The following is a 140,733-nucleotide window of genomic DNA, read 5'->3' as shown; positions in this document are numbered from 1 at the left end:
CCCGAGTGCGTGCTCCATGGACGCGTGGAAACTCGGGGAGGGGCGGGGCAAGCCGTGTGCCTCAACGCTGCAGCGACAGATCTGCAGGGCGGGCGGGGGTCCTCGTTAGACCGGGGGGTGGGGGAGGGGACCCTGGGGGATGCGGCCCAGAGTCAGAGAGAGGCCGGACGCCCCCAGGGGGAAGCTGGCAGAGCGGGCCGGGCAGAGCCTCTCACCCCAAGGCTGCTGCAGAGCCTCTGAAAACCGAGCACCCACACATGGAGAAGCCCCGAAGGGACAGGCTGGGGTCAGGGCAAGTGGGCTGCACAGCGCCCAGAAGAACGGCAGCCAGAGGTGTGGGGTAGCTGGAGTCACCTGAAGGGCGGACGTCAGACCTTCCTTATACTTGGCCCAGGGTCACTGAGACCTGAAGCTTGTCCCTGGCTGAGTCTCTGCCCTTTGCCCCCACCCCGCCCCATCTCTCACTCGTCACCAGACCTTGTCAAGCCTGCCTTCTCAACACCTCAGGGACCTGCCCGCTCCCTTCCACCCCACTGCCCGCTCTCCGCACCAGGCTGGGACTCACCTGGAGGACAGCACCTGGGGCCTCATCACCTGCCTGCCCACCTGTGATCCACTCCTCCCCGGTCCGCTCTCCTCAAAGCAGAGCGAGCCTTCTAAGCACACACTGGGGCCCCGACCCTCCCCCCAACCCCCGGCATAAAGCCCTTGAGGGCCTCCCGAGAAGCTGAAGACAGAGAACTGTGAGGCCCGCCTCCCCACCCCCTCCCACCCCCTAGCCTCATGTGTCATCACGCCCCACTCCCCGCCTGCTCCAGCCACCCTGAGTGCCTCCACCTCCCCACCCCCCACCTCCACCCCGGCTGCCTCTGGGCCTTTGCATGTGCTCTTCTCACCACCCTCCCCTGAACCAAACCTGGACGACCCTCCTTCTCCTTCAGGTCTGCACAGGTCACTTCTTCCAGGATGCCTTCCCTGCTTCCCCCAGGCTGGTGAGGGGCCCCCCCTAAGCCCACTGTCCTCCCACCAAACACTTACCCTGGAACTGCCCTTTGACTTGCTGAAGCCCCTGACTGTAATCTCCCAACAACAGGCACTGTTCTGGCAGGTTCCTGGGTCAGCCTAGCAGAGTATCGAGCACCCACAAGGGCCTCAAAAAAATGCTTGACTGTCCTCAAGCTGATTGTTGATTGGATGTCTTGCTGCGGGACTTTCCTTCTCTCTGGCAGCCACTGCTTGGGACAAACTGGCAGTGAGGTTGTAGGGAGTGGGGTGGGGGCAGGGAGACAGGGGAAGGGAGAACATGACCCCCACCCCAGCCTTACCCCCTGGACAGGGAATCAAAAACTAACCAGGGGCCTGGGGCAATTGGCTCTCGGTGCACAGGGCCTGACATCCATCCAGACAGCGGGCAGAACACCTCCTCCTCTTCCTCCTCTTCCGCCCCACACCCTCCCACCCTCTGGCCCTGCCCCAGAGCCACACAACACCAGCTGACAGTTGGCCATGCCAGCCAGCCCCTGCAGGCCCTTCCCGAGGGTCAGATGACCTCTCCTCCCCAGACCTCTGCAGCCCAGCCCTCTGGGCAGACCTCTCCACCAGTGCTATAGTGGACGGTGACTTCTCCACGCTGGGACCCTGGGAAGGGCCTTTGCCCAACACCACAGACGGCGGGCACTGAAAGAGAAGATTACTTTCCACCGGACCCCCTCTTCCACACATTCCACAGTCCTGCCACTAGTGAGGCTCTGGTGAGTTCTGCCGCGGGGGATAGGGATGGGCAGGGAGGGCCCTGATGGCGCCTGAGCGAGGGGAGAGAGGGTCTCACAGCCACAGGACCTGTTCAAACCATGGGGGACCGAGGGGATGGGCCTCATCTCTGTCCAGGACCCCATGACTAGGGCTCCGCTCTGTGGAGGTGCCGGTGTGTCTGTGTGTGTCTGTGCTTTGGGGCGGGGGGGGCGGGATGCTGACACAGTTCAGCAACACAGAAATTCTATCATATGCTCTTCCCCCGTCTCTCCGCTTCCTAGGATGTTCTGGAGTCTGGAACTTTGATTCCTGAATGAAGGTGGGAGGGCCAAGGCGAGCCGGGACTATAGGGGAAGCTGTGGGGTCAGGTGCAGAGGTTGCAGCCATCCTTTCCACGCCACTCTGGGTTTAACCCTTCACAGAGGCAGCTGTCCCAGGAGAACTGGGCAGCATGAGCACTGGGAACGGCATGTCTTGTCCCAGCAGCCCTACCCTTCCGCCTGAGAGGGGCCACAGGGCTAGATGATGTCAGCACCTGCAGGCAGCGGCTGGGGCCTGGGTGCGGGCGCCCCCAGTGGAGGGAGAGTGTGGACGAAGGCCATCAGAGATGTGTCACCACTAGGGGCCCCCAGTGCCCTGGGCAGTGGCAGAGTCTTTAGGGTCACCCTCCCACGGGCTCTTCTACCCCCCCTCCAGTAAAACAGACTTGAACTTGAGCCTGCCAGAGAGTCCTCAGACTCTCTGGGGGCCTTGAAAACATCCATGGTGTGGCCCTCCCCAGGGATTCAGATCGCACAGGGCAAGACCTGGGCTTCTACAGTTTTTAAAAGCTACTGGTTTATTTTTTAGCCTTTTTACTATGAAAGACTTTAAGCCTACAGGAAAAAAGAGGGAATGACACAATGAAATTTGCATAATCTCAGTCTGGATTTTCGCAGTTGTTTGAGTTTTGCCATATTTGCTTCACTGTATTCTCTAAGGCTAAAGTATTTTGAAGTAATCTATGGACATCACCGCACTCCCCTCAAAGACCTCAGTACAGGTCCTTACATAACCCCAGTGCCTTACCCCACTGACAAGATGATTGGCTCTCCAAAGACGGCCACATCCAGACCACACTCCAATTTCCCCAACTGCCCCCTAAATAGTTTTTAATGCTTTGGACCAGGATCCAATCAGGGGGCATCAGGTCGGTGTGTCTTCTGAGCCTCTTTCAATCTGATAGCATCTCTGCCAACCTCCACTCTCCGCTCCCCCATTCTCCCCCCACCACAATGACTTGCTGAATTGAAAGGCCAGCTGTCCCACGGGAGGGTAAGAAGAGGGCTGGGTCAGCAGCTCTCACTACAGAGAGTGAAACTGAGTGCCGGAGAGGAAGGGATGGGGAGTCTAGGCAGAACCGCATCTCCTGCCCCCACTGTGCAGTTTTCCTGCACCCTTGCCCCGTCGTGCTCCCACAAAGCCGGCTCCTTATCAGGGATCTGAGAAACTCCTCTTCTGCAAAGGGGCTGTGGTCCCTGGGGCCGTCCCAGTGCTCTGTCCCAGGGCATCCTGGGGGCAGCAGGCCGGGCTGAGCCCACCCATGGCCGGCAGCCTGCCCCTGCTTCCTCCTGCTCTGAGCAGGGTCCCTAAGGAAATCCTTCCCATGTGGCTGCTGTCTTGTTCATCAGCAGCCGCCAAGGGAACAGCAATCAACTCTGTGAGCGTCAAGCATCGGCTTGTTCAGGGACCTGGGGGGAGGGGGAGGCTGGCCCATATGGCCAACGAAGGGAGTGTGAGGTCCACCCACCCCCAGGGGAGGAGCTGGTGGGTTGTAGGTGCTGAAGACCACTTCCGCTCTGCTCAGATGGACCCTCCATCACCCTCGCCCCACCTCCTCGGCAAGCCCCTGTCTCCGGTTTTGGGGTCCCTCCCCTGTGAATCGAAACAGGCACCCCACTCCTCAAAGTGTGCCTCACCCACGTCAGGAAGCTCCCCGGCCCCTGCCAGACAACCTGTAGAAAAAGCGGGTAGGTGACAGGAAGAGACGGGAACGTGGGGGGACGTCCACCTTGAAGGTAACTTCTAAGCTCTTTAAAAACAGCCATCTGGGAAAGGCAGGGGCACTTCAGCCACCGTGCAGGCTCTCTGAAGACAGGCCTGGCAAATCCAGCGCAGTGGGGGAAAGCGGGCCCTGATCGCTGGCCCAAGGGCCACCTCTCTGGGAGGTTCTGGCCCGTCTGCTGCTGCCCTCTGCTGGGCAAAGGCTCACCCTTCAGACTTGGCCAGCTCAGCCCTGTGGCCTCTGGTGACCACACACTCCCAGACAGACAGACAGACAGACACACACACACACACACACACACACACACACACACACACACACGCTTCTCCACCCCACTATTGTGTTTTGACCTTAAAAAGCTGTTTTTTCTTAGAGTCCTAAAGATGCCATACTAACGACTGGCAAGACCGTCTATCTCTGCCTCGTAAGGCAGGTGGCTGGTCATGTGACTTAGAGAAAGGTGTGGGGAAGGATATCAGAGGCTGGGAAATGTGCAGGTCTGGGTGTTTAGCAGTATCCAAGACCCTGGGCACAGCTTCCAGGTGGAGAGGTCCCCAGGAGCCAAGCCTGCCTGGGAGGGGCTGTTGGAGTTGTCCCCAGCCACGGCCAGGGGGGCCCAAGGTCCCAAGGTGCTGTCATGAGGTCTGGCTCTGTCGGAGTCGGGAAGGGAGAAGCCCTCCCCCGGAGCAGCCCTTCCAGGGCGCTCGGCTTTTGAGTCATTTTTACACCGTGCGTCTCCCGCCCTGACAGCAAGCTCAGAACATCACTGCTGCGGCTAAGGGCATTTGTCAGGAGCTGAAGGGCTTCTAAACTAATAATCGCTGTATTAAAATCGCATTTGGTCCTCAAGCTGGAGGAACATTGGAAGATTTTAAATGTTAAGAGAAAAGGAGAGGGGGGATAAAACCTTCCCTCAAAGGCTAACGTCAGCTTGGAAATAAGTCAGGAATATGAAGTATTGCTCTGTGATTCTGGAAATCAAGCCTTCCCCAGGAAACAGATGCTCTCCAAAGCCTCATCTTTCAGCCACGGCTGAGAAGGTGATGTGTGAATTCCCCCAGCGTTCAGTATTGATCCTACCGGGCTGGGACTGCACAGATGGAGGGGCTCACCACCCCACAGCCCTTGAGTCATTCATAGGATGGATTTTGAAACTTGATTTCCCCCCCACCCCAGAAAATAACCTTGTGCCTTCCAGGCCCTGATGGCCCCTGATGATACACAACCCTCTGCCCTATGAGAAACTCCAAAATTCTCCTGCCCATTACGACCTCGGCAGTTTTAAATGGTTTTCTGGTCCTCTCGTCTCTAATAGATTAAAAAATGCTCCCTTCGGCATCACAGATACACTGAATAGTACTTGTACCAAATCTCTGGCTCTGAGCTACCTGCAAAACGTACCTTAGAGCTTCAGAGGCGAGAGGGCAGGCCATAAACCATGCTGCTTCTGAGTCTGCAGCCCAATACATTTTATTTTGCAGTCTTCTTTTGCTGCAAGCCGTTTCTCAATTATCTCCTCCCCAGAACGCACCCCTCCCCCTCGGATGTACTGGGATGCGGTCCCGAAGGCTTCCACACCTTGGCGATCTCAGGCAAGCCCCCTCCTGCCTAGACTGGTGAGGGGGCCAGACAGGCACCTCCGGTCCACGTGGCCCGACCTCCTCTGCACCCACTCCGTGCCCAGACCCCCAGCAGCATTCACCTCGGCCTCCCCACTCAACCCTCCCTCTAGTCCCGTCTCCCTGCCTGTCCTTGCCTTTCCCTGTTGCTCCCTGCACACACACGCCCCCAAACAGGCCTTCCTCAAGTTCCCCCAGGCTGAGCCTCCATCTCTCCCGTATCAGACCCCTTCCTGGACCCCTCACTCCACCCCTGTCTTGGCCGACAGCAGTATCTCTTCTAACCTTTTCAACTAGGACTCATTTTTCAACATAATTTGTTCCCTGTGAGTCCCCCTGCAATACTCATTAGACTTTTAGTATCTGTTGATTGAGAAAACAGATGATGATAAAAAAAAAACTACTAGGAACTCAATAACGCCTTTAAATGAATTTGTATTTTGGTAAACACCGCAGCATTTAGACACATTTGAGAAATGATCGAGCTCCGTGGGTATTACTTTTCTAGTCTGCAGTTAATGCTGGTGGTGGTGACGTGGCTTTCGGTCAGGGCTCAAGAGACCCACGGATGGGAGCCCTCCACCCATGGCGCGTGAAGCCACTCTACCCCCCGAGGGTGGCGCTCCCGCCGCCCAGTCAAGGACAAGTCTCCCGTTCCTGATGGGCACAGCTGAGACACACAGCGCAGAGAGGGCCTCAGACAGGACCCGGGCCCCCACTTAGGGCTCAGGACTCCCAGAGGGAGCCAGAGCGGCTGCCCCTCCCTTACAAGGGAGACCGCATGTTGGGGGCAGAGCAGCCATCGGCTTTAGAATGAGACAGACGCACTGTGGCTGAATCCCAGCACCAGTGCTCACTGGCTCTGGACCCCAGGAAAGCTCTTCTACTTGTCTCCATCTGAAAATTATTCTCCTGAGAAACAGAGATGGGCATTGTAAGGCCAGTGGTCCATAGTAGATGCTTCATAGGAGTAACTATGGTCGTAGAGGATATATTTGTGCAACGAAATATTGGAGTGCCTGAGGTTGCTCATACAGGGTATCTGGCTGTGAGTTGGTGAATTAGTCAGGATGGACTAGGTTGAGCTGCATAACAAAATACCCCCAAACCTCAGTGCCTAATATAGCCCAGATTTTTTTCTCTGTCATGCATAGTCACTCAGGAAGTGACTGTGCTTCCAAACTTACCTTGGCCAGGGAAGGAGAATTTAGGACACTGCTTTCTCTAAAAGCTCCCACCAGAAGTGGCATATGTCACTCCCCTCCATGCGATGTCGGCCAAAGCAAATCACACTTTGACCAACGTACCTTCAAAAGGAAGTGAAATCATACCACATTCCCGTAGGAAAAAACAGAATATTTGTGAACAGTCTTGACGATAACCACAGTCAACCAACTAGTTTCCAGATATAAGGAGCTGACAGCCTCTGATAAGATAGAGATCATGACTCATTTAGTCCAAGCTGAACCCTTACAAGTTTGATTTGTGGTTTCACCTGCCACCTTCCCTAAAATGGGAGAGGCGAGTTCTAAAAGAGGCGTATCTTCCGTAATTTTTAATGAACTCTGGTTTAGCCTGTGGGGAGAGGTTGTAGATACAGAAAGGATCTCAGGAAGAGGAACTAAAATGTGCCGACTGGTGGTGACGAGCCACTGTGCCTTCATTCACCTCAGCTTGATGGGTGATATCTGTCACTGTGCCTGACGTCACTGGTACTGTCACCCGTCCCCACTCTGGGAGCCAAATACAACTGCAGGCCCTGCTGTCCGTGACCCTCCTTTCAAACCAGGGAGTGTCTTACAACCCAGCGCAGGCTGGCTGTCACTCAGGCCCCGCAGGGCTGCACTGACACAGATGGTCCAGGGCCTTATTTAACGACCAGCTTGATGGCCGGGCCCCATCAGGGAAATTAGCCCTTGAGTCTCCTGGGGTGAGGCCCAGAGTCATTTCATTCAGGACATGATCCAGTGACAGGGCAGGAGGACACAGGGATCTGGGGGTATTTGACCACTGTTCCCAGGGGAGGGGGCACTAGGCTGAGCTCCTCTGGCTGGGAGCATCTCTTCCTCCTCCCTCCCTCCTTCATCCTTCCTCCCACTTCTCCCTCTCCAAGGAGCACTAGGGAAGGATGCTGGCCAAGAGGTTTGGGCTGTGGGTCTGCGGGAGGAGGCATGGGCTGGCGAGAGGGACATTTGTCTCCCTTCAAAGCACTAAAGGGAGCCCTTCAGTGTGTCAGAGGGGCTGTGAGATCCTGTCTCTGGTGACCGCCTCACCTGCCTTCCCAGCACCCACGCTGAGTCACAGGGGTCAGTCCTGAGAACAGCCCACACAGTGACAAAGCTCAAGTGGTAGAGACGCTTGGGAAGAGGACTCCACAAAGGAGGGCTGTGCATTCTGTCATCTGAGCGTCCTGACAAGGCTGTGGCAATGGGCGGTAAATGAAGACTCAGACAGTTACCCACTTCATCCCAGGGGCCTCAGCAAGCTGGTGGGGACGCCTGGAGCAGACCCGGGCACCTGACTCCTTGCCCAGTGCTCTTGGGTAACAGAACGGGGCCCAGAGGCATTGCTCAAAGGCCAAGGCTTCGGGTCAATGACAGAAGTGCCTGCGCGTGGCAAACGGAAGGTCTGGGCTAAGAAAGGTTAGTCAACCTGAATTATTCATTCGGGACATCGCAGGAAGGACGGGATGAATGGAGGCCTTCTCTAGCTCAATCCCACAGCAACAGACAGGAAACCTCAGCTTCCTTGGGAATCCAAGGTCAGCATCAGTGCCAAGGGGAAGCCGCAGATTGCTTCTCCGAGCAGCAGCAAAACCCACCTGCCTGCCTCAGGCAGGTACCCCGAGGGCTGAAGCCACTGCCCATCCGTCCTCCTTCCGCCCCTTCCCACAACCTGCCTCAGAACCTCAGGCCACACAGCTCAGGAGCTAGAGGACCTTCAGATATCCCCTAAGCTAGACCCTAAGATGACCCTTGAGTGGAAGGGCCTCACTTTCCCCAGATTCAAGTCCAGCTTTTTTTTTTTTTTTTTTCCCAGTATGGGGGCCTCTCACTGTTGTGGACTCTCCCGTTGCGGAGCACAGGCTCCGGACGCGCAGGCTCAGCGGCCATGGCTCACGGGCCCAGCCGCTCCGCGGCATGTGGGATCTTCCCGGACCGGGGCACGAACCCGTGTCCCCTGCATCGGCAGGCGGACTCTCAACCACTGCGCCACCAGGGAAGCCCCCAGCTTTTTTAAAAGTACAAACTGGTTACCCAGCAGACACCCCACCACTGCCAACCCACACCAAGTCTGGGGCAGGAGAGTTTACGTTGCTGTGTGTGAGCCGTCTCAGAGGCCTGGGGCCTTCTGGCTGATCCTGACTCCCTGAGAAGGTTTGGCCAGGGCTCCTGAGAACACCGGACCCTGGGGGTGGCAGGGATGGGAGGCAGAGGCGCTAGAATGACACCGCCCCAGACAGAAAGCCCCAAGCCGGTCAATACCAAGGCCCAGCTCCGGGGGGCCTCACCTGACCCCTCACGATGGTTTCTGCAGCAGTATGGATCCCAGCCACCACTAGGACATGCACTCACTGTCATCAGGTAGCAGGAGGGCAGGCCAGGGGGCATCAGGGTAGGAGAACTCAGGCCTGGGGATAAGAAAACCTGAGTCCCTGTCCCAGCACAGCCAGTGACTTGCGGGTGACTTTGGCCAAGCCCCAGCCTCCTTGGGGCTCAGTTTCCTGACTCTCAAAGTAGAGAAACAGCAGCCCCCAACCCCTCTGCATCACGGCAGGTAAGCGTGCTCTGAGCTAGTGTGCCTGGGCTCAGATCCCCGTTCTCCCCTAATAGCTGGGCACACACACGCAAGTTACTTAACTTCTTTGTGCCTCATTTTCCTCATCTGTAAAATGAGGCCGGTAACTAATTACCTCATAGGGCGGTTGTGAGGCTTCCATGGGTTCATCTATGTAAAACTCCTGGAACACTGCCTGGCTGTGTGTTTGTTACTGTTTATTGTTATTTTCTCCCCATGCCACCACTGGTAGGTGACATCCATGTCCTTAGAGCTCCTCGGGGGGACACGGGGTGTGGGGAGAGAAGGGCGGTGGGCCGCCCAGCACAGCAGCACGAGGGCCTGACTGGGACTCCACCTGGACGCCGCCAGAGCTGGGCTTGCAAAGGTGAGGCCAGGCCTGGTTAGCGCCAGGCGCTGGGGAGACAGCGTGGTGCGTGGGGCCTCGGCTCCTTCCAGGAGTGGCTATAAATGAACTTTACAACCTGGCTGTCCCTCTGCTTACCAGAAGCGCCTCTTCCCCCCTTCCCCGGGGACAGGTGAGCTGGCAAAGGCCGACACACAAGCGAGCCCGGCCAGAGCACAGGTGTCGGGCTGCCTTGGTTTCTCTCTTCCTTCCTCCTTCCTGCTGCAGCCAAGTTTGCAAGGAGGATTGGGTTTGCCAAGGAACTGTGATGTCTTGTCTGATAACCAGACTGAAGGTATCAACTCATCCTAGGGCTGATTCCCGATTTTCCTCGCATCTAGATGCCTCCCAACTTCTTTCCTCAGCTCCTGGGGGCAGATCCCAAGCAGGGCTCACCTCTGGGTGGACTCAGAGCAGGGCTGGGGGGAGCCCCTCGCCATCAGGCTCCAGTCCTCCTCACCCCAAGGCCTCGCCCCGGTACCCACAGCCTCCCCAGTCATGCTTCAGCCACGCACCCGGCAAAGCAAATGCACGCACCAGGCAGAAGCCACCCCCTTTCCCTTCCTAAAGGGGAGCTCTATGGCCTGCCAAATAGTAGTCAATTCGGGAGCGGCGCCATGGAGGGGAGTGTCGGGCCGGGCTGAGGCTTTCAACTCTGCCTGGTGCTAGAGGTCCAGGTGGCTGGTGGGAGCTTCTCTGAGCGGGAGTCCTGAAGCAATTGACAGGTACTGCTGTGTGTGGAGCCAGCCAGCCATGCCCATGGTCTGGAATGAAGGTCAACAGAGCGTTAATCACGCCCAGCACTGCCTAGCCTAGTTGCATCCTTGGCCGGCCGGGAGTCCAGCAGAGGAGAGGGTATTAATAACTCCGTGGTGACAGGCACCGCTGCGGGAATGTCCTCTCGAACAGGCTGAATACGACCACAAGAGCCTCCCCTTGCAGTGTCTCCTTGGCACTCTCCTGAGACAAAGTCAGGATGTCTTTAGGGGCCATGTTTCCAGCCCAGAGTTCCAGCATTTGCCTGAGGTCCGGCAGGCCCGCTCTTAGGGAGGGTGATGGATGCACACGTGGTGGGGGACCAGACGAGGAGCCCCCGCTTAACTTCTGCCTGTGCTCCTGGCCTGAGGTGGGCCCCAGCAAGCCATCGAAGGCCTTGCTTTCCTCATTTGCAAGCAGCAGTGATAAAGCCGGTCCTCCCAGGGCCTGTAGGAAAATATGACCACCATGGCAATAATGCTAGAAATAATCATGGTAAATCACATTTATTGAGCACTTAGCTCCGGGCACTGGGCTAACCTTTTCATGGGCTTATATCTTAGTTCTGAACCCTAAGTCCACGAGATGGGTATCATAATTATCCTGTTCTACAGATGGGGAAACTGAGGCCCAGAGAGGTTTAGTAACTTCCCCAGGTCACACAGCAATAATGTTGTGGAGTCATGATGGTGCACAGCAGATGTATATGCAATATCAAAATGAAGCATCCTGTACCCCTCCAGCCCCTGCAGGATGGTAAGTCCCCACCAGCAGGGACTCTGCTCTCTTCTCGTTGGGTTGGGATCAAAGTTCCCAAAGAAAGGCAGGCAACGGGACATGAGAAGTTCAGACACACTCACTGCACTCTGAAAGCTTACAGTTTTAGGTATTGTTTTTTGAACGTTTTAATATTAAAATTCAAAAGGCACAAAATGGTATTTAGTGAAAAGTCTCCATCTCAGCCCTGCTCCCCAGAGGCGGTAACTGTTACCAGTTGCTTGTAACAGATTATTCCAGAAGAAATCGATGCCTATTTACAGTCTTGTTTAACTACCTGGGGGTCGTGGCTGGCAACTGCAAGTGCTGCCCCCACCAGCACACCACCTCCCTCACATCTTTTCCCCTCCTCCTCTGCTTTCCAGGGAACCCCACCAAGAGCCCTCAGCCAGGAAGACACCTGTGCTATGACAGCGACAAAGGCCAAGAAGGAGAAAGTTGAGGACTGCTGACAGCCCCGCCTTCTGTCCGGGAGCTGCTACCTCGACCTCAGGCCCTCCCTCCTCTTGTGGATTTGCGAGTTGCCCCCTTCCCACACTGAAGCATGGTGGTGCAGGACAGCATGGACACCCCTGGCGTGCCACTGGAGCCCTTCCTGCACCAGGTCGGAGGTCACCTGAGCGTACTGAAGTATGATGAGTACACGGTGTGTAAGCCCCTCATCTCCCAGGAGCAGAGGTTCTACGAGTCCCTGCCACTGGCCATGAAGCGCTTCACTCCGCAGTACAAAGGTGAGTGTCTGGGCAGTCTCCTGTGCTCAGTATCCCCGCATGGGGCCAGCACGGGGTGGGCGCACACACCTGCCACCTCCTTGAGCACAGTGGTGTGTTGAAGTGTTGCCATGGAGTCCTGCCCCTCTCCACAACCCAGCTGGCCTTCACAGCCCCAGTTTCTCTAAACTCTTTGAGCCTCCAGGCCTGGAGTGTTATGCCATTTGGCGTCCTACAAATTAGCTCAAGCCATCAGGCTTCGAGGAATTGAGAATGGGATAAAGTGATTGCCCAGCCCCGCCCTGCCCCGATGGGGCATCCCGGTCTGTGCTTTGGGAGTGCCATGGCTGGGTCCTGTGACTGTGGTTGGTAAACACAGGACAGGTGGAGACCTCCTTCACCTCCCTCAGGTGACCCAGGTGCATGGCAGGAGCCTCGGGTCTGAGACAGGTTATGGAGGGGCTGGTTCACAGTGTGTTTGGGAAACCAGAATTCCCACCCTCATCCAAGGGCAAAGCCGGGGCATTTCCGCAGTGTAGCTGGGGAAACGGTGCACGGAGCAGTGTGTGTTCCGGATCTGAGCACAGAGTAGGTTCCGGGGAGAGAAGGCTGGGGTGGGGGGGAGGGCTGTTGTTTGCTGACCTCCGGACAGGGGCACTCTGTGGGCCACCAACATCCGCGGGGCAGGCTGCTTTGTTCACATCCAGCCTTCGGTAAAAGCGGCTCACAGGGCTCAGGGCAGGACTCTGCCAGCCGCGGGCCCGCAAAGGGATACATACTCAGAGAAAAGACCTCCTTTAGAGGATTTTAGACCTCTAATACGTCAGTTAAAAACTTACCTGCATTTCAGTGATGTGGATAACTGGGAAGGATAGGGCCTGTCTTCATCGGTGTTTCTCAAAGTGGGATCAGCCAACTTTACCAGAATTGCTGGTGCGTGCGTGCGTGTGTGTGTGTGTGTGTGTGTGTGTGTGTGTGTGTGTGTGTGTTTAAATGCAGGCTCCCAGGCCCCATTCAAGACCTCTGAATCAGAATCCCTAGGGTCAGGGCCTAGGAATCCGTATTCAGCCTGCTCCAGATACAGACCCACTGAGAGGGGCCCAAGGCCTTGAGCCCTGGGCATTGCTTCAGTCATGGGCTGCCAGCACCTCTGAGAGTCTGAGATAAGACAAATGAGAGACAGGGGTGGATGGCTGGTGTACAGCCTTTGCAGGCCTCCCCGGGGGCCCTCTGGGGCCGCAGGCCAGTGTTGCCCATCAGCTGTGGATCACTGCCCATCTTGTCTGAGCACCCACTGGAGCTAACATCTGGCCCTTCACAACTGAACTCAAGCCAGCAAAGGGGCGGCAGGATCTCGGGTGGGGTGGCCTCCTGCCCGCAGCATTTCACGCTGGTTTGACACAGCTCTGGAGCTGAGACAGGCTGCCAGGGCAGCCCCAGGCAGCGCGGGGAAGTGAAAGAGGCCGGTGGGCTTCCAGGACCACATCCCGGTGCCCTCCCCGTTCCCTGTCTGCACAAGCCATTTGGTGGGGGGCGGGGGGGGGGCGCGGGTGGGTTAGGACCGCATCACTCTGGGGAGTCTTGGGCACTGTCGACTCTCCAGACCCCTCCTCTGCCCTGCTTCCCTCTCAGGTTGGGCCCACCCTGGTACCACCCGCCTTGGGGCCCTGCTAACTCGATAGATTAACCTGAGGCATCACTTCATGCTTCAGTCTTTGCCTTGGGGCTTCATTCAGGAGATGATGTTTGCAAACAAGTCGGGAGGGGCCGGGTCAGGGAAACACAGGACATCTCGCAGGTGAGACCACGCAGCCTGGCTGAGCGTGAGGGTGAGGCAGAGCCCATGGGCTGGCATGACACCCAAACAGGAGGTTTCGATGATGCAGAAACGCTGACTCCCTCGCCTGCCCGAACGTGGCCGGCATCCAGGCGCCACCCAAGGAAGCGCACATCTGAGGAGACACAAGAAAGGCCCAGAACTGGGAGCCTCAAGCCCTCAGACGCCAGGGCCAGGGAGCTGAAGTCAGGTTTGGGATGGGAAAGGGTCCCCCGAAGGACCTCAGGCTGTGCGGGCATCTTGTTTCACCAGAAAAGAAAAGTAATATCGGCCAACCCTTAGTGTTCACTCAGTGCCAGACACACTGGAAGCAGTTTCCATGACTGACTCATTTAATCCTGACAACAGTCCTCTGAGGAAGGTGTTTCTATCATCCCCATTTCACAGGTTAGCAAACTGAGGCACAGAGAGGTTACCCAACTTGCCTCAGGCCACACAGCTAGTGAGGCAGAGCCAGAATTCAAGTATGGCTCCCAAGTGTGGGCTCTCAGCCCCCCAGGCTGGCTCCACCAGCGACTATCACTGAAGAGACAACTCCTCAGATGCCAGTGCTCTGGGGTCACCCAACCCAACGCGGGAGGGGATGTGACTTGCCCAGGGTCACTCAGCTAGTGACCTCAGGTCAGGGGAACCCGAACACCCACAAGGCTGCCACAGGGGTCTCCCTTTTCTTGCTTGTGGGAACAACCCAGAAAGAGAGGCTGTTCCTGACGTGGCCGCCGCATGCCCCAGAGCCCACCCTCTTCCTTCTCACTCCCTGCACGGTGACGGCAGCGGACTGCTGGGCAGGCACGTCATTCCCAAGGGCAGCTTCCCTGTGCCAGGAGCTCATCTTGGACCTTTTGCTGGGTTCCTTGGGCACGACAGCGTCTTGAGGCTGTGTCCGTCTGCCTCCCAGTCTGCCCATCGGCTTTGGGTGAGTGAGGACATACTCCTAGGTCAAGTTGGTAGTGGATGAGCCGGATTCATATTACAGACGGCGGCAAATAAATGTTCTCATGAGCTTAAAAATAAGTACATGACGGAATATGCACGGAAGCTGCTCGGCCAAATCGAAATCGCTGAGATGCTCTGGGCACGTCAGCCAAGGCAGCGAGCACTCCTGTCTGCCCAACTGACGTGGTCACAGTGGAGGTGCTTGGGGGGACTGGTGAGCAGGCAGACAGGGCCAGGGTCCCCCACTCTCCTGGCCAGGCAGGGGCAGCAGAGTGTTGGGAGCCCGTGGGCCGCCAAGTCCCCATGGACACCCAAGGCAAGCACAGAGGCCAGCCAGCTCCCCCTCTTCTCACACCTGGAGGGTAGGCTCTGGGGCCTGGGGGTGGTTCCCAGGCCAGTCCTCCTCCCTGGAACAAGCACAGTGACCCTCCCGCCAAGAAGTCTAGGCTGGAAATGTAACACCGTATCCTTGGGCTTCTTGGCGCTTCCGGCCCTCGGCACTCTCACGAGGTGGTGGCATCGTAGCCTCTCCGTTCGCTCCTGTGGAACAGAATGACCAGAACAAATGTGACTGGGGACACAGCAGGAGTGTGCCTCGTCCACACACGGGTAAACATAGCGTGATGACACAGGAGTCTCCCGATTAAGTCCCAGGCTCAGTGCGACAGCCTGTTGCGTCTCCCACATTCACGGCTGGCGTGGCCTCCATCCCTTACCAGCTGTGTGACCTCGGGTGAGTTATCAATCTCTCTGAGCCTCAGTGACCACAGTCAAGTGCCTTGCAGGCTTAGTGACCAACAAAATGCACATAATGCTGGCACACAGTAGGTGTAAAAGACCAGGCAGTGGTTATTACCACCGTACTTGTGTCCCTGACCTGCCATCAGCCCCCTGCCCTCATGAGCAGGACAGCCCTGGTGGGCCCGGTCTAGGGATGCAGGCTACCGTCCAGGTAAACTACAGAATCCTCTGTCATGATTACTTCACGGGACACTGGGGCCTGGGATGAGCTAAGGAAGAGCAGAGTTTTTTAAGGAACTGGAGGGATCCGAAGGTCACGCTCAGGCTGCAGAATTAGGGCACTGGGAACCTGAGATGACAGGCCTGGCCCAGGGAGACCACTGAGCTAGGCACAGACGGGCCTGGAGCGTGCCTCACTGAATCATAGAGCAGCCCTGAAAATGAGTGTCTGCTCTGAGCAGCCCAGGAGGGCCGGGCAGGGCTGCACGAGGGGAAATCAGCTGCCTTGGCTGCTGGTTCAGCAGAAATGACCACTTAAACGCTGAGAAGGTGACCAAGTGGCCGGGGGAGGAAAGCAACACCTGGGAGGATGTGACCACAGACAACCCTCCCATCTGTCAGGGTCCCAGCGGAAAATGAGCAGTACATGCCAAGGGAGTTAAATAAAGAGAATTTGTCAAGGGGCTATTCACAGAATTGCACACAGGATTAAGGGGACAACTGGGGAGACTTCCCTGGCAGTCCAGGAATTAGGACTCCATGCTTCCACTGCAGGGGGCATGGGTTCGGTCCCTGGTTGGGGAACTAAGATCCCACATGCCACGCAGGGCTGCCAAAAAGAAAAGGGGGGAACAACTGGGGATGGTGAGGCAACCAGGGAGCGGCACGGCTGGAAGACTGTAACCAACCCCAGGCCTGAAGGGCCAAGGTGAGGGCGTGGTGGAGTTGAGCAAGAGGGAGGCTGCAGAGAAACACAGCCACGGCAGAGCCACGCCGCAGCAGGGAGGGAACAAGTGGGATAAAGCCCCAACCTTTCTCCTCCCCTCCCCCCATCTCCAGCCAGTGTCCCTCATTGGCCCAACTGTCAGGCAAAAGAGCCATTGGTGCGGGCTTCCCTGGTGGCGCAGTAGGTGAGAGTCCGCCTGCCGATGCAGGGGACGCGGGTTCGTGCCCCGGTCCGGGAAGATCCCACATGCCGCGGAGCGGCTGGGCCCGTGAGCCATGGCCGCTGAGCCTGCGCGTCCGCAGCCTGTGCTCCGCAACGGGAGAGGCCACAACAGTGAGAGGCCCGCGTACCGGAAAAAAAAAAAAAGAGCCATTGCTGCATGCCAGAGTCAGCCCCCAGGCACAAGATGGATGGAGAATGGGTTGGTAGAAGAAGGAGCAAAGAGAGGGTCCTCACAGCATCAGCTGCAGGAAGAACAGGGAGCAAAGGACTCTGTAGAGAGCCGATTCTCTCAAAAATATTCGTGTGGCCGTCTCCCGGGCCACGACCATGAGTATCTTCCACCTTCACCAGAACTCTGGCGAGGCTGGGCACCCACAGAGGGAGGGCTGGACCCTGCCACCAGAGCGAGAAGTCCAAAGAACACCAGAGAGCCATTAACGTACGGGCCAGAGCCAATGACCTGACCTGGTCAATGTCCTAAAGGAGAAGCTCGGCTAGCACATGGGTTCAGTGGGTGTCCTCACATCCTTCGCTATCACAGCCAGCGACTGGAGTAGGATGTCATGCCTGGATTACAAACAACGGTGGTTAGGAGGTACCATTGGAGAAATCTCACACGCCTTCTGTTTTCTATCAAAGAACCACATTCTGTCCATAATCTTCACGTGCTGTGCGTCTAACCGAAGGCAATGGCGAACGTCAGTGTGAAAGCCAGGTATGGGGGGGAGGATGAAAGAAGGGGCAACCCGAGCACCAGGAGGCTGTTAGAGGAAGGTTTCCTGGAAGAAGCTGCTTAGATACAGGTTAACAGAGGGGAGAGCCAGGGTGTCGTAGGAGGCAGAGGACAAGGGGCAGGAATGAGAGGAGCCCCCGACTTCCCTCACTGCTACTCAGAGGCGGGGCCCCTCTTTGCAGAGGACCAGCTCGGATGCCCCCAGGTTGGGCCCCGGTGGGGTGCTGCGGGGTGCCTGGGTGGTGTGCTCGCGCACAGAGGAGTGGAGATGTGAGGACAAAATGTACGCAGCTGCTTTGTTTCAAGCATGGAGGGGCAGGGAGAGGTGACGAAGCAGAAGCTGTACCAGCATCCACACGAGGCCATTTCCGCAGGCTCCGCAGCTCTGGGCTCATTCTGGAACAGGATCGGGTTGAAGCCAGTCCCCGTAGCTCTTCCTTGAGAGACGAGCTGGGGAAGGGGGGCAGTTGACCACTGCCATTAAACTATAGTTCAGAAGGACATCACACTGCATCCACTCCGTAAATGTCATCTGGTTTCTCCATCCCTCCCCTTCTGCAGGCACCATCACCGTGCACCTCCGGAAAGACAGCCGAGGCCATCTCAGCCTGGTTGCCAACCCACTGAAGGAGATCCGGGGGCCCTTCCAGGTCTCCGCGGAGTCGGCGGCCGTGGCCATATGGCAGACCCTCCAGCAGACCACCAGCAGCGGCGGTGCCCTCCCTCTCCCCCAGTGGCAGCACACCCAGCTGGCACACTCACTCAAGGAGAGGTGAGGGCCACTTGGCAGGATGACAGAACCCGGGCAGCACGTCCCTAGCAGGCACCAGCACTGCTCCCACCTGTGCCCAGGCCGATGGCTCCCCCTTAGGGCCAGAGCCGAGCAAAGGAGAAATTCAGATGAAGGCTCTGTCTAGAATAAGCCACGTGACCAAAAAAAAAAGGAATGCATTTTCTTTGGTGCCCCTTCTAGAGGGAGGATTTCAATGCATTTCATCTCGGAAGTGGATGCACACGCCGAGTCCTATACAGAGCAGACATTCAGTGTATATTTGTTTCATTAAATACCTGCTTCACTGAGACGATGAGGTTGTCTCTGGAGGGGGAAAATGTGCAGAGCAGAAACCCCAGAAGAGTTGACATAAAGGAAAAGTGTGGCTAATGCCTCTCTAAAATCATCGTCTGTAGCGGTCAAGACTGGAGAGGAGAGAGGTCAACTGCAGTGCTCCGTGGGGCCCTGGAGACCCAGGCGGCTCAGGATGCCCAAGGTCCTTGGAGAGTTCTCAGATTAGCTGACCTTTCTCAGATGAAAAGGATCCCTGGGGATTTTTTAAACGCTTATGGGAAACAAAAGGGAGCTAATACAATGAAAGTACCTCCCTTCCCCAAGGATCTAATTAAGCCTCCTGGCTTGGCGTCAGGAAGCGGTGCGTATTATCTCCATGTTACAGACAGGGAAGCCGAGATGCAGAGGGCAGGAGAGGGTGGACCAAGGACCTATGATTCTTCCCCCCATGGCATCTGAAGCCACAGTAACAGCCTAACCTCCAGCCTTCTGATTCCAGGCAGGGTCGCCACCTCTATACTGTGTTGCCTCCAAAGGGAGGTAATGACCCAGGTCATTTACAAGTGAATTTAAACCGCCTCAGCCCCCTGAGGAGGTGACATGCTCCAGTGAGTTATTCCGGACTTTAGAGACCCCTGCGAGGCCTGCAGCATGGCCTGATCTGGTGCCCCGGGGCCTGAGCAGGGCCGGCAGGGCACCCCAAGGTCCTGCAGGCATCCTGAGAGTAGCCAGGGAGAGTCCACATCAGGGTTCAGCCAGGAGGGTTCAGCCAGGAGAATCCAGCCAGTCACAGGGGCCCTGACTGTCGTGTGCTCCCCTCGCCCGCAGCCCAGCCACAGCACTCCTGATGTCCGAGCTCCACCTCAAGGCCCAAGTCCCCTCCCTGGTGGAGGATGTGAACGGGAACCAGACAGAGAGGAGAAGCTTTAACCCGTGGGGCCTGCACTGCCACCAGGCCCACCTGAGCCGCCTGTGCGCTGAGTACCCTGAGAACAAGAGGCACCGTATCCTTGCCCGTGACCCGCCCGCCCACCCAGCCACCACTGCGCACGGTGCTGTCAGGGGCGCGGGGCGGTGAAGGGAGTGATAGACAGACGTTTTGGGGCAGGGCCAAGGGAGGTGTGGGTAGGGAGAGACAGCCTGATGTGAGAGAGAGTGGGAGGCACAAGCCCTCCCACCTGGGACCTGGGAGAAAGCAGATCTCTCCAAAAGAAAAGCCAGAGGCTGGGGAAGGAGGACTGCGGGAAAAGCTGAACAGAGTAACCCTGTTTGGGCCACTGACTGTGTCTCGGCCACCTGGGCAGTGGGGATGGACAGGGCTGGGGTCTCTGTGGGCAGATAGGAAAGATGACTGCCACGCTGGGTGGGGGTAGGGGTGCGGGTTCAAAGGGAGGGTGGGTCCCTGCACCCATCCTCCCTTTTACACCTCCCACAAACTCAGTGAGCAAATTCAGGCTTGAAATGCCCCCCTTTTGTCACCTCTGGGCTCCTTCCCGCACACCGGTGGCTGGTTTCTCTGTATTTACTAAGACACATCTGCAGCCCTCATCCCTAAGAAGCTTTTGCAGGATAACTACTCCGCTGAAATTAATATTCCTGCAACTCATCTCTGAAGCTAATATCAACCCACTTCTCCCCAAAAGGTACTGGCCCATTCAGTGACTCGAGGTTTTAGCCTTAAGATTTTCTGCCATAACATGTAAATTGGGCATGGCCTGCCAGGGATTTCACTCCTGAATTTAAATTACAACCTCAGAGCAAAAAGGAGAAGGAAAAAAAGCTCACATCCTCATCAACTCCCCCTAAATAAATGGACTTATGAAAGCAGCCTGCAAAGTTAATACCTTGAATTCTTCACAGCGACTGACAGGCTGGTCTGTAATGAAAGAAATGGGAGTGAAGGGATGGGGCTCAGAGGAGGGAATCTCCAGCCAGCTTCAGAGGCCGGCTAACCGCCTCCTGTGGGGCAGTGGCCTTTATGTCCTCAGAAGCCTTCCTTAAAGTAGCATGACCAGGGTTCCTGCTGCTGGAAAATGTCGTGTCACAGTACAAGCATCCCTGCATCTTAGACCTGAAGATGGGGACCCGGCAGCACGGGGACGATGCGTCGGAGGAGAAGAAGGCCCGCCACATGAGGAAGTGTGCACGGAGCACCTCGGCCTGCCTGGGCGTGCGCATCTGTGGCATGCAGGTAGGTGGGGGACGTCTGCGGGGCTGGGCATCCTGGCATGTCCGCTAGGGGCAAGGATGTCTCCCATCCAGATGCTGCTGCCCCCCGCAGGACCCTTCATTTTGTGGGAGCAACAGAGACGGCGGCCAAGCACCTCTTTCACCAAGAAAACGTGTATCCTGGTCTAGGACACACTGGGTTTTTTAAAGAGCGCCTTTCAGGATAGTGATATCAAAACCCCACCATTTTGGGGGAATGTAAATTGGTGCAGCCACTATGGAAAACAGTGTGGAGGTTCCTCAAAAAACTGAAAATAGAATTGCCATGTGAAAAAAGAAAATTAGAATTGCTATATGATCCAGCAATCCCACTCCTGGGCATATATCTGGACAAAACTGTAATTCAAAAAGATACATGCACCCCTATGTGCGTAGCAGCACTTTTCACAATAGCCAAGACATGGAAAGAACCTAAATGTCCATCGACAGATGAGTGGATAAAGAAGATGTGGTATATATACACGATGGAATACTACTCAGCCATAATAATGCCATTTGCAGCAACACGGATGGACCTAGAGATTATCATACTAAGTGAAGTAAGTCAGACAGAGAAAGACAAATACCATATGATATCACTTATATGTGGAATCTAAAAGATGACACAAATGAACTTCTGTGAAACAGAAACAGACTCACATAGAGAACACACTGTGGTTGCCAAGTGTGGGGGGAGGGATATATTGGGAGTTTGGGATGAGCAGATGCAAACTATTATACATAGGATGGATAAACAACAAGGTCCTACTGGGAACTATATTCAATATCCTGTGATAAACAATAATGGAAAAGAATGTCTATAACTGAATCCCTTTGCTGTACAGAAGAAATTAACACAACATTGTAAATCAACTGTACGTCAATAAAATTTTAAAAACCACCATTTTTAAACTCATCTCAGGATCTCTGGCAGTTGGAACTTTCCATGTGACCACGTTGGTCCTGCCCATGTTGAGAGCAGACCTTTGATGACAGTGTGCGAGCAGGTCTGGGAGAGAACTGAGAGAAAGCTTCTCTGCGTGCTCCGTTGGTTCCTCGTTCTCTTGAACCATGAAGCTGAACCCTCTCCTTCTCAGATGCTGGCAGGCAATCTGCTCTTTGAATCCTTATTGGCCATTTCCTGTTCTTTCTCTGCTTTTTCTGCTGCTTCTTGCTACCTCTTCTCGTTAACAAAGTGGGAAGGTCGTAACCTGCAAAGCCCAGTAAAGGAATGGTTAATTTTTTATTGCCCCGACTCCACACTTCATTTTTGCTGTTCTGATGTGGCTTATAGCCAAGGCTGCAGGAGAACAGGAGGAAATAAACTTCCTCCAGTGGCTCACTCTTAGAGTCTATCTACTAAAGCAAAACCAGACACGGATTTGATGGTAATCGTTATAGCTTTCCTTAATTGAAACTGCCACCCCTTGAAGCTGGAAGTTGAGTCTATAAATGTGTGGCACAGATGTCCCTAGGAAGGCTTGGAATACAGTCCTCAAGAGAATGGAGTGTGACAATTTGTGGAGTACATGGAATCTCTCTCTGGACCGCAAACCTTCTGAAATTGATCTGATTTATTTACAAAGAGATGCCTGTCATGTGCTTAGAAAGGCTAATTGTAACAGCTGATCTCCAGCCCTCCAAAGGCAACACCAAGTCGATGGTATCTTTCTGATTTTTTTTTTTTTCAATTCCTGTTTTCTGTAAACATATCATGTAATCTGAAGGCAGGGAAGACCTGAGAAACTGTCTTGGTCAGGTACGGGCAGCCCTTCCCAGGTGTGCCAGGCAGAGGTGTGCCAACTCACCCTCTGGCCATGCCAGCCACTGACCTCCGTTCAGCCTCTGCCCGCCTCTGTCATCTGAATGAAATGGGAGCGGCTGCCACTGTCTCCCCCCTCGGCATCTCTCCTCCATCTGCTCCCTTCCGGTGGCCAAGACGTGACAGGGGAGGGGAGAAGGGCTGACGCTAAAGAGAGGAGCCACCAACCCCGCAGAGCTGCTGCGAACCTTCCCTGCTCCATCCAGGCTCCCCTCAACCTCACTGGCTGCCTGAAAACTCCATCCACACCTGATCTAGCCTGTCTTTTCATCTCCAAACAATTCACCCCACTCTACCCCCAGAGCCATTACGGTTTTCTTAGAATCTGCAGAGAAAGGACTTCATAAACTTTGTTGGGGGAAATTTTAATCCACTTGGCTTTCCAAGGCCATTGGCTGTGATTTCAGATTCCACTAAAGCTTTCTCGCTTGGGTTTGCTAATATTTAAAGAGGGCCAGAAGCCAGGGTTTAAATCATGGTTTGGAGGTTGACATTGGAAATTCACAAGAAAGGAGATCCAAACCTTTTCCTGGTGGGCGGAGGGTCACCTTCATAGGATGAAGGATCTTTAGACCTTGGATTCCTATTAAAGGCTTGCACAGAAAGCATTTTAAAATGTAAAAGTTACACTGGTGCTTGATGAAAGATCATCTTGCCAGTCATTGCAGCCATTCTTGCCCTGCATCTCTAGAAATCTGTTTATATATTAGGTAGTTTGTGATGCTGCCACTGTAGCAGATGTGATTTTTTTTTTTAAGTTTGCAATTCTTCACATTTTCTATCTTCTTTTTAACGTAAGGTTTATCAAACCGATAAGAAGCACTTTCTCTTCAAAGACAAGTACTATGGAAGAAAACTCTCAGTGGAAGGCTTCAGGCAAGCACTTTATCAGTTCCTACACGATGGGACCCGGCTCCGGATGGAGCTGCTAGAGCCCATCCAGCGCCAGCTCCGGGCCCTCCTCTCAGTCATTAGGAGCCAGAGTTCATACCGGTTCTACTCCAGCTCTCTCCTCATCATCTATGATGGGCAGGAGACTCTGCAGACGCCCCACGGCAGCAATGTCGTCAAAGTTGACATCCGGATGATCGACTTTGCTCACACAACATACAAAGGCTCCTGGAATGAACACACCACCTACGATGGACCAGATCCAGGCTATATCTTTGGCCTGGAAAACCTCATCCAGATCTTGCAGGATATTCAAGAAGGAGAATGAGACTTGTTGGGTCCATCCAGATTTTTCTGGAGGATAGCTCTCCAAAGGGGCCTGTTGGTAGCTAGGGTAGTCTACACACCCCTGAGATGTGTCTGTAATAATTATACCTACATTCAAAAGCCATCTCTATACATGGCAGGCTATACTAACAGCTGCTAAGGAAACCAGCTCTGGAGGCGATTCACGTACCCTGGCATCTTGCACTCATGCCAGTCGTCGTAGGCTGCACAGCAGGATGAAATGGTACCTTTCTGGAGTAAAGGGTGGGGTGCAGAGGAGTTACAGGCCAGCATTACAGTGAGATTCTGGAGTATTTGCATTTAAAGATGCTTTCTTTTTGTCATGCTGCAGTCTCACAAGCTGTAAGGCAAAAAAAAAGAAAAAAAAAAAACCTTACTTGAGGAAGCCTGGAAGAATGAGTTCCCTAGTTATCGTTTTTCTGCTCACATGGGCTGCTGGCTCCCAGGGCAGACAGAGCTAACGAATGTCTCTTACCTTCCTCAGAGGCACTGTTGGTGGGGCAGGGTGAACTGGGACAGATCTGCCCATCTCACCAGCTTTGTCCCCAGGTTCTGAATGGACAAGGACAATCCCAGACACAGTACTGGCAAACCAAGACCCCAGCTTCCCCATTTTGGCCCGTGGAGAGGCGGGTCCTATGGGAAGTGATGATTTTGTCAGGTTCTGACCATGAAATGCAGCTTCCGGTGGGGGTGAACTGCACATAAGGAAGATGTGAACTTCTACTCTCCAGTTCTATGTATTTATTTAGGGGGTGGGGTGGGGGAGTCAGAAGAGAGGAGCCTGGAGGACCCAGGAAATCAGGCAATGTTTATGAGACGGGTGGACAAGTGTAAATACGGAACTGAGAGCAAACAGTTCTAATTAATTCCTTCTTCTGCAGCATGGAAACCTATTATAATGCCCTCGAGTCAAGCCTGAGATACATTACCCAATTAGGGAAATAAATGTGTTAATAAGATTGCTGAGGTCACCAGTGATTATTTGGTGTGCATTATTACCCTCTCTGTTTGTTGATTCTGATCATCATACTGTATGGTAATTCCAATTTATGGGTGATTAAAGTATACACAGCAAGAACACTTCACCGATTTCCTTGTAATCCTTCAGGGAACCTGGGTGAGAAATGGTGGCTAATAAAATATCTGCGTGTATCACAAGGCGGGCACCATACCTGAGAAATAAGTGGTCCTTTCACGTGAACCTTATACAGTGCAAAATGAAACCATTTTTGTATTCTCATAGCTAATTATCATCAACTTTCAAAAATCCGCACCAGAAGAAAAAAAAAAAAAAAAACCACACCAATAGAAGGAAAGAGTGCCTGCACAATAAAAACTTTTGTTTAATTTTAGTTTACATTATATGGATTTCCAAGCAAGGTAACTTGCCTACTCATGTTTGGCCGAGGTAAAGATGTGAGTGATTTGCATGCCCTGCGTCCATGGTGGAGAATTGAGTCAAAGCACGCTGAGTGGCAAAAGGAAGTCAGCCAAAAACAAAAGATTTGCTCATGATGAAAGGGAGCCCGACATACTGCTTTTTCTGGGTCACTTCCTTGCTTGAGAACCTGGTACCACATCAACCAAGTCCAAAGCTCCCTGGCTGAGCTTCTGATTTCTGTCCCCATTCTCTGCCTTTTGTACTGTGGGAGCTGCCTGAAGCTGAGGGGAATGTCAGCTGGAATCTAAGTCTTTTCGGACCGGCCACCCATGTGGCTAGCCATGCTGCCACTGCTCTCCGTGGCTGGCTGCATCTTCCTGCCCATGTGATGACCCGCTACCCCTTTACCCCATGGTACCCTTCACGGGCAGCCTTTTTCCTCCTCTGCAAATCTTCTGAGGTTCAGCCCAAATGATTCTCTCCTCCTCCTGAAGATATCACCAACAATAGTGCAGTTTGCTGCAAGGGACAAAGTTGGCTACCGTTTTAGGCTGTTCTTCCTAGACTTCTGGACTCAGAGGGGCAACTGTGGTCTGGAAGCTTGTGTGAGGCTTTGCAGATTCAGCAACTTGGCTGAATGAGTCCACCCAAGTATTGCAAATCTGGGTAGAGGGAGAAGAACAGAAAGATTCAGAGAGAAGAGAAAGTGATGGGTGTGTATGTGTTTGCTTTCCAGTCTGAGTTTACTGAAAAATGGCCAAAGGGTGAGGGAGCCCCAGGTATCCAGCAATCGGTGAGCACAGCCCTGTCCTGCTCAGCTGTTCCCTGCTGATCTCTTTGCTAAGTGCTACGGATGATCCAGCTCTTGGGAGCTTAGATTCTAGTTGAGGAGGCAAGAAAAACACAAATGAACTGACCACAAACCACACAGTACATACCCAAGGATACAGCGGATTAATCCACATGGTACAGATGATCAATCCTGTAATAAAGTTGAACAGGTTTGCGGAGAGCTGAGTCATCACGGAAACTTGGAGGAGGTGAGACTTCATCTGGGCCATGAAAGGTGACAGGAGTGGGAAGGGGCTGGGGCATTGGTGAGGGGTGGGGAGTGGAAGGAGGGAAAAATCCAGCAGGCTCGGGAGTCTGGCGACAGACCAGCCCAGTCAGGGTGGGGGTTTTGTGGCTGGGAGTAGAAGTGAGCAAAAAGATGGAGTGAGCCCAGATGGTGGAGACCCTTGGAAATCTGGCCAAGTATCTCATTCATTTGTTCGCGATTTCATTCATCTGTCCTTCCTTCCTTCCATTCATCCACCCAACAGATATTTTCCGAGTGCCTGGTGCTTGACGCACGGTGCCAGGGCCTTATAGGAAACCAGGAAGTGTGAGGATTGTGATGTCATCCTTAAGAACCTTATGACTTAACAAGAGAGTAAAGACCCTCATGTGAAAATATCACGGGTGCTTCAACAGGGGATGGGGGCCGTTTGCTTAGCAGTGCAGAGTGCTACACAGGAGAGCAGAGGCAGTGAGGACTCCCTGCACATGGGGTGATCACAGAGGTGAAGATGAGCCTTGAAAGGGAGGCAGGTCTGAAAGGTGATCAAGAAGGACGGGTGTTCCAGGAAAAGGATCAACAACTACAGGAATGGGGAATCAAGCATTCTGCTCAGGGCACAGCGAGTGGCCTGCGTTGACCACAGAAGAATGATGTACGGGGCACCGAGGGAGATTAAGATGGAAATGGAGAAACCCCAGAATGTGAGAGTTAGAAAGGGCCTCTGGGGGCTTTCCTGGTGGCGCAGCGGTTGGGAGTCTGCCTGCCGATGCAGGGGACATGGGTTAGTGCCCCCGTCCGGGAGGATCCCACATGCTGTGGAGCGGCTGGGCCCATGAGCCATGGCCAGTGAGAGGCCTGCGCACCGCAGAAAAAAAAAAAAAGAAAGGCCTCTGAACATTCCACCTCTACTGCTAGCTCTCACCTGGAACACTGCAAGAGCCTTTCTTCCCCAGACTGGGGAGCTCTCTTCTTTTTTGAACTGAGAAACACACAGGTAGTAGTCAGAGGAGGATAACTATTTGCAGACAATCTCCAAATATCAGTGGCTTCACATTTCGATCCACTTGGGTTGGCAGAGAGTCTCTGCTCCACACAGCCATCCAGGGATCCAGGATCCTTCCATCCTGTGACACCACCATCTTCAACCACAGTCCTGAAATTTAGACAGCATGGAGAAGGCAGACCTCACATTCCATCCTGTGGCCCTACCTAGATGGAGTCGGGGGGCTGAGATTACTTTAATTGTGTGCACAGGATGAGGAAATGGGTTTGATGAGAACCTAGCGTGTCTCTTCTGTAACCTTTCTCCATAAACCTCACGTCAAATTGATACCTGACTTATGGGGGGAGAAACAGAGACATAAAGAGCAAGTGGGGGGCATGTGGGGTTAGCAGGGGACTGTTAGCACCAGAACTGGGGGTTCTGACCCAGATCCTCCCCCAGGCTGTGTCCTCACACAATGAGTGTGCCCAGAGTGCTGGCAGATTGGCTTAGCCTCTCCCCAACCTCAGTTTCCTCATCTGTCCCACGGGACCTCTGACTCGGTCCTCAAGATAAGTGATGGGGAGAAGCAGCTGCTCCTGACCCCCCCACACACACCGGCTGGGGTGCAGGGACAGGGGCAGCCTGGGAGACAGTCAGCCAGCCCCACCTCTGTCCCTCTGGAGTCCCCTGTGTAACTGAAGAGGAAGCTCAAAAGCAGAGTGTTATTACAGCTTTTCCATAATGCAATGTCATCAGGAAGGCCTGGGCCTCTGTGCAGCACCCTGGCAGCCCCATCACTCTTCCCAGCTGCACAGAGCCTTTTAGACCATGCTGGAAAGGGCAGGAAGCAGTCTAATAAAACACATGGCAAGGCAAGACCACTCTCAGCATCTCTTCAGAATGATCTAAACTTTGGACTTTTGATTTAAATCTACATCCTCTGTGGCCAAAACATAAAACAGAAGATGAGGGAAAGAACAAAAGTGAAAGTGTGGGTGCCAAGAATCAGAGGGAGGGAGGGAGGGAGGAAAGAAGCTCTGGGATGACACCAAGTCAGGCGCCGGACAGACAGGCTGACTTGCACCCAGGTTGGCTCCTTTCCATTAGGCATTGCTCAGAACCCCTCCCTTCTGTCACTAAGCTGCCCTGAGATGGGACAGGAAGTTTGAGAGCTCATTCTAGAACAAACTCCAGAAATCTACCCACCCCCGATTTGCCCTTCACCTTTCTCCCTCAGACCTCTAAAGCGGGGGTGGGAATGTTCACTGCAGCTCTATTTACAATAGCCAGGACATGCAAGCAACCTAAGTGTCCATCGACAGATGAATGGATAAAGAAGATGTGGCACATATATACAATGGAATATTACTCAGCCATAAAAAGAAACGAAATTGAGTTTTTTGTAGTGAGGTGGATGGACCTAGAGTCTGTCATAGAGAGTGAAGTAAGTCAGAAAGAGAAAAACAAATACCATATGCTAACACATATATATGGAATCTTAAAAAAAAAAAATGGTTCTGAAGAACCTAGTGGCAGGACAGGAATAAAGATGCAGACATGGGGACTTCCCTAGTGGCACAGTGGTTAAGAATCTGCCTGCCAATGCGGGGGACACAGGTTCGAGCCCTGGTCCAGGAAGATCCCACATGCCGCAGAGCAATTAAGCCCGTGTGCTACAACTACTGAGCCTGTGCTCTAGAGCCCGTGAGCCACAACTACTGAAGCCCATGAGCCACAACTACTGAAGCCTGCATGCCTAGAGCTTGTGCTCCGCAACAAGAGAAGCCACTGCAATGAGAAGCCCTTGCACCACAACGAAGAGTAGCCCCCGCTCACTGCAACTAGAGAAAGCCTGTGAGCAGCAACAAAGAACCAACACAGCCATAATTTAATTAATTAATTAATTAATTAAAAAAAAAGATGCAGACGTAGAGAATGGACTTGAGGACATGGGGAGGGGGAAGGGTAAGCTGGGACGAAGTGAAAGAGTGGCATAGACTTATATATACTACCAAATGTAAAATAGATAGCTAGATTCCATATATATATGTGTTAGCATACGGTATTTGTTTTTCTCTTTCTGACTTACTTCACTCTGTATGACAGACCCTAGGTCCATCCACCTCATTACAAGTAGCTCAATTTCGTTTCTTTTTATGGCTGAGTAATATTCCATTGTATATATGTGCCACATCTTCTTTATCCATTCATCCAATGATGGACACTTAGGTTGCTTCCATCTCCTGGCTATTGTAAATAGAGCTGCAATGAACATTTTGGTACATGACTCTTTTTTTTTTTTTTTTTGCGGTACGCGAGCCTCTCACTGCTGTGGCCTCTCCTGTTGCGGAGCACAGGCTCGGGACGCGCAGGCTCAGCGGCCATGGCTCACGGGCCCAGCTGCTCCGCGGCATGTGGGATCTTCCCGGACCGGGGCACGAACCCGTGTCCCCTGCATCGGCAGGCGGACTCTCAACCACTGCGCCACCAGGGAAGCCCTACATGACTCTTTTTGAATTATGGTTTTCTCAGGGTATATGCCCAGTAGTGGGATTGCTGGGTCGTATGGTAGTTCTATTTGTAGTTTTTTAAGGAACCTCCATACTGTTCTCCATAGTGGCTGTATCAATTCACATTCCCACCAGCAGTGCAAGAGTGTTCCCTTTTCTCCACACCCTCTCCAGCATTTATTGTTTCTAGATTTTTTGATGATGGCCATTCTGACCAGTGTGACATGATATCTCATTGTAGTTTTGATTTGCATTTCTCTAATGATCAATGATGTTGAGCATTCTTTCATGTGTTTGCTGGCAGTCTGTATATCTTCTTTGGAGAAATGTCTGTTTAGGTCTTCTGCCCATTTTTAGATTGGGTTGTTTGTTTTTTTGATATTGAGCTGCATGAGCTGCTTGTAAATTTGGGAGATTAATCCTTTGTCAGTTGCTTCATTTGCAAATATTTTCTCCCATTCTGAGGGTTGTCTTTTGGTCTTGTTTATGGTTTCCTTTGCTGTGCAAAAGCTTTGAAGTTTCATTAGGTCCAATTTGTTTATTTTTGTTTTTATTTCCATTTCTCTAGGAGGTGGGTCAAAAAGGATCTTGCTGTGATTTATGTCATAGAGTGTTCTGCCTATGTTTTCCTCTAAGAGTTTGATAGTTTCTGGCCTTACATATATGGAATCTAAGAAAAAAAAAAGGTCATGAAGAACCTAGGGGTAAGATGGGAATAAAGACACAGACCTACTAGAGAATGGACTTGAGGATATGGGGAGGGGGAAGGGTAAGCTGTGACAAAGTGAGAGAGTGGCATGGACATATATACACTACCAAACGTAAAATAGATAGCTAGTGGGAAGCAGCTGCATAGCACAGGGAGATCAGCTCAGTGCTTTGTGACCACCTAGAGGGGTGGGATAGGGAGGGTGGGAGGGAGACACAAGAGGGAGGAGATGGGGGGATATATGTATATGTATAACTGATTCACTTTGTTATAAAGCAGAAACTAACACACCATTGTAAAGCAATTATACTCCAATAAAGATGTAAAAAAAAAAAAAAAAAGAGAGGGTGGGCACAAGTAGGCTGGGAGACCTTGGTTTATTCTAATGTCCTTTCTCTTCAGATTCCTTTGGTGAGAGATGACTGGTTGCCAGGGCCTGTTGTCAGATAGTGACTAGTGCTTGGAGGGAAAAGGGGACCAAAACTGAGAGGGCTGCTACTTTGAATGGGGACCAGGGAAAGCCTCTCTGAGGTGGCATTGAGTAGAGAGCAGAGTGAAGGTGGGGAGGCAGGTTCCTGAGGCAGATGACAAGATATCTCAACAGAGCTGAGGGGTCTGGATGTATTAGGCTGAAATTTAAGACCCCAGCGTCTCCCAGCACACCTCCAACACATACGTATCTTGAAAAAAAGCTCACCTCCAGAAAAAGGCAGCAGTGTGCTGCCAGCATGACCCTTCCAGGGGCATTAAATGACTAGGTCCTCCAGTGCAAGTCCAGACCCACTTTTAATGGTAACATATCTGGGTACTGCAGCCAATCATTTCCTCCAGTTGAAGAAGCTGAAAGAAGAAAAATCAGGCAATCGTGCCCCACAATACAGCTAAGTATTTAATTCGGTTTTAATGTTTACATTATTAACAGCAGCATTACAGAATGATATTTTTACTTTCAAGGGATTTAAATGTGCGATTCGGTGTTTCAATAACTGGGATCATTATAATTTGAAAAACTGAAGCAGCGCTCCCTCCCTCCACTCTCCTCCCCCTGATGGTGCCTGCTTTCTATAAAGAGCTGGTAGGGCTCCATAAAGCCCAGATACCCATCCTAAATGGATCGGGAGGTGCAGCCCCGCTGGAGTTCTTCAAGGAGCCAGGGGAGGCTGCATTCAGTGTGGAATGAGCGACAGTCAGCAGGTGGGTGTTAACATGGTCATCGACTTCCGGAGGGGCTGGCACTGCCAAGCCACATTCCAGGCGACGCCTATTAATGTGCACAGAATGGCACCCGGTGACTGACAAGCCAGTGAGTCCAGACTCAGGCTCCAATCACCCACAGGCATGGGGGGGCGGGGGTGACAAGGTAAAACAAGGCCAGAGATGCCCCCAGTGCCCCTTGGGAAAATACAGAAACACACCATGCGTGCAGTTCACAACGATAATGCTGCGCGGAGGCCTGAAGAGGCATCTGATGGAGGGGTAAGTGCACGGGCTCTGGAGTCAGTCAGCTGGGGTCCAGGTCCAGGCTCTGCCGCTTACCCACCCGGTGACCTCGGCAAGTCCTTGTCCTTTCTGTGCCTCAGTTTCCAGCTCTGTAAAATGGGGATAAAAGTGGTACTTTCCTCTGAGATCCATTGTGAGGACCAAATGAGTCAATAGGAAGGCCTTTAGAACAGTGCCAGGCACACAGCAAACACTCAGTACGTGTCAATTTATCATTATAATTCCCATTTTAAGATGACGAGCTGAGGCTCAGAGTGATTAAATAGCCCACCCAAGTTTGGCTGCTCCAAACGCCTTTGCCTTTGCTGCCCCTCTACCTGGAAGTCGCTTTTGCCCCTCGTGTGACTCAGGTCTCTCTCACACACAAGTGCCTCCAGGCCACCCAGACCCCACCCCCACCCCCATCACTGTGAATGTAGCACCCTGACTTGACCCCTCCCTGGCACTTATCACATATGAAATTATCTTGTTCATTTACTGAAGGACCGAATACGTATAAAGCATTACGATGATTATTGTTATTGTTATGGTATGTTTGCTTGGTTGTCGTCTGTTTCCTCCCACTTAAATGTAAAACCCGTGGGATCAGGGCCCTCACCTGTTTTGTCCACCACATGGAAGGAGCTCAGGGCTGGCTTCGTGGGTGTGTGATCTGAAGGCAACCCCCCGCCCCTCGCCCCCGGGTTAATGCTCTGCTGTTACTGTCTTGAACTTTTTCATAATTTTTTAATAAGGAGCTTCACATTTTCATTTTTCATTGGGCCCCCACAAATTGTATAGATCTGGATGAATGAATGAATGAGCGAGTCCACATTCCAACCCACGTCTATCAGCCTTCACAGCCTCACTACTGAACCATCAAGTCAGACAAGCCTGCAGTGGGGGGAAGAGAGGTGGGCACTGAACCAGGGCGACCACAGGCTGATCCAGAAGATGCTGTGCTGGGGAAAGGAGAGCCTTAGACAGAGGCACTGGTTCGGGTTTCCCCTGCTCCACTTGTTCTTCTCAACCTCTCCTTGTGCTTCCGCTTGTGCCTCAAGTTAGGTGAAAGCCATGTTACTCTTTCTCTTGCTGAAGACAGAGGGACCTCTGTCCCTGCCTCCCAAGACACCTGTTGGCCAGCCAGGTGCTCTTCAAAGCCACAGCTGTGATGGGGCCTCAGGCAGACCGACAAGGCCTTGGGGCACCCAGCACAGCCCTAGGTGCCTGGAGCTTGATACTGATAGTAAATAGATATAACCCTCCTCTTTGGGCCTCGGGACAGCCATCAAAACTATGTGGTTATAAATATGTTACCCAGTCCAAGCTCACTGCACGACAGGCCAATAAATCGAGAGACGAGTTGTTGGGGCATGGAACAGTGACTTTATTCAGAAAGCCCGCAGACTGAGAAGATCATGAAGTAGTGTCCCAAAGAACCACCTTCCCAGAGTTAGAATTCAGGCTTCTTTTATACTAAAATGGGTGTGGTTGGTTGCTGCAAACTTCTTGGTGCCGGAATCCTTTGTTCTTGCAGCAGTCCACATAGGTCCAGTAGTAATGCTTCTGTAAACCTCCAACAAGACAAATGGTATTCTCTGTTCTGCAACTTTTTATCTCTGTATGAATGGAAAGTGTTATACCTTTAAAGGTCAGAGCCTTGAGAATGGGCTATCCTGTATATCTCAGGCTATAGGCAACACTCTTGTAGCAAAAGCAATAGATACAAAGGTTAAAGTAAAAGAAACAGATCCAACATGGACTCAGATTTGTTCTTCCCCATTACAAATACAGCTGTGGTGAGAGTGGAGCAGGTAGGTACTGTTGGGCTGGGAATGCGTTGGGGGTGCCCTTGAGCGCCTTGTTTTCCACTCCCCCTGAACTCACCTCAAGTGGGCATCACACACCCTGGGTCCCCAAAGGTTCTCATTCATAGGTCTTTATCCTTAAGGACTTCAGACAGTTCAGAGCTGTTCTCTGTTAAAACCACCCACTGATTTTTCCTCCTCCCTCTTCCACTCTCCCATTCTGCCCCAGGCCTGGCTCTTGCTATGGAAGGAATGTCCCTCCATTCCCACTTATCCAAATTCTAACCATCCTCAAGGCCCAGCCCAAATGCTATCTCCTTCGGAAGCAATCCGTGTTCTTCCACCTCCTTATCTCCTGAACATCTAGAAGTACTAGTTCTTTCTCCAAACTCCTAGTATTCCCTAACACTTCAATGAAAGCCCTTGTCACTTTTAACTTTGTGTTTTGGTTATGTATTCACTTCCTGACTCAGGGCAGGAGTCTCCTGGACTTGTGAATTAGGCAAGGTGAGAAGGAAGAGGTTTGCGGGAAGCCAAGTGTGTGCACAGGATGGTCCTGGCTAAATTCAGGCAGTAAAGATGCAAAAGGGGGCTGAGACTTTCTTAAGGAAAATCTGGAAGGTGGGGATATCTTTTGAAAAGAAAAATCAGAGCATCCCACATGATATGCAGCTGGAGATGTAGAAGAGAAGGCTTGGTAAGACAAGTTTTTCCAGGCTGAATCAACCCAGATGACGTTGCTCAAGCAGGGAAAAGTAGCTGGCTTGGGGAGGGGGCGCTCAAAAGGATACTGATAGAAGCTGGGGAACGAGGGACAGAGCTGAGTAGCACTAAAGAAGGAATTGTGGCAGATCACCAAATGGTAGCGACAGGTACAGGGACTGTGAGAAAGGGGAGGGGGGCTGCGAACCACGTGTGCATGCTACGTGATTAAGTTCAAACACATCTTCATCGAATAACCACTTGTATTTACATGCAAATGTAGTCGCTTATGCAATTAGCAGAGGTCTCAGAGGAGGGTTTTTTAGTCTGGAGCTTGTGCAGTCACTGAAAAAGAGAAGCAAGCTATCCCCGGTGTACTCCACGACTGACTTGCCCCTGGGAACCGGGCTGGTTCCAGGAGGACGAAGACTGGATCAGCCGGCCCTGCAGAGACAGGGGAGCAGCGGCCCCGCCCGGAAAGCGGCAGGGCGCCGGCCAAGTGGCGCATGCTCACTCCTCCCTCCCACCCCACCTCTTCGGGAAGCCGGCGATGCTTAGTGCGCAAGCTCCACCTGTCCCCGCCGACTCCTCCCTCAGGGGTGGAGACAAGCAGGGCCCAAAATGGCGGCTAGCCGCTACAGGCGTTTTCTTAGACTCTGTGAGGAATGGCCAGTGGACGAGACCAAAAGAGGCCGGGACTTGGGCGCTTATCTGCGGCAGCGGGTAGCGCAGGCCTTTCGGGAGGGAGAGAACACCCAGGTGACCAGACTGTGGGGTCCGCCTGCGGCGGGGAGGCGGTTGGGGCGAGGGGAGGAAAGGAGGAGGCAGGGCGGGGCCCACGAGCGGGCTGGCGGCGGGGCCCCGCACTTGCGCGCGCCTTTCCTCCCTGGCCGCGCGCACCCGGGAACCCTCTTTAACGCCCGGGGCAACTGCGGAAAGCGGTCATCCTATCCTCTACCAAGTACTTTCACCTGGCTGCACGTTGGAGGTTCCTGAGGAGCTTTTTAAAAATCTGGATACCTGGGACCGTACGACCTTATTGAATCAGAATCTCTGGGGGTGAGGCCTTGCCCTCAGTGTTTTTAAAAGCTCTCGATGATTCAGGTGCAGCCAGGGTTGAGTCCCACAACCCAGTCCTAGGTGGTGACAGTCATAGGCTTATTGCTCCCCTGACACGATGCCATTACCTCGAAGTGTTGTGCAGTGATTGAGCTGATGCCCAAGGACCTATGCAGGGTCCCCGCTAAGCCTTGGTGTGCTTCCTGGGCCCTTGTAAGCCCGTGCGGCAGGTTTGAGTCCTCCATCCGTGCCCATGTGTGTGAGTAGTAGACCTATGTTCTTGCTGTCCTCCAGGTGGGTGCTGCACTTCTGGGATTTGTTCATTCGTACAGCACAAACGTATGGAACACCCACCATGTGCCAGGAACTGTTCCAGTTGCTGGGGAGACAGTAGTTAATTAGATGAGGTCCTGCCCACATGAAATTTAAGTTTACGTCCTAGTTCAGGACACAGTAAGCAAGTAGACACACATAGGGCAGTGCAGAGAAGTACTACGATGGATACGAAATAGAGTAGCATGGTAAAAGGGTAATATTAGTTCTGATAGAGAAAGGCTTACTGAGGAGGTGACACATAGATGAGACCTAAGGGAAGACGATGAGCCAACAATGAACACTTGGTGTTCTTTCAGGCAGTGCAATGGTCCTGAGGCAGGAAGCAGAAAGAAAGCCCAAGTGGCTGAAGGGTAGTGAGTGAAATGCCGTTTTCTAAGAGTTGAGTCAGAGGAGGACAGGAGTCAGGCACGGTAGGGTTTTATAGGCAGGCTCTGGTTAGGGGTTGGATTTTATCATAAGACCAGTGAGAAGCCTCTGGGGAGGTTTAGTCAGGGGGCTGATGTGACCTAGTTTACTGTTTTTTTTAAAGATCACTCTGGCTGTACCAGTGAATGGATTATAGGGAGGCAAGAATAGAAACAGTCACTCTGGTAGCCCAGGCAGGAAATGGTGGTGGCTTGGATGAAGAGGGCAGCACAGGAGATGGAAGTGGCCACTTTGGGGTTGCAATGTGAAGGTTGCATCAACAGGACTTGCTGACGTATTGGATATAGGATAAAGGGAAAGAGGAACCAAGGATAACCCCTAGATTGTTTTGGCCTGAGCAACTCGGTGCAAGGTGGTGCAGTTTACTGAGATGGGGAAGACGAGATGAGGAACAGGTGGGGTGTGGGAAGAACAGCTTTAGTTTGGTGTTAAGACATGTTAAACCTGAGATGCAAAGTGGATTTACTTCCAAGTGGAAATGTCAAAGTAGACAGTGGGATATTTGAGCCTGGGGCTCAGGCAAGAGGTCAGACACATGAGATGTGACACATACACACACAGCCTGAAGAAATGACTTTTGCGAAATTTGGCCACAACCTGTCAAAGCAGGAACATGGCTTTTTGGTAACTTAGCCCAACCCAGACCCAAACCAGCCCACCTAATGGAGCAAGGACAGCATGCCCAGTGGCATCATCGAAACCAAGTGCTGACTGGGTGGTAGGCATGGACGGAGTGTCTGGCTCAGGGCTTTGTTGGGGGGGTTTGGGGTGTCACACAACACTGAGGGCCTTCACACTTCTTACAGTGGTCTTCACTGGCCCGTAGTATAAAGATCTTGAAGGCAAGAGTCATAGTCCCAACTCTGCAAATCCCATAGCCCATAGACTTTCTAGGGCTATGCTCCCTTCACATTTTCAGTGTGAGCTTCCTGAGAATAGAGACGGTGCTATTTTTATCTTTCTCCCCACAGTGTCTAGCATAGTTCCTGGCACATAAAAGACACTCGGTAAATGTCTGAATGAATGGGTAAATAAATGATTGGTTATGGCTCATGAGACAAAAATCATTTGAATATAGTTGCAGATGTAGCAGAACTAGATGGAGAGAAGTAGTGAAGAGTGAGAAGGGAATATGTCTGTGCCCTGAGTGGTGAGAATTAATTTGTGAGCTTACTCTGTGTGGGGAACTGCAGGAACTACAGAAGAGGGACATAACCGGGTCCTTATCACCAAGGAGCCTACAGTTGGACAGACACGTGACTTGCTTTAATGAAATTCGAATGGTGAAACCAGCCAGCAGAGAAGCTGACAGAGGCTAGATCCCTGGGGAGGTGAGAGTATGACATTCACCTGCTTGACTGTTAGTGTAAGAGGAGCCAGAAAAGGAGGGTAGAGCTTTCTCTTTTGCAGTTGTCATCTTTTGTCGTCACCTAGGCAGATAGTTCTGATGAGTAGAAGGCCCACACGAATTTGAGTCATGGCTGCAGATGCAAGTCATGGCTCGGTTGATGGTTCCAGAGCAGCTCATGAGTGCATCCCTGGTAGAGTGAACCAGTGCCTCATGATGGCAGCAGGCACATGACTCAGGACCGCTGTTGTGGTACCTCATCCTGATGTCATCCAAGAATGCACCTGGGCTTAGTAAATCTTGGTGGTAATTTTTAGAAGGAGCAGTCCCTTGCTGGAATTGAGAACAGTGCTGTGAGTCACTCCCACTGACACCCCCGGATCATTTATAAAGAACTTGAGAAAGCTGGCAGCCAGGGGCAGGCACTCGACCCAGTCAACTGATCGATGCAGAGCTCCCCCTCGGTTATGCCATGTGCCAGAAAGACAGGACTAGAGGGGGAGGCAGCTCTCCTCCGCTGCGTGTTTGTTCCTGTAGAGGAGAGGAGCAGGCAGTCCTGCTCTCAGCCTTGTGGCTTCCTGCACCTGAACAATAACGCTGAACGCATGCATGACACACTTGCATGCATGGTCTCATTTAGTCTATTCGTTAGTGCAGCTGAGTTGAGGTCACCATCGCTGTTCCCATTTTACAGGTGAAGAAACAAAATCTGAAAAGAAAAACAACTTATTCGGGGTTCCCCAGGAGTTAAATGGCAAGACAAGTGAGCGTTGTCTTCTTTGTGCCTGAACTATCCTCAGCTCCCATTCCTCCCAAGTTATTTCTTCTTGTTAGAAAGGCCTCTTGTTCCGTGAACTTCAAGCCCTCCCTTCCCCTCACTTCCTGCTCAAGACCTCTTTGGACCACGGACAGTTTTGGCAAAGAATTAAACATCCTTCTGTTTACCCACCTGCTTTTCTTTGGCCCAGCCCCTACCTACCCAGTGTGGATGGGGAGAAAGATGGTCCTCAGGTGGGACACCAGCACAGAAAAGCCAGAACCACTAGAAAGCAAATTAATCATTCAGACTTGAAACCAGGGTACAAAAATAACTGCCTCCATTTATTCCACCACAGATTGCCCTTTGGGGAGTCTCACAGTCCACCCTAAACCCACCAAGAAGGAGGTGGGAAGCAGAAACACGCTAAACATCTCTTACACCCTCTATCCTATTGTGCAGTTTTTTAAAGCTAATGTTTATGGATTTTACCCCCTTTCAGTTCAGTTTCCCTAAGAGAACGCATGTTCCCTGCAGCCCCAAGAGCTTAATAAAAGAATCACAACACGGGGGAAGGTGGCAAAACAACAGTAAGTGTTGACTTAAGTACAGGGGAAGGCGCAGACTCTTCTAATGAGTTCATTAGATGCAAGGCAGCTTCCTAAAAGGTCCGTGGCAGCACCCACTTATCCAGCACAGGGCACAGCTCTGAGGAGCCACCCAGGAAGGGGCTCGCCCACCAGGGAGTTCTTGTATTAAATACCCAGGTTGAAATAATATCGGCCCCGTTTGAAAGGAGTTGAACTTTGTCTTGGATTGGCAGTAATGTACGTGATACGTCCAACTCCTCAGAGGGGAATTCAAAGGTTTTCTGTTTTCTCAGTCATCCAGTCGGGGCCTGGTCTGTGGCTCAGTGTGGCGGGGTGTAGACCTGTGTGTGTTGGCAGTGGTGATGCCATCCAGCGTTACCCACCCCCGTGTGTGGGTCCTCTGAAGTCCAGTTATTGAGGAAGGGCCTGAGAACAGATTATGTGATTTTATTTTTTCGGTAAGTGGTCCTCTCACTGTTGTGGCCTCTCCTGTTGTGGAGCACAGGCTCCGGACGCGCAGGCTCAGTGGCCATGGCTCACGGGCCCAGCCCCTCCGTGGCATGTGGGATCTTCCTGGACCGGGGCACGAATCCGTGTCCCCTGCATCGGCAGGCGGACTCTCAACCACTGCGCCACCAGGGAAGCCCTATTTGTAGACTTTTTGATGATGGCCATTCTGACTGGTGTGAGGTGACACCTCGTTGTAGTTTCGATTTGCATTTCTCTAATAATTAGTGATGTTGAGCATCTTTTCATGTGCCTATTAGCCATCTGTATTTCTTCTTTGGAGAAATGTCTATTTAGGTCTTCTGCCCATTTTTCGATTGGGTTGTTGGTTTTGTTGTTGAGGTGTATGAGCTGTTTGTATATTTTGGAAATTAAGCCCTTGTCAGTTGCAATGTTTGCAAATATTTTCTCCCAGTCCATAGGTTGTCTTTTTGTTTTGTTTATGGTTTCCTTTGCTGTGCAAAAGCTTTTAAGTTTGATTAGGTCCCATTTGTTTATTTTTTCTTTCATTTCTTTTGCCTTGGGAGACTGACCTAAGAAAACATTGGTATGATTTATGTCAGAATGTTTTGCCTGTGTTCTCTCTTCTAGGAGTTTATAGTGTCATGTCTTATATTTAAGTCTTTAAGCCATTTTGAGTTTATTTTTGTGTATGTTGTGGGGAGTGTTCTAACTTCATTGATTTACATGAGGCTCTCCAGCTTTCCCAACACCACTTGCTGAAGAGAATGTCTTTTCTACATTGTATATTCTTCCACCTTTGTCGAAGAGTAATTGACTGTAGGTGTGTGGACTTATTTCTGGGCTCTCTATTCTGTTTCATTGATCTATGTCTGTTTTTGTGCCAGTACCATGCTGTTTTGTTTACTGTAGCTTTGTAGTATTGTCTGAAGTCAGGGAGGGTTATGCCTCCAGCTTTGTTCCTTTTCCCCAGCATTGCTTTGGAAATCTGGGTCTTTTGTGGTTCCATATAAATTTTAGGATTATTTATTCTAGTTCTGTGAAAAATGTCATGGTTAATTTGATAGGGATCACATTAAATCTGTAGATTGCTTTGGATAATATGGCCAATTTAACAATTTTAATTCTTCCAATGCAAGAGCATGGGATATCTTTCCATTTCTTTGAATCATCTTCAGTTTCCTATATCAGTGTTTTATAGTTCTCAGCATATAAGTCTTTTACCTCCTTGGTCAGGTTTATTCCTGGGTGGTTTTATTTTATATATATATATTTTGATGTGATTTTAATAGGGATTTTTTTAACTTTCTCTTTCTGATATAGAGAAATGCAACTGATTTCTTTATGTTAATATTGTATCCTGCTACCTTGCTGAATTCATTTATCTGCTCTAAAAGTTTTTGTGTTGAGTGTTTAGGGTTTTCTGTATAGAGTATCATGCCATCTGCATATAATGACAATTTTTACCTCTTCCCTTCTAATTTGGATACCTTTATTTCTTTTTCTTGTCTGATTGCTGTGACTAGGACTTCCAATGTTATGCTGAATAGAAGTGGTAAGAGTAGGCATCCTTGTTTCATGCCAGATTTTAGTGGGAAGGCTTTCAGCTTTTCACTGTTGAGTATTACATTGGCTGTGGTTTTGTCAAAAAGAGCATTGATTATGTTGAGATATGTTTCCTCTGTACCCACTTTGGTGAGAGTTTTTAATCATGAATGGATGTTGAATTTTATCAAATGCTTTTTCTGCATCTGTTGAGACGATCATGTGGTTTTTGTCTTTTCCTTTGTTTATGTGGTGTGTCATACTGATTGATTTGCATATGTTGAGCCATCCTTGTTAACTTGGGATGAATCTAACCTGATCATGGTGTATGATCCTTTTTATATGTTGTTGGATTTGGTTTGCTAGTATCTTATTGAGAATTTTTACATCTATATCAATCAAAGATACTGGCCTGTGATTTTCTTTTTTTGGTGGTGTCTTTGTCTGGTTTTGGTATCAGGGTGATGGTGGCTTCATAACATGACTTTAGGAGTGTTCCCTCCTCTTCAGTCTTTTGAAGAAGAGTTTGAGAAGGATCAGTTTAAGTTCTTTGTATGTTTGGTAGAATTCCCTAGTGAAGCCATCTGGTCCTGGACTTTTGTTTGCAGGGAGTTTTTTTTTTATTACAGATTCTGTTTCACTTCTAGTGATCAGTCTGTTCAAATTATCTATTTCTTCTTGGCAATTCCCTGGCGGTCCAGTGGTTAGGACTTGGCACTTTCACTGCCATGGCCTGGGTTCGATCCCTGGTCAGGGATCTAAGATCCCGTGAGCCATGCAGCGTGGCCAGAAAACCCCCAGATTATCTATTTCTTCTTGATTCAATTTTGGTGGGATGTATGTTTCTAGAAACTTGTCCATTTCTTCTGGGTTGTCCAGTTTGTTGGCATATAATTGTTCATAGTATTCTCTTATGGCTTCCTGTATTTCTGTGGTATCAGTTGTTATTTCTCCTCTTTCATTTCTTACTTCGTTTATTTGGGTCCCCTCTTTTTTCTTCTTGGTGAGCCTAGCCAGAGGTTTGTTGATTTTTTTCTTTCAAAGAACCAGCTCTTGGTTTTATTGATTTTTTTTTCTTTTTTTTTTAAATCTCTATCTTATTTATTTCCTCTCTAATCTTTATTATTTCCTTCCTTCTGCTGACTTTAGGTTTTGTTTGTTCTTCTTTTTCTAATTCTTTTAAGTGGTAGGTTGGGTTGTTTATTTGAGATTTTTCTTGTTTTTTTGAGGAAGGTCTGTATTGCTATGAACTTCCCTCTAAGAAATGCTTTTTGCTGCATCCCATAGATTTTATATGGTTGTATTTTCATTGTCATTTGTCTCAAGGTATTTTTTAATTTCCTCTTTGAATTCGTCATTGACCAATTGGTTTTTTAATAACTTGTTTAGTCTCTGTGTAATCGGTTTTTTTTCTCATTTCTCTTTCTGTGGTTGACTTCTAGTTTCATGCCATTATGGTCAGAAAAGACGCTTGAAATAATTTCTGTCCTCTTAAATTTATCAAGGCTTGTTTTGTGTCCTAATATGTCGTCTACCCTAGAAAATGTGCTATGTGCACTTGAAAAGAATGTGTATTCTGGTTTTTTTGGATGTAGTGTCCTGAAAATACCAAATTAAGTCTAACTGTTCTCTTGTGTCATTTAGGATCTCTGTTGCCTTATTGATTTTCTGTTTGGAAGATCTGTCTGTTGATGTCAGTGGGGTGTTAAAATCTCCTACTTTTATTTTATTCCCATCAGTTTCTCCCTTTATGTCTGTTAGTATTTGTTTTATGTATTTAGGGGCTCCTAAAGCATATATTGGGTTCATACATGTTAATGAGTGTAATATCCTCTTCTTGCATCAATTGTTTTGTCATTATATAGCATCTCTCTTTATTTATGGCCTTTGTTTTGGGTTTTGTTTTTCTTTTAAATAAATTTATTTATTTATTTATTTTTGGCTGCGTTGGGTCTTCGTTGCTGCACGCGAGCTTTCTCTAGTTGCAGCAAGCAGGAACTACTCTTCATTGTGGTGTGCGGGCTTCTCATTGCGGTGGATTCTCTTGTTGCGTAGCATGGCTCTGGGCATGCTGGCTTCAGTAGTTGTGGCACACAGGCTCAGTAGCTGCGGCTCATGGGCTTAGTTGATCCACGGCATGTGAGATCTTCCCGGACCAGGGTTCAAACCCATGTCCTCCGCATTGGCAGGTGGATTCTTAACCACTGTGCCACCAGGGAAGTCCCTATGTCCTTTGTTTTAAAGTCTATTTTGTCTGATATGATATTGTGACCCCCCCACTTCTTGTGATTTGTGTTTGCGTGAAATATCTTTTTCCATCCCCTCATTTTCAGTCTGTGGGTGTCCTTCGCCCAAAAGTGGGTCTTTTGTAGGCAGCGTGTTGTAGGCTCTTGTTTTATTATCCAATCTGCCATTCTGTGTCTTTTGGTCAGTGCATTTAGTCCATTGACATTTAAGGTAATTATTGACAGGTATGTATTTATTGCCATTTTAAATCTGGTTTTCCAGTTGATTTTGTATTTCTTCTTTGTTCCTTTCTTTTTGTTTTTCCTTTTGTGGTTTGATGGTTTTCATTTGTATTACACTTGAGTTCTCTTCTTTTTGTTTTTTGTGAATCTGTTGTATGTTTTTGATTTGTGGTTACCCTGGTTTTCAAGTATGTTAACCCATTACTGTATCTGCTTGCTTTAGACTGGTAGTCATATAAGCTTAAACACATTCCAAAAAATCTACATTTTCTTACTCCCCTCTCCCAAGTAAGAACAATTTGATTCTGATGTCCTATTTTACATTTTCATGTTTATCCTTTTGCCATTCATTGTAGTTATAATTGCTTCCACAAATTTTTTTTGATTTTTTTTTTAATGTATGTTCTGGTTTATTTAAGTGATCTACAATCCTTTCATATATTTTCTTTTCCTATTGTGATTTTCCCTTTCCTATAGATTCTTTCTTCTTTTCTATTTAGAGAGGACCTTTCTGTATTCTTTTTAGGTTAGGTCTAGTATTGCTGTATTCTTTTAGTTTTTGCTTGTGTGAGAAATTCATTATCTCTCCTTCTATTATAAATGATAATCTTGCTGGGTAGAGTATCATAGGTTGCAGGTTTCTCCCTTTCAGGACTTTGAATATATCTTGCTACTCCCTTCTGGCCTGCAAAGTTTCTATAGAGAAATCAGCTGATAGCCTTATGGGGGTTCCCTTGTAACTTACTCTTTGTTTTTCTCTTGCTGCCTTTAAAATCCTCTCTTGTTAACTTTTGCCATTTTAATTATGATATGTCTTGGTGTAGGTCTGCTTGGGTTCATCTTGTTTGGGACCCTCTGTGCTTCCTGTACCTCAATATTTGTTTCCTTCTTTAGGTTTGGGAAATTTTCAGCCATAATTTCTTTAAATACATTTTCGATTCCCTTTTCTCTTTCTTCTTCTGGGATCCCTATTATGCCTAGATTGGCATGCTTTGTGTCCCATAGGTCTTTTATATTGCTTTCATTTTTTTTTTTTCATTTGTCTTTTTGTCTGCCGTTCTGATTGGGTGATTTCCATTATTTTGTCTTCCAAATCACTAATTCATTTTGCATTATTTAGTTTTCTATATATTGCCTTTAGCTCAGTTTCCATCTCAGCAGTTAAGTTGTCTGATTTTGATTGCCTCCGCTTTATAGTTCTTAGTTGCAGTGATCTGCATTGCTGTCGATGGCTTTTCTTAGCTCCTTCAGCATTTTTGTTGCCTTCTTTTTTAACTCAGGATCTGGTAGACTGGAGAGGTCTGTTTCATTGTTTGTTTTTTTAGGGGATTTCTCTTGTTCTTATAATTGGGAGTGGTTCCTCTGCTTTTTCATTTTACTTATATTACTCTGACTCTATGAATTTAGGGGAAACATTATCTACTGTGGTCATGGAGGGCTGTTTTTACGTGGAAACACCCCTGTGTAGCCTGTGTGAGTCTAATATTTTTGGTGCAAAGGCTGTTTTTGGTATGGATGCCTGCCATGTCTTTCCTCAGGGTGTGCTGGCCCTTCTCCCCTTGATAGGGGGTGTGATTGTTGTGGGGACCAGAGCCTGCACTGGATGTTGGACAGGGCCTCCTCTTTGCTCTGTGGTTGTCACAGCCCTATCAGGGGCAGGGTCTGCTCCCCAGTTGTTGAAGTAGAAGCCCCCAGATCCGGTCCTAAACTGTGGTGTGAGGTAGGTGGGACAGGAGCGCTCCCACTGGGAAAGGAGCTGCTGTGTATTCCTCCCCAGGAGTTGTCTGCCCGGACATGCACTCTGTAACATCTCCTGTCACCTGGTGTGCGTGCTCAAAAAGTACACTGTTGTTGACACTGCCTTCGGCCCCACCTCTGCTGTGGGAATACCAGTAATCAGCTCAGATATCAGCCGTGCTTCTGCGTGTGCGTGCCCACAAAGTTTGTTTTTGCTGGCCCTAGACCTTCCTCAGCTGGGGGAGTGCCAGTAATCAGCTCAGATGTCCTGTAGACGCTGCCGCTGGCGTGAATTTGCTGAAGTCACGCACCCGCCAGGAATCGGTTCAGATTTCAGCCCTACCTCTGCGTGTTGGCAACCCACTGGCGCTTATGTGCTCCCAGAGCTCATAATGGCGGAGCCGTGCCTGCCGTGAGCACCCAGAGAATGAGGCCGCTGTGGTGGGGTTACGCCCCCCCCCCCCCCCCCGCTTCACACGCACGTTGACAGTAGACCTGGGCTTCATCCTGCACACAGCACCCCCAGCCTCGCCCCGGACCACACTCCAAGCCCTTCAGGCTGTCTCTGCGCAGCCAGAGTGAGTCCTCTGAAGCCCGAGTTCCAGCCCCCAGCCGCTCCGCACACCAGCAGGCATGTGTCTTGGGCTGGGAAGTGCAGCAAGGTAGCGTGGACTGTCTGTGCTGGTCTCCCTCTGTCCTGCCTGCCACAGGCCGGCTGCTGTGCTCTCCTCTGAGGCTCCCTATCTGTCCAGTGGACCTCCCAGTCAGTGAAGGGGGTTCCCAGGGTAAAGGAACCTTTCCCCTTTGAAAGCTCCCTCCCGGGGCACAGGTCCCGTCCTGATTCCTGCTTTTTTTTTTCTTTCATCCTATCTGGTTATGTGGTGATCTTTCTTGCAGCTTTGGTTGTATGAGATCTTCTGCCAGTGTTCAGTGGGTATTCTGTGAGAATTTTTCAACATGTAGATGTGTCTTTCATGTATTTGTGGGAGGACGTGAGCTCCACGTCCTTCTATTCTGCCATCTTGATCTCTGCTCCCAGGTTCTTAACCTTTGAGAACCTAGTACACTGTGGACCAAACCCCAGACACAGAGCTTGTCAAGAATCTGGTGGCTTCCCAGGCCTTGAAGCACTCCTTGGCGCAGCTTAAGACCCTGCCTGCCTGGACCGTCCTTGTCCCCCTGCCTTTTCATGCCTCTTCCTCCCAGTCCCTCCTCTGATCCCCATTCTGCCTAGCTCTGAAGTCTACACTCCTCAAAGTGAGGGACTCTGACTCCCCATCACTCTGTGACCTGTCACTGCAGTGAAACGCAAACCTGCCCTGTAAGGGAACCACACCTGCCATGTGAGCCAGGCCTGGTAACTAGCTCCTGCTTCTGATCTCCTGTAACTCTTGGCACTCAGTTACACTCTGTCCTGGTCATTTTTTATTTTTAATGTGTGTGTATCTTCTTGTCTCAGCTTGATTGCCAACTTCTCTGGAGCCGAGGCTGGGTCTTTATGTCCCCTCACAGCCGCCTAGCAGAGCTCTCCACATAGTAGATGCTCAAGAAATAGATTTTCAGTTGAATTCAAGGGAATAGACTCCCATAATGGAATGAACTCATTTCAGAAGTTCATTACCAAGTCATGAAAACCTTTTCTCATAGATCCTTCTGGACTGAATCCAGCTCTACCTTAATTAGCAAAGCAATTTGCAACACGTTCCCAAAAGTGCTTATGCATCCCTTTGTGTGACTGGAATAGGGGCCACTGTACCACCCAAAATTCAATTTTGAAAATCAAAATCAGTGCCTGCAGCAGTGATGTAGATTTGTATGTATAAAAGTTTAATATGGTAAAGAGAAATTTACTGACGACTGAGCAGGGGAAATGCAAAAGGAGCCAGAATAGAGCCGAAAAGGACACTTTGTCACTTGAACATCTATTTTATTCACATTTAGGGAGCAGAGCTGAATTTTTCATAATATCCCACTGCTGCCTTTTTTAAACCCAGCTTTGCTATTAGTCCTAAAATGTCCATAATCTCATTAGGTGTGAATGCAAAATCAGGTAGTTTAAAGCTTGTATATAAGAATATTTCTAAAAGTGCACAGTACACTTCATCGGGAAAACTGTGTATTTCAAAATTCAGCGATGTTTGCGCTGGAGTCTGTGAATAGAGTGTAGGATGTAGGTATGTGGTGAGGCTTCCGGAATTAGACAAGTATTTCTATTGATGTACTTTTAAGTAGTAAATAAGACAATTTTGTTATTGCTGAGCTTGGATTGGGTGTGACTAGGAACCCAGAATTGGCCTTGGCTGCATCTCTGCTTAGGCAGTAATAACTTGGCTTGAAGTTGCCGTGCCTCAAACTCTCATCACCTCCACTGAGCTACTTTTACAGCCTCGTACAGACACCTTCTGACCTCAGATGAGAAATTGGGTGACAAGGTCCTTTTTTGGTGATTTGTTATTTATAGGTGCTTCTCAGATTATTCTTTGAGGCTCCAGGCTTTATGGAAAGTATCTGGGAGACTGTCTCTTTAATACTGAAGGACTTTTGAGAGGTTCAGGGAACACAGAGGGTCACTTTGGTTTTTGAGCAATGCTCTGTACGGTGACCCCATCCTCTCTCTCTGTGTCCCTCCCCTCTGCCCTACTTCTCTGTCGGAGGTGGGAAAAGCTGAGCAGGAAGGAGACACCCTGCTCGCCCCACCGAGGGTACAGACGGAGGTGGCTGAGCAGCCCTCCGGCCAGCTCTCACCGTTAGATTTGGAGGAAAGGCAGGAGGGGACTCCTTTTGGCAGCATCTCTGAAGGTGAGGATCTGGTGGGAGCGCGGGTCTGGTGAGGACGCGATGTGTTGGTGGTCTGCCGGCAGTGAGGGAGCCCGGGAGAGAGGCGCTGGGCAGAGGCAGTGCTGTGAATGCCTTTCTTAATTAAGAGCTGGGTTGGGAGGGTGGTCGGTGGTGGTGGGAGGGGAAGGTCGGGTTGCACGGCCATCAGGTGGAGGACAGGTGCTGCAGACAGCCACTCGCTCAGCAGAGACCAAGGGTCAGTGCGTGATCCCCGCCAAGCTGATCATGAAACACTTGGGGACCACTGAGAGCCATCAAGCTCAGGGCCGGAGGTCCAGTCAGGGACAGAGTGAAGCTTCGGTGATTTTCCATCCCTTCATCACTTCACCTCCAGCCATACCCGGCAGTCACACCAGCAGCACTGATCCGCTGATGTGTCCTAATTGCTGTCCCCTGGGCGTGTGCATGAGCTGGTCCTGTGCCTGGAGAGCCCCCACGTCCTACTGGTAACTTCCGCCCACCCTCGCCGTGACCCTTGGCAGGGCTTCCTTGGCTCCGCTGATGGTGTCAGGGGCCCTCCACGCACCCCTCATTCCGCTGTCACCGGGATCATCCTGAAGTCTTCTTTCGCCTTGTAGTTAGTGCAGTAAAGGCCTGTGTTTACTATAACTGTTTACTACTAATAGTAACCAAGACGAATCCCTCACATTCATCAGTGTTCCTGGCCCTGAATTCAGAGCAGTCCAGGCATTACCTTATTTATCCTCACATCGCCCTCAGAAATAGGGACAATTATTATCTTTTCTTTTAAAAGAAAAGTTAAGTTGGGCAGTATGTTTCAAAAATGTCAATGCTGGGAAGACAAAGGCCGAGGAGGTGTCCTGGCTGCAAGGAGAAAGAAACGTGACAGGTAGTGCAGGAGGCGATCCTGGGCCTAAAGGACTGTTTTTTGCTATAAAGAGTTTTACTGAGACAATTGACAGAGTTGGAATATGGACAATGGAACAGATAGAAGTGTTGTATCAATGTTAAGTGTCCTGAATTTGGTCATGGAACTGTGGTTATATGAGAGAATGTCGTTCTTAGGAAACATACTGAAATATTATGTATATATAGATATAGAGAAGGATAAAGGAAAAGTGGGAAATTTTTTTTTAAGTGTTGGGGGCATTGGGAGATGGAGTGATTTGCCCAGTACCCCTTAGCTGGTAAGGGATGAGATCCAAATGCAGGCAGTTGGACTCCACAGCTCCCCACAGCTATGCACACCTGCTCTTATATGGGCTGGGCACACTGTAGGTTCTCTTAAATTTATAAGCAGACACATCTGTACAGGTATGAAGAGGGCAAGCAAATGATGAAATGCACAATTATCTTTTGATAATCTACATAATATTCTTTAAAAGTTTGGCTGGTGTTACCCTCTTTTTCCTTTTGCATCTTGTGCCTTCTGTTCGTCTATCGTCTGGTTAGCTCTTAGTTTTGCATGCCCTGCTGAAGACAGGACATTCAAAACGCTTTCCCCCAAAGTGTATGCTGCAGAATTCTGTTCCAGCTGGACTTTCCTTGGAAGCGCCGCCCGATAGGGAGTCAGACTTGTGTTAATATCCGTTCTTCTTTTTCAGCCTTTAGCCCCAGTGCACTCAAATAATGCCTTTGATCATTAGTCAACAAACACTGGCTGCCTCCTCAGCCCATCACCCTTTCTCTTCTGATGTGGCTACCTGGGCGTTCTCATGATGGGTGGCCTGAACCTGGGGATGGATTGAGTGGAACTCAATGACAGGATTGTCTTTTTTGTTTGCTGTAAAGTGGGGACCTTATTTGACATGCACACGGAGGCAGAAGTGGAGCTGCCTATTAAAATGCTTAACTACTGATTTATTTATGCTCTGCCTTCTTCGAGAAAGGATTTAAGTTGGAAAAATCCATCATTTGAATTCTGGGAAAAAACATTGAAGAGAAAGTTTCATTCTGGGGAGCTTTCAGAATTCTTGGCAGAATAATATAAGGAACTGTAGCTAAATAGTGGCAAAGGCAGAAGGAAGGGAAAACTTTCTAAGAGGTATGAGAGGGAAAAACCCACCTCTCATCTGCATGTTTCCCGCGTTCCCTGGAACTTCCAGCAGGGCCATCCGGAGTATTGCTTTCTTTTCCCCTTTCTATTTGCAAGGCTTCCTAACAGGACCTAACTGGATTCTCCCTCTTGGTTCTCCTCAGTTCACCTGTTTCATCCTAAAATACTACTTTCTTCATGTTTCTTTCCTTGTAAAATTCAACAGCTCCCCACTTAGCACAGATGAAAGCTCATATGATTTTTTTTTCCTTTCATAAAAGAATCTTTATTTAATACATTTCATATTGAAGGTTTAATTCAAAAAGCTCTTTCTTTTTCTCCCACCCAGGCTCTTTTACCTGCATGTTCAGGCCCTCAGCCAGATGGTCTGGTGTGAGGCATAGGTATAGATAGCATCCCTGCCTCCTCTGCCCTGCTCATGCAACCTCCCCCACCAGGAAGGCCCCCTCCACTCTCCCCAGCTCCTGTGCATCCTTCAGAAACCAGCTCAGTCTCACTTCCATGATCCGCTGACCTCCTCTGACTTCTTGTGGCCCACATTGCCCCTAGCACTCCTGGAGTGTTGTGTTTTTACCGCAGTGCCTCCCACCGCGGTGGCTTGCTGGTTCACAAGTCACAGGTGTTCAGCAAATGTTTGTTTGCCAGTTGAGTTTTCCTGCAGGTTGGGGAGCTGCTGAGGTGGAGCCATTATTCCAAAAAGGTGATTTCTGACCGTGGGACCTGTGGTCAGAGAAGCCAGCTCTGAGCTGCAGGCCTGCTTCCTGTCCTTCCTGGAGGCATACGGTACAGACCCGTGTGGGGGCAGGGCTCATTTGCTCACTTTCTTGGGGGTTTTGTTTTTCAGGTTTCAGAGCCTGAGGCCTGTGATCAGATGTACGAGAGCTTAGCACGGCTCCATGCAAACTACTACAAACACAAGGTGAGTGGGCCGCAGTCTTCTGTGTTGTCCCCAGCCCTCCGCCTGGAGATGACCAATAAGAGTGAGTGAAATCTGATTATACGATGTTCTGTAAAGAATTGTGGTTTTGCTACTTTCAAATGTAACCAGTAATTTCAACCAAGCCGACTAAGGCACCTGGTAGAGGCTTTTAGGTCACCTAAATGAAAGCCGTTTTTAATTTTAAAGAAAAGCCATGTGTTTTATATGCCAGTGGATGCTTCCGGGTGTGTCTGACAACTCTTGGATCTCACACATATTTTCCCACCCCCTCTGACGGAACTGGTCTTCCCCACGCTCCGGTGATAAAGATGGGGTGACTGGGAAAGTCCTGTCAGACAAAGCTGGACCTCTGCTCGGCCCTGACATGATTGCTGCCAAATTCCGTTTAGCGTGTTTTCCCCAGGCTTGAGAAATGTGCTCAGTAACCACAGACTTACACGGCCACATGCCTAGCCTGTATGAAGGGGGGGTTCTTCTAAAGCCTCACTGCTCAAAGTGTGGTCTGTGAGCAGCAGCATGGGCACCACCCGCGGGCTGGTTAGAAATGCAGAATCATAGGCCCCACCCAGGCTCCCGAGGCCCAGCCTGCATTTTCCAGAGGGTTCAGGTGCGTGTTCACGTCACAGCCGCCTCTCCAGACTGGACTGGTTTGGCCTCCAGGTGGCGTTGCGCTTCTCCTTCTGGCCTCCAGACACCCGTGGCCTGTGAACTGCAGTTAGAGCGTGGCTTCTGTCCAGGATCATCCAGTCCCGGGTTGTGCTGCAGAACTAATCTTCTCTCCCCTCCCTCTCTCTTCCCCTCTGCCCCGTGTGACCAGTACCCTCGCCCCAGAGACACAAGCTTCAGTGGTCTGTCCCTGGAAGAATACAAACTGATCCTGTCCACAGGTATGGAAAGCACAGCTGCTGCCCTTTCTGGTTGGTTTGCAAATGAGTCTTTGTGTTTGAGCAGCCAAGGGGAATTGTCTAATAAGACAGTTTTGCCTGATGGAAAGTCTTGTGGAATAGCCCACAGGAAATTCTGAAGCTACAGGGCTCATGCTTTTTTGGCCACAGAACATGGAGAAGGTCAAAGGCATTATTTAAAAAAAGCAAATCCATCTTTAGAGCTTTTAAATTCAAGGCTGGGCAGCAGGGAACAGGGGAATATGTATTTGCCAAATGGAAGTAGTTGAAATCAGGATGGAAGGAAAATAATTTTATCTTTATGGTCCTAAGGGGGCTTTATAAACATGAGGGTTTTAATTAAAACAAAAAGCCATTCAATAGACGTGTATGGGGATATCCGCCTAAGAGTTATCTGACCCAGGGGACGTGGTCTGTGGGTTAGATATGGGTTTAACTAGGTATGTTTTGGAGTCCTTGATAGACCGATTAACAAGAAAGGAAAAACCCTGTCTAGCCCGGCCCCTCCTTACTTCCCCATCTCCATTGTCACTGAAGGGGGACGTGGCGGGTGGTGGCAGGGGAAGCCTGGGTTGAAACAGGCAGGTTCTGGAAAATTAACTATTTTTATTGCCAAGGATACCACATATAAAAATAGGCTAACCTTTTCTGGGAGGGCACGGCCCTGAAACATTGCCTTCTGGTACTCTAGAAATTTCTCTTTCCTATTCCTCTGGCAGCCTTCAGCAACTAAGGTTTGAGAATTTAGGCTTCCAGAAAACTCTTAACCTTCTGAACAGATTAAAACCTGGTGGTGTCATCTGCTATTGTATGTTGACTGATACTATTTTTATATTTACTCTCTGGAAAACTGGGGTAGAGATATTTCGGCCAGGCAGAATCACTTTATTGGCAATTTTTTTTAAAGTGTGTGTGTGTGTGTGTGTGTGTGTGTGTGTATACACACCCACATACACACATATATAAACAAATGGTACCCCCATGTCCCTGGGCTCACGTAATTACCAGCATCAATGCACAGTGTCATTGTGAGGACCCCGAAGAGTTTGAGCAAAGTTTGAACTTGAAATTAGACTGGAAAGAAGTTCCAGAGGCTCAGCCTCTGCCTCTTGGTTAACTTCGGGACGTCTGAGTTCGGAGACAACGGGCCATAGCCAAGGAAGGGGAGATGTACGACTCGCCACCACTGGCCTGTGCTGCAGCTTGTCCTGGCTGGGAGTTCAGCCTTAGGAAATTAGCTGATAATTTGCTTTCACAGCAAGCCTCTTATTTTTGTTGTGACTCTGTGGAATAAGCTTACTGAGTGTTTCCTCTGACAGGGCAGGACACCTTGCAGTGTTTGTCATGAGGATTTGAGGGCCTGGCAAGTCTGAAATGTGGCTGCAGTCTAGGTCCCGAGTGTGTCCATCCTGGCTTGGGGTCCCAGGAATCTCTGAAGGAGGCCTCGGCATCCGTTTTGTGCCCCACAAAGGAAGCTGGACTTCTGGAAAAGTCCCAGGGTGGAATGCTGGCCGGGGTACAGTGCGTGTCCTAATTTAGTCAAGAGCCCACTGACAATAAATGTTAATAGATGATGTAAGTTACCTTTTTGTTCAGAAAAGCTATTCTTTTTCTCCAGAAGTTTTATTAAGAGATGAAAATCCAGGCTATGAAATTTAAATAATGTGAAAATCTAAACTTAAAATACAAGTAAAATTAGGTATCATAGAACTTTAGCCCTGGACAGACTTTAGACCAGTGGTTCTCAACCCGGGAGCGATTTTGTCCCCCAGGGACCTGTGGCAATGTCTGGAGACCATTTTAGTTGTCACAGCTTGCGGGGGAAAGGGCAGTTTGCTACTGACATCTAGTGGGTAGAGGCCAAGATGCTCCTGCAGTGCCAGGTCAGCTCCACAACAAAGAATTATCTGGCCCCAAATGTCACAGAAACCCTGCCTTTAGGGGGGAGGGGGGAGGGGTGGATGTATGCTTTTAAACAGAGGCCCCACTGGCTCCCACCAGCTCCCGCTGCCTTCACGCCTGTGAAGATGGCTACGTTTTCTTGAGTGTGGGCCAGGTGCCAGGTATGTCACCTCCATTATTTACTTTAAGACTCACAACTTTTGAGGCAGGTGTTTTGATCTCCACTTTGCAGATGAGGAACCCGAGGCTCAGAGAGTTAACTGATTGCTTGAGGGGACCCAGTGTGGAAATGGTGGGCAGGGATGGGGGCCCAGGTCCAGCGCCCTCCCGGGTGCCTGCTCAACTCCACAGCGTGGGGTGGACCCAAGTGTCTGGGGTCAAATCCCAGCTCCACCACTTCCTAGCCGTGTAGCCTGCTCAAGTTCCTTAACCTCACTCTGCCTCAAGTTTCCACATCTGTAAAATGGACAGTAAGGTCTGTGTGGCTCAGGCCAAGTTTTGAGATAAGCCTCTGGGCCTGTGCGTTGTGTAGCTGATGCTACAGCGCCTTTTCTTTGCTCACGTGGAGCAGAGCGGAGAGGGCCCTGCTTAGATGCTGAATGATAACTGGATGTGAACAGAGGCCACTGTAAGGACGGTCTCTGGTACACAAGTGCTCATCCACACTTGCATTTATTTGTCTGTTACCCTGCCTGATTTGCTGATCAGAAGTTGGGGCTACACTTCCCTTTCTTAGGAACATACTGTGAAAACCGAGACATGCCTGTGTGGCGAAAGCCCTGTGGGGCCAACCTGTGTAATCATTTTAGACTTCAGCCTTTTTTCTTTGTCTTCTCCTTTTGCAGATACCTTGGAAGAGTTTAAGGAGATGAATAAAGGCATGTGGAAGAAACTGCAGGAGAAGTTTGCCCCCAGGGATCCCGAGGAGAAGCATAAGGCCTGGGCTCGGGCCTTAACACGCCCACATACCTAAGCGTAAAGTCGTGGACGTTGCCATTATCAATAAAATGCCCTGATTTCCCTTTCCTTGTAGTTCGGGAATCTCATCTGGCCTTCACAAGAAAGGAAGCCCTTGTTGCTGTAAAGAAAGCTCTGGCCTGAGGAGGGACGCCAGTTGAGCATCCGCCCGCCCACCAGTCAGGCTAGGATGTCCTCCAGGAGAGGAAGTGCGGGTCTCCGTCTGGGCCTGAGAAGGGATGGTGACGGGCCCTGTGGGCAAGGTGCTTCCTGCACGGCCACAGGAGCCCCACCTGCCAACAGAGGGCTGGCTGGCTCCTGGCAAGATTCACAGGCTCCCTTTTGTTTTAGGAGCTCCTGGGAGAGAGCCAAAAATAGCATTCAGTACTGAAGAAGGCGTCCTGTTGCAAACAGAAAGCAGCAGGAGGTGTATGACAGAGGGATGAGAAAAGCCTGCTTGGCCCTCCTCCCCACTGACTCAGAAGGCCAGAGCTCAGTCCTCTGCCCCTGACCTTGCAGAAAAGCCATGTTCCAAGTTGGCTTAAGGGGCAGAGTAGAGCTACCAACAGGCCAGGCAGGGCCTCGGCTTGAGTCGGCTTCAGCACTCGGGGCGGGTTCTGTGGGAGGCCACATGGCAGGCCCCCTCCCCTGGCCGGGGACACGCACAGCGTCACCTTATTACTCCACGGGACCTTAGCTCTTACCAGTAGATGTTTACATTCCCTACTTCAGGTTTCTTGTCAAGAACAGAGCTGAGAGAAGGGGTAGGGCAGGGCCGACAGCACCCCTTGTTGGGAAGAAGTGGAAAGGGTTCTTAACCTCATTTTACCTGGACTCCTCACTGTGTTTTGAAATGCATAAAATAAAATTCATAGGATTATGATAGAAACCAGTTATCCCGTAGTACAGTTCTGTCCCGGAATCGCTGCAAGACAGGATGGCATTCAGCATCTCCCAAGAGCCCAAGGTTAGGCCAGCAGGCAGGGCTCGTATTCTGTCCTCCGCCAGCGCCACGTTACCACCCACGCCAGCCCCTGAGGAGCACGGGAGCCAGCCTCCCTTTCTAACAGACTAGATTTATTACTTTATTTAAGGTAATTAACGTATTAGTTCTCGGGCCAAAGGATTTGTAAAACATTACACCAAAAGGAGAAAACACAAGCAGTCAAAACCAGCCCCTGTTAACACGCCCCAGCCCTGTCACCTGGGCTTGTGACTCTTGCCCAGGAGGCCCAGGAGGAAGCAGGTCTTAGGACCAAGCCTGTGGTCACCAGTCCAGCCAGGGCTGTGCGGAGGGGGTGGCATGGACTTGGGCACTGAGGTCTACGCACTGTATACGGCAGTTCTGAGGCACAGGGGGGCTGCACGGCCCTGGCCAGGGCTGAGCCTGGCACCGTGAATAAGTTAAATAACAAAGCCCTAAAATCACTAGCGACAGCATCACCGCGCCCCTCCAGAGGCGGCAGTAACCAAAATGTAGTGCTTGGAATAAAATGGAGACGCCACTCCTAATCACCCACCAGGAGGAATACAAAGGCACGTCAGTCATAAGGGACAAAGCAATAGTCCTTTGAGAGGACTTAGGCATTAAGTAAGCCGAGTCCCACTGAGTTTCTGAGTTTTTTTTTTAAGAGCTTGGTCTGGGCAGCACTGTCAGCTCTAGTTTCCCCTCTAAGCTGTTCAGAGTCTATGTTGGCCCGGGGCGGGGTCTGGCAGAGGTGGAGCTGGGGGTTGGGTGGGGACCTGGCCTTGAGGGGCGGTGTTCCCACTCTCAGCTCTCCAGTGTCGCATGTGGCCTGACGGGCCTTCCGTGGCTCCACTCAGCGGCTCATGCAGTTCTGGACATCCACGAAGCCCAGGCGTTGCCTGCGTTTCCGCTGCTCCGTCATCTAGATTTAAACAGATGCCGTCAGGTTGGATCAGGCTGCCCAGAACCCACCCTCCCTCCCAGCTGCGGTTCAGCCCTGGCGGCAGGCCAAGACGCCCCCAGGGTGTAGCAGGGATGTCAGCCCCAAACTCTTGTCCTCAGCGCGTCACAAACCACTGATTTGGTGCAGCTGGGAAAGCACCCCACCTAAAAGAGGGGCTGCCGATTTCATTTAGTCACAGCCAGATGGAGCGGAGGATGCTCTGGGCAAGAGGGGATCTTTCCTGAGAAGCGGAAAGAGGCCTTACCCTGCCGTCACCAGTCAATGCCTGAGGGGGACTCGCTAAAGCAAGGGAGGCCCCAACACCGGCACGAGGTTCCATTCAGCCCTGTCTTTCTGGGGCGCAAGGATAGGGGCCACGACCCCGTCTAGCTTTCCACAGAGGGGAGAAGTGTGTTTGGAACATGTTTTCCACCCCAGACCCAAGAACAGGAGCCAGCAGGAAAGGGGGCAGGGGGAGCGTGAAGGCCCCAACACCCTCCCCCACGCCACGAGGCAGGCCCTGAGGCTGCCGGTGTCCTGCCAGGACAGGGCTAGGGGCACACCTGCTCCTTGAGCTCGTTGAGCTGGGCAGTGAGGTGGGACACCAGCTTCATGGTGGAGTTGAGCTTGTCCTGAAGAATTCGGATCTCGTTCTGCTCCCCCTCCCCCTCGTTGCTCACCAGTGACATGGCCCGCATCCGGGGGAACCAGTCCAGGTTCTTGTTCTGAAAAACATCACCAGTGGGGTGAGCGAGCTTGGGTCCAGCCTAGGAAGGCCTTGTTTAGAAAAGCAGTTGTGTGGGGGGAGCCTGCTACCACGCCCTTGGCCAAATTACTCCCCAGGGATGTGTCACGGGAAAATCTGAATTGACCTGTGTCCTCCCCGGGGCCAGAGTGAGCTGGCAGTGACCCTGAGGGGGCGGGGAGACCACAGCAGAGACAGGCCAACCTCCGTTAGACAGCCCGAGTCTCCCCCCTGGTACCAACACCACCTGTTTACTCTCCTAACACCCTGCGAGCAGTGGAAGGCAGGCCTCTGCACCCAGACCCTGCCTCTCCTCCCTCCCTTCCTTCCTTCCTTCCTCCCGCCCCGACAGCACACCCCACACCCCAGAAAGATGCCAGTCAGACAGATGGTGCGTTGAGGGAGCAGAGCTCTGCTGAGGGTGGCTGGCATCTGACACGTGAGGCAAAGCCACGTTTCCCGGGACAGAGGCAGAGCGGGAGGGGACACCGAGCAGCTTTCTAGTTCCTTGTGGCAAGCTCTGAGTTCTCAGATCAACAGATAATACCTGCGCTCAAAGACCAATCCAAATACAGACTCAAAAGACGCATAGAACCTCCCCCCACACCTTTCTTTCCTTTTAGGCTGCATTTTCTCTAATGTGCAATAATCTTAAGATGCACTACATCTGATGGGACTGATGGCATCCTTCACCCTAAATGCGCCCAGACCTTTATTACTGCCTTCACTCCCTTCGCTCCTGCATTGGAGTGATGGTTGATTTCTCCTAAGTTTGACAGTTTATAGTTCATCCAGACGCCCTCTTGGCCTGCGACCACCCAGGCTTCAGAAAGCTGCCCTCCCTCTCGCCCAGCTAGAAAAGGCCCCTCAGAAAGGGCCACCGAGCAGCCGCCACAAGCAGGGCCGCCTCGCCTCAGGCACCCACGGGCCCCGGATGCCATGCGCGTCCTCTGGGGGCTTTTTTCCGGAGGCACCCCTGCAGCACAGCAGCTGGCGGGGCTCCTGAGTAGCCGAGGTCGGCTCCAGCTGTTCCTTGTCCCCTGCTGCCTGTTAACAAGTGTCCACAGCTGTCCTGACCACCCCCCTCCCCGGGCCCACACCTTGATCATCTGGGCCACGTAGCTCTCGGGCCCTGTGTAGTCCGTCTTATTCTTCACGCGGACCAGCACAATGAAGTACAGGTAGTTCCACATGTTGTGCTCGAACTTGATGTGCTCCTCAAATGACACCGTCTTGTTGTCAAACTTGTCCCTCTCCAGACCTGCGGAGGCAGGAGGTGGGGGTGAGGGTACGGCAGGCACGGCCTCCCGATGCAGTGGGGACATTGTTCTTGGGCTGAAAGTTCTGATGAATGCAGGCAACAGCCCCCTCTGGGCTCTTTAGGTCACTTCTATTTAGAGCAGCAGCCACACAGCCATGGAGCCCCCGCCCTGCCGCAGCACAGAGGGGACCATGGGAGCAGACGCCAGGATCCCGGGGGCCGGGGAGCCGGAAGAGCTTGGATGAGGGTCCTGTCCTACAGGGGCCCACCTGCTTCTTTGCCTGCGGTAGCTGTGAGGGGACCTGCACTTCATACCTAGGGGGTGGGGAGAAAGGCCCTGGACTGAGACCAGAGGCTTGAGGCCACTGACCAGGCTCGTTTCCTCATCTGAGACCCAGAGAGTTTAAAGGGAGGATTTCTGAGGCCCTTTCCCACTCCCTTCTATGACTCCAAGTTCGGGTAGGGTCCTGTTCTCCCCAGTTCTGGGATGAGAGAACAGCCACCAAGCCGTTGGCCCCAGGGCAGGGCTCCCCGGTGGCCACAGGAATCTGGGAAGGGCCAGACTGAGGCCGACAACGACGGCCACGGCCTCCTCGGGCAAGAGCCCAGCCTCACCACAGATGAAGCACGTGGTCTTGAGAATTTCTTCCTTCTTCTGCTTCTCACTGCGCAAGTCGGCAAAGGTGTCGATGATCACCCCAAAGATGAGGTTCAGCACGATGATGATGACAATGAAGAAGAACAGAAGGTCATAGACCACGCGGGCCGGGAAGAGAGACTCCTACGGGGGGAAGGCAGGGAGGCTGGGGTCAGCAGCCCCCATCGGAAGGGAATAAGGGCATCTGGCTCCCAGGGCCCTGAAGACGGCAGAGAGGACCCAGCCTCACCACACACAATGAGAATCACAATCAGAGGCCCTGAGTGTGGATGAGGACTCAGCGGCCGGGATGAGGCCCTCGAGGAGTCTGGCGTGGGGAGCCAGGCCTGCGGGCATGGCCCGCCCCTGACTGTTGGTTAGGGGAAGAGCAGCTCTGAACTCCTCTGCCTGCCCTCAGGATACCTGGTCTCACTCGTTCTAGAAACCCTCTGGCCAAGGAGAAGCTTCTCACCCTTGTGCCACTAGGGACAGACTGACATTCTGAGAACGTGGGGCTGCCCAAGCCAAACCCTGAGGCCTCCTTATGGAGCCAGCCCGGCTTCCCCACCCTGCCTACCCTGGCTGCGGGCCAGGGCTCTGCCTCTCAGATGAAGCCGCTGTGGCCGGGGACCCGCCCGCTGCCTGACTCACGGCTTCCCTAGCCGGGGAAAGCCGGGTGCCAAGGTCTTTCCTCAGAGCGTCTACAGTGAGCTGGTGGGGATGCCTGGGTAGACAGGGGCCTGGATAGCTCAGCTACACCGTAACCGCACGGGACTGGGCGGGACAGCGGGGAGAAGGGGACGCAAAGGTGCAGGGACTCGCAACCCTGAAGATGGAGGGAGGCCAAGCTGCTCTGCTGGCCATGACCTGAGGGCGGGGCCGGGCCCCCGTGGACTGGGGAGGGGGCAGGGGGCGCTCACGTCTTTGGAGGGCTTGCGGAGAATGTCGCCCACACCGCCACCATTGCGCAGCCCGTGGTTCATGACGGTGACGATGCACATGAGCAGGGTGTCACAGGCCCGCTCCGTGCTGTCCAGCTCCTCATCCTCTGCAAGCAGGGCGTGTGCTCAGCCCCGGGCCAGGCCACCTGCCTCTGCCCGCACCGCACCTGACTCCCAGGACGACTGCCCTCACCTGCCAGGACCTCGGGCACCACGACCCCTGAGACACAGTCCATGTTGTCCCCACTGCAAGTGTCCACAAATGTGGCAGCTCCATGTGGCATCCCCAGGGGGCTGGCTGGAGGGGACAGGATCAAGATCAGGAGGCGCAAGGACTGTCCTCATCATCTCCCCAGTTCTGGGCCCAACATCACATCCTCCAGGAAGCCTGCCCTGATCCTACCAGTTCCCCATTGCCTGGCTACAGTGAAGGGTCTCCATGTACCTGCCCCCGCCGGGCTGTGCTCCAAGGGCCAGGAGGGGGGTCTGCACCCCTAGCCCTGGCGCACCGGCAGCTCCCACAAGTACTGAGTTTAACATGAACCACAGGATCTTCAAACAAGAGCAACCCAAGGCACCCCCACTCCCTCAGTCTGTCCAGGGAAGAGGGAGGCAGTGAGCTAGACCCCCACCCAGAACCCAAGAGGAGAAACTGAGGCAGGGGGCCTGGTGGGATAAGCGCTTCCAGGCCCTGGTCCCAACTCCAGCCACTTGTGCAGGCCCCTCATCCCCACACACCCGCCCAGGAGAGGCGCCCCCAGACCTCTGGAGTGGTTGCTGGGCAGTCGATCGACCTCGAGAATGAAGTCATCCTTGAGGAAGAGGAAGCCAACAATGGAGAAGAGGTAGACCAGGATGAGGGCCAGCAGGGCGGTCAGCAGGATGGAGCGGCCGTTGCGGGTCACACTCTTGATGACATTGAACAGCGTCTCTTCGCGGTAGATGAGGTCAAAGAGCTGGAGGGCAGAGATGGGGCCGCCGCTGGACCCACGGGCTGCCTGCCTACCAGTGGTTCCCCCCGCCTCCCCCAGCGGTGTCTGCTCTTGGGCAGGCGGAACCAGGCTGGCGGGCCTGTTGGGGCCGTCGTCTCTGAGGAACCTGGAGTTCCAAGGCCCAGGAAACGGAGAGGTCCAGGAGAAGGCTAGAGGGTGGAATGGCCAGCGCATACCACATGCAGCAGGAGAAGGATGGCCAACACTTGCGGTGTGCTTGCTATGTGCCAGGACACACTCTACACAACTGTTGAGTGTTAGCTCACTTCATCCTCACAGTTATTCTAAAGGGCAGGTGCCGTTAATTATCCCCATTTTACAGATGAGGAAACTGAGGCACGGGCAGTTAAGAAACCTGCCCAAAGTTACACAGCTAGGAGGGGCCACGCTGGGATGTAAACCCAGATGGTCTGGCTCAAGAGTCCAGGCTTGGACCCCCACTGTACAGGGGAGATGGGGCCATGAGTAGATATCAGGGCCTTGAAGGCCAGGCTGGGGTCCAGCGGAGGAGGACACTGGAAATCCACTCCTCCCAGCCCAGCAGCAAGAGGCCTGGGGATGGGGAACTGTTAGCAACTGGCAGGAAGCCCCAACTGCCTGCCCCTGCCCCTGCCCAGCCCCACCCACGCCTCACCAGGATGCTGTAGAAGAGCTCATGGGCGAAGAGGCCCAGGACACTCGTCAGGATGTAGCCCACGTGGTACAGGAACTCCATGTCCATGACCATGGCCTTATAGCCCCGGATGAAGGTGCCACGGTTGCCCACGAAGCTCACCACGAACACGATCTTGTTGGTCAGCTGTGGGCAAGTGCAGGGCATGGGGGTCAGTGCCCTACCACCCACCCTGAATCTCTACCCCTGCTGCCAGGCCCAGCCGGTGCCTAGAGCAGAGGCGAAGGCTGGGTCTTCAGGGGAGTGGATCTGAGCTGGTCCTGCTCAGCCTGGCAAACACAGCCTTAATGAAAATGCTTCCTGAAATGCATCTGAGCTTCTGGGACTAGAATAGAGGAGAAGCACCTTGGGTCCCCAGCTCCAGGAAGAAAGTGAGATGCAGATAAACGAGAATGGGTCAGAGAAGACCGTCCTTAGCCTTTACGGTGACTAGGCAAGTTAGGAAAAGGCACCCCCCACGTGCTCGAGACACTTTATTTCTACCTGTCAGGAAACTGTCATAACACATAAATCTTTGATGTCCTCAATATGCCTTCAGGCAGTGCACAACTAACACTGGGAACCCAGCAGCCCTGAAGCTGGTGCTCCAAAGCGGCTCCTGGCCGGCTGGCTCTGAGTGCCTGCTGCCCCGAGTTGTCCAGGGGAAAGAGGAGACAGAGTGGTCCCAGCCTCGGGTCTATAATGAGCTTGGGATCCCAACACAGGGACCAGGGGGAAGGGGCAGAGCAGCAGGCCAGCTTCGGGTCCAGCTGCGTGACAAGCCCAGGAGGGGTTGGGGGTGGGCGGTGGGGGCCCTCTGGCACTCACGTTGAGGGCACCCAGGATGTTGAGCGTGGGCCCAATGCCCAGGTAGTAGATGGAGCGCAGGATGAGCGCCACGATGAGGGGGCGGATGCTATAGCGCTTGGTGAACAGCGCCGCGATGGAGAAGCAGATGAGGATCCAGAACAGCAGCGAGATGAGGGGGGAGCCCAGCACACCTGGGGGCAGGGAGCAGGGACAGGGCGGCTTGCTCAAGCCCACCCACCCAGCAGACCCCAAGAAGCCACCCCTTTCTGGGAGCCTTCCCTGTAAGTTCCTGCTCACCTGGCTGTAGGGCCCCGCCCATCACACCTGCATCTGGAGGCCTAAGGTAGGAGGCCCTCTCCATCTGCTGCTACCGTAACTGGTCTCTGCCTTGTATGTGTGTGTGCTGTCTCCAGAGGTCAAGGACCCTATCCATCCCCGCGATGAGGTGCAGAACCCAAAGGCCGGTGAAGGGGCTGCTTCTCCCCACTCTGCATCCAGTCCCCTCAGGCCTGGCCAGCTCACATCAGAGGAGGGAGCATGGAAGGCTCAGGGCCGCCACCTGCCAGCCCTGTGTCCTCACCTGTGGATGCACCCTCCACGTAGGGGTAGAAGAAGGCGATGATGATGTTGATAAAAACCGCCAGGTTGAAGGAGATGCTGCCCCACAGGGTCATGCGGCGGGAGAACCAGTAGATGAGTGGCATGCCTGGGGGAGGAGGTGACGGGGCCAGGGTAAGGGGGGCCCCTGATTAACATCATCTGCCCACCCCATACCAGGCCGCAGAGCCTGCACAAGCTCCAGGCCCCACTTCAGGAGGAAAACGTGATCGGAGCCCTCCTTGGGGCAGGGGTGGGACCCCCGCCAGCAGGCGAGGGAGGCATCAGGGGCATCAGTGAGCGGCTCCAGCGCCCCACCCCCGCCCTCCTGCCGGCCCGCAGGGTCCTCACTGCGGAGCTTGCGCTGCCACTCCATCTCGTTGTGCAGGAAGGAGGACTGGTCGAAGAAGTCGCTCACTTTGCTACCCTGCTCATCCTGCTCGGTGGTGGTGAACAGCCGGTGCTTGGTCTCCTCCGTCAGGAACTGGCAGATGCCAGGCACCGGGAACACGATCTGCTCCATGCTGCGGTCCTGCCGCACGATCTGGACGCACACGGGCACCTGGTCACATCTGAGCTGTGGCCCCCAAGGGCCCAGCCCTCAGCTGTTCTCAGGCCCCCAGCTGTTCTCAGGTCCCACCTCTATCTGAGACGTGTGGTTCTCATAGTAGGCCAGGGGGTCCTCCTCTTCCTCCTGTGCCGGTGCTGAGGACTTGAGCATCTGTGACAGCTGCTTGTTGTTGAGGCTGAGCTGGGGGCGGGGGGGAGGGGATGCCGAGGTCAGGCCCACCCCCACCTCCATGCCGGGGCCCAGCTCTGAACTACACCCCACTGAGTGACCCCCCAGCTAGACCAGATCCAGCCCCAAAGTGGGAGACAATCCTATAGGACAGTCAGCACCCTCCACAGTCCTGCCCAGGTGCACCGCTAGGTCCTGCTCCAGGCTGCCAGACACCCCAGACCCACACCGCAGCCTTGCTCCCACTCCTCTGTCCCAGTGACATCCCTGGCCACCAGGCCGGCTCCCACCGGTCCTCAGCCCCGCCCCCAATTCTGAGCTGGCTCTTTACTCAGGTTCAAGCCAAGGCCTTGGGCCACAGGTCTGCCCTAAGTTCCTGGCCCTGCCCCCAGCCTCATCCCAGACTCCAGCCAGGATCTGAGGTCTCAGCTCTGCCCTCAGCCCCGCCCCCGAGTCATAGCCACGCCCTCCAACTCCTAGCCGCACCCCCAATACTATCCCATCCAATCTCCCACCCAGCCCCGCCCCTAGATCTAAGCCCCGCCCCACACCCAGCCCTATCCTCTGGGCCCCCACCATGGAAGAGATGCCCTCGGCCTCCTCCTCTTGGATGCGCTTCACGGGCTTCAGCAGGTGCTGCAGCTGCTTGTTGTGCCTGGAGAGCTGAGTGAGATGGCAGCGCAGAGTCACTGGGTCGTGGTTGCCGGTGGGAGCGTGGCCGCTAGGGCGGGGCCGTGGGGTGGGGCCGGTACCTGCAGCGCCAGGATGTAGATGTTGTGGCCCACTTCACGAGGGCTCACGTCCGAGTTCTCACGCTCCTCCTCCTGCAGGTAGGCCTTCTTGATGACGTCCACCTGCCGGGGCAGGGGCTGCTGAATGCCCTCTTCCTGGGGCGTAGGGCGGGCTGGGCTCTGATCCCCAGCCCCGCACACCCCACCTGGTCCACCTCCCCACCTGACCGCCAGCCCAGCCTCACCAGCTCCTGGGGCCGCAGGCTGATGAGGATGCGCTCGGCGTTTTCACTGTCGTGCCGGCTCTCCATCAGAGCCAGGAGCAGCTTGGAGGCGTTGTCCTGGGGGAGAGGAGGGAGGGACAGGCCACAGTCTGAGGGCCCCCGCCACCCCCTCCACTGACTACTCCGTAACAGCCTCTCTTGGCCCGTAAGTCCCATGGCCTTCTTGTTCCCCACTTACCCCCAGGGCTTGCTGTGAGAAGGATGCTACGTATCTAGTCCACCCACAGGCCACCTTCCCCCACCCTGTGCACCCCCCAGACAGCAGACACAGACACAGGAGGCCCTCGGATAAGCCCAGAACATGTCTGCTTCTAGAGCAAGTGTACATCCAACACGTTTGCTCACACATGCACTTGTGTGTACAAACATGCACACATCACACAACTGCACATCACCCATGCTTGCACACGTGATGCCCACACTGCACACACACACACACACACACAATGCTAACATCACACACACCAGCATGTACACTCAACACACGCATCACATGCACACCCACGCATGCTCACGTGGGCTGCCAAGGGCCCCACCTTGAGTTGCAGCACCAGGTCCATACGGTACTTGCACAGGGGACTGATGTCATTGAGAATCAGCGCGGTGATGATGTCTATGCCATTGGACTCGTGCGTCACGATGCAGGTCTGGCGGGAGGCAGGGGTGGCGGGTGACACGGGGCCTGGTCCCCCTCAGAATCGTGGCAGCTCCAGGGGCCTCGGTCTGTCCCCTGCCCGGCCTGCTCCATCCTCCCCCATGTCCACGCTGCCAGGCGCCACTCCGACGGCTCACCTGGTTCTCGTGGCAGGGGCCCTGGCAATACTCGGTGAGGGTCTCCAGGGTCTGGATGACGAGGCCCACGTTGTCCTCGTTGATGTAGAGCCCCAGCAGCCCCAGACCGCCCGTGGTGCTGCCGCACATGATGTCCAAGAACTGCAGAGTCTCGCACACCAGGTTGTAGTTGGTCTTGTTGTTCTGGCAGCGCAGGAAGTTCTAAAGAGCACAGGAGGGGGGGGCATGGCATCGCTGCAGCAGGGAGGGAGGGGCCCTCCTGGGGACCGTGATGCTGCAGGCTGCAGGGGTGGGGGCCTTGCCGGCCTCAGAGCAGTGGTGCCCAGGCCGGATGCGAATGCGGGGCACAGAGTATGGGCGGGGTCGGGAGGTGGGGCAGGCCCAGGGAGGCGGGGCACGTGTCGGGAGGCAGGGCCGGGAACAGGGAGGCGGGGTCAGATGGAGCAGGGCCTCACCTGCAGGTCCCGGTTGTGGTTCTCACACAGCAGCTGCAGAAAGCGCAGGATGGGCTGCATGATGAGCACGGACGTGCCCATCTCGTTGCTCTGCACGCGCTCGCCCACCTCATGCCCCTGGCGCAGGCTGGGGCCCAGCGAATAGCGGGATGAGGAGCTGGGCATCCAGAAGGAGGCCACGCGACCTGCAGGGTGAGGCCTGGTTAGGCTGGGGCTGCGGGGAGCCGCCAGACCCTCACCCCCACCCTCTGTTCCCACCCTCAGTCCCCAGCCTTGTGCCCACGTCCTCATCCCTGGGGCCCGTGACCCCACTCACCCTGCACCCTCTGAGCCTGACCTTTGGCGGTGGGGTCAGCTGGCTCCCGGTCCTCGCGCGGCTGGCTGCCCAGGTCGCTCATGTTGACGGCCACTGTGGACTTGGTCTCCTGCTGGGCCCGTTTCATGCGGTCGTGCAGCACCTTGAAGAAGCGCTCTGACTTCTTGTCGCTCGTCATCAGGTTGTAGAAGGATTTCTGCGGGTGGACAGTGAGACAGGGGGCAGCCTCAGCACCAGGCCTGGCTCTAAGCAGCCCTCGGCGAGACCCGGGGGCTCCATCCCGTGTTGCAGGGACAAGGTGGCGGAGACAGAGACGCCCCTGTGCCCTGCGCCTAAGGCTGGGGCGGGGGGCAGTCAGGACCAGCAGAGGTGGAGGAGGAAGGGCCAGTGATGCTGGAGGCCTGCACTAGCTTCCTACCCACCTGCATCTGCCCTTGACCTTCCGTCAGTTCCCCACACAGCAGCTAGAGGGGTCTCTCTGAAGTCTAAGTCACGTCCTTCCTCTGCTCAAAACCCTGAATCTTCCCCAGGGGCAGGCCTGGGCCCACAGTGCCCACGAGGCCACGTGATGGCCTGCCACCTCCCTGACCCCAGCTCCTCCCATTCACCCCTCCTCCACCCCCTCCAGCCACATCAGCCACTTCCCCTTCACGGCCTTCTGCTGCAGGCTCTGCCCCGTGCGCCCTGCCCCACTTCACGTGCTCACTTCCGGGTCCTCATTCGAACGGTCCCCTCTCAGGGGTCTTACCCATCACTCTTTCTGAGATATCACTGGCCCAGAACTCCTGAAGCCCCCTGCCTGAATTATCACCATCCAGCATGCTCTCCGTATTACGCAGGGATTGCAGTTAGCGACTGCTGTCCCCACTAGGATACGAGTACCAAGAGAACATGGGTTTTGTCTCTTTCCTTCACTGCTGAATCCTTAGTGCCTAGAACACTGCCAGACACATAGAAGGCACTTACTAAATGCAGACTTACGGGAAGGATGAGTGAGTGAGTAAATAAATGAATGGAGATAAAATAATCAGAGAGGGCTTTTGGAGATAGTCGGCCTTTACCTGGACACCAAAGGCTGAGGATGTGGAAGAGGAGGGAAGGAGACCTGAGCAGAGGCTGAGAGGCAAGAATGGTGGACTAATAGGGGGCGGGATGGTGGGCGACAGGTCCAGGCCCGGCTGGAGCAGGGCGGGGGTGTGGGATAGAAAAGGGCCACGTGACACGGGGGCAGATATGGGAGGCAGAGCCTCCCATGAGTAGCCGGACTCGCACTGGCCGCCAGCACCCAGCCCTGCAGCCCCACCCCCATGGCCTGGGGACTGGCACACTGTCCCCCTCCTGAGCAGGGGGCATCACCCGAGGAGGTGAGCCCCCCGCAGCCCGGCCCCCCTCCACACCTGGATCTCGGTGTTGCCGCCGTCCAGCAGGCGGATGGCCAGGCCAATGCTCTCCTGGAAGATCTTCTCGTTCTTGGTGCTGGTGATGAGGTCACACACCAGCTTGGTGGCCCCCTCCTTGTCCAGCCGGCACTGGGTGGCTGCGATCGCTGACCAGTCTTGGTCCAGGCCTGGAATGGGCAAACGCGCTTAAGGGGGGAGCAGGTGGAGGGAGGGGAAGGAAGGGCCCAGAGCGAATGGGCCTCCCGGAGGCATAGCAGGGGAGACGCGGGACTGACCGGTGCCCATGGGGTCTGGAAGGTCCCCCCGCGAGCTGGACTTCCGGTTCTGGAGGTAGTTTTGCAGCAGCATTTTGCGCAGCTGGTTGCCCTGCAGGGAAGGGAGCAAGGCCTACGGTGGCCCATTTCACCCTCTACCCCCCAGCCCAGCAGCCCTGGTCCTGAGGCCCTGGACCTCGTGGCCAAGCCCGCCCGGCATCCAGCCGACCTGGGCACTCACCCGGTCCCCATACTTGGTCTTCTTAAGCAGCATTTGCTGCAGCGTCCTCAGCACCTTGACACACAGCTTCTCCTCCGACTCCATGAGGTCCTTGGTGTGCTGGATCAGCCTGGCCGGCGGGGAAGGAGGGCACACTTGGGGCGGACCCATCCCCCCTCCAGCTGCTGTTCCTGACCACGGCCCTCTGACCCCATGGGCTTTCCCCGTCCTGGGCCGCTGTGCCCCTGCCACCCCCATGCCCCGGCCCCGCATCCCACTCACTTGGACAGGAAGCCTCCACTCTCACAGCGCTGGTGGGCCTCACTGCCCTCCAGGAAGAGCAACTCGGGCCAGTGCAGGACGTCCACCAGCACGGACAGCTCGGCCTGCACTAGGGGCTTCAGCCGCTCCTCCAGGGCCGTGATGATGTCCTGGGGTGGGTGGCGTGGGGAGGGCAGGGTCACCGCTGGGCGAGATGCAGGCCACCCAGGCCCAAGGGATGAACAGGGCGTGACTGCCGTTCCCCCAACGCCAAAGCGCCCCACGGACTGGCCTGTGCCTGTCTGAGGGGCCCTGGGCCCACGGAGCCACCCAGGACAGAGCATGATGTCTGTCTGCTCAGAGCCCCTGGGCATACCCTGGCTTTCCTCCTATCCCCTTCTCTAGCTCTGTGTGACCTTGGGCAAACCCTTTGCCCCCTCTGGGCCTCGATTTTCTGCCACATGGGGATAGTAACTCACCACACCCCCTCTAGAGGCCAGTGAGACAGTGGACAGAGTGTGTTCTCTAAACACAAAGGTGCTGTTGGGAGCGAAGGGTGTACCGGCCCCCTTCACGAGCACCAGCCCTGGAATGGTGCCCCTCAGTCCCCTGCCCCTAGCAGCCCCCAGGAGTGGACGAGCTGACCAGCCCCTTCCCAGGGAGCGTGGGCAGAACAGGGAGGGACACCCCCCAGCCCCACGCCCACCTGCAGCTTCTCGATGATGTTCTTGTAGTCCCACTGGTTGGGGGTGGGTGTGACGCGGGGGAAGGCCCGCGGGGCCGTCTTGTAGTTGGAGACGTTCCGCTGGGCAGCAACTGCACAGCTGGTGCCACTGCTGAGCAGCGAGCTGATGTGGGCATCCAGGTCCATGGGCAGCGAGATAGCCCGGCCCTTAGCTGAGGGGAGAGGGGACGGGGCGCTGGTGGGGGGTGAGGGCTCAGCCAGAGGGGCCAGGCTCAGGGTCTGTTGCACTGGGGGACAGGGCCTGGGGTGCAGGGGCCCCCACCCTGGACCCCACTTGAACTGAAGTGCCCTCTTCCCTTTTTAGGGTAAAAAGAGGGAATTTTTGCCTCTTCGTTTCCAGCCTGGCTCCACTCTGACCCCTCACCCCTCCACTCTCCCGCCTCCCCTCTCCCCTTCCCTAACTCTCCCTAACAATCTACAGCCTCCCTCCTGCCTGAGACCATCTGAAAGCCCAAGAAACTCTGCTCGGGGGATGTCACCCAGCACTCTCCTCCAGGGAACTGCCTCAGAGGAGAAAACAGCCTTTCTCAATTGCCAAGACGCCAATTAGACACCAAGAAGGACTTACTGAGCACCACCTTGGAGCAGCTGATGGGCGAGCTTCGGGATAAGGTGTTTACTTTGAGGGCGGGCATCCCGAGGGAGGAGAGAGAAGGGGAAGGGAGGAGAGAGAAGGGGAGGGGAGGGGCTGGCCAGTGCCCTAGCACACTCACCCACCATGGCGAGGGTCCGGATGCAGGCCTCCACGGAACCCTTGTGCTGCTGCTGCAGCCACGGACACTCAAGCAGCCGTGTGGTGGACTGCAGCAGCTGCACCACGATCGTCTGGTGTGTCTGCAAGAGGCAACGTGCCTGCTGCCGCAGCCCGGCCCACACTCCACCCTGGGCGGCCCCAGGCTGCTGACCAGAGCCTACTGAGTCTGGGCGTGGGTGGAGGGATAAGGCCTCCGATAGCTACCACGGGCTTTTGTGCCAGTTGGAAAAAGGCACCTCCTTTCCTCTCAGCAGTGCACAACCTGCGCAACTATACATGGCAGCCCTGTGAGAACTCCCCAAGGTCCAGGCCTGGGGCTTATAACCCTATTGCTGACCCTTTTCTTCCTTTAAAAAAATTTCAGATAAATTAATATTGTGGAAAGGGGATATATTTACATGGTTCAAACACCAAAAGGTTATAAGAAAGAATACTTCAAGAAGTCTCGGGGGCTTCCCTGGTGGCGCAGTGTTTGAGAGTCCGCCTGCCGATGCAGGGGACACGGGTTCGTGCCCCGGTCCGGGAAGATCCCACATGCCGTCCGGAGCCTGTGCTCCGCAACGGGAGAGGCCACAACAGTGAGAGGCCCGCGTACCGCAAAAAAAATAATTAATAATAAAGAAGTCTTGGGACTTCCCTGGTGGTCCAGTGGTAAAGAATCTGCCTTACAAGGCAGGGGACGCAGGTTCAATCCCTGGTCAGGGAACTAAGGTCCCATGTGCTTCAGGGCAACTAAGCCCGCGCGCCACAACTACTGAGCTCATGTGCCTCAACTAGAAAGACTGCGTGCCACAAACTACAGGGCCCACGTGCTCTGGAACCTGCGCGCCACAACTAGAGAGAAGCCCGCGCGCCACCACGAAAAATCCTACACGCCTCAAAGAAGATCCCAAGTGCCACAACTAAGACCCAACACAGCCAATAAATAAATAAATAAATAATAAAATCTTAAAAAAAAAAAAGAAGTCTTGACCCCGTCACCCCCATTCTCCCATGCTCTACCCTGTGGCTAATGAGAGGTGCGGAAAGCTGATACACATCACCAGAGTCCCAAAGGGGTCCCAGGGCCCAAACACATATGTGTCAAAACAAGCCCATCCTGGCTGGGAGGGCGGGACCCAGTGTTTTTTCGCTCAGAAGCACTATCCCCGCTCCACCCTCAGTCCCTCTACATATAGGCAGCCCTTTGATTGGTTTCTTGTGTGTCCTTCCAGTGTTTCTTTATGAATTAGGTGGTGTAGCGGGGTCCTTCCTCAAGGGAACCTGGGTCTCTTCCTTTCAAGGGGCTCTGGGCTGTGACCTGGCTCAAGTCTGGGAATTTGGGGATTGAGGGGCTGTGACTCTCAGGGATTCAAGTCCAACACCCGTTCACAGCCTAGAGCTCTTCTGCCTCTGTGGATAAGAAAGGCTTTAGGAAGACTGTCTACCTCTTTCAGTTCTAGGGACACCACGACCAGCTAGCCAACACTGATGATTCTGCGCGTCAGATTCTCCTGCTTCGGCTCTGCCATCCACTGCAGTAATCGTCACACGTTGTCTTCAGTGCATAAGGGCTGCCAGGTGTCCCCGGCTACCCTGGGACCCATCGTACCAAGTGAATTTAGGAATTCCTGTTCTATGGTAATTTCCCCTGTAATTCCCAACCCACGGAAACTGTGAGATAATAAACGTTTGTGGTTTTAAACTGCTATATTTGGGGATAATTTGCTACACAGCATTGATAACTAATACACGTTTATATTCTTCTGCTGTATCTTTATAAGCTACAAGCAATATGAATATATATACTCTGACTCCCGCCCCCACCCCCCGCCCACACAGAAGCCGCCAGCAGCTGGAGCTCACCTGCAGGGAGGTGCTGTTCTCAGAGAACGGGGAGCTGAAGAAGGCGTTGATGGTGTCCAGCACGACGGTCAGCACATACTTCTCCAGGGTGGGGTCAGACAGGCGCTTCTCACGCTTACTGCAGACCTGGGGTAGGAGAGACTGATGCCTGGGGGCCCCTCCACTCCCACCCCCTGGAAGACCGCTGGCCCCCCGCCATGGTCTGTCTGCCAGCCCACACCCCGACAGGCACGGACCCGAGCCATGTCCAGGGTGAAGTTCTCAAAGAGTGTCCAGATGTGGTTGCTGGTATAGATCTCCTTCATCTCCACCTCCGTGTCCACGTAGCAGTGGTTCACAAAGTTCACGTAGGCCATTTTCACCTGGGCAGGCGGGGCCGGGAGGTCAGGGCACGAGCCGGGTCTTCCTCTCTGCGCTTCCCTGATTCCTCCCGACCCTCCCCTTGCTCCTCTGCCCGAGTCCCCACCACCTCCCCACCTCCCAAGCCCTGTCTACTTCCCCCACTTTCCCTCCCTCCCTCCCCCTGCCCCACCCAGCAGGGCTGAGGGGCTGGCTCCCCACCCCCGCACCCTCCCCCAGCCCCCCGGGATCCCCATGTGCACACAGGCCCCACCTCGGTGATGCAGTCCTCGTGTGTCACCACAGACACTACATCCTCCAGGGGCAGCAGGGACGTGCACTTGATCTCGGTGTAGACGTTCTTGCCCTCGGCGCAGGCGGCCAGCAGGTCCACCAGGGAAATGTGGTACATGAGGGGGCTGTGGTCCTCCACGCCGTCCCGGGCAGTCTTCATCATGTCTAGCAGGTGGGCCAGCGAGGCCTTGTCGTTGTAGAACACGACCACGTCGTCACCTGCGTTGGTCAGCTGTGGGTGGGAAGGGGGCACATCAGACCCCCTCAGTCCAGCAGGCTCGGGGCCCCAGCCCTCTCCTGTGCTTCCCAGGGAGAGACTGGGACTCTGGGACTCTGATTCCAGCCCTCACCCGACACTTAGGAAAACCCTCCCGTGCTTGAGTTTCTGGGGTTCCCTGACCCTTGGGACATCCCTGCCCGCTGCCCGATGTCTCAGGCCCTCTGCTGTTAGCTAGGACACCGAACCCCAGACTCAGGAAGTCCCCCCTCCTCTAAGGAAAGAAATCCCACTTGGGCTTGTCTCAGAGGCGCCTCCTCCAGGAAGTCCTTTGTAATCCCACCCTCTCCCGGCTCACCCTCTCTCTCCCCTGTGCTCCCATAGCTGTAATTTAAACCCTCGAGGAGCATACACTGCAGCCCTCTGGTGTCGGTGATTAGGTTAGTCACGGTCATATAATAATAGCAATTAATAATTGACACTGCACAGCACTTCCAGACACGACGTCTCATTGATAAGTCCCTCATCTCACTTGAGCGTGTGCTCCTTTCTCTCCCTGCTCCTCCCCACTCTGAGGTGCTCCAGAGCAGAGAGCATGTCTGTTCCAGATTTGGATTCAGCCCTTCACCCCTTGTTTACTGAGTACCTACTATGTGCCAGACCCTGGGGCCCCAGCAATGAGCACAATAGCTGTGATCCCTGTCCCCCCGGCACACTGCCCTCGGAGCTTTCATGTGACTGATTTTCCCCAAGGATACATGGTCCTTGGTACATAGCAGGTGCCTCATGATTTGTAAATAAACGACAATAAATGATAAACGACAATAAATGATAAATGAAGGAATGAGTTCTCTCAGGCCCGTTACCTGAGTTCTACAAGGCGCCTAATTTCTCCTGGGCCTTGCTTGAGTCCTGTTAGGCCGCAGCCCAAGTTCTGCTAGACCAGCCTCTGTGTCCTCAGTTCTCCCCCAAGTCCCCTCCACAGCCCAGCACCCCAAGGCCTCTCTATGACCCACTGTCTGACTCCTCCAAGTCTGGGTCCTGCCTGCCCACTGCCCGAGTTCCCCGAGCACCCCTCGGCCGCCCTCACCTCGGTCATGATCATGTCCTGGCACTTCTTGACGTACTTGCCCTCGGCCTTGATGACGGTGTGCAGGAAGTCCAGGTACTGCACGTGGCGCCCGTGGGTGGCCAGCAGGTGCACGAAGTGCTGCAGCACGGGCTCGCCGATCTCAGAGCACAGCTGATAGTTGTTCAGGAAGATGTGCTGCATGGTCTCCGCCTCCAGCAGCTGCAGGGGGGCAGGACGTCCGTCAGAGAGGGGGATCCCGCAGCCCAGCCCTGCCCTGGAGCCCCGGGCCCCGCGCCCTCACCCCTGGCGTGAGGAAGAGGTGCAGGTGCTTGTGCAGCAGGGCCTGGTTGCCGGTGTTCCCAGCGCAGAACTTCTGCAGGAACTGGTGTGTGTAGCGCAGGATCTCCATCATCTTGGCATCGCCCTGGACGCAGACAGGAGGGGAGAGGGTGCTGGGGCCACCACAGGGTGAAGGCCGGGCCGGGTCTGGGGCCAGAGCGCAGACGGGTGTGGGGGTGGGTCAGGGCTCAGGATTGGGACCCCAAGGTGGCCAGGTTCAAGGTGGGTCAGGATATGGAAACGTGTGAGGGACTGAGGGTCAGAGGCTGAGATGAGGCCGGAGTCGGGGAGCAAGGCTAATGGGTCAGGATCAGGTGAACACTGAGGGGGTGTCAGGGTCAAGAGTGGGGTGAAGCTGGAGAAATATCAAGATCAAGATCAGTCAAGGGGAGGGGTCTGTGGTGGAGATGAGGCCATGTCTGCAGTTACGGGCCAGGGTGGGCTTGGGGACAGTCAGGGTAAGAGGTCAGGGTGAGGTACAGAATCCAAGTCATGGGCCAAGGAGAGACTGGAGTCAGATTAGGGTTAACATAGGTCAGGGTAAGGAAGTTGAGGGTCAAAGGTTAAAATGATGCTGAGAGTATGAGGATTAGACCAGAGAGGGAAACAGAAGCTGGGGTCAGAGTCAAGAATCAGGGTGAGACTGGAGTCAATTCAAGGTCAAAGTGGATCAGGATGAGGGGTGGAAGGTCAAAGGTCAAGATGACACTAAGATTGGATTCAGGGGTCAAGGTATGTGGGGCAGGCCAAGGTAAAAGGTCAGGGTGAGGCCGGGTTAGGTCAGCATCAGGGGTTAGTGTGTGGTTTGGGTTGGGTCAGGGTTCAGGGTGAAGCTGCCCTGGGGAGTCAGAGGTCAGAAGTCGGGTGTCACCTTGTCATAGGGGATCTGCAGCAGGTCCAGCATGACCTTGTGGGCATCCATGTTCTTGAGCAGCCGCTGCTGTTTCTTCCTCATCTGCTCCCCGACGCCACACATCTTGTTCAGCCGCTCCAGGATCTGGGGGAGGGGAGGGTGAGCCCAGGGCCCCTTCCCACTTCCTCAAGCTTCCCCTCTGCCCGACCCACCCCTCAGCCGGCCACAGCCAAGCCCCAGCTCACACCGGGGACAGGAAGAGGGAAGGAGGCCACGGCCGCTGAATCAGATCCCTGAAGCAAGGCAGGAAAGAACTAAATGCCCAATTCCACCCATCAAAGCTAACACAACAACATGACTGTAAGATGGAATTTCATTAAGTTCCTTCGGCTTTAAAATAATTCCATCTGGACCTTGGCAGAGTTGTTTTCAACACTCAAGGAAAGCTGGAGGATATCTTCCAAGGCGGCGGGGAGCGGAGGCGGAAGAGGCCGGCCCGCAGACCCACGCCCAAGGACCCAGCCACTCACGCCCTTGACGATCTGGTAGTTCTCGCTGCTCTTCTCCCCAGGCGGGTGCAGAAAGCCCTCCTCGTCCGCGGGCCGCTGGGGGCACAGGGAGCGGGGTCAGCCAGGCCCAGCCCTCGCGGGGGCCCTGCCCCCACTCCCGCACCCCGCACACCTCCTTCTTGTCTTTGGCGGCGCCTGCCTCCACCTCCTCGCCCTTGCCGCTGCCCTTCTTGTCCACCCACAGCTCCGACTTCTCCACCATGGTCCGCAGCCGGTCCAGCTCCGACTTGATCACCTTATAGTTCTCCACGTCCTGGGCTGAGATCAGCAGCTGCACCTGAAGGTCAAGGACAGGCGTGCCTGGTGAGAGAGCACCCCCAGGTCCATTGCCTCATAGAGACTCCCGGCGCTGCACTATCCCGGCCTCTCTGCTCCCAGCATCTCCACTCTACAACTGCTCCTCTCCACCGAGCCAGATCCTACTCGGAAGTTATGACTCTGTTCTAAGTCCACTGCTTCCAGGAAGCCTTCCCTGATGGCCACAGGCTTCCCTGCACCCCCGGTCATGAGCTGTGTCATCATCAGCCTTCAGTTATTCACTGACTCGTGTCACGTGCTGCTGTGGCCTGTCAGTTGTTCACGCAAAACCTGAACAGGGCGGGGCAAGGCATACTGACATCACTGAATGCTGGGAACTGAACCCTGACTCCTATTCCACCTTACCCGCTCTGGGTCAGTGGGTAAGGGAAGAAAGCTAAAGCCCCCTGGGCCTCAATTTCTCCCACCTGTAAAACAGGAATGAGAGTAGAAACCACGCTGTCGGGGCTGCTTGGAGAATTACATGAATGCAAGCCCAGTGCTAAGTGCCTGGTACATGGCGCTCGCTCATTAAATACCACTCCCCTCTCACAGGGAGCGGTCGAGACCACATGACATCACAGTGACAAAGCCAGCCCCCTTGGTGAAGGCTGAGTGCGCACTAGGCATGATTCAAAGCACTTATTAGCAAAGGTGCACGTGATAGAGTGTGCAATCTGTAAAGTGCTGTCCACCTCATAAGACATGACAGGCCTGGAGCCAGGCTAAGAGGAGACTGAGGCGGCCAAGACGTAGCTCCCCCTTTAAGGGGCTCGGCAAGGCCAAACACCCCAGGGAGGCATCTCGAGCTGCCCCGGGGCTGTGAGCTGCTCCGTCCTGGCATCCCCGCCTAGCGTCCAGTCTGCAGCCCACCTGCTCGGTGCCTGCTGGCTCCCGAGAAGCCCCCTGGGGCCTTCCTCCCGCTCCCCGAGGGCCGGGCGCTCTGGCAGGGGAGCCAGCACCTGCTCGAAGGTGTGCATGGCCTCCTGGCGCTGGCTGAAGTGCTTGAAGAGCAGCTGCAGGGCCCCCGAGACCAGGGGTGCGTAGTCGTGCATGGTGAGGTGGATGAGCACGCGCAGGAACACGCGGCCACCCTCGTCGTCCACCTCCAGCATGCTGCTCGTCCTCCTGTTGGGGGGGGCGGGGAGGAGGGTGATGGGGGCACGGCCGGCGCCTTCCTGGGGCCCAGGGGACAAGCAGGCTCCCTGCCACCCATTAGGTAGCCGTGGTACCCCATGTCACGCTGGCTAAAAATATTGATGTTTCCTCCTCACTTTGCAAACAGCTGTCACCCTGAGTACCCCAGGGATCCCTGTGTCCCCTGAGGTCCCACACAACAGCTGAGGCAGGGACTCTTCACAGGGGACCCACAGACACCCCCAAGGGATGCATGGCTAGAGGCTGGGGCTGTGAACAGAGGTGGGGGGAAACCTCCATCTTTCTTTTCACCAACCTCTCACCAAAACGTAGCATTTCCTTCAGTGAGAAAAAATTAGCGGTACCTGTGACTTTGTCACCAATAAAAAAATCACAGATGTTTTCCCATCACCTAAGAGTTGCTATAGAAATTGCAAAATATCATTTACAGTCATCAAGACTTCAAAGTAATGGTACTAATTACACCCCAGGCACGGATTATTATTTAATGTGCTAATAGAGAGGCACACATATATAACTGTCACTTCAAATTTGTTTTCTCCAGTATTTTGATAACTGCATCTCAATGCCATTGGTTTCCTTTGTAATTTTGTGTGCACTATTTTATGAATTTAAAAACGCCATTCTGGGAATTCCCTGGTAGTCCAGTGGTTAGGACTCAGCGCTTTCACTGCCGTGGGCCCGGATTCAATCCCTGGTCGGAAAATTAGGATCCCGCACGGCGCAGTCAAAAATAAAAAAAAATTTTTAAAAAGGGCTTCCCTGGTGGCGCAGTGGTTGAGAGTCTGCCTGCCGATGCAGGGGACACAGGTTCATGCCCCGGTCCGGGAAGATCCCACATGCCGCGGAGCGGCTGGGCCCATGAGCCATGGCCGCTGGGCCTGCGCGTCCGGAGCCTGTGCTCCGCAAAGGGAGAGGCCACAACAGTGAGAGGCCCGCATACGGCAAAAAAAATAAATAAATAAAAAATAAAAACGCCATTCTGAGAAGGGAGCCAAAGCCTTCACCAGACGCCAAAGGCATGGCACAGAAATAGTTAAGAGCCCCCAGCTCCTGGGGTGACCCTCCCCACCCTGCTCCAGCCCCTGAAGAGCAGGCTGCCCTCCCTGCTGTGGGACACAGGGACATCCCTCCAGCCACCTGGCCCAAGTCCTGACACACAAAGGCACAACTGCCCTGAGGGGAGGCAGGGGGATGACCAGGATGACAGTGGGGCCCAAGTGGTCCCGATATCACTGGGCCTGGGCAGGCAAGGGAGGGTCAGAGTGCAAAGCCGGGGCACCCCCACCCCAGAGCCTGGTAAGGGTCTGCAGGAGGATTAACCGAGGGGGGAGGGGTCTCAAGCCTGTGTCCGCATCACCCACCCAACCCCATCCACAACCCCCAGCCTCAACCCTGGCCTCACCCCACTCCAAACATGGCCTCCGCCTGCTCCCCGATGCGGTCCAGGTTCATGTTGGCGGCTGTGGGGAGCAAGAGGGCGCAGATGAAGGCAAGTGGCTGGTCCATGTCCAGGAAAGATGGGGAGCACTGGGGAGAGGGGGCAGGGAGACGCCCAAACCACCCCCTTCCCCACACTGGCTGGTTGGCAGCCCCTCTGCCTGACTCTTCTGGCGGCAGAGGTGGGACCAACCAGGGCAGGGACCAGATCAGCCGCCCTGCCCTGCCGGGGCGAGCAGAGCTCTGGGCTGGGGGTGCTGGTCCGGCTCAGCCTCTGACCAACTGTGGCCTTGGGCAAGTCCCTGCCCCGCTGTGGGCCTCAGTTTCCCCATTTAGGAAATGGAGGGGATGACCCCTGCCCCGTGCCCTCATTGGGGCAATTAAATGAGACAATGGAGAGGAAAGGCCCTTGCAGACTGGGAAATGGGGGCAGGGCTGGGGAGCTGGCCCGAAGTGACCCCAGGCCGCAGCCCACTGCTGTGTACCCCTGGGCGAGTCACACAGCCTCGGCATGAAGTCAGGGTGAAGGGAAGGGTGGGGGCTCACTGGCGGAGTCGAAGGCCGGGGCTGTGCCATCAGCCCCGTTGTCCTGCATGGGAAACACCTCCACAAACTCCTTCTTGAAGACAGACAGCAGGTATGAGATGCGGTAATCCAGGCGGACATTGAGGATGAACTGGAGAAGGAGGAGAGGATGGGGTGAGGACTGGTCTGAGGTCAGGAGGCCAATCTCGCTCTAGGAAGAGTGAGGGGCCACCCCGAATGAGTTCCAGCACTCCGGAGGCTCAGCATTGATGTTCAGGACCCTATGGGACAACACAACCAACAACATCAAGACTCCCCTACCCAGGGAAGGCATGTTGGTGCAGCCACCGTGGAAAACAGTATGGAGGTTCCTCAAAAAACTAAAAATGGAGCTGCCGTATGATCCAGCAATCCCACTCCTGGCATAGTATCTGGACAAAAATATAATTCAAAAAGATACCTGTACCCCTATGTTCATAGCAGTACTATTCACAACAGCCAAGACATGGAAACAACCTAAATGGCCATTGACAGAGGAATGGATAATGAAGATGGGGTACATATACACGATGGAATATAAGTCAGCCATTAAAAAGAACGAAATAATGTCATTTGCAGCAACATGGATGGACCTGGAGATTATCATACTAAGTGAAGTAAGTCAAACAGAGAAAGACAAATACCATACAATATTACTTATATGTGGAATCTAATGTACAACACAAATGAACCTACCTACGAAACAGAAGCACACTCACAGACACAGAGAACAGACTTGTGGTTGCCAAGGGAAACGGGGGTGTGCGGGAGGGAAGGATTGGGAGTTTGGGATGAGCAGACATAAACTATGACATACAGGATGGATAAAGAACAAGGTCCTACTGTTTAGCACGGGGAACTATATTCAGTACCCTGTGAAAAACCATAATAGAAAAGAATATTTTAAAAGAATGTGGATATATGTATAACTGAGTCACCTGCTATACAGCAGAAATCTAACACAATGTTGTAAATCAACTATACTTCAATAAAAATAAATAAATAAATAAGGACTCCTCTTCCCAGGGAGGTCCAGGGCGCCCTCTCCCCAGCTCCTGCCTCAGTGATGGTGAATGGTACCTCCTCTCAGAATGAGGCAGAGACCGCCCCCCCGTCACAGCCCACTCAGTCCCTCTTTCCCAGGCTGGACGCTAACAGGGATGGGAAGGCAGCTCCCCAGGTCCAAAGGCCGACTCTTGTCCTCCTATCCTTCTCTGCCAAACAGACCCTGGGGTTCCTGGGAGTAGGAGGGAACCAAGGACTATGGGGGAGCAGGAGAGGTGGGGTGGGGGGTGAGGACACAGGGTTTGCAGACACCCCTGACTGACCTCTATCCTCTGTCATCATGGGGCACAGAGCCTCTGGCCACACCCAGGACTCAGATCTGGAAGCCCCCAGCCCCCAGAATGAGTTAGAAGTCCCCTCTTCTGACTCCCCTAAACAGACCCTGCCCAGACTGGGTCCCCAGGGACATCACTGCATTACCCTTCCCATCCTCTGGTGGAAGCACAGCAAAAGCAAAGGGTCCTCATCCCTTCTCAGGACCCTATAAAGCCCCTTCCCCAAGTGCTGCTGAGGAGTCTCAGACCCAGAAGACACCCAGAAGAAGGATGACTGTGTCCACCCCACCAGGAAACAAGCTCTCAAATCTCTAGCTCTGCTTCAAAACCTGTGTGACTGCAGAAGAGTCCCCTCCCCGCTTTCCCTTCCCTCATCTGGACAATGAGGGGACAGCGTGCACCAGAACCACTAGGAGGGCTTGTTACCGCACAGACAACAGGCCCCACCTCCAGTGTCTCTGATCCATAAGTCCCAGGTGGGGCCCAAGAACCTGCATTTCTAAGTTCCCAGGTGAGGCTGATGCTCCTGGTCGGAGGACCACACTTTGAGACCCACTGGGCTAGACGGCTCATTGTGGAGCCTCCCAGCACTAGATACTATGATCTGAGGGGGCTTCACCTCACCAACCTCCTCATACCTGACCCCCGTTCTCCTGCCCTGTTCCTAACACCTCCCGCCACGCTCCTGGCCCAGCCACCTGCAAGATTTCCAGAATCTTCAGTTTGGTCTCCATCACCACAATGTTCTCATTCTCCTCAAACTTGCTTCTGTCCAGCGGCTCAGGGGCACCGGCGCCGGCAGGCAGGCTGGGGGCGCCAAAGACAGACTGCTTGCGGTTCAGCACCATGGTGGACATCATGTGCCCCACTCCCTGGATGGACCGCCGCACGTTCTTGCCTGCAGAGCGGCGAGCAGAAGGGGGTCACAGAGGACACACGGCAGGAGCACCTGGTCTGACTCTGTCTCTCTCAGCTGCAGGGCAAAGTCACCCTAAGGAAGGGGCAGGGCTTCCTCCACCCCAGGAAGACTTCCTGGGGGAGGTGAGCTTTCAGCCAAAGCTGGGAAAAGAAGGGAGGGCCAGGGCAAAGGTGAACTGTGTGGGGAGATCAGTGAGAATTCTCATGTGGGAAATCACGAGAGCTGTTACAGAGCACGGGGGACTCAGGGGACACTGTGTGGAGAGCACTAAAGGCCAGGGGTCAGCCTCCGTGCACTTTTTGTTTGAATGATTCTTTGCCACCAGTGGGTGTCCCTGACGGCTGGGCTGTTTCCTCTTGATAGCAGGGTGTGTCCCCCCATCTGACTGGGAGCTCCCCCGCAGGGCGTCATTATCTCCCTCAAGACCAGGCTATGTAGGAAGGCAACTCGCCCAGACCCCAGGGTCTCCACAGTGCCTAGGCAGGGGGCCTCTCTGGTCCAGCCAAGGCTGGAGGAGACTGGGGCTTAAGACACTCACTGGCAGAAGAGCCAGGAGGCAGGAGGCACAGGAGGGTCGATGGGAAAGGTAAAAGGAGACTGAGAAACACTAGGGTGGGTAGCGGATGGCCCGGCGGAGCAAAGCCTCACCGCCTGGGTCCTCATAGACTTGCAGCATGGCTGGGGGGCCCTGCACGCAGTCGATGATGCCCAGCAGAGTGCGTGTGAGCCGCAGCAGCTCGCTGAAGCTGTAGAAGCCGAAGTAGATGAGGTTGTGCGCCAGGCTGACCACCTGCGGAGAGGGGTGGCGCCGAGGTGAGTGTGGGTGGGGCCAAAGTGTGGTGGGTGGGGCCTCATGAAGGGCGTGGTCTTGTGGGTGAGGCCAGCCCAGGGAGTATAATGAGGGACAGATTCCTCGGGAAAGGCTCTAGGATGTCAAGGCTGCATGGACACGGAACCAAAGAGTCCCAGACAAGGGCAGCCTGACCCCAGAGGGTTACCGAGGAAGAGAGGCCTGCAGAGGAGGCCACTGTGGGGAGGACAGGGCAGAAATGCAAGAAGTGGCGGGTGGCTCCTGCCAGGGGCCCGTGACCCAGCCCTGGGCTGATGTGGTGAGTGGACGAGGGGGAGGCAGCCCTCTCTGGGGCGTCAGGAGAGAAGCCTCCCTCCCAGCGATCTATGAGGTCTCCCTGCAGTGGCGGGGGCACTGAGGGAAGTGAGGTCGTATATCCCACACCCTACCCTGGGGAGTGACCAAGACCCAGGAGGGGGCAAGCCAGCGTGCTGCTGACCCCAGCCCACCTCAAAGGTGAGCTTGTTCTTCTCCTCATTGGCAAAGGGCACGGCCTCGCTGACCACGTTGTTGAGGTAGTCCTCCACGAACTCCATGGTGCTAGCAAACTTGTTCTTCTTGTCATCTCGGGAGGCGTTGAGGTTGGAATCATAGCTGGGGGTGGAGGCAGCGAGGCATGAGGGTCCCCTGAGATCCTCCCCCTCCCGCCGAACCCTGCCCACCCTCCTCCACCCAGCTCACTCCTTGATGGTGATAGCCGTGGGGATCTCAGTCCAGAGGCGGGCGAACTTGACGGGTGTGACCAGTTCCTGGGGGTCACGGTCCACGTGCACATGCAGCATCAGGTGGCAGAAGGAGGCACGCAGGTCAAAGGGCAGCATCTCGTCCGCCATGCACAGGAAGATGAGGTCAACGCCCAGCTGCTGAGAGATCTCATCAATGGCCAGGTACTGCCGGTCCAGGCACATGCGGGCAAAGAGCTTCAGCTGGTACCTGCGGGGCAGGGAGGACGGTGAGGACGTGGCAGGTGGGCTCGCAAGGGCTGCTGGCACAGGCCTGGGCCTGCTGAGGACTTGAGAAAGTGGCAAAGGGACTTAGGTTAAGCCACGCACCAGCCACTGTAACAGGACCCAATTCTGAGCAAGCCAAGTGGACAGAAACCCAGTCTGGGATTGAGTAATAGCAAATCTCCCCTCTTTGCTAAGGAGGAAGGTGCTTCTGGCTCAGCCAGGACAGGTCTTCATGGGAAGAGGGATGGCACAGAGAAAGGCTGGGAGGGGCAAGGGAGGAGAGCTCGGTAAGAGGAACCCTGCTCGGGCAGGGGGTTGAGGCCAAGACTGGGAGACAGAGGAGGGGAGGGTGCAAGACCAGGGTGGAAGAGCTACAGAAATGAAGGCTGTAGGAAGCTTTGTTCTGCACCAGGTCATGCCCTCTGCCTCCTCGGAGGCCTGCATTACCTACCCCAGGCTCCATGGCCAGGCAGCCTGGGTTTGGATCGTGGCTCCCTGCTTACAGCTGTGTCACCTTGGGCAAGCTCCTTTACCTCTCTGTGCCTGTCTCCCCAACTTTATAATGCGAGTAATGATAGTCTCTACTTCACAGGGTTGTCGTGAGGCTGACATGAGTGATTGGGTGAGTGTTTTGACCAGCGCCCAGGAGACAGTGAGCCCTTGATGAGTGTTATCTAGTTTTCTTATTTTTTAAATACGAATGTATGGGGACAGGTGTGGGTTTGTTTCAGGCCTCACCACTGTGCTGAGCCCGGCCTCAGGCCACCCAGTGCTCCTCGGGCCGCCCAGTCACCCATCACTTAGCCTCCCTGGTGAAGGCGGAGGCAGGAGCCCCCTCGAAGCTGCTGGGGCTCGTCCCGGGGCAGGGCCTGGCGAGGCCCCCTGGGAGGAGCATGAGGCACCTGTAGTAGCTGAGCACGTTCTCATCGTGGGCGTTGCCGGCTCGCGCCTCCTGGGCCAGCTGCCTGATGCTCTTCTCATGGTGCTCGTTGTTCTTGTCGGTCCACATGAGCCACACTTCCTCCTCTGAGTACTCGATGCTCAGGTACTCAAGGGACTGCGCCATCTCCTTCACGGGCCGAAGCCTGCAGACCGACGGAACCCATCACAGGGAGCGGGGCCCAGAGCCCTCCCCGAGCACCCCCGGCCACACAGACCTCCCCTCCCAGAGCTGGGCTGAGGGCCAGTCAGGCTGCCTCCCCTGTGGGACCCACCTCCAGCTTGCGACCCCAGACAGACCATGAGCTTCTGGAAGGCAGGGGCCTGGGCTCATTCTCCTCTGTGCCCCCATCCCCTCCCCCACACAGTGCCGAGCTCCGAGCTGGCCACACAGCAGGTACTGGGTATCTGCAGAGAGCCTGCAGGTTCTAGCGTGAACCCAGACAGGGCCCCAGCTCTAAGGCAGCGGGGGGTCCGGGCAGGGTGGAGGCCTGGGGGGGGATGTGAGCTGCGGGTAGGAGACAGCGCAGCCGGCTCACTCGGTCTGGATGAGAATGTCACTGTTCTTGGGGTCCAGCACACACTTGCAGATGAGCTCCTGGGTGACGGGGATGGCGATGTGGTTGGACACACACAGGTCAGAGAGGTAGTCCAGGAACCTGGAGTGGTTACAGCAGGGGTGGGGTGAGGGACTCAGAGGTGGCCCCCCCGTGGGGACATAGCCCACCCTCCTCCTTCCCCAGCTGGCAGCATCAGCTCCCTGGCACTTGGAGTTTGCTGCTCCTGCAACCTTCTCAAAGCTTGTAGACAGGGATATGGACTCCCGGCTCCCTGGGGAGGGATGACCCACAGTCATCACCCTGGGGCTAGATGGGAGTCCAGAGGGTCAGAGGAAAGGAGACACAAGGAAGGAGTGATATTCAAAATATTTAACTGGTCCAACGCAGGCACTGGCTTGGCCGCTGGAGAAGGGTCTGGGGGCCTCCTGCTCTACCAGGAGTCAACCCCCTTGTTGCTAGGTTGGGCCAAATATGGGAGGGGACATAGGGAGGGGCCGGGGGGGCCAGGGCCTCAGAGAGGTGGCAGTTTATCAACAAGTGCAGAAGGATTTCAATATTTAACAGCCAGCACCAGCTGCTTTCTCCCCTGGGCAGCAGTGGGAGGGGGGAGGGGGGTGGTATGGCGGGGGAGGGGGGCCCACCTGGGCTCCCGGTTCTTCCGCACCAGGCTGACGAAGGTCTCCACCTCCGTCTTGGTGATGTGCTTCTCCAGGAGCTTGCGGTTGTTGTGCAGCAGGGCCGTGATGGTGTCTTCGGCCAGGATGTCGTAGCCAATCTGGGACTGCATCATCCCGAACTGCTTGGCGATGTGCTCCTGGGGGGTGGCCGGGCTGGGGGTCACAGGGAGCCCAGCTCTGCTCCAGAACACTGCTCCCAGGGCCCCAGACAAGCACCCGACACCAGCAGGGGACCCCGACCCTAGGAAGCTAAGGGGTCCAGGAGAGGATGCCAGCTCCGGGCAGAGGGCAGTTTTATGTAATATAGTTATTTAGCTCACCATCCATCTCCCTACCAGAGTGAAACCCCCACGAGGGAGGGACCCTGTCTGTTTGGCAGGGCCAGCTACATGATTGGTGGGGCCCAGTGAAAATGAAATAGCAGGACTCTTCCCAGAAATAAGCCCACACACCTACAGTCAATTGATCTTCGACAAAGGAGGCAAGAATGTACAATGGGAAAAAGAAGTCTCTTCAGCAAGTGGCGTTGGGAAAGTTGGACAGTGCGTGTAAACCAATGAAGTTAGAACACACCCTCTCACCATACACAAAAATAAACTCAAAATGGTTTAAAAACTTAAATATAAGACATGACACCATAAAACTCCTGGAAGAGATCATAGGCAAAACATTCTCTGACATAAATCGTACCAATATTTTCTTAGGTCAGTCTCCCAAGGCAAAAGAAATAAAAAAATAAATAAACAAATGGGACCTAATCAAATTTAAAGCTTTTGCACAGCAAAGGAAACCATAAACAAAACGAAAAGACAACCTACAGAATGGGAGAAAATATTTGCAAATGATGCGACCGACAAGGGCTTAATTTCCAAACTATACGAACAGCTCATACAACCCAACAACAACAAAAAACAACAACCCAATCAAAAAATAGGCAGAACAACTAAATAGACATTTCTCTAAAGAAGAAATACAGATGGCCAATAGGCACATGAAAAGATGCTCAACATCACTAATTATTAGAGAAATGCAAATCAAAACTACAATGAGGTATCACCTCACACCAGTCAGAATGGCCATCATTAAAAAGTCTAAAAATAACAAATGCTGGAGAGGGTGTGGAGAAAAGGGAACCCTCCTACACTGTTGGTGGGAATGTAAGTTGGTGCAGCCACTATGGAGAACAGTATGGAGGTTCCTCGGAAAACTAAAAATGGAATTACCATATGATCCAGCAATCCCACTCCTAGGCTCATATCCAGACAAAACTATAATTCAAAAAGATATGTTCACCCCTATGCTCACAGCAGCACTATTTACAATAGCCAAGACATGGAAACAACCTAAATGTCCATCAACAGATGAGTAGATAAAGAAGATGTGGTATATATATGCAATGGAACACTACTCAGCCATAAAAAAGAACAAAATAATGCCACTTGCAGCAACATGGGTGCAACTAGAGATTATCATACTAAGTAAGTCAGAAAGAGAAAGACAAATACCATATAATATCAGTTATATGTGGAATCTAAAATATGACACAAATGAACTTATCCATGAAACAGACACAGACTCACGGACATAGAGAACAAACTGGTGGTTGCCAAGGGGGAGGGGGTTCGGGGAGGGACAGAATGGGAGGTTGGGATTAGCAGATGTAAGCTTTTATACATAGAATGCATGAACAACAAGGTCCTACTGTAGGGCACAGAGAACTATATTCAATATCCTATGATAGGACTGCCCTGGTGGAACAGCGGTTAAGAACCCGCCTGCCAATGCAGGGGACACGGGTTCGAGCCCTGGTTCGGGAAGATCTCACATGCCGTGGAGAAACTAAGCCCGCATGCCACAACTACTGAAGCCCACGCGCCTAGAGCCCATACTCTGCAACAAGAGAAGCCACCTTGATGAGAAGCCTGCACACTGCAACAAAGAGTAGCCCCCGCTTGCCGCAACTAGAGAAAGCCTGCACGCAGCAACGAAGACCTAATGCAGCCAAAAATAAATTAATTAATTTTTAAAAAATATCCTATGATAAACCATAATGGAAAAGACTATTAAAGAAAGAATGTATATGTATGTATAACTGAATCACTTTGCTGTATGATAGAAATTCATACAACATTGTAAATCAACTATATTTCAATAAATAAATAAATAAACTAGAGGTAATATTAAAAAAAAAAAAAGAAATAGCAGGACTCTTGTTCAAAAATTAAGAATTTCAAGACAGCCACAGTGGAGAGTTAAACCCAGCATGAGGCCCCTCTAAGGATGGAGCCAGGTTGTGCGCTGTGAGGACAGCCCTACTATCTGGTTTGGTTCCCTGCAGCATCCTCATCCTTGGGGCCTGAGACGGCGCTTGGCACACGGCGCTTAGCACACCGCGGGTGCGCCTTGGTGAACACGTGCTGAGTGAATGAGAGCAGGAGTGAGGGAGGGAGCGAGCCGGCCAGCAGGTGAAGGGGCAGCAGTCCAGGCGGCGTGCAGCCCACCTGGTTCTTGCGGTAGTCCTCCTGGGAATGGCGCAGCACGCGGTAGCACAGGCGAAACATGTGCTGGTAGGGGGCGTTCTTCTGGTCCGAAAGCTCCTCCAGCCGCACCAGGGGGCCCTCACCCCCCTTGTCACGGAACGGGGTCTTCAGAATGCCAAAGATCTAGGGGAGCAGGGAGAGTCAGGAGGGATCCCCACATCTGCCTGCACCCCTAATTGTCCCAAGAATCCTAAGCCCCAAACTGACCCTGCCTGGAAGCCACCCTGACATTAACCCTGAGCTGATTCTAAGCTAGACCATGACCCCCGCCCACTCCTTACTCACTCCCCTCTCCTGGCTGGAATCCCAACGCTGGCCCTCCCCAACGTGAATTCTAATCCCAACTCAGATCTTGGGCCTGGCTCAGCCTCTGGGGGAAGAGCTGCGGCTCACTGCAGCTCAGGGGTCTGAGGCTAAGAGAAAAGGCAGGCCAGGCCCGTGTGGCCAGAGCTTAAGAGACCAGACACAGGCCTGCCTTGTCCAAAAGGATGGATGTGGGGATGTAGGGTTATATAAAGCCAGGCTGGCAAAGTGGTAACAAGTGAATTCAGGCAGTGTTTGTTGTACTATTCTTTCAATACTTTCCCAACGTTTGAAAATTTTCATAATAAAAATTTAGAAAAAATTTTTTTTAAAAAAGCACAAGTTTGGGCTTCCCTGGTGGCGCACTGTTTAAGAATCCGCCCACCAATACAGGGGACATGGGTTCAAGCCCTGGTCTGGAAAGAGCCCACGTGCCGCAGAGCAGCTAAGCCCGTGCACCACAAACGCCAAGCCCGCGTTCTAGAGCCTGCGAGCCACAACTACTGAGCCCGTGTGCCACAACTACTGAGCCTGAGTACCACAACTACTGAAGCCCACGTGCCTAGAGTCCATGCTCTGCAGCAAGGGAAGCCACTGCAATGAGAAGCACGCTCACCGCAGCGAAGAGTAGCCCCCCGCTCGCCGCAACTAGACAAAGCCCATGCGCAACAACAAAGACCCAACACAGCCAAAGATAAATAAATAAAATAAATAAATTTATTAAAAAAAAAAAAAGCTCAAGTTCTCAGCCTGATATCTGAGTGCAAATCCTGGCCCTGCTGTTTCCTAGCTGTGGATTCTCGGTCAAGTTACTCCAACTTCTGCGTGCCTCAGTTTCCTCATGGGTAAAATGGGGATAATGATTAATAAATAAGCTCTCCCCGGGTTGGGAGGATCAAATGAGTCGATTCATGTAGGGCACTTAGGGCAGTGCCTGGTACATGGTAAGAGCGCAATAAATATTGCGGGTGTTGTTTTTTTTTTTAAGAGATGATAAGATCAACCATACCTCCATTTTTTTAAAATAATAATAATATTTTTTTTAATTTTTAAAAGGAATTGATGAGAAACATCAGGGAGACTGCAGCTCAGCTGGAGATGGGAAAAGGCAAGCTCACATTCACAAGACGTCCTGTTCCCAAAATTAAAAAAAAAAAAGCATGAGTGGACTTCCCTGGCAGTCCAGCGGTTGAGACTCCGTGCTTCCAATGATGGGGGCATAGGTTCAATCCCTGGTCAGGGAACTAAGATCCCACATGCCGTGCGGCCAAAAAAAAGGTGTCCTGTTCCCTGGTCACTGGCCTTTCCCCGAGGCCGCCCACCCCCCATGCATGTGCATGGCCACCTGTTTGAGGATGTTCTGCTCTCTCATCAGCTTCTGCCGCTCCCGGTTGGGCTTGGTAACCATGATGTCCAGCACGTTCTGCCCGTTGTTGGGGACGTCGCTGACGAAGAACACCAGGTCCTCCAGCAGCTGGATAACAAATCTTCACGAAGGGACGCCAGGGGTGATGAGTGTGAGGTGCCGACCCTGGGCACCCCCCAGGACCCCCGTAACATGCCCCCTGGGGCAACCAGCCCTTCCGCACGTGCCAGCCCTGCTGTCACAGCACAGAGCCCATCATCTGCCTTCCATTTCTCTCCCAGCTTCACCCCGAACTGCTTTCCAAACACACCCCTCACCCCACCCACCCTGGATCCAAAGTGCCCTCTAGACAAAGAATCTCAGGATACTCCGATCTGGAAAGAACCAATAGGGCACAGGCAGGGTGTTTGATGTGAAGGGCTCTGCATTTCCATCCACCACTTCCTAGCTGTGTGACCTTGGGCAAGTCTCTTAACCTCTCTGAGCTTCAATCCCACCATCAGTAAAACAGGGGTAATGATGGCTCCATCAAAAGGCTAGTTCTTGGAGTATGTGAGCAGTGAGGCTGGGGTCCAAGGTCAGCCAGGGCCCCGCAGGGACCAGTCCCCACCTCTGGCACCCTGCCCCCACCCAGCCTATCCAGATTCTGCTTTGTGACTCCTTTGTTTGTGAAACACAGGCCCCAGGAGGACAAGGGCTCTCAGGAAACCTCGGCAACCCTGCCCCTGAGGCCCACCTGCGGTCATTCTGGCTGATGAAGCCCTCGTTGAGTTTCTCCACGGCGCTGGCCAGCATGGAGCTGGCGTCGTTGGCAAAGTCCAGGTCTCGGATCTCGGACACAGGAACCGACACAATGGCGAAGGCTTCCTTGTCCTCCTTGGTGGGGCACGTGCCCAGCTGCAGGGACAGAGGTCAGCAGGGCACTCAGGGACCAGCCTGGGCCCCAGCCCAGCCCCCAGCCCAGCCCCCTAGCCCCGATGGGCCCCACACCATGAGCCGGATGGGTCGCTCCTCCTCGACATCAATGGGCACGTTGGTGCTCTGGATCCACGTGTTGGTGCAGAGGTGCCGCAGCCGGACATACGAGTTCCTGCAGGCAGGGGGGCGGACAGAGCAGGGGGAGTGCGCCACGGAGCGTAACCCGGCAGTCTGCCCGCTCTAACCCCTGGGGCTTCCCATCTTCCACCTGCCTCCACACCCAGCAGCCGTGGGACAGGGGCACGGGTCCCCTCCAGGTGAGGAGCCTGAGCCAGAGAAGAGAGACCAGCAACACGGCCCCCAGGCCCTGTACTAACTGCTGCGCTTTGCCAGGCCCACATGCCTTGCCCAGTCTCCCCAGAACGAAGCTCTGAAAGCCCAGGCTTAATTACAAGCTCAGGACCCAAATTTATTGGGACAAATGAGGCTATTTAAACTATCCCACCTAGTGTCAACTACGCATGTAGTATTTTCACGGCGGAAATACTCATGTCTTTGATTATGAAATACAATTAACATTCAGAAATGAAAAATAACCTGAATCTCCAAACACACCTGGCCCCAAGTTTCCGATAAGGGATCGTGGGCCTACAGTGATTCAATGAATTCTCCCATCAGCCCTGCTGACGGGCAACTTGATAGTCTCACTTCACAGGTGAGGAAGTTGGGGCAAAGTGACAGAGTCAGCTGCCTGAGATCAGCCAGCCAGTCAATGCTAAAGCCTGCTTGACACCCAGGAAGTTTCTTGATGTTACATTTTAGAATCTCGGGGTTGAGGGGGCCTTAAATGTCAGGAGGTCCAGCCGTCACATCCAATGCACCCTGGACAAGCTGTCCTGCCGCCCGTGCCTGAGCCACAGGCTGAGTGGCTTTAAAGAACACTGGAGCAAAGGCTTTTTTTTTTTTTTTTTTTGCGGTGCGCAGGCCTCTCACTGTTGTGGCCTCTCCCGTTGCGGAGCACAGGCTCCGGACGCACAGGCTCAGCAACCATGGCTCACGGGCCCAGCCGCTCCGCGGCATGTGGGATCTTCCCGGACCGGGGCACGAACCCGTGTCCCCTGCATCGGCAGGTGGACTCTCAACCACTGCGCCACCAGGGAAGCCCTGGAGCAAAGGCATTTTGATAAAGAACTAGCACAAGGCGGCACCCAGGGCGCAGGGCCCAGGGCCGGGCACATGGCAAGCATTCAGTGGTGGTGAGCTGCCTACAGGCCTCAGAGCTGCATCCCCAGAGGGGCAACTCATGGCAGGTCCTGAGGCCAAAGGACCTCAGAAGGACAGAGGAGTGGGGGGTGCAGGGAGTCCAGGTGCCAGCCTGGGCACCCCCGCCGGCGCCCAGGCACACAGCGCCTACCTACCGGGGCACGAAGGAGTCGGTTTTCTGCAGCGTGGTGGGATCCAGCTCGAACAGAGAAGCAATGTCGTTGCCGTGGGGCACAGCAACCAGGCGGTATTTGATCTTCTCCCCAGCGTTCCGGCGACCTGCGCGGCCCTGGGCCCCCTGTGGTGAGGACCTCAACTCAGGCAGGAGCCCCTTCCTCCTCTCAGGCCCCCTGAAACCACCCAGGATCCACCTGAGAGGCCGTCTCCCTCCAGCCCACCTCCCAGGGTTTCGCGGCCTCCCCGGCCCCACCCCCGCCCACCCCAGAGCTGTGCACAGTCACTCTTCCCGGCTCTGGAACCCTTCTCTGGTCCTCACCGTTCCCGCTGCCTTGGGATCAGAGGCGTCACCCTTGTAGCTGGGGTTCTCCTGCTCAGAGATACAAGATAGGGGGGCTATCCACATGACCCCCACTCCAAAATACAGTCTACATATGGCCCTGGGTTGGGGCAGTCAGGAACCCCCCCAACCTCCCATCCCAGCCCCCAAACTCATGCCACTCCTTGTTGACATGGAGGAGGCACCAACTAGAGCCCCAGGCCCTGCCCTCACGGCCCCTCTCCAAAGACCCACAGATGGACGCGGACATACACACATGAATGCCCCAATATACACAAGCCTGTGCGTTACGGACAGACAAGGACGTGGAATGTAAGTTCCACAAGGGCTGGGAGTCATGCTCACTGCTGTATCCTCAGTGCCTAGAATAGCTCCTGGCACACAGTAGGAGACACAGTCATATTTGTGAGACTTATTCATAGTCATGCACGTCTTTGACAATATTTGTTAAGTAGATGCATGAGTGCAGAGAAGCCAGGGTCCACAGACACATGTATCTCTGTGCAGACGTGTGCCAGGCACACATGCTCGTGCACGCACGGCCTGAGCTCCCAGGATGCCCTCTGCCTCCCCACTCACCTCAGCAGCCAGGTAGTTGCCCGTGGCCAGGTGCTTGAAGCGGTACAGGCCGTTCCAGTGGCCAGCTCCTCCACGGCAGGGGTCATGGTGGACCACCTGGCGGGTGCAGGGGTGTCAGGCTGGAAGGAGGGGCTGGCTGGGGAAGGGGAGGCATGGCGGGGAGGGGCACCGCAGGCCTGGAGAGCTCTGGGTGGATGGCTCTGGGACCCGCTCTGGCCCGTTGGCTGCAGAGGGGCTCAGACGAGAGACGGATGGGGGTGGACCTCCCACCCTAGAGGGGGAGGAGGAGCGCAGGAAGCCCAGGGCTGCAGAGGAGGGCTGGGGCCCAGGCGCCGGAAGCAGGGATCTGACCTCCACCTCCCAGAGGGCATTGGAGCTGGTGGCCGAGGTGGCGGACTGGCGCAGCGTGGTGCGCAGGAACACCTGCAGCTTGCCCTTGTACTCATCGCACGTCAGGAACTTCTCCTGCTCCGCGTGGAACAGCCGCACCACGTCTCCCTGCAGGCGGCAGGGCGTGGGCTCGGGGCAGACAAGGACCCTCCCGGGGGAGGAGCCCACCTGTCTCAGATACTGGCGCAGCTCCTTCTTGAGCCAGCAAGCCAAGGGTGGGGTGCACACCTAGCCCTCCGAGAGGGCGGCCCCTCCTGCCAACCCCTTATGTCCTACAGGCCCCGACCTGACAGCCTCGCATCCTTGTCCGAGAGGGCACAGGGCAAAGGGCAGGGGGCCTGGCCTAGAACCGTGGAGAGGTGTCGAGGGCACAGGGTGCTCAGAGAATCTGGGCCCACCCCACGGTGGGGGGATGGGGACCCCCACTCCACTGCCACCCCCTTAGCAAGACAGCAAAGTGAGAGCAGCCAGGACTGGGAAAGGATGGACAGCGGGGTTGTGAGGCCAGAGACAAGAGAAGGGGAGGACCAGCTGGGGCCGCTGGGTAGGGCCCTGTGGGAGTGGAGGGAGGCCGGATGGGGGTGCAGAGGCAGAGAAGGGGCAGCATGGAGGGGAGGGCCAGACAGGGAGCAGAGCTGGGTGCTCGGAAGGTGGGGGCAGGCAGGCAGGGGGACCTGTGGGGGTAGGGCGGGGCTGTTTCCGGGGGAGTTCCCAGTCCTTACCCCTTTCAACACCTCCTCCAGGTGGTCTCGGAACTGCATAAACAGGTTGATCTTCCAGCTGGTGTTGCAGTTCACAGAGTTGACCTGCGGAAGCGCACAGAGACCCGTGAGGCCGGGCAGGCCCCCAGCCGCTGGGGAGTGGGCCTGTGCCTAAGACCCGAAGCGGGTGAGGGGAGGCCAGCTCAGCCCCCATTAGAGCACAGGGGGGTGTCTTCTCCCAACCAGGGCCCCCAGACCCCAGCCCAGCTGCCCTGGGGCCGCCACCCAGTGGGGTGGAGGATGTAGGCAGACACTGGGAGACAGGCAGGGAGCAGGGAGGCCCACCCAGCCCCTCCAGCTGTAGACAGGACTGGAGGAAGCAACCCTGGGTGGGGGGTGGGGGGGTACGTGGACACCCATCTGCTGCCGGGCTGGCCCTGTTACCAACCAGGGTCCTTGGACTCTAATCAACAGAAATGAGTAAGAGTCCAGATGAAAATTTCAGCCAAGGCTTTAGCAGGACTCCTACTTCAGCACTAGGGAGGGAAAGTAAGACACAGGTGGCCCTGCTCACTCTTCTTATATGGCGGGGTGGGGGGCGGGGGGCGGTTCATGGATGGGGCCAGAGGGGCGATTTAGGTGGCCTGCCCGCCCCCTTGGTGGTGCCCGGCACAGTACCCTGCTTTTGCTCCCAGCACCTCAGAAATGGCAGTTGGTTTTTTCGGCCTTTTTGTGCCTTACTGTTCACAACTTGCCCCAGCTGTGCACGCGTGCAGTTCCTTTTAGTCTCTTAGAGTTTCTTTGTATTTTGTTGCCTGAGGAGATGTTTGTCCAGGTGCAAGGGCAAGCACTCCCGTAAAGGGTCCTAGGTCCCAGCCTATATCAGCCCACCACCCTGTTACCAACCCAGGTTCTTGGCCTCTTTAATCAGGAGAAATAGGTAAGAGACCAGATGAGAAATTCAGGCACGGCTACAGCACCAGGGAGTGGAAACAAGGAACAGGTGCCCGTGCTTGCTTCCTGAGGCCGGGCAAGCTGGTCCCTTAAATGGGCTGAGGTCAGGGGCGGATGCATGGGTTAGGTCGGAGGCGTGGCTTAGGCGATCTGCCCGCCCCCTCGGTGGTGCAGGCATCATGTGCAGGACCTGGCTTTTGCTCCTGGGACCTCAGAAGTGGCAGCTGGCTTTTGGCGTTTTTGTATCTTATTGTTCATCGTTGCCCTGACTGTGCATGGGTGCGGGTAGGTTTAGTCCCTTACAGTTTCTTTGTATTTTGCTGCTCGGGAGACACTTGTCCAGGTGCAAGCGCTCCAGTGAGGGGCCCCTGACCCCAGCCTATCTCAGCCCAGCGCCCCGCTCACCTCCTTGCAGCCAGCATTGTCACTGAGCTCATAGTTGCTGGCATGCAGAGGCTGCCCAGCGTTGACAGGGTTCAGGATCACCTTGTCCCCGACAACCACCTATGGGGACAGAATGCAGCAGAGTGAGGGTGGGGACGGCCGGGCCCCCAGGCTTCCCTCTGGCCGGTCTGCCCCCTAAGAAACAGGCATGAGCTCATGCAGCCCCCACACCAAAGACCCTGGAGAAGCCCCCCTGGCGCTGTGGCCTGCGCCTTCCAGCAGGCCCCTCCCCCCAGCCCTGTCCTCACATTGTCCCCGTTGCTCCGCAGCTTCCAGAAGGGCTGGATGAAGAGCCAGGAGCCCTCGTTGCCTGTGGCATCCAGCGTCACCCGCATGGCGTTCTTCTCCAGCAGGGCCGGCAGCCGCTTGTTCACGGTCAGGTACTTGTTACTTTTCATGTGCAGGAGCTGAGAGGCGGTGGGGGGCCAAGCAGTGGGGGGGGGAGTGAGGTCACCCCAGGAGGCCAGCCCATCAGAAAGGGGGGGGCTGGGGGGCACACTGGACCCTTGGACAAACAGACCGAGACAAACATGGCCACACGCACAATCACACACCCAGTCCAGCACCCGGGTGATCACACAAAGAGCTAGCGCTGTTCTAAACACCCTAAGAGTAGTAGCTCGAGGGACCTTACAGCAACCAGAGGGAAGTACTATCACTGGCCTGATTGTCCAGTTGGGGAAACAGAGGCCCAGGGAAGTGAAGTAGCTTGCCCAGGTCACAGAGCCAAGATGTGAACCTGGACCTCGGGGCTCCAGAATCTGTGCTGGTGGCCACAGTGCTGAACACACACCCGTGCACACAGCCATTCAGGCCACACGGCAACGGGCACACGTAGAGGCAGACGCGCAGTCACAGAGACAGTCCCGGGTTGGCTGGTGCCATGGCACTGGCACCCCTCAACCCCACACCTGCCCCGGCGTCACACCTGGATCACACTGCCGTACTTCACGACGTCCCCATGCACCTTCTTGTTCTCTGTGTCATTCTGCTTCTGCTCCATCTGCGCCGCGTGCTGCACAGACATGCACAGAGGTGGAGGGCGGGCCCAGAAGCCTGCTACTGAAGGGACACATCTTCCCACCCCCCCACACACATGCAGGTCCTGGCACTGCACCCAGAGTGACCCTCCTGAGGCCATCTGGCCTGTTCCTCCCACTACTGACGAGAGAACGAGGCTCACACAGCCAGCGGCACCAGATTCCTCCCCTCAGGCCCCTCCTCGCCACCTCCCTCTGGAGGGGGCAGCCAGCAGGCCTGTGAGCCCCCTACGCCCCAACACCCCCAGCAGATAACCTAAGGTTGTGCCTCACTCCCCTGCCTCACCAGACCCCTGGTGCCCCAACAGGGGACCCCTGGCCCAGCCCAGACACCGGCAGGTGTGCTTGGCGGCATTTCCTCCTCCCCTCCACCCTCACTCCTCTGTGACCCTCCCTCCCCAAACTGTGTGTGCTCCTAGCCCACCGCCTCCAGGGAGCCTTCCCTGACGAGCCACATCCAGCTCTGACAGATCCAACCCTGATGCCGCCAGGATTTGGTTTGCATCCCACTGGGGACACCATTTTAGGTTCTTCTGTCCCGTTAGACTGGAAGCTGCCCGAGGATACACTGTGCCTCCTCCATCAGACGGGGGGGTCCTGGAGGTGGGGGCTCTGTCTCCTCCATCAGACGGGCTCTCTCTGAGGGCAGTGGCCCCTCTGCCCCTTTCATCTCCTCAGTCCCATTATCCGGGACTCATGCCGGAGGCTGGTGGGAGGAGGGCTGCCGGGGAGCCACGCCAGGTACCACGTGACTCTCCACAAACCTACAGTGTACGGCTGTGTGACCACGTGTGGTTCTGAGTGTCTGCGCACGCGTGAATGCCCTACGCCCAGCCAGATCCACAGCTCAGCCTGGGCCTGTGGCGGCAGCAGGAAGAAGCTGCGACGGCCCCCAGCCCAGGATGAGAGACGGCCTTATTCATAACAGAGCTCAGCAGCCCACACCCAGCCCCCTCTTTCCAGCCCAGTTCCCGGCTGTGGGTCGGGCCCCCACCCTTTCCCCATTTCACACCACCTCCTCAGAGAAGGGGATACGGGGAAGCAAGGTCTGCCTGATGGGGGGCGGGGCCCCAGGTCCGGGGGAGGGTCTCAGAAGCAGGCTGCAACGTTGCTGACCACAGCCAATCCTCCCACTCTCTTTTCCATGGGGATTGGGCTGGACGCTCTGAGCTCTGTCCAGAGAGAACCGCCCAGGATGTAAACTGAGAGGCCTGAGAGCAACCACCAGGCCCTCACACCACACAGCAAGGTCGGCCAGAGACCCAGGGGCCGTCTAAGCCCCACTGCCGACTCGTAGGATGAGCACAATGGCCCAGTCCCCTTGAAGGGCCCCAGGCTCCAACTCTATAAAATGAGGGGTGAGGTTAAGACTAGTTCTTAAATCAGGTTCGCTGGAGCCACCGTCTCTAGGAGCCCCTGGTAACTCCATGTACAGCTGCACAGGTCGTTCACTGCACGGTGGTGTCCAGCTGAAGGCCTGGCTGGCAGCTGAAGTGCAGTCCACAGTTCACTGAGGCATGTGGCCTGGGACAGGGCACACACACCTGCGCGTGCACACACCTGTGCACACACACCTGTAACTTCTGCAGCAGCACCACGTCGGCAATCTTCTCCTTGTCCTGCTTGGTCTGCTTGGCCTTCCAGTACTGCTTCTGGGCCGAGTAGCGGTTCATGGGACACACCTTGAAGAGGCAGTCTGAGGAGGGAGGGCAAAAGGAGGGAGCTCGGTTCATGCGGGGCTCACGGGAAAACCCTGGCCTGCAGCCCTGCCCCCAAAGCCCACCTCTGCTCTCCCCACCCCTCTCCACCCCGCCGCCCTTCTTGGGTGGAGAGGCAGTGGTCAGAAGACCCCCGTGGAACTCGGAGCATCCTGGATTGTGCTGAGTAGAATGGAGGGGCCCAGAAGCAGGTCTGAGAGTGGGACCCCCCCTGGGAGGCGGACGTGTGCCCTCTTCCCCACGGGAGATTTATCAGAGGCCCTTGGGCCACCACCCCATGCCCTGTCTGTGTCCAGGTTTTGTGGACATTGGCAGCTGACCATTCACATCAGCATCCTTTCTCTGGCCCACCCCCATCTTGCCCACAGATGCCTGGGAAGTTACATTCCCCCCAGCCCCCAAGGGGTGTCCTCCATCCACTGGCAGCAGGAGGGGACCGCCTGCAGTGGTCCCTGTGGGATGAGCCTGAGCCCTCTCTTCCCCCGAAACCACCTCCTTGCTCGGCGCCCTCACACTCCTCCTGGGACCCCTCCTCAATAATTCTCCCGCTGTAGACTCTGCTTCTAGGGAACTCAGCCTAAGAGAGTGCCGATCAGAATTCCAGAAACAGGTTCTTTATTACCTGATTTTTATTCTGGACACAGATAAAGCATCAATGATTTTCACAAGCCCAAACTCCAGAAAGGATGTCAGATTTTTCTACTTCTGGAAAGGAGGCATGAGTTGGAAAATCCTATTCTAAAGTGTGATGTGAAGAGATAGAGGATTCTGGATCCCTGTGAAACGTTGGCACGGGGACTGGGCCTGACGATAGCATGAGCCGTGCTGGGAGGCAGTGAGCTCCCCGTCACAGGAGGGAATCCCAGGAGGGCACAGGGCTGGGCTCACAGCCTCTAAGACCCCTCCCAGGCCGCAGTGCCTCCACAATCAGCAGTGCTCCCGCAGCAGAAACACAGGAAGACGGTTGTGCTGGGAACCTGGACAGGGGCCCCTGGGGGAGCAGATCACAGAGACGGGGCCCTGCCTCATGCCTCCTTTATATATATGTCACATAATGCTCGTTGATCCCACTCCTGGGCTTATATCAGGAGAAAACTCTAATTTGAAAAGATACATGCACCCCAGTGTTCACAGCAGCACTATTTACAATAGCCAGGACATGGAAGCAACTTAAATGTCCATGGACAGATGAATGGATAAAGAAGATGTGGTATATAGACACAATGGAATACTACTCAGCCATAAAAAAGAATGAAATAATGCTGTTTGAAGCAACATCGATGGACCTAGAGATTATCATATTAAGTGAAGTAAGCCAGAGAGAGAAAGACAAATACCATATGATATCACTTACATATGGAATCTAAAAAAATGAGATAAATGAACTTATTTACAAAACAGAAAGAAATTAAAAAAAAACAAAAAAACAGAAAGAGACTCACAGACACAGAAAACAAACTTATGGTTACCAAAGGGGATGGGGGGCGTTGGGGGGAGAGATAAATCAGGAGTTTGGGATTAACAGATACACACTGCTATATATAAAATAGTTAAATAGAAGGAAGTGATCGCACCAGATGAGGTCATGGCCCACCTTGGAGACTGCCTTCTGTCCATCAAGCCCCAGGAGAAGTCAGAAGGACTTCAGCTTAATTTTCAGCAGAATGTGGACGATGCAATGACAGTGCTGCCTAAACTGGCCACAGGTCTGGATGGCAATGTGCTATTCACAGGTGTCTCTGATTTTGAGTATACACCCGAGTGCAGTGCCTTTGACCTACTAGGCATACCTCTGTACCACGGCTGGCTTGTTGATCCACAGAGTCCTGAGGCTGTGAGTGCAGGTGGGAAACTGAGTTACAACCAATCATCACCTGCAAGCACTCCGGTGACACCAACCTCGGGACAGAAGGCCTGACCGCAGAGCAGTTCCTGGAGGCCACCGCCGCGCAGCTGACCTAGCACGGTCCGTGTGAGCTAACAACACTGCCAAGGAGGGCGAACTTAGCGTCTTTTTCCGGAACAACCACTTTAGCCCTATGACTAAGCACAAGGGTCACTTGTACCTACTGGTCACCTACCAGGGCTTTCTACAGGAGGAGCAAGTGGTGTGGGAGAGCCTGCACAACGTGGACGGAGACAGCTGTTTCTGTGACTCTGACTTTCACCTAAGTCACTCCCTGGGCAAGGGACCTGGAGCAGAAGGTGGACCAGGACTACCTGATCGCCTTGTCCCTGCAGCAGCAGCAGCCGTCGCGAGGCACATTGGGTCTTAGCGACCTGGAACTGGCCCAGCAACCTCAGCAAGAGGCGTACCAACAGCGCCAAGCAGCCCAGCCCGCGTCAGCACGGGCCCTGTCACCGCAGGGGAGAGGAGCCGCGTTTGGACGCCCAGCTGCCGAGTGTCGGCAAAGGCCGAAGCAAGAGTCCGACTGTGTCCTCCTGTAGCCCCGCTCAGTCCCAGGCTGCCCTGCCTCCGCTCTCAGAGGTTGGGGCTATTCTGCTTGCTCCCCAGCTCAACTTGAGATATGCAGGGTAACTTATTTATGGAATGTTGGGGATCAGAGCAGGCAGTAAATGCCAAGGTCAGACTTGGTGACGTCTTTGCCCCAACCTGCTGCCTCCTCTTCCTCCCAACCATCCCAGGCAACACTGGGGTTGGTGGGGTGAGGATTTCTGATTCCCAACTCCCCTTCCCCAGAAGAGTCACATTAATATACAGACTCAGGCTGCAGGGTGAGGTCCCCGTCTAGAACACATCTCCCCTACTTTCTGCTCCTGCAGGCCCACCCGTATCCAGCCATCTGTTTGTTTCAGGGTTTAATTTGGGTTTCTATCTCCATTATTTGTAATGCCTTCCTAGGGGTTTGGAAATAAAACTTCTTTCCTGAGAAAAAAATAAAAAATAAGATAGATAAATAACAAGGACCTACTGTATAGCACAGGGAACTATATTCAATATCTTGTAATAACCTATAATGCAAAAGAATCTGAAAAAGAATATATATACACACACACGCAGGCACGCACACACATTATGTATAACTGAATGAATCATTGTGCTGTATACCTGGAACTAACACAACATTGTAAATTAACTATACTGCAATTTTTAAAAATGGTTTAAAAAAAAGAAGAGAAACACAAGTCGAAAAAAAAAATGCTTGTTGAATGAATAAATGATCTGAGCCCTCTAAAATGTTTGTGGCCCACCCCTATGAGCAATGCACATCTCCATGCTTTTACTCTGCTGTGCTCTTTGCCCAAAGGCGGCCCTGTCCAAAACCCAAGAGGGGCCAGAATCTTCCTTCCCACCAAACTGTGGGGCAGAAGGGCAGAGAGGACAGAGGGTGAAAGGGTAGCCAGGAGACCGGGCCCACGCAGGACCAGCAGCAGCAAAGGCCAAGAGAAAAGTCTGGGTCCAGGGGGGAGTCCTACCGTAAGGACTGTGTGTGCTGGGGGGAATGCACCTGTGGGTGCGGGGGCACAGGGCTGGTGAGGCTGCAGACAAGAGGATGTTCCTTTATCAAAGTCAGCTGACATTCCCCGAAACTAAGGTATGCAATACTCCAAAAACTCACTACCACTGCACAGAACCATCTGGGGCGGGGGAAGATTTAAAAAATACAAACTCTCAGCTCCCCCATAGATCTTGGTAGGGGTCAAGGCCTGCAGATATGCATCGTGAAAGGCACACCCCACCCCCACCCCCGATCCCAAATGGTTCTGCTGCCCAACCAAGGCTGCAAAGCACTAGCAGGGGATTCGAGACAAGAACAGATCACAGGCAATAAAGTTATCCAGCCACAATTCCACATAAACTCTGTATAAATCATGTAAACATCTGTTTCTAATCTTTAACATTTAGACTCAATTTACAGAACACCGAAGACCCCATTGCGGTTACAGAAGAGAATGCAAAGCTTATTCAGTCTTGATGTAAAACTGAAAGGGCGCGCGGTTGGTGGAAGGCAGACGTGAGGCAGAGCACTGCAGGACTTGACAGGATGAGAAATTCAGGTGTGACTATGATACTTGGGTTAATAAAGGTGACCGTGGAGAATCTACAACAGCGACAGCATGCTGCTGGGGGCAGGGGGAGGGGAGAAGGTGGGGGGATGGGCCGAGAGAGAAACTCTCCGGGAATAAGCAAAACCTGGGGCGGCAAAAGCAGAAGATACCATGAGAAGGGTGACTGGGTTTGCTTTCTCTTATTACACTGTTGGACAAGGCGCAAGACAAAAGATCAGAGCCACGGATGCCCCCTCCCTCGGACACAGCAATCTCCCCACGGGTCCTTCATTCCGAGAGCACAGCTGCATTTGTACAAAATGACAAGGGACAAGGGTCTTCACTGCACTGTCGGGAATGATAAAGATTAGAAACAGCCCACGCGCCCATCAGAGGGGACTGGTTAAATAAATTACGATGGAGCCATATGAAGGACAGCTATGGAGCTGTGAGAGGGCGGGGTGGTCAGAAACCCTGACACAGGCTGCAATCCGGGTAAACCTTGAAGCCATTATGCTAAGTGACATAAGCCACAAAAGGACAAATAAGGTACGATTCTGCTCATGTGACGTACTTAAGACTAGTCGGATTCATACAGATGGAAAGTCGGACGGTGGTTGGGTGAGGGATGGGTTGGGAATGGGGAGTTGTTATTTAATGGATATAGAGCTTCAGTTTTACAAGAGGAAAAGCAGTTCTGTGGATGGACGGCGGTGATGGCTGATGAGACTGTGCTTAATGTCACCGACCTGTACACTTAAAAGTGGTTAAGATGGTAAACTTCACGTGGCTATTCACCACAGTTGAAAAAAATATTTTTGAAATGCTTAAAACTATGTAAACCATAGGAACACTGTTTTCACAGTTGTCCAGGATATGGACAAATATGAGTTTTTAAGTGAAAAAAAGAGAGAGAAAGAGCTCAAGACCTCTATATACTAATATAGAAAGATCTCCAGTAGGATCTATCCACAGTAAGACTCATAAAGTAAAAACAGCAAAGAATAGAACAGTGCATATAGAATGCTACCCCAGTGTAAGAAAATCGGGGAAGTCTGAACGTATGTTTGCAGTTGCATTAAGGACCACGGGAGGATGCGTAAGAAACTAAAGAAAGTGGTTACCTGGAGGGACAACAGTGGAGATGGGAGAGGGCCGTGGGAGCAGATTCTTGATGGATGTTTGCACGATGTTTTGAGGCGTAACCGGATGAATAAACTACCTAGTCGGATTCTCTAGTAGGGTTGTCCCTGGAGATGGGAACAGGAGGTGAGTGAGGGTGGGATGGGATGCTCCCATCTGCTGGATCCTAGAGCCTGTATTTGTATTACTTTTTTTTTTTTTTTTCCTCGGTATGCAGGCCTCTCACTGTTGTGGCCTCTCCCGTTGCAGAGCACAGGCTCCAGATGTGCAGGCTCAGCGGCCATGGCTCACGGGCCCAGCCGCTCCACGGCATGTGGGATCTTCCCGGACCGGGGCACGAACCCGTGTCCCCTGCATTGGCAGGCGGACTCCCAACCACTGCGCCACCAGGGAAGCCCTGTATTACTTTTATAAAGAGGAAAAAGAAAAGATGAAGAACAAGATTTTAAGCGGCTCATAAACATATGAAAAGATGTCTCACAAGTAGTCAGAGGAATGCAAATTAAAACCACAGTGAGATGGCATTTCACACCCAGCGGGCTGGAAGACAATTAAGTGGGACAAAACCAAGTGTAGCCAGGATAGGGGTGCAGCAAGGGCACCCCCACCCCATGCACCCACAGTCTGGCAGGGGTGAACGGGGGCGAGGGGTGGGGGTAAACACTCACAGCCCCCATGGAAGGCAGCAGGGCCGTTCCTAGCAAGACAGGAGAGATGCCTCTCACCCAGGTCACCCTCCCTTGGAACATACCCAAGAAACTCTTGCCCGCGAGCCCAGGGAGACATACGTGTACAGAGGGCTCACTGCAGCATTGTTGGCAATTACCAAAGACTGCAAATGAGATAAACGTCCATCAACGGGGGAACCAATAAAAGGACTGCAGTTTACTCACTCAGTGGAATATTACATAGCAATTAAACAGATGAACTAGAGCCATGCGGGTCAATACAGATGAGTCTCAGAAACAGTGCAGAGGACTTCCCTGGTGGCGTAGTGGTTAAGAATCTGCCTGCCAGTGCAGGGGACACGGGTTCGAGCCCTGGCCTGGGAAGATCCCACATGCTGCGGAGAAACTAAGCCCACGCGCCACAACTACTGAGCCTATGCTCTAGAGCCCGTGAGCCACAAAATGCTGAGACCATGTGCCACAACTGCGGAAGCCCACGCGCCCAGAGCTTGTGCTCCGCAACAAGAGAAGCCACCGATGAAAAAAGTGCAGAAAGATTTGTACAGAAGCCTACCTTCAACATACAAGGTTGGAAAAATGGAAAAGAATACCCTATATAATTCATCATAGAAATATCTCTACGTATTAAAGCAAAAGCATAAAAACAGGCCCCTGAATGAGGCATACCAATTTCTGAGAGTGTCTGCCTCTGGGGAGGGGGAAGAGAAAGAGGTCAGGGGAAGGCACAGGGGGCTTTGGCTACATGCATAAGATGCTATCTCTTTAAAAATGAAAAAGACCTGAAATAAACACAGGAAAAAGGATTTGAGAGAGCTCAGTAGTGGGTGCATGGGTGTGTGTTATCTTTCTCTTTACTTTTTCATTTTAGTAGTTGAAGCGGGTCTCAATAAAAGTAACAATAAACCAGGCTTGGAAGATGGGCAGGTAGAGCAGAGGCATGAGGCTGGGGGCGGAGGGCACCCAGGGTGCAAGCACAGGGAGGTCCCCTCATCAGCCCCCTCCCCGGCACCTGCCGCCCACTATGTGGGTAAGTGACTGCTACACATTTCGTGGGGTCGCCTTAGCCGGGGCTGTGAGCACTGAGCTTCCCAGGTGGACAGGGAGGTGCGTCCTTCTGCAATGGGTCTCCCACGCCCATGCTGTGGGAGGGGACCTGCCCAGACCTGGCCTGGCCAGGAGAGCAGGATTCTGAGCAGCCGTAACCCAAGACCCCTACAACAAAGCGGAGGTCGGGGAGGCTGGGCTGGCGTGGGGTGCCCTACACATTGGGGCACTGGCAGCCTGGGTCTCCCAGGGCCCTGCAAACTCTGGAAAAAATTCCCTGAACATGTCGGGGCTTGGGATGGCCTTGGAAGGTGCAGGAGCTGAAACCACAAACAGGGAGCTAACCAGAGGCTGATGGAGGTAGGGCGGGGGCTTCACGGGCTTGGCCGACCCAGCCTGGGGGCCTCCGGGGTCAGCAGGTGAAGGAGGCGCGAGCCGTGTGGGGAGAGAGGGAGACACCACAGTTCCCAGCCAAGGCCGGGCCCACCCCAGGGTGGCCTCAGAACACCTTGGCCATCTCTGATGAGCTCCAACCAAGTTCTAAAATGCCTGCCATGGTCCCCATGCCCTTGCTGGGACCTCCCTCCAGGGAGGGGCTGTTTGCAGGAGAAACATGGAACAATGAGAACCGGGACTCCAGGGTTGGAGGCCAAGCTCAACCTTTCTTCTCTGGGCTTCAACCTCAAAGCTGAAGAGGTTGGAGTCTGTGTCTCTTGTCCCAGGTTCTCACGCTCCAACTTACTCGCCAGCCAAGGGGCTGCACAGAGACCTGGTTCTGTCCCAGAAGGTGGGCTCTTCTCAGGTCCACACTGGGCCACAGGGGATCCAGAAGGGCCTCTGCCCGCCTCATCAAGACACCCAGGCCAGGCCAGGAGCAGGGTGGGTGGGGAGGAGGCTGGGGGCTGAGCCCCTCTGGCATCTCCCGGAGCTGGGGGGGCCCAGCACAGCCTCAGGGACCACGGAGCAGCCCCCGACGCTGGGGTGGGCCCTGCTCACGGGCTTTGGGAAAATAAAGAGGAAGAGAAAGGAGGGAGTGGGAGGCAGACAAGAAGTCAAAGGAGCACTTGTTCTGCTAAGTAGCTGTTTTGTTGTCAAAAATTGGCCCCAAACTCTGTCTACCGGAACTCGAGGGCAAATATTCCTCTGCCACACCCACCTCCCTGTCACCGCCAATCACGCCACACAGCTGACTGCACACACCGAGACACACCACCCACCTCCTTTCAGCCCCGGTCCCCTCCCTGCCCTGGCACAGCCCAGCCTCGGGACCTCAACCACTCTCTTCCGTTCTAAGGTCTTCCCAAGAATTCACCCAAAACCCTCAGCTAGAGCAGAAATCAAAGCTCTCCTATTCCTGGCTCCGGGAAAGTGCTGGGGCTGTACCTCCAAGCGGGCAGCCCACACGACCCCCCGGAACCCCCATCTCTACCCAGAGCACGGCTAATAAATGTGAGGAAAAGCAGCGGGCCTGGTGTGGCGAGAGGGAACGAGGGAGGGCCAGGGGTAGGGGATGAGGTGAGAGGCAGTGCGGCCAGATGGGGCAGGACAGAGGGGTCTGCGGTGGTGAGGAAGGTCCAGTGCCAGAGGCGGGCCCCACAGAGCCAGGCACGTCCAGACCTAAGACCCCACTCAGAGGCACACGATGGAAGCAGAACAGTAGATGTGGGGCCCCCCTGCAGCCTGGGAGGAGCCCCCTATCTCCTCCACACTCCGACAGATAGGCAAGGCCCCCAGCAGACAGAGAGTGCCAAGGATGCCACAGGACTGTCGTAAATCCCACTCCCCTCCCTCAACCGCATCCCTCTCGAGGACAATCCCAGCTGATCTCTCCCCAGAGGGGCAGCCACGTGGGCAGCCAAGGTGGCACGGCCTGGCGTGTTCCTGCCTGCTCCCAACATGCCCACCACGCCCAGGCTCCGTCTGCCCGTCTGTCTCAGCCTCACAAGTAAGCACCACAATGACACCTTCCTGCAGGGCGCAGCGACAGCAGGATATCATTTCATCCTCACGAGGGCCCCCGGGCCTGTGGGGCGGGGCTGAGGCGCCCACTGACCTCGGAGGACACAGAGAGGGAAGGCACTTGCCCGGGGACCATGGGGTCCAAGCCCCTCACCATGCAGCTCTCACCCTGGGCCTCCTAACACCTGAGGAGACTCTCTTTTCTTCCCCTGTTCCCTCAGAAAACGCCCAGTCACACAGACAAAGAAAGCCTTGTGGGTGGTGGGGCGGTCAGGGGAGAACGGGCCCCCAGCCAGAAGTGGGTGTGCCCCTGAGAAGTGGGGTGTGGCCCCCGGAAAATGAAGGCAGAGGCCATCCTGCCGAGATGGCATCGTTCAAGCCGAGGGGGGTTCCACAGGCAGCAGTGTGAGGGGGCTGTGGGCGGCACCTTGCCTAACCCGCCTACTGGGCCCCTGGGTTGAATGGGTTCTGTCCGAGGTCCATGACTCAGCAGCCAGGAGGGGGAGGGGAGTTAGTGGGGGGAGCAGAGGTCTCACCTCGGAACTTCTTAGGAGGGTTGTCCAGGTCCCCAGCCGCGGGCTCCACGACACAGCGGTCATCCACCAACCTGGGCGACAAGGCAGCTGGGTCAGCAGAAAGAAGACACCCACCTCCCCAGGTGTCCCTCCCTCAGGGCAGGGGTTTCCAGGGCACCAGGGACGCCTCCAAAGAAACCTCTCAAGGGATGGAGTGGGAGGTTGGGATTCGAAGATATAAGCTTTTATATGTAGAATGGATAAACAACAAGGTCGTACTGTATAGCACAGAGAACTATATTCAGTATCCTGTGATAAACCATAATGGAAAAGAATATGAAAAAAGAATGTATATATATGTATAACTGAATCATTCTGCTGTACAGCACAAATTAACATAAAATTGTAAATCAACTATACTTCAATTTATACTTTTTAATTGAAGTATAAAGTATACTTTATACTTCAATTAAAAAAAAAAACAAAGAAACTTCTCCATCACTGACAACCCCCTGCCATCAGGTCATCCCCTTTCCTGGCACCACTGTTAAAATGCGAGGTGTCCTGGGTGGAGATAGGGGAGACCCCACAAAAAGCTCAGAGACACACCCAGCCCACCCCCGACCCCCCAGCTGGAGCTGTCCCATGGGGACCTGCTGCCAGTCTGGGCTGTCACACACTGCGGATATAACTCCTGTCATAGCCCTGAGACCCTGCCCAGACCTGAAAAGGCAGCAGGTGATGGAGGAAGAGAGAAGGGGACGGAGAGACAGAGACACAGAGAGGAAGAGAGAGACAGAAAAGACAGAGTCAGAAAGATAAACAGGATAAGAAACAGAAACAGAGAGAGCCTAGAGACAGACGAACAGATGAGAGAAACTTATGAGACACCGAACTACAGGGACAGGCCTCCGGGTCTCAAAGACAGGACAGTGAACCTTGCACCTTCCCGACCTCAGTCAGGCCCATTTCATACTCTCTGCTTTGGTCACCCTTGGGCTTGAAATTCCTCCCTTCCAGCCATGGCTGAGGTTAATCTTGAGTCTCTGGAGGACACTCACTCATCCATCCATCCCCCCATTCCTGCATTTAACATTCTTCAATGCCACCCCAGCCTCTAGGACAAAGTGATGATGATGACCCGCCATTTCAGAGGCCAACTCTATCTCAGCACTTCACAACCACTTCCTCTGAATTCTCACCAACTTCCCCCAAGGGGCTAGTCATGAGCACCATTTTACAGAGGAGGAAACTGGGTTTGAACATTAAATAATCTGTCTGAAGCCACAGAGCTAATTCCAAAGCCTCCTTCTGCGCCTCCCCTCCTTGGATTGGCCAACAAGGCCTTTTGTGATCTGACCTCCACCCACTCCCTAGCTAGCCTCACAACCTCCTTGCCCCAGCTGTGCTAAACCTCCGGTTGATCTCAAGGTCCCTGGAGCTCTCATCTCTACAGAGGTGGTCCCAGAAGCATGGGGGTGCAGGGGTTGCTGTGGGGGACCTCTCCGTGACAGGGAGGGGAGGGGAGAGGGCAGCTTGCTGCAAGGACTCACTTGGTCCCCTTCCCCATCCCCAGCCTCTAGCTCAGTCCTTAGCCCTCTCCCCTTCTCCATCAGCACTGACCCTTGGTCATCTCGGCCACAAGCATGGGTTCAAAGCACCACTTATACATTCACTGATGACTCCCACCTCCACCTCTGCCACCCCTCTTCCCCCAACTCCAGATTCGTAGATCTAACTGCCCACTCCACGTCTCCACTTGGATGTCCGCAGGCATCGAAAACTCAGCACGTTACAAGCTGAGCTCCTGCTCTCCTTGAAGTCCTCCCCATCTCAGCTGATCCATCCTCCCAATTGCTTGGGCCCAAAACCTTGGGTCAATCCTTGGTCCTCTCTTCCACTTGTCCTTCAAACCTAATCTGTGAGGAAACCCTGTGGGCTTTATCTTCAAAATATGTATGGAATCTGACTTTAAAATATGGCACAAATGAACCTATCTACGAAACAAAAACAGACTCACAGATATAGATAACAGACATGGTAGCCGGTGGAGGGGATGGAGGAGGGATGGACTGGGAGTTTGGGATTAGCAGATGCAAACTAGTATATATAGGATGGATAAACAACAAGGTCCTACTGTATAGCACAGGGAACTATATTCAATATCCTGTAAAAAACCATAATGGAAAAAATAGGAAAAAGAATATACATAGATAACTGAGTCACTTTATTGTACAGCAGAAATTAACACAACATTGTAAATCAACTATACTTCAATAAAATTTTTAAAAATATATACATATGATGGGACTTTCCTGGTGGTCCAGTGGTAAAGAGTCCACCTTACAATGCAGGGGACGCGGACTCGATCCCTGGTCAGGGAACTGAGATCCCACATGCCACGGGGCAACTAAGCCTGCACACCGCAACTACTGAGCTCACGCGCCTTAACTAGAGAGCCTGTGTGCGACAAACTACAGAGCCCACGAGCCCTGGAGCCTGTGTGCCACAACTAGATAGGAGCCCACACGCCACAACGAGGAGCCCACGTGCCGCAGCTAGGACCCGAGGCAGCCAAAAATAAAAAATTAATTAATCAATTAATTTAATTAAATAAGTTAAAAAATTAAAAAATATATATACGTATGGAATCTGACCTCTTTTCATCGTGCCGCCACCACCACCCTGTCTAAGTCCCCACCAGCTCTCACCTAGATGTAACTGCCTCCCCATTAGTCTCCTGGCCCCGCCTCTCATCTCCCTACAGCCTGTTCCCCACTTAGCAGCAAAGGGATCCCTTTAAAAGGTCAGTTAAATCAGGGCAGTTCTTTGCTCAGAACCCTCCAGAACCACCCATCTCAGAGAACCACCCACCCAAGAACTCACTATGGCCTGAAAGACCCCACATGACCTACCACCTTACCTCTCAGACCTTATCTCCTCCCCAAGCCCCTGACCCACTCTGCTCCAGCCCACAGTCCTCCTCCAGGCTCCTCAAACATTCCAGGAGATTTGACCCTGGCTTCTCCCTCTGCCTGGAACTCTCTGCCCCAGACACCCTCCTGACTCCCTCTCTCACCTCCTTCAGATCTCGCCTCAAATGACCCATTCCCATGGACACTCTCCCTCCCTATCCTTTTAAAAACTGTAAACTGTTCTCTCCCACACTTCTCACCTTCCTCCCTGTTCTCCGTATCACCACCCAGCCTGCTATATATTTTATTTATTTTGGTTCCTATCCTCCCCAACCTGAGATGGAAGATTCATGAGGACAGGGATGTGTCTGTTCTGCTTCCTCCTGTATCCTCAGCATCTGGACCACCTGCCTGGCGCAGAGCGGGCACACACGACATACATATTGAGTGAATTAATCATTTTACTAGCTGCTGTGGGAAGTCCACAAGAAGCAAAAGGTAAGGTCCCTAAGAGAGTTTAAAATCTCATCAGGAAGACAAGTCACATACTCAGAAGAGTTCATGATATAAGGAATATGCATTGGTGCCAATCTGTGGATTTCGTCCAGGGAAGGGAGAGGTCAGAGCTTGGCCAATCAGACAAGGTGTGAAAGAAGAGGCAGAAGCTGTGCAAAGCCTCGAATAATTCATAGAATTTCCTGTAAGAGATTAGTGAATCAGATTAGCTGGTTGTCTCTTGGCAAAGCCCTGAGGGGAGGAGACACAGGATGGTAAGTTTTGGTAGGGAAGGGGATGAAGCCTCGGCCAGGGCCTGGCACCTGGCACTGCTGGGGGTGCTGGAGAGCCATAGGGCATCATGGAAGTTGGTGCAACTGAGGAGAGGCTGGCGTAGTCCCCACAGCCGCCATCTTGACCAGTGCACAAGGCCCTGTGTAGGCCACCTCCCCAGAGACTCCCTGTCTGAGGAAAACCCATCCTCACCCCAGACCCCCTCCATCCCTCCCCTGGGTCACAAGTGCAGGAAAAAGACATGCAAAAGTGGATGCCTGGCGTGCTTTTCCTAATCCCCCTGGCACAAATCTGCCTGGTCATTATGTGGATGTCCTTCTGTCCCCGCCCACTCTGGCACAGCTTCTGAAACCCTGCTGTCTCCAGCTCAGCCCCTCCCCAGTGCCCAGTGGTTTACAAAGCAGGGCACTGCTTTGGGAGCGCAAGCTGAAGCCACTTAGAAAAGGGGAGGGACTGGTCAGGAGGGGAGCATGGCCTCCAGGAGGAGAATTTGAAGCAAGGTTGGGAAGGAAAACATCCCAGACCTGCAGCCAAGAGGGGTCAGGAATGGTAAGAACAGACAAGCAAGCCACGTGGACGGTTAAAAAAAAAGGCAGGGGGCTCCCACAAGGTATCGGGAAAACAAGGTCAGGAAGATGGGACTTTCAGAACTTCCTCCTGGATCCAACATTCCACCCCCTCCCTCCTCCAGGTGTGGGTTCTGGATGAGCAAAATCGACTTCCCTGGGAACGTTCTGTACCCCTCCCCTGCAGCCTCTAAGGGATGGCGCCTCGCCCCTCCCATCATTTCATTTCCTAGCTGTAGCTTAGGGCAGCCCTCCACCAAGTCCGTAGGCAAAGAAGGCAGCCAGCAGCAGGATGTTTAGAGAGTCCCAAAATGTCCCCAAGCGCCCCCTCACAAGCCTCCCCTCCATTCCTCTGAACCTACTCCTTAGGACTGAGGCATCCCAAGAAGGTGCTATTGGGCGGGAGGGGATGGGAGGAGTGTCCCGTGAAGCCATTAACAGATAAGCAGGAAAGCCCTTATCAGGTGGGCTGCAAGGGCTGGGACAGCAGACAGGTAAGTTTTGATGGAGAAGAAGCCTCAGAGGGCGCGGCCGGGACTTCTGTCCTTCCGGGTAGAGGGAGAGGCAGCGAGGTGGTCGCCGAGCGCCCCGCCCCCGCCCCTCCGAAACCCCGCCCCGGCCCGCCGAGACCCAGCTGACGCGCCGAGGCCGCAGTGCGCTTTCCGTCCGCCCGCCCGAGCCCCGCCCCCGCCAAGAAGCGAAACTCGCCTCCCAGTGTGTGGCCGTCGCCCCAGCCGCGTCGCGGAGGGGATGCGAGCGCGGCCTCGCCCCGGCCTGCCTCCGACTGCCAGCCGCTGCCAGGACGCTGGGCCTGTGCCAGGAGCGCCCGGGGGCGGTGGGAGGCGGGCGCGAGGGGCTGGGCGCGGGACAAGCCACCAGCGCCCGCGCTTTCCTCACCCCGCGCCCGAGAGCCCGCGGAAGGCGGCTCCGAAGGACCCCTCCCCACCTGGTGGCACCTATATCCCGGGCCGTAGCTCCCCCGTTCTCCCTCATGGTGGGGGTATCTGTGTGGATTGGTGTCCGGCTTCCGGCTTCCGATGCGCACCTGGCGCTCTAATCAGAGCTGGGTTCTCCTGGGAGAAGTTGCGGCGTCGCTTCACTGTCCCCCTCCCCTCCCTAGCGCGTCCACCTCCGCCCAAGATCCAGGGAAGGGCCTACTCCCGCGCCCCGCCAGTCCTCTGATCTCGCTGTCCCCCCCTCCACGCCTCTGCACACGCAGAAGCTCCCTCCGAGTCCTGCCATCTTCAAGGCCGCGCTTAGGCTCCTGCAGAGCTCCCTGCCCCGTTTCCACCACATGAGGCATCGCCCCTTAACTAAAGGCACCCCAGCCAAGATCATCTTAGAAAATCCAACGCTCCGATGTGCAGAACACTTTAGTTTATAAATTACACCCGATACCTCGTTCCATTCGTACCACAGTCCAGTGTGGCGCTCACTGAGTTAAAGGGGCCACTGGGCCACACAGCTGGTCAGTTGATGGTACCTGTACAATCTAGGTCTCCATCCGTTCAACAAAATCTTACTGCAAAGGGATTATGTGCTGGGTGTGGTCCCCACCCTCTGGAAGCTCACGTCCACCATGCTGTGTGCTGTGAGGACTGGAGCCACGACCTTCACCTGTGCAATCCACCCCCTACCCCCCACACCCCCAGCCCAGTGGACACTCAGGAGCCCTGAGGACAGTCTGCTGTAAGCCTTCTATCCACTGGGTGACACAAGATGAGTTTGAGCCTGCACTGTGCAGGGCCCAACAGGGCATCAGTAGAGTGGGCAAGGGGAAGGGGTAGTAGGGGTAGGGGGGGTCGGGCAGGAAGCCTGTGGGCAGGCCTGCCCTGGGACCTCTGAGCAGGAGTTGGTGGACATCTCTGCTCTAGAAGGATGTGGAGAAGGGCGCTGTCCCTGAAATGCCCCCGGGGTCTGCACCCCAAAACCTTGGTCTGAAGGAAGAGGGAAAGGCACATGCATCCAGGGGCCTGGCTGGCCCCATTCTGACCAGGGTGGACTTTGAGATCCAGGTGGGAGCCATGGAAAAGGCAGTGGGGCAGGTCAGTGCTGTCCGGAAAGATTTGATAAATAGGAGGAAGAAGGGAGCTAGAAGTGGGGCAAGTGACTATCAGAGGAGCAGCTAAGGGAGGAGGACACCAGACTGTCCCAAAGGGTCCCCAGACTGCCCCTCCCTGATCTAGCCTGGAAAAGAGGGTGGAGGGGGAAACTGACGAGCTCAGGTCACAGGACAATTAAAGAACAGCCAGTTCCAAACCCCAGATCCCCTGACTCCCAGCCCAGGGCACTGGCCACCACCCCACAGATCTAGGCTAGACCCACAGAAGGCCACGCCCAAAGCAGGCACTGTCAGAACACTGGGATTGGCTGGTGGAGGATGGGGGCCTTGGATTCCCCCTCCCCAAAAAACCAAAGTCACATCCACTAGGTAGGGGTGGGGAGAAATGTTGGGAGAGGAGCCCAGGTTCACTGGCTGGGATCACTGGCCCGTCGGAGAAAAGAACTTCACTTCTGCATCCCTGCAAAAACATCCATTTACTTGACCTCTACAGGTCTTTACCAAGGATCCACCTTGAGCCACCGAAGGGACCAGTATATGGAATTTAAAACAAGCATGGCTCATCCCTTCAGAGAGCTTAAGTCCAGGAAGGACAGTAAGCCACACACTCAGGGAACCCCCAAGAGCCTCTCCAGTGAGGAAGAGAGGCAGCAAAAGTGACTAAACTTGGCCTGACAGAAATAAGGGCCCCTGGCCAGGGCACAAGCCTTCGGGGCTCTGCCTCTGCTGCAGGCCTGGGTTGCTGGCTCTCAGGACTGGGTGGGCTCTGGCGAGTCCTGGGGTCTCTGTTAGGCCAAGGAGAAGAGGGATGGGGAGCAGGAGACACAAGAGAGAACTGAGAAAAGGCCGAGAAGAGGGGCAACCCTGGGCCACCCAGCCCACCCTTCCCTCACAGGTCGGCCTTGCCCTGCCCAGGCCTCTCTCCTGCTCTCCATGCGGGGACTGGGCTCTCAGCCCCGCAAACCTGACATAGTAACTGAGGCTGGAGGAGCCTTAGCAGGGCAGCCCCGAAGCCCAGGCCGCCCTCCTCCACATCCCTGCTTGGCTCTCTGGGAAACAGAGCAGCAAAGCAGCCCTGATGACTCCAGAAAGTGAGACAAGTCTACAGCCTCCCGCTTATCGGGGGAGGTAGAAAGAGGTGGGGGCCGGGCGTTGCTTTAGATTAAAGGCGACTTAAGAGACATAAGAATCAAATTAACACGTGGACCTTGAGTAGATCCTAATTTAAAGAAACCAGTGGTCAGGGCTAGACTGAGAACAATTGAGAGTATTGGACTATGGATTGGGCATCGGACGCTATTAGGAAATTACTAATTGGTATGATAACAGCACTGTGGTTACACAGGAACATAGCCTATTTCCTGTAAAATGAAGGACGTAGAGGTGAAAAAAACGCAATGCATGTAATCTACTATAAAATACTTCAGCAAAGAAGAAACAGCAAATATGGCAAAATGTAAACAACGATTAAGTCTAGGTGGTGGATATATGGGTGTTCTAAATGGTTCTTTTTTTTTTTTTTTTTTTTGGCCGTACCACATGGCACGCGGGATCTTAGTTCCCTGACCAAGGATCAAATCTGTGCCCCCTGCATTGGGAACATGGAGTCTTAACCACTGGACCACCAGGGAAGTCCCTCTCTCTACTTTTATAAATTATATATATGCCTCCGGTTGGTGGTAAGGGGTCAAAGGGACAGCACAGGCCAGAGCTGTAAACACTCGGTGAAGTCCGTCTATCATCAGCTGCAGCATCTCTGAGACACAGACTTAATTCTCCCTCGCATGACCTCTATCACCCCCATCACCCATTTCTAGACTCGGACCCTGGAGAGCCGGCTCTCCTGCAGGCTGGTAGAAGCAGGTGATGGCTGGCTGGCTGAGTGATGGGAGAGGGATCTGTGAACCAGATATGCACAGGTGTCTGCCTCAAACACCGGTAGCTGCCCCCGGGCTAAGATTTATGTTCACTGTCTCTCCTGGCTCTGCCCACTTGCCAGCGAAACAAATATGTACCTTTACACACCACAGTGATCATTTTACTCCCCCACTCAATCCCCTGCAAGGAGTCCCTACTGTCTGTCTCCTCAGGTGGGAAGCCCTCTGCAGTGTGTCCTCCCCCACCCCCAGCCCACACCCCAGGCGCACTGTGCGGTCAGCGCCCAGTCTCATCTCCGCCCTGGTGTGAAGAGTCCTGCAGCCTCCTCTCCGGTGGTGGCGTGGCGCGCAGGGCTCCTGCTGGCTTACGTCCCCCACCCCCACCCCAGCAAATCGCTTAGCCCCACTGAGCCAGGGGTCCTCCCTGGAGCAGGCTGGCTACAGGCACAACCGCTGGGAACCATTGCCACTACTGGGCATGACCCGCGTGATGCACTTGGGGGAGCTCAGAGCTGACATTTAGAGGCCTGTGATGAACTTACTGGAGATTTGGGGTCTGCTCTCGTCCCCCTCTCCCAGGCCTCCTTCCCACCTCCCTCACAGTCCCCACTTCCAGGCAGGAGCCCCCCAGCTCCACATGGGGTAAAGTGTGGCGAGCAGGCCTCGGGGTAGACTGCAGGAGACGTGTGCTCAGGGGGTAACTCAAACCCAGACACCTGCCCCTAAACTGGCAGCAGAAAGCTCCTGTGGCCCCCGCTAAAATCCAGCACGGCACCCCACCCCCAACCCAAGCCCCCACCCCACAGCCCCACTGGGCCAAGTCAGGAAGGGGAGGGGAGGGGACACGGGGTCAGGAGCGTCAGGCAGGACAGAGTGTGAGCAAGTGGCTACAGCAGGATTCTTTAAGGCCCAGGAGCTGCATGCAGCCTGGGTCGCTGGAGTCCCTCGGTGGGACCTTGGGGCTGATCCTGTCCTCAGGCAACCCACACACCACCCCTCTCTCTACTCCACCCCCTCCCCACTGCAGCCGCCACGCCCAACCTGGCCCAACCTCGAGGACAGAGGCTGGTATTACTCCCCACACCCCTAGCACAACACTCTCAAACTCGTGATGTGAAGTGGGCTAGACCCCCCGCGGCACAGGGTCCCCGTTTCCACCTCCTCCGCCACCAGAGAAATGTGCAGTTAGAGAGAGCCAGCAAGGTAAAAGATGTGCCTTGGGAATTCCCTTGTGGCCCAGGGGTAAGGACTCTGAGCTCTCACTGCTGAGGGCCCAGATTCAATCCGTGGTCAGGGAACGATCCCAAAAGCCACGCAGCCACGCGGCGCGGCAGGAAAAAATAAATAAATAAAGATGTGCCTTCCCTTTGATCTCAGAATTCCACTTCTGGGAATCTATCCTGAGAGGATAACTGGACAAGTGTTCGGGCATGTATGGACTAGGATGTTCAGGGCAGATTGTTTGGAACAGCAAAAAATTTAGAGACCAGCTGAATGCTCAATACTAGAGTTGCTTAAATAAATGAAGGTACATCATACCAGGGGATGCTCTGTGGCCACAACAGTCGTAGGCTGGCACGCATGGGAAAATACAGGTTAATGTATTCCCCCCAGAAAGACAGGATACAAAGCCAGATGGGCAATGTGGTACTGTTTTGTAAATCTTTATTTGTGTGCATAAAAGGCTAGAAAGCCCATATAGAGGCTGTCAATATAATCACAGTGGTATTACAGATCATTTTTTATTTTAGTTTTTCAAGTTTTCTCCATGGAGCATATATTATTTTTTAATCAGGAAAAAAATATGTATGGGCATTTCCTGGTGGTCCAGTGCTTAGGATTCGGAGCTTTCAATACCGGGGCCTGGGTTCAATCCCTGGTCAGGGAACAAAGATCCCAAAAGCCACAGGGCGCGGCGAAAAAAATTTTTTCATTTAAAAAAGAAAGAAAGAAAAATATATACATTTTCCTAAAAAACATGAGTTGTATGGATTGACCTAGTGGAGGCTGAGACCCTGCCTTGGGGCACAGGACAGGGCTAAGTCCAACATCTCATTCCAGTGAAATCACAATTAAGTGAAAGCCAAGGGCAGGTCTGAAATCTGCCAGTGGAATGTCGTCTGCACGGGAGGGGCAGCGCCCCCTCCTGAAATCACATGAGTCTCAGGGACTTAAGGCACAAAGGGCCCTTAAAGACCATCTCTTCCAGCTCCCCGCTGTACAGACTAGAACAGGCTGGACTCTGTCTTGGTTACCACTGATTCCCCAGTGACTAGAACAGTGCCTGGCACATAGTAGGTGCCCATTAGATATTTGTTGAATGACTTAATGAAGTCTGATGAAGGCTAAGAGATGGGCTCTCTGGACCAAGGGGCAGGCAGACCCAATAGCTAGGCTTCCTCACAGCCTGTCAGCCTGAGAGGGCCCTGAGAAGGGACCCCCCCACCCCAGGTACACATTAGAAGCACTGCGGAGCTTTAAAAACCCAAACCTCAGATGCCCACCCCTAGAAATGTTACTACAGTTGGTGTGACATGGGACATGGGAACTGGAATTTTTTTTTAAAGACCCACAGGGAGATTCTCGGGTGCAAACAGAGCACCTTAGAGGACAACCAGGCTGACAGAAACGGACTCTGAGAGGGAGGACCTTGCCAAAATCACCCACGCAGTTAGTGACAAAGCAGGTCCTGACCCTGGGGACCTGGGACTTCCTCCACATTTACCTCCACGTTTTCTGGGTCCTGACCTCCAATTACCACCCTCCTGGGGAAGCAGATCAGGCTGGAAGGTAGACACGGAATCCCAAGGTCACTTCTGACCCTACTCCCTGAGATCACCCAGCCCTGGGTGACACAGGTCCAGAGGCCCTGAGAGCCCCCAAACGGTGCTCCAAGGCCCAGTCATGTGCAGGTGGAGGCAATCTGACAAATCCTGGGAGCTCGACTGCAAGACCCAGTTCACCTGCACTCCCCAGCTTATCCCAGTGGTCTGGGGGCCACCCCTCTGGGCACTCAAAAGAGACCTTCTAGGAACTGGACATGAGATCCTGAGGGGCCTACCCTGCACGCTGGGCCGGATTCCCACAGTCACTGGCCGGGAGCCATAGTAAATCCTTCACCTGAAGTGGCCCTAACCCGCCGCTGCAGCCCTGGCCTCTGCTGCCTCCCACCTGCAGTGAGGGATGAGGCAGTGTCCCCGGCCATGCTCTCCTCCCAAGAACAGGCGTGGGCCTGCTTTCCCTTCCCGGCTGAGGTCTCAACCTGCTCCAGGATCCACTCCCCAGACCCCTCCCATCCTCCCAACCCAGAGTTAATGTACAATCTGCACTGGGAGCTGTAATTACGCAGGCAGCTCTAATTGGCCTCCTCCACTTGGCTCTGCAGAGCCTGGCTGGAATCTGAAGCTGCCCCAGACTCCCTCCTCCAACAATGCCCGCCCCCCTTTCCACTCCCCCAGCTGAGCCAGTCCCACTGTCCACCAAGGCTGCCCCTGTCCTCATCAAATTCATTTTCTCCAGCCCTTCCTGGGCACCTCTTGGGCACCGAGTATTGCGATCGCCTGGGAACTCAGTCAAATCAGCCTCCAGGGTTCGCAGACATGGGCACCAACAGCCAGGATGAAGGCAAAGGGGACCAGAGCTGAGGATGGAGGCAGAAAGATTCCGGTGAGGCTGGAGCAGAGAGAGAATCACATAGAGCAATGCTTCTCTTTAAGGCTCCAAATCCCCTGGGGCTCAAAATGCAGATTCTGATTCAGCAGGACAGGCAGGGGTGTGAGATTCTGTATTTTCTAACAAGCTTCTCAGAGCTGCTGATGCTGCTGGACCAAGGACTACACTTTGAGTAGCGATGCCTTAGGGTGTTTAGAAACCATTCCTTCACTGAGTGAAGTTCTGAGAAGGTGCCCAGCACAGCGCCCGAGTGGAGGAATGGGGTGATTAATCAGTCAATCCTGGCAAAGTGCCCAGTGTTAGAGGGCTCTACAGAGAAACCTTCAACTAATTGTAAAACAACACAGTTAACACCGGAGAGGAATGTGTAGAAAGCAGTGCGAAGCACAGGGGAAAAGGGGTTAATTCTGCCGGGGTGGGGGACGGGGGTTGGAGCTCACAAAGTAGGGCCGCTTTGTACCAGGTCTGAGAGGGTGGGTCAGATTTACTCAGGTGGAGACTGGCTGAAGGGCAGGGGCAACTGGAACAAAGGTAAAGAGACCGAGACAAGACCACAAGAGCACACCAGACCGCAAAGGCGTGGGGAAGGTTCCAGGAATCCCAATCCCGGTGGCGCACCTGGAGTGTCAGGGTCGTGAAGGGGGTGGTGGAAAAAAAAAAATAGAAAGTTAAGTTGGGGCCAGCACACGCCAGTGCTAGAGGGCCAGGCTGGGAGGGTGGGAGTGCCGGGAGGGTGGGCGTGTGTGTATCGGCAGAAGTTGGGAGCTCCTGGAGATGTTTGCACTGGGAACCCGCCCCTGGAGTAGAATGGCTCTGGGTGGTCACCAGGCCCTGCCTCAGAATCAAACTGGACTGGAGGAAGCAGCTTCCTGGGGCAGGAAGGGCCAGGGCGGGAGGGAGCTGTGCTAGGAAGCAATAGAGGGAATCCCTAGTGAGGGGATGAGGCCTGTGTGGACGGCCTTGGTTCTGTTAGATCCTCACAGGTGCTAAAAAAGCCCCCACAGGGCTTCCCTGGTGGCGCAGTGGTTGAGAGTCCGCCTGCCGACGCAGGGGACACGGGTTCGTGCCCCAGTCTAGGAAGATCCCACATGCCGCGGAGCGGCTGGGCCCGTGAGCCATGGCCGCTGAGCCTGCGCGTCCGGAGCCTGTGCTCCACAACGGGAGAGGCCACAACAGTGAGAGGCCCGCGTACCGCAAAAAAAAAAAAAAAAGCCCCCACAGTGTGCTCAGCCCTGAGCCTGGCACTCAGAGCAACAGAGAAGATGGTCATTTCCCAAAAGTCCCCAGCACTGTTCAGACACCAGGCAGGGGGACACCGTCTGCCCCTGCATCCCCCACGTCCCCACAGTCTCTGCTCCTTCCCTCAGCGCTATCAGACGTGTTTACTATGCGCCAGGAATGCAGCTTACCCCATCCTCTGGTAAACTGAGCAAGGACTAAAGCTAAACTCCCAACAAGACACTAAGGGAGCCAGGTGACTCCCACCTCCCCAGCTAAGGGCGAGCCAGCCCTGGGTTTAGAGTGCCAAGGCTGTCCTCCGAAGCCCCCAGGGAGAGGACACCTTGCAGCTGGTTGGCATCCAGACGAGGGTAGGGTCGGCAGAAGAGGGTGGGTTTACCCTAAAATAAAACGGCTGGGTGTGCTGGGGAAGATGAGACCATTTAACACAAGTCCCCAGACTGAAAATGTGACAAAGGTAACAGGCCCTGCCCTGAGGCTGGAGAGGTGGAGAAATCACTCTTCCGTCCCATCCCCACCGACTCACTCAACTGCCCTCTGAAGATAAAACCCATTCGCTCTAATTCTTGCCCTGCCCTATGCCAGCTTCAGGCCTGGCTCTCTCCAGGGACTTGAATTGATTCCTTGCTTATCCAGACCCTGTGAGGTGGCAGCCAGAATTAATTAATGTTGGTAAAGTGCTCCAGAGATCCTGGGACCAGGGACCCAGAGGCGCCAGATGAGCTACTCAGGAAATTGACAGGGAGAGGCGGGGAGAAGGGGGCAGCCGGCAGGAACCTGGGACGCCTGGAAGGGGAGGGCTGCGAAGACACTCCTAGTGATGGGGGCGGGGGAGGGGGGCGCAGGGCAGAAGAGAGCTAGGAGGAAGAGGTGCGACCCTTCAAAGGTGCGACAGGTCTGTTACTAGAGGACTCCGGGCTGAGCCTGCCCACCCCGCCACGGCTCCGCCCCACCCCAGAGCCGGTCACGTCCAGGCCCGGATGCCTTTCCCTAACTAACGCCCCAGCCACCCACCTGCCCCCTTACAGGGACCACCTGCAGAGGAAGTCTCGGCCTCCCCGCCCCTTCTGAAGAAGGGCGAGAGCGCCAGGGTGGAGGCTTCGCGAAGGGGGGCGCCTCCTGACAACTCCGGCTGGGCGCCCGACTTTACCTGGGCAAACATTTCACTTCCTTTCTCTGAAAGGAGGCGAGCCGTTCCCCCTCTCCTTAAAGCTGGGGACGTCCAGGTCCTCTGTCGGCAGGAGGCAGCAGGACGCACGCAACTAGCACCAGGGCCCACCGCGCCCCCCCGCCCCGAACTCGGCTCACTCACCCCAGAGTGCTGATGAAGCCATTGACTGAGCCCTCGGCGTACAGGGAGACGATGTCCCCGATGTGGAGGAAGCTGGACATCTCGCTCATGGCTGCGGCCCTCCGGGGAGCCCGGGCGGTGGGGGCGCCCAGGGGCGCGCGGCCAGGCTAGGTGCTGAGGGCGGAGATGACCGGGGAGGCCGAGAGGGGCGCGCCCCCCCACCTCGGAGCCTGGCGCTTGGCGTGGCCGGGGCGGGCTAGCAGCCCCCGGGGCGGAAGGCTGCGCGGCGCGGCCCGGGAGCCGGCGGTGGCGTCCGGGTGAGAAGGTGCCCGCGTCTCGGCTCACCCGCCGCCCGCCCGGCCCGGCCCGCGCGTACCTGCAGCGTAGCAGAGCAGGAAGTCTGGGGCCGCCACACACACATGTAAATCTCGCCCGGGAGGCGGAGAAGCCACACCCCGCCCCCACCCCGCACCCGGCCACGGCCCGCCCGCCGGCACCCACGTGTGCCGGCCCTCCTCCCGCGCCCCTAGCGCGTCCCGGCCCGATCTCCCGAACGCCGAGCCGGCCTCCTGCCCCCAGCGATTCCGAGGGGTCCCGGGGCCCCAGCGGGCTCCCGGGACAGGTTTTCAGTTCCGGCGAGTCACCAGCCAGACTCGCGGAACCGCCATCCCCAGGAGGCCCAGCCGTAGTTGGGGCTCTCCGCCCTCGAGGTTCCCCGAACTATCTACTCCTCGGCCCTCGGGTCGCCGAGAGCCGTGCAGCAGCCCGCGGAAGGGGGAGTCCAACGACCCCGCGGGCGCTACCTTGAGTCGCGCGCGGAGGAGGTGCCTCCGAGCGCCCAGGCCGCGGTCGCCTTGCGGCCACCGCGCCGTCTCCGCGCCCAGCTGAGAGCCGTCTCGCGCCGAGAGGCGCGCTCATTCCTTCGCAGCGCAAATCGGGATTCATTTTTCTCAACGTGAAAAGCCTTTTCATTGCACAACAGAAAGTGCTCGGGCTTGGAGGGGGAAATGAAGCAATGGGGTGGGTTTTGTTTTTTTCTCTCCGCATTCCTGTGTACAAAGAGATCCAACTTCCGAATCAGTTCAGCCGTTCCCTCTCCAGGAGTTGGCTCCAAAACTCCCGGCTTCTTCTTTCTTTTCTTTTAACGGGGGGAAGGGGGCAGGAGTGAAAACTACCTTCGCTAGTTCATTGCGCACCCGAGCGCCAACAAGCACAAGGCCAGTGCCGGCCCCCTGCGAGTGACCCGCTGCGGTGTCGCCGCTGAGCTCTTGCTCACGAAGTCCTGCCTTCAAACGCACGTCCCCAGCTCGCCTACTTTCTGTTCTGTTCCCGGGTGCTTGGGTGTTTGCTTCCTAGTCCTTTATTTTTGCTTCTGGGATACAGTGCTCACTGCCACCGCCATTCGATCACGTTTACTCCCTTCCGACCCCACACCCCACCCCACCCTGACTTCCTGGGAAGGGGGAGGCTTGTCCCTGGGAGAAAGGGAGGAGGGGACTGAGGACTGAAGCAGGAAGGAGAAAGACCCGGGGAGGGGTGAGGCAGCGAAGAGCAGAGAGACAGCTCCTGACACGCAGGGGGAGGGAGAGAAGAGCCCCTGGGCCTGTGGCTTTTTCACAAAGACCCCTAGAATGTGGGAGAGGAGGACACCTCCGGGATTGCTGAATTCAGTGTCTTACACTCTTTTCACCAGGATCCACAGTAGCAAATAAGTTTTACATCAGACCAGTCGGCACCTTCATCTATATATAAGCAAAACAATAGCTTCACAAAACAATACTTACCCTTATGACCTGTGATTGCACTCTGATATTTTCTGTTCTGTTTGTGTTTTGGCTTGTTTTTTAATACTGATTGTGAACCACTAAATTGCTCTTTTAAATGTACCAAATGGGTTGCAAACTGCAGTTGGAAAAACCTCACCCAGGCCACTCTGCCAAAAAGAGATGAGCAAAGCCCAGAGAAGGATGAACCAGACCTCTAGGTCATACAGCCGGTTCATGGCAACTGGAGCCAGAAGCCCAGCCCTTGACCCCCAGCTCCTGACTTCAGCCCAGTACTCTCTCCACTGCCTTACACTGCACTGGAGCCTCAGCTGTCCATCCCTGGAGCCCAGCTGGGAAGGGCCAGCAACTGGAACAGCTTCACTTGCTCCCAGAAGTCAGGCCTCCACTGCATTTCCTGCGGACAGAAGGGAAATATATGCATTTGTTGCATAAGCATTTATCAAGGGCCTAGTATGTGTCAGTTTCTGCTGGGCACCAGGCTCTGATCAAGCCACCGGCCTCAGCCCAATTGACTTTCCCTTTCCCCAGACAGTGATGATGAAGAGAAATGTGCTGGAAACACTCCTCCAGGGGCTTCACTCTGCACACGTGCCTTCCTTGCCCCAGCCATATCCAGGGGTCCATGTCCTTCCTCTCCTAAGATTCAAACGGATGGGGACTTCCCTGGTGGCGCAGTGGTTAAGAATCCTCCTGCCAATGCAGGGGACACGGATTCAAGCCCTGGTCCGGGAAGATCCCACGTGCCGCGGAGCAACCAAGCCCGTGCGCCACAAATACTGAGCCTGAGCTCTGGAGCCCGTGAGCCACAACTACTGAGCCCCCATGCCACAACTACTGAAGCCCACGCACCTAGAGTCCGTGTTCCGCAACAAGAGAGGCCACCGCAATTCGAAGCCTGCGCACCACAACAAAGAGGAGCCCCAGCTCACCGCAAGTAGAGAAAGCCCAGGCGCAGCAATGAAGACCCAACGCAGCCAAAACTAATCATTAAAAAAAAAGATTCAGATGGACGGTTCCATAAGTCAGCCAAGGTCTTACAGCCAGGAAGTGGGGGTCAGGCCTATCTTGCCAAAAGCACATGCCGCTGGTTCTCCCTCCACCCCCAGATCGGGAGTGCTCTGAGCCTCTGTCCCTCCACCAACCAGAAGGACTCAGAGGAGGGGAACACAACTGTCATCCAACTGAGAAACCCTGGTAGGGATGCCCCTGGCAGCCTCCTGCCACACACACTGCTTCTGTGTATTCCTCGGAACCACGACATCCATGCTGTGTTCCCAGAGGAGCCACCCCTGGGCTCTAGACCCCTGGTCACCTGCCTCTGCAAAATCAATTCCACTGTAAGCGCGTTTATGTATCTGGGTTCTGAGTTAGAGTTTGTTTAAAGAAAGGTTCAGTTGGTCAAAAAAATAATAATAAAATTTAAGAAACTGATGATACAGCTCCAGTGAGTTCACTGTCCTGCTCCCCTGCTTGAAACCTTCCTGCATTTTCTCATCACCCACAGGATCAAGCCTACAGGCCTTAGCTCAACACACCAGACCCTGTCTGTCCCCGCTCCTCCCCACTCTGGCACCCTCGGCAGACACAAAGGTCACTCCTCAAGAAGCGTGCTGTGAACTGTGCAGGCTTTGACTCTCATAGGCCTGGGTTAGAGGCCCAGCTCTGCCATTTTTCCGGAGGCAATTCTCTCAGCCTCCATTTCCATCTGTTAAAGGCCTCTGTTTGCTTGTCTGTTAAATGGGGAGAATATTGTACCAACATGTGGGGGAAGTGGGATAAAGCCATCAGCACAGCATCCCCCAGTTAAGAAGAACTGAGTATGTTCAATCTCATTTCCCTAGGACCACGTCCAGTCCCACTTCTGTAGGTTCCTGGGGTTCCGTCCACCACCCCCCTCTTTGTATTCCTATGGTCAGAATAAATTCTCCTTCCCTGATGTCCTGGAGCAGCAATCTTTTAAGTCTTATTATGAAATATTTTTAGAAATACTATTAAATTTAAAATAATATATCAAAAATATAGTGAGCACCCTGTACATTTCCTCCAACTTTGTCAAATCTTAATATTCGGCAAAGTGGTGCCAGTATATATATTTTTAAACTAAACCTTAAAAATTCAGTTAAAAAGTGAAAAAAAGGGTTCCCCTGGTGGCGCAGTGGTTGAGAGTCCGCCTGCCGATGCAGGGGACACGGGTTCGTGCCCCGGTCCGGGAAGATCCCACATGCCGCGGAGCGGCTAGGCCCGTGAGCCATGGCCGCTGAGCCTGCGCGTCCGGAGCCTGTGCTCCGCAATGGGAGAGACCACAACGGTGAGAGGCCCGCATACCGCAAAAAAAAAAAAAAAAAAAGTGAAAAAAAATTCAGTTGAAGTTCCCTATGGATGCCTTCCAGCTACACTTCCCTCCAGGAAGAACCACTGTCCTGATTTATGCTTGTATCAGGTACAGATGTATCCATAAACAATGTACCCTATCACTCTTCAGGTTTTTTACCTTTTATATAAATAGTATCACCCCATGTGTATCCTTTGGTACTTGGAGCAGAGGTGTGACAGTCCACTTCCTGACCACATCACAATTTGTTTATCTATTTGGTCGGTGACCATGAAAGCCCTATCTAGGTTTTGGCTATTACAACTATGTTGCAGTGAACATTCTTGTCTCCTTGTGCAAATACATGAGTGTCTCTAGGGCAGAGTGTTTCAAACTATGGACTCAGATGTATTTGTGGGTCATGAAATCAAGTGAGTGGGTAAAGATCAGCATTTTTAAAAATTAATTAATTAATTAAGTTTTGGCTGCATTGGGTCTTTTTTTTTTTTTTTTGGCTGCGTTGGATCTTTGTTGCTGCGCCCGGGCTTTCTCTAGTTGCGGCGAATGGGGGCTACCCTTCGTTTTGGTGCACAAGCTTCTCATTGTGGTTGCTTCTCTTGTTGCAGAGCATGGGCTCTAGGCATGTGGGCTTCAGTAGCTGTGGCTCATGGGCTCCAGAGCTCAGGCTCAGTAGTTGTGGTGCACGGGCTTAGTTGCTCCGCGGCATGTGGGATCTTCCCGGACCAGGGCCCGAACCCGTGTCCCCTGCATTGGCAGGCAGATTCTTAACCACTGTGCCACCAGGGAAGCCCCAAGATCAGCATTTTTTAAAACTCATAATTGATTAGAAGGACTTCCCTGGCAGTCCAGTGGTTTTTCCCTGTGTGCAAAAAAAAAAACACATTGATTACAAAATAATGTGCATCAGATGTCACGGGAGTCACCATTAGGGTGAAAGGTGTATGTGGCACGTTCTGGATCACAGTTCATGCTTATTGAGGATATCTGTCCAAAAGTTTGAAAAACTCTACTCCAGAGTGAGAACTTAGAAAGTGGGCTTGCTGGGTCACAGGGAAGGTGCATGGCCAACTTCCTAGGAATCACCAAATTATGCTCCAAAGTGGCCTTTCTAAGTCACCCTCTCACCGGCCACTAGAAGTATGCCCACTGAGCCATGCCCTCACCAACACTTGCTATTGTCAGGCTTTTTAGCCTGGAACTTCTTTGTACCCCCAGCATCAGAGAACATATCATGAGCCATCTTGAACTGTAATGATCTCTCTCCTTTTTGGCCTCCCCCTCTAGACCATGAATTCCTGGATGGAGGAGGCTGTGTCCATTTCATTTTGTGTCTCCAGACCAGGCCGGACATATCATAAGTGCTCACTAAATCTGAGTGTAATTGAACTGTCAAAGGAGCAGGAAGATGGGGAAAGTATATAAATTATACCAGGGGATAAAGGGAGACTGTGGGAGCCCAGCTTGGGGTATCGGACACCTGGGTCCCCAGGTGGGAGGTGGGAGCTTCCAGGATGCCCTAAGCAGTTGGAAAGGAGAACCGATGGGCCGCACCCCTCCTGAGCGGCTTGAGTAGGATACTCTTAAGCTGGGGCCAAGTTCAGGCCCAGGAAGGAGGCCACCACCATCCTCATGGCAACTGGTTCAGGCCCCAACCTCCATGACTGGGTACCCCCAGCACCCCCTCCCAAGGGTGGCCTCTTCTAGAGGGAAAACAGATGGGATGGGACACTCTGGTCAGAAATTCCAAACTCAGGATTCCCAGGGAGCCAGTGACTGCAGGGGTCCCCAGGAGGGGGAACTGAGGGGCGGGGGCTGGATCGTGGGGAAAATTCCTTTTCATCGTATCTCTTTTTTCAACTTCTGAATTTTGGACTATGTGGATGTTTAACTTATAACCAAAACTAAAGAGGTTCAAAGTCTCACGCCCCAAGCGTCCGCAGGAAGACCTACAGGAAACCCACCCCTATTCTCCATCCAACCCAGACCTGAGGGGTCAAGGGGGGGTTGGTGCTCAGACCCTTCCCCTGGAATCAAAGGGAACTTTGTGTGTGTGTTGGGGGCAGGGGCGATAAGACAACTGGAGGGTGTGGGGGGGCTGCCAGCTCTGAATCCTAGGCCCCCTTCATCAGCATGCTCCCCTGCCTCCCCACCACCACACCCACCTTCTGGAGACTTCTCCCCAGCTCTGCTGTGTGACTTTGCAGAGGGTACAGACCTCTCTGGGTCTCCGGTTCCTTCTTGTAACCAGAGTTCACATCACCTTCCCAGATTTCACCCTTGGCGCTGACTTTTCTTTGAGCTCTTTCTGGCCCTCCCTGTCTGGGATTGGGAGGGGCAGGAACGCCAGCCCCATGCTAGCTGTGCCGTCTCATGGTTTCGGGCAGATAACGGAGTCTGCAGGGCTTCCTCGGCCCCTTGCTCCTGATGTGGCAGCAGGGCCAGGAGGGGAGGGGTGGATTCAGGCCAGAAGGGCTGATTCAGTGCTGCAGCCACCCTGCCCGCTGCCGGGGTTCCCAGAGAATTCCTTCCCCATGCCATAAGCTGCCCTGGGCGGGCACCTCAGCCCTCAGCAAGCACTCAGCCACAGCCAGGGCTGCCGGCCCTGCCAGCCTGCACTCCCACTCCCACACACACACACACACACACACACACACACAGTCACCCTCCCAGGGAGTCTGAAAGGAGACAGAACTTGCTCTGTTGGCCTTCCCCCCACCCCACCTCCCAGTCATCAATGCCATATCTATTTATCTCAGACATTCGCTGACCACTGACCACATGCAAGGGCCTGGAGAGGAAACCAACCGGAGGAATGTAGCCAGCTAACCTGAACACGTGGTCCCGGCCTGATGAAGAAAGAGATCAAAGAATCTGCTGCTGCCCTTCCCACTGGTCACAGAAGAAAGAGTGATTTCCTCCCACTGCTAATTTTGGCCTCTTGAGAGGGAAACCCCCTGGCTCTGGAGTCCTGAATCCAAGGGGCCCAACTCCAGGTCTTTCCTCTTCCTCTGCGCAGAGGTGTCGGCTGGCAGGTAAGGTGACCCCGCCCTGGGCACCTTCACAAACAGTGAAAAGCAGAAGTCCTGGAGCAAGACCACGGGGTGCAGGCTCCAAGCGCTCTAGAGAGAAGCCGCGCCCCTCTCTGGGCCTCAGTGTCCTTGTGTGTAAAATAAGAATAGAGAGCTGTGTTGGTGAGATCCTGGCAGGAAACTGGCAACACATTCCCAGTGGGTGATTAAAGAGAGGTTAATGAATGGATGCAATTGCAGAGGTATGGGCGGGGCTAAGAGCCCCAGCCAGGGGTGATGCAGTGCCTGGAGCTAGGAACTGCAGAGAGCTGTTACCAGTCCAGTCCCAAAAAGGAGCCAATGGAGCAAACACCAAACCTCTCTCCTCTCCTGCCCTCCAGTCTCTTTCCAGTGCCTCCCATTGGCTCAGAGGACAAGGGAGCCTGGGTAATTCGGGCCATAGAGGTCAGCCTCCCAGGACACAGAGCAAGCACAGAGAGTGGACAGTGTGTCCGGAGGGGTGAATGGAGAACATCTAACATAAGTAACTACTTTGTAAAACATTTAGCTCGAGCAGCAAATATTCTCTATAATTGTCTTCGTTGACATAGTCCTCAGGGTTCTCAATAAAGAGAAGTGCTTGTAGATCTAAAGCAGTGACAATCTAGTAATGGAATTTTGTTTTATAGGATGACCAAGGAGGGGACATTTATGAGACAGAAGATTGTTTTGAGATTTCCACAAAGCTGACCTCTGAGTCCCCTCCCCAATAGAGTAATCAGCTATTGAGTACCCACTGGCCAGAAGGAGGAAGTACAGGGGGCTGGGCTGGCCTGCACGTGCCTTCCCCACCCCCACCCCCACCCCTGTTCTAAGTCAGAGTTGAACGGTGGTGGAGGTTCCAGTGGAGGCTGTCTGATTACAGTTCCCAGTCGCCCTCTGAGGTTACCCCACTCCTGATGCCCAAGTCAGGACCTTGGCAGGACCCCTGGAGAAGAGGGAGGCCTCTGGCAATTCTCTTTCCACACTCAGGAGGGGGACCCTGCCCCGTGAGGGGAAGCTGCACAGGCCTCTACACCTCACCTGCCAACAAGGGAGGCAGGTTGGGAGGAGGGGGAACACCAGCGTGGTGATCCTGTTGAGAAAGGGCACCAGAACGAAATCCTCCCTGGGGCCAGGGTCAGGCAGGAGCAGCCTTTGTCTGGCAGGAGACGAACAGGATGATGTCAAGTCCACCTGGGCTGGGCCCTGGCCTCCAGTTGCGCCCCACGCCCACCTTGGCAGGACTGAGGCCTGCGAGCCTGGGCTGCCCGGCCACAGCTCGGAATGGCTGAGGGTTTCACCCAGCAGACAGGACCTGCTCCTACACCAGGTTTGCCAGCCTTTGTTTCTGGATCTTTCAGAAGGAAGAGATTTGTGCAGAGAGGGGTGTGCCGTGCCCTTCGGAGGGGGCAGGGAGGGGTCATGGTCAAGGCACTCCACTCTAGGGGGAGAGGGAGAGAAAGGCCTGCTGTTTGCCTGGGAGCTGAACAGACACTGGGGCCCTTGTCCTGGGGCAGTGGGGGAGGCTGCTGGCCAGATGGAGAGCAGTGGGGGAGTGCGGGGAGGGATTCCAGGGCCCAGCTATCAGCCTCTTCCTCCCACACCCCCACCCAGCTCCCTGGCCTGCCGGGCAAGAAGACAGGAGACTTACTGAGACCTGGTGAAGCCCAGCCCCCATTACCACCCAGACACAGAACCTCCGAAGGCAGCCCTGGTGCTGAGCAAGGTACTGCCTTCCTGAGGCCCGGATGCTGCAGAAACCCACTGAGCCTGGGCCCTTGAAGCTGGGCAGGCTTCTCTCTGGAAGGGGCTCTCCTGGTTGACTGTGAACAAACCCGGCCTCGGATCTTCAGGGCAGCGTTCTGGTGAGGAGGGCTGCATCCGGCCACCTGACAAACATTGATGGAATCTGTGCTGTGTGCGGGGCTCTCTACAGGGCAGGAGGCCAAGGGCTCCCCTGGCCCCAGCAGACCCTTGACCAACCCAGCTGAACCAACCTCAGCAACTCCCTCCTCTGGCTGGTACTGATGTTGTTCTAGGCCCTCTTTCTAAGCATAGCCACTCCCAAGAGTGGCCCCCAGCTCATCAGCCGGCCCTCAGTACTTTCCCAGGGTTGGCTGGGGGAGCAGAGAGGAAGACCCCCCCCCCCCAAGACTAGGCGCCTGGAACACGAACCACAAAGGGAAACAGTAGCAACCACTCACTGCCAACACCTGGTTCCCACCCCTAGGTGGCGCTCTGGCTGCATTAGTGCACCTAGTCGGCCCTCAGCCCTGTCCCCATTTTATTACTGAGGAGGAAACAGAGGCTCACAGAGCTGAGGGTCTAGACAATCAAACAGCTAATGGATGAGGAAGGGAAATTCTGTTACCTAACAGGTCGGATGCCGGTTGTACGGCTACTAAGGTGTCTCCATTTTGCAGATAAAGAAAGCTCAGGGGGGTGAAGGGACTTGCACAATGTCACACAGCCAATAAGTGACATGAGGTGGGACTCAAACTCAGGCCTGCCTGACCCCAGAGCCTGTGTCTTCTTAATCTTCACCCTGCAGAAGGGTCACAGACAGGGAACCTGGGAGGGGAATTTGTTCACTCAGGAGTTATGCCTGGCAGAGGACTGTTCCTTTGCCCTCGCAGACCCTGCCCCGAATTCCTCCTTGGTGGTGGCCGGGGGGACCCTCGCAGCTGGCACAGGGACCCCACCAAGGCCTGTGCCTCCAGCCTCCACCTCCGGCTGCCACCTAGTTCTTTCCTGACTCCACCTTCCAGTGGGGCCTGGCCCGGCTCCCTCCATCCTGAGCCAGGTGGGCCTCCTTGCCTCTGGGCACCACAGTCTGTGGTCCACGCACAGGCTGCACCTGCCCCGATTCCAGCAGATTCCAGCGCCAACTACCACGATTCATTAGCTCCCCCTTTGTCCCGACAGACAAAATGCACAGCAGGAGGGAAAGCGGTTCGACAGCAGGGAGGATCTCCAGGTTGTTGGGGATGGGAGACTCAGGGATTGGGTGCCAGAGGAGGCGGGGTTCTTTAAAAGAGGAATATGCTAGGCTGCCTGAGTGAGAATCCAAATGCAGGGGTTCCAGACAAATTAACTTCCTGTGGCTCCTCTAGCTTCCTCCCCTCGAGGCCCAAGTGCTGGGAGTGGGAGCTGGAAGGTTGCCTCCAGAACCTGTTCAGACCTGCAGCCAGGACCACACCCACAGTGCACACTGTCGCATTCAGAGGCAGTGGAAATTAGCGCTTACTGAACACTTACTATGGTCCCTTTATGTCTCTATCAGCTCATGTAATCTTCAAAGAGCCCGAAGAGGGCTACGGTCATTATGGCCATTATGCCCACTTGACAGAAAAGGAAACCGAGGCCCAAGGCCTTTTCCAGGACTCTCCATCTTCCCAATGTCTGTTTGTCCTTCAAGGTTCAGCTTAAATGCCCGCCTTTGTGCCAAGGACCTCTGCCCTCTGCGGGGCTGTACACGCACAAGGACCAAGGCTAATCGGAGCCCAGGCTCTCCAGGCCAACCTGCCACTTCCTAGTTCTTGACCGTGAACAAACAACTTCCCTAAACCTGTTTCCTTATATGTCAAATGGGGATAATGAAGCACCAACCACAGAGGATGGTGGTGAGCATTCAATGAGATAACACACACTGTGCCCTATGACCAGTCCCTGGCACAGAGGGGGCGCTTAACAGAGGCAGGTTTTCACTGCTAATTTTATTATGTACACTTTCTTATTGGCACCTCACCATCCTAACTCTGTTGATTTCACCTCTCAGGCCCGATTGTAAGTTCACTGAGGACTCATCTCAACACCTCTGTCTTGGTTTGGGTTCCCCAGGATGCAGACCCTGAGATTCAGGGACACATACCTGAATGGAGGTGACCAAAGTGAACTCCAGTTAGAGGAGTGGAGAAGTGAGGCAGGGAAGGGACAGATGTCAGTCACGGAGGTATTGTCTACCAGTTCCCAATGTGGCGCCCAGTCCCTCTGGGGAGCTCGAGGAGCTAGGTCCGTCTCTGATGTACCCTTCTCACCCCGTCAACCTCAAACCCCACCCATGTCCCAGGCCCCAGCTTTCTGCAGCTCTGAGCCCTGGTGATGGGCTGTCGTGTGCTCATTCAGCTCCGGCCTTGTTCAGCTAACAGATTGGGGCAGGAGTCCAGGGCTTGGAGACAGGGTTCCAGGGGCTGAGAGCAGAGCCTGGTTGAGGGCCAGCATGGGCACAAAGATAGGCACCAGGGACACCCTGGTCCTGGCTAAACAGGAGGGACCGACCAGGGTGGAGGTGCCGCCCAGAGGCTCATCTGTCAAATGCTTGGCTGGTCACTGCTGTCAGCGTAAGTCAAGCGCTTCCTCGGGAGAGGGTGGGGAGCCTGCCTCAGCTCCCACTTTGCATTCTCAGAGACCAGGCCGCCATCTCTGAGGGCTTTGAGTCCAGACCAGGAGGGGTTCAGCCTGAGAGACAAGGTGGGAAGAGAACTAAGAGAAGAATTGGGAAAGGTTTGGGGCCAATGTTCTGATTACTATTGCTACCTAACAAATTTTCCAAAACCTAGTCGTGTGAAACAACAGCCATTTCATTTTGCTCACAGTTTCGTGGGTCAGGAATTCGGAAGGGCCTGGCTAGGTGGTTGCTGCTGGGGGTCTGTCGTGTGATTGCTGTGGGGGTCAGACGCTGGCTGGGGCTGGAGTCATCTGAAGATGCAACTGAGCTGTACGTGTATGATGGCTGCTCCCTGCGCGGCCGGCAGGTGGTGCTGTCATGGCGGGGGTGGGGGTGGAGCTGAGCTGGGGCCGTGGATGAGACTGACTCCATGTGGCCTCCGACTTCTTACATGGGGGCTGGTTTATCCCAGAGCAAGTGTCCTGCGTGGCCTTTTCTAATGTAGCCTCTGCAGTCATATAGCATCACTCCCATGGTACTTTACGACGGAGGCAATCATAGCCCTCCAAGATCCAAGGGGAGAATGACACAGATCCCCTCTCCCTGGGAAGAGAGCCAAAGGATGTTGGGCCCATGTTTTAAAACTAGCACAGGTGGACTTCCCTGGTGGCACAGTGGTTAAAAATCCTCCTGCCAATGCAAGGGACACCGGTTCGAGCCCTGGGCCAGGAAGATCCCATATGCCGGGGAGCAACTAAGCCCGTGCGCCACAACTACTGAGCCTGCGCTCTAGAGCCTGCAAGCCGCAACTACTGAGCTCGTGTGCCACAACTACTGAAGCCTGCGTGCCCTAGAGCCCATGCTCTGCAACAAGAGAAGCCACCGCAATGAGAAGCCCACGCAATGAAGAGTGGCCCCCGCGAGCCGCAACTATAGAAAGCCCGTGCGCAGCAATGAAGACCCAACGCCCAACGCAGCCAAAGATAAATAAATAAATATATTAAAATTAATTAATTTAAAAGGTTGCTAAGAAAAAAAAACTAGCACAGGTGACATCTCAGAACGGGTCTCTCTCCCTGTACTACCTGGGATCTCAAAGGTTACAGGCCCTGGGGGACACCAAGAGACCTCAAGCCAGCACCCATCTTACAGATTCGAAGACTTGGACCCCAAGAATGTAGAGCCTGGCCCTCAGCACCTGCCTCGGCCCCATCCTGCCCGCCTGTGACAGTGAAGGCCAGGGAGCCCTCAGGCCCTGAGGCCCAGGGTGGGTCAGCAACCTAGAGAGGTGTGGGGGGGTCAGGGGTACATGTGCCCGAGGGGTATTTGAGTGTGTGCGTGTGTGTGCAAGGACTCACGCATGCGGCTGGATGTGGGAGGGTTACCCTACCCCCTAGAAGATACTGTGCTCCATCACCAAACTCCCCTCCCCGAGGACCCAGTTTGTGCAGGGATGGGAAAGTTGAAGCAGGACCATGGGGAGGAAAGGGCTTCAGGAGGGAGGGGCTGAGCAAGAAGGAGGCCCTGGGAGGGGCTGGGAGGGGCTGGGAGGGGCTGGGAGTCTGGTTCTGGGTTCTCAGGTTCAGGGCTCTCAAGAAGCGGGTGATAGTCAATCATCAGAAACCACTGACAGCTTCCTTTTGGCACCATCAACCATGGAAACACCTGCAGAGATGCGGGGAGGGGGACTTGAGGGGATCAGGGAAGTAGGATAAACCCGTCATCTCCAGCTCCTCCCCAAGCCAAGAAGTAAAATGTCCCTTCAGCACCCACCTGTCCCCACTGTCCCCAGGGCAAGGTGCCCAAGGCAGGCCAGCGCCCCATGTCTGGCAGCCTGTCACCCAGTCTCTGCCACTCCTCACCCATCCCCACCAGGAACCCTTGTTCACAGCTGTGCTCCCAACAAGCTTGCAAGAGAGATTTGTTGAATGAATGAGAATGAGGAATGGGTGCGAGCTTGGGGTTGGTGGTGGGCAGGGGTCTGCCCGGTCCGCTGCCCTTGCTCCTCTGCTGGGCCTCTGGGCAGGGCGGCTGCTGCAGCGGCCCCATGCCCACTCCAGAGGCCCACCCAGGCCCTCAGGCACTTCCTAAGCAGCAGGATATGGCCTGCCCTGAGCGCCCCTAGAAGGAGGCAGCTTATCAGAGGGGAAAGGACACTTCGTTCAGGCCTGGTCATCTGCCCGGACTGGGGGTGGTGTGTTCAGGGCATGGCAGGTAGAGCCCGGCACTGCCTGAAGGATGATCCCAGAGAGTAGATGACGGTGGAAGGCCTGGGGAGGACAGATGAACAAGGCTCCGTGCCCCAGACTGTGCCAAGACCTTGGCCCTTCCAGAGGTCCACTTGGGCCCTCCCTTCCCCTCCACAATTCTACATTCTCTCCATTCCCTTCCTACCTCTCTGAGCCCTGGTGGGGATTTTCATTCACTCTGTTCATTCATGTAAGTAATGTTTAAGGGTATTTGGAAGGTACTAGTAAGGTCCTAGGCCCTGGGGACACAGCAGCAAACAAAACAGGCAACAGTGCCTGCCCTCGAGAGGCTCACACTCCAGTTGAGAGACCATAAGCACATAAACAAACTAAATACATGATGTGTTAGATGCTGAAAGTGCTCTTAAGAAAAATAAAGCAGGGGAGGGGCACAGGGAGAGAGCCAGTTGGAAGAGATAGATTTTCTTGGTTTTTTTTTACAGAGGGTGGTTAAGAAATATCCCCCAAGAAGGTGACAGCTGACAGCTAAGGAAAGATCTCAAGGACGCGAGGAAGGGAGTCATGTAAATTCCTAGGGGCAGAGAAACAACAGAGAGGGAGCAGCAAGTGCCAGGGCTCTGAGGCAGGAGTAGGCTGAGTGTGTGCAAGGAACAGCAGAGGGGCCCGCGTGGCCAGAGCACACAGAGAAAGAAGCAGGGCAGGAGGAGATGGGGTGGGAGACGGAAAAGGACCGGGTGGTGAAGGGACTCGTCAGCCTTTGGAAGGACTTGGCTCTTACTTGGGCGATGAGGATTCAGTGCAGGGCTTTAAACAGAGGATTTTTGTTTTATTTATTTATTTATTTTTGCGGTACGCGGGCCTCTCACTGTTGTGGCCTCTCCCGTTGTGGAGCACGGGCTCCGGACGCGCAGGCTCAGCGGCCATGGCTCACAGGCCCAGCCGCTCCGCGGCATGTGGGATCTTCCCGGACCGGGGCATGAACCCGTGTCCCCTGCATCGGCAGGCGGACTCTCAACCACTGCGCCACCAGGGAAGCCCTGTTTTATTTTTATTATTTTTTAAATGTTTAGTTGTTTTTTTAAAAACTGGTTTTTTTTTTTTTAAGGATTTATGTTTTAAAATAACAGTAGCTCATGTTACCTAGTGCTTAATACGTATCAGTCACTTTTCTAAACACTGGCCATGTATTAACCCATTTAATCCTCCTAATAACCTTTACTAAAGATGAGGAAACATAGGGAGGTCTCCACCCATGAGATGCTAGTAGGACCCCACCCCAAGTTGTGACAAACCAAAAATGTCTCCAGACATTGCCAAATGTCTCCTGGCAGACATAATTGCCCCGGTTGGGAAGCACTGCCCAAGTGTCCTCCTGTTCACCCCATCTGCCACTGTCCCAGCTCAGGCTCACTTCTCTCTCTCACTACAACAATTGTGACAGCCTCCTAATTGGCCCCCTGCTCCCTCCACTCCCCCCTCCACTGTACATCTTATCATGCTACTGCCCCCAGCTCTATAGCCTTCTATGGCTCCCACTGCCCTGAGGATGCCAAGCCATTGAGGTTGCCAGACATGGCCCTATGTAATCTAGCCCCTACCACTCCAGCTCTGTCCCTGAGCCCCCTCCTCCCACCTCCCCTCCCTTGCTCGTTCAGTCTGGCCCCTCGTGCTAAGCCTGCTCTGTGCTAGCCAGCACATTGGACACTGTAGACATGGGGACAAACCCCCCCGGGGCCTGCCTTCATAATGTGTCTGTCCAGGCTAGAGAGCAGGAAAACACATAGATCCCATTAGTCCCATAGCCAGGGAGCTGTGAGGACTCCAGGAGAAGAGGAGGTGCCAGAGCTGAGCTGTACAGGATAGGCAGGGGTACGGGGGTAGCAGGGAAGACCTGGGGGGACAGCAGCTTTGAAGGCTTGGGAAGCTGTGGCTGTGATTTGGGGTCCCAGCAAAGGCACTAGAGTGCAAGTTTACAGAGGGATGGATGGCAGGGAGAGAAGGTCTTTTTTTTTTTTTTAATTTATTTTTGCGCCAGGTCTTAGTTGTGACACGTGGAGTCTTCGTTGTGGCATACAGGATCTAGTTCCCTGACCTTGGATCGAACTCGTGTTGCACTGGCAGGCGGATTATTTATAAATTTATTTATTATTGATTTATTTTTGGCTGCGTTGGGTCTTTGTTGCTGCGGGCTTTCTCTAGTTGCGGAGAGCAGGGCCTACTCTTCGTTGCGGTGTGCAGGCTTCTCATTGCAGTGGCTTCTCTTTTCGCAGAGCATGGGCTTTAGGCGCGCGGGCTTCAGTAGCTGTCGTTCGTGGGCTCTAGAGCGCAGGCTCAGTAGCTGTGGCGCATGGGCTTAGTTGCTCTGTGGCATGTGGGATGTTCCCCGACCAGGGCTCAAACCCATGTCCCCTGCATTGGCAGGCAGATTCTTAACCACTGTGCCACCAGGCAAGTCCCTCCTCCTTCCTTCCTGATCTCACCCCGTTACTCCTCCTCCCACTCTATCCTCCAGCTACACAGGTCTCCTTCCTGTTTCTCAAACACCCCAGGCCTTCTCCTGCCTCAGGGCATTTGCACTTCAGCTCTAATATTCTTCCCCGACATTCCCATGGTTCCTGCCCTCACTTCCTGGTGGTCCATGCTTCCATTTGACCTCCTCAGAATGGCCCTTCCCATCCCATCACTCTGAAAGAGTATCCTATTAGCCAGCTTCTTCATAGTACCTGTCACTTCCTGATACATTATATGTTCGCTGTGTATCCTACTAGCAATCATAAGTGCTCAAAAGAGTGAAGGTTTTGTGTGTCTTGTTCACTGCTCTATTTCCCCAGTGTCTAGAACAGAATGTAGTAGATGCTTAATAATTATTCGATCCCTGCCAAACAGCACTTCATTCAGCCCACAAGAGAAGCCTGTGATTCGCCCATTTCAAGGATGTGGAAACTGAGATTCAGAGAGGTCAGGGACCTGCCAGCAGTCACGTGAGCTTGTCAAGCTGGAGCCTCGGCTGCCACCCAGCTGAGTCTTTCCCCTCTGCTCCTCTGCGCTCCAGCTCCCTTCCCACTTGGAAAATAAGACAATGGTTCTGCCCTTCCCTCACCCCAGGGATAGGCAAGGCTGACAACCAGTGCCTCTGAACAGGGCCCGAGGTGGCATCTTCCTCAAAGGCTATGCCCAGGAGCCCACAGGGAGGGAGACCCCAGTGTCTCCCCAGGCAGGCAGGCCCGCCTTTGACCCTGCCCACACTTCCCTGGGACCACCCACCCTGCTCTCCCCCCACCACCACCTACTGCCTTCCTTTCAGCCACCGCTGTCCCCCACATACCCTCAGAATGGATCTGGGGGCTGCTTTTCTCACCTCTATCCCTCCAGAGATACAGTAAGAAAGAGAGAAAAGAAACAGACCCATACGTAGCTACCAACAGAGAGAGATGGAGGAAGATGCGGGGGGTGGGGGCATGGGGAGCGTGGAGAGAAACCTGGAGGGGGCAGAGGCTTGGCAAGTTCTGACATAACAGCTTGACTTAAACCTGCAGGACTGACCAGGGCCACTGCCCCCCCAACTGGCCCTTTTGAGCAAATGAGAGAGAGGCACCTCTCGGGGTTTCAGAGCCTTGTCACCCTTGAGCCTAGTGCCCTGGTGCAGGGCCCAACCTGCACAAGTGGTGCATGCCCTGCCCCCCCTCCCCCGCCCCGGCTGTCTGCACACGCTGGAGAGGAGAAAACTTTAAATGCCACCCAGTCCTCAGGTCAGACCCACAGATGCATCGGCAGTGTTCCCTCGAAGCCTTTCAGAAACGTCTGGCCTCTGTCCACGTGTGCGCTGAGCCTGCACCCGGCCCTCTGCACCTGCTCGCCGCGCCTCCCCGCCCCCACCCCGCAGGTCCCTGGGCCACGTCACCCCTGCCTTCACCACTCATGAGTGTCAGGCCAGGCCCATCCACAGGAACCGGCCCAGGACCCTTCGGGGCCGGAGAGAGGCCCTCACACCTGTGCCCGGACACAGTCCCCACTCCTGTTCCCGCACCAGCAGCTGCGCCTCCCAGCCTCACAGACCTTCCTCCCTGTGGTTCACAGGAACCCTGGGGGAGGCGGGGTGGACGATGAGGTGCCATGGCCCTCACTTTACAGAAAGGGAGAGCGAGGAGCAGACAGGTGCCCGCCCCGCCACTCCCCAGCAGCCCACTCTCGTGGGGCCCAAGGATGAGACGCTCCTGTCCCTGCGAGCTGAGGTGGCATGGCCTATGAGTGCCCACTTGGCTCACACGAGCAGCCAAGGAGCCTGAGTGCCAGCTGGGCCCAGTCTACCCCGACCCACTGTGGTGCCTGCCTGTGTCCAGGGGCTGCTGGCCAGCCCCACCCAGAGGACAACGGGGGGAGAGGGCAGAGCTGTGTCCTGGAGTGCTCTGGGCCCAGGGATCCTCCTCCAGCCTGGGCATGGCTGGCACCAGGTTTGGGGGCCTATCAGGAAGGGGGAAGGCAGAGAGGTATCCCCTCCGTGGGGTCCATGAGGAGTGCTATGTCCACAAGGGAACACCAGGGGTCCACGTGCACCCAGGGAGCCCACAGGCTGCCCTCCAGGGCCCCCACCCTTCCCAGCAGCCAACACTCTGAGAGGAAGTCATTAGGGCCCAGGTGAGTCATATGATCACAAGGCTGCCTCCAGCTGACTCAGGGGGACAGTCCAGATGGGCCCTTCCATGGGCCTCAGCTCAGGGCCTGAGTCAAGGATTCCAGGAGGTGGGGGGCCTGACCAGGAAGCCCAAGAGAAAATAAAGCCCCAGCCCACTTGTGAATCACTAGCCAGTCTCCTCTCCAAGCTCTCCCCTGAGCCCAGGCTGGGGGATGGGATGAGGTGGGGCTCCGCACTTCACTGGGCTGGGCGGGGCTGGGGCAGGAGGCCAGGTTGCTGCAGTTTCCCTACCCCCACCTCAAGCACACCCATCCATCCAACAAACAGCTATTGTTATCAATCATGATAATTATTCAGAGTGGCCACCATGTTCTGACATTGAACTTCAGCTCTGCACAGGCCTCGGGCTGGACACAGTGGGGGCCCCATGGAGAAGGCGAGACACGCATCTGTAAATAGCAGTTGTGTTGATAAGAGTTGGGCAGTGTGAGCTCTCTCTCACACGTGTGCTGGGGGTTCAGCCAGGACCAGCACGGGAGGGAATGAACCAGCGTCCTACCGGGAGCCAGCTGGACCTCCTGGCAAACAGC

The 140,733-nt window shown here is 54.3% G+C and overlaps 3 protein-coding genes and 1 pseudogene across 4 annotated transcripts; 3 read left to right on the top strand and 1 right to left on the bottom strand.

The window, feature by feature from the left end:
* Window positions 1–11,675: 11,675 nt before the first annotated feature.
* IP6K3 (inositol hexakisphosphate kinase 3) lies at window positions 11,676–23,571 on the top strand (the record flags this gene model as incomplete). Its single annotated transcript, XM_082847392.1, has 5 exons — window positions 11,676–11,862; window positions 17,818–18,028; window positions 19,151–19,326; window positions 20,338–20,513; window positions 23,152–23,571. 5 exons carry the CDS (start codon window positions 11,676–11,678, stop codon window positions 23,569–23,571), a joined length of 1,170 nt encoding a protein of 389 aa, XP_082703518.1.
* Window positions 23,572–34,835: 11,264 nt separating this feature from the next.
* On the top strand, window positions 34,836–54,590 carry UQCC2 (ubiquinol-cytochrome c reductase complex assembly factor 2). The gene is made up of 4 exons (XM_082848078.1): window positions 34,836–34,987; window positions 50,662–50,736; window positions 51,575–51,644; window positions 54,410–54,590. Exons 1-4 carry the CDS (start codon window positions 34,850–34,852, stop codon window positions 54,535–54,537), a joined length of 411 nt encoding a protein of 136 aa, XP_082704204.1. The 5' UTR covers window positions 34,836–34,849; the 3' UTR covers window positions 54,538–54,590.
* Window positions 54,591–56,264: 1,674 nt separating this feature from the next.
* ITPR3 (inositol 1,4,5-trisphosphate receptor type 3) lies at window positions 56,265–121,854 on the bottom strand (the record flags this gene model as incomplete). The annotated part of the gene is made up of 58 exons (XM_082847606.1): window positions 56,265–56,410; window positions 56,995–57,156; window positions 58,277–58,437; window positions 59,053–59,218; window positions 59,995–60,122; window positions 60,209–60,313; window positions 60,779–60,971; window positions 61,642–61,806; window positions 62,488–62,660; window positions 63,050–63,175; window positions 63,418–63,610; window positions 63,707–63,817; window positions 64,382–64,468; window positions 64,558–64,659; window positions 64,782–64,877; window positions 65,357–65,467; window positions 65,613–65,813; window positions 66,068–66,252; window positions 66,405–66,579; window positions 67,781–67,950; window positions 68,059–68,149; window positions 68,279–68,387; window positions 68,540–68,688; window positions 69,225–69,415; window positions 69,977–70,097; window positions 71,863–71,988; window positions 72,099–72,224; window positions 72,476–72,727; window positions 73,803–74,003; window positions 74,086–74,208; window positions 74,995–75,120; window positions 75,507–75,581; window positions 75,658–75,822; window positions 76,805–76,970; window positions 78,406–78,463; window positions 78,987–79,116; window positions 81,043–81,242; window positions 81,912–82,053; window positions 82,563–82,707; window positions 82,795–83,046; window positions 83,966–84,148; window positions 84,542–84,661; window positions 85,204–85,376; window positions 87,741–87,902; window positions 89,428–89,569; window positions 90,185–90,345; window positions 90,439–90,538; window positions 91,785–91,927; window positions 92,126–92,176; window positions 92,726–92,821; window positions 93,077–93,223; window positions 93,838–93,921; window positions 95,176–95,274; window positions 95,463–95,621; window positions 96,143–96,229; window positions 97,829–97,950; window positions 107,355–107,425; window positions 121,766–121,854. 58 exons carry the CDS (start codon window positions 121,852–121,854, stop codon window positions 56,342–56,344), a joined length of 8,016 nt encoding a protein of 2,671 aa, XP_082703732.1. The 3' UTR covers window positions 56,265–56,341.
* LOC309968071 (ubiquitin carboxyl-terminal hydrolase MINDY-1-like) lies at window positions 99,537–100,420 on the top strand (annotated as a pseudogene). Its single transcript has one exon. The product of its transcript is annotated as a ubiquitin carboxyl-terminal hydrolase MINDY-1-like (transcript).
* Window positions 121,855–140,733: the final 18,879 nt, after the last annotated feature.

This window comes from Leucopleurus acutus, assembly GCF_964270905.1.
Source record: "Leucopleurus acutus genome assembly, chromosome: 10".
In the NCBI taxonomy this organism is placed as follows: Eukaryota; Metazoa; Chordata; class Mammalia; order Artiodactyla; family Delphinidae; genus Leucopleurus; species Leucopleurus acutus.
This window is presented reverse-complemented; position numbering and strand designations above follow the sequence as displayed.

Excerpts from the sequence above, each read along its gene's own strand:
- UQCC2 (XM_082848078.1), top strand. The coding sequence starts at position 34,850 with ATGGCGGCTAGCCGCTACAGGCGTTTTCTTAGACTCTGTGAGGAATGG. Across the intron at positions 50,737-51,574 it reads CAAACTACTACAAACACAAG|TACCCTCGCCCCAGAGACAC; the intron begins GTGAGTGGGCCG and ends CCGTGTGACCAG. Across the intron at positions 51,645-54,409 it reads CAAACTGATCCTGTCCACAG|ATACCTTGGAAGAGTTTAAG; the intron begins GTATGGAAAGCA and ends CTCCTTTTGCAG.